Source organism: Zalophus californianus, chromosome X, assembly GCF_009762305.2.
Source record: "Zalophus californianus isolate mZalCal1 chromosome X, mZalCal1.pri.v2, whole genome shotgun sequence".
NCBI classification, from domain to species: domain Eukaryota; kingdom Metazoa; phylum Chordata; class Mammalia; order Carnivora; family Otariidae; genus Zalophus; species Zalophus californianus.
The window spans coordinates 16213863-16358041 of record NC_045612.1 but is presented as its reverse complement, the minus strand read 5'-3'; the positions used below and the strand labels follow the sequence as shown (position 1 = coordinate 16358041).

General features: G+C 46.7%; 2 protein-coding genes, 1 long non-coding RNA gene and 1 pseudogene across 3 annotated transcripts; 1 reads left to right on the top strand and 3 right to left on the bottom strand.

Annotated features, from left to right (window-relative positions):
- Positions 1-49744: 49744 nt before the first annotated feature.
- LOC113931439 (cancer/testis antigen family 45 member A8-like) lies at positions 49745-62157 on the bottom strand. The gene is made up of 5 exons (XM_035725670.1): positions 62095-62157; positions 52556-52736; positions 50936-51052; positions 50468-50561; positions 49745-50092 (listed from the first exon to the last, which is right to left on the bottom strand). The coding sequence occupies exons 2-5, from the start codon at positions 52728-52730 to the stop codon at positions 49993-49995; spliced, it is 486 nt and encodes a 161-aa protein (XP_035581563.1). The 5' UTR covers positions 52731-52736; positions 62095-62157; the 3' UTR covers positions 49745-49992.
- A 20114-nt stretch (positions 62158-82271) lies between these two features.
- Positions 82272-102536, bottom strand: LOC118356547. Its single transcript, XR_004819841.1, has 4 exons — positions 102474-102536; positions 84806-84986; positions 82934-83027; positions 82272-82554 (listed from the first exon to the last, which is right to left on the bottom strand). It is a non-coding gene; the product is annotated as an uncharacterized LOC118356547 (long non-coding RNA).
- An 8080-nt stretch (positions 102537-110616) lies between these two features.
- LOC118356546 (cancer/testis antigen family 45 member A10-like) lies at positions 110617-127579 on the bottom strand. The gene is made up of 7 exons (XM_035725669.1): positions 127498-127579; positions 117973-118153; positions 116221-116343; positions 115949-116002; positions 115696-115789; positions 115241-115317; positions 110617-110733 (listed from the first exon to the last, which is right to left on the bottom strand). Exons 2-7 carry the CDS (start codon positions 118145-118147, stop codon positions 110633-110635), a joined length of 624 nt encoding a protein of 207 aa, XP_035581562.1. The 5' UTR covers positions 118148-118153; positions 127498-127579; the 3' UTR covers positions 110617-110632.
- A 7001-nt stretch (positions 127580-134580) lies between these two features.
- LOC113930525 lies at positions 134581-135823 on the top strand (annotated as a pseudogene).
- Positions 135824-144179: the final 8356 nt, after the last annotated feature.

The following is a 144179-nucleotide window of genomic DNA, read 5'->3' as shown; positions in this document are numbered from 1 at the left end:
TCGCTCTGTGGGCACAGCCCTGTTCCCCATTTTAAGGTGCCAGTCAGGACCCCTGTAAGGGGGCTTGAATAGAAGGGATGACGGTGCGCAATCCTGTCTTGCTTTCATTTTATGTGCAAGAAATCCTTCCTCTGTTTCCCTTCCAAGAATACCCGGCAAAGCACCTAGGTGTAGACAAACTTTTACCAAATGCTCTTAAGTGTTGCAGGGCTTAGGGTGATCAAAGAATCCTCCTCTGTTTCTGTTAAAATACTGGGCCAGTTTTCGCTTTATCCACTCTCAGCTTCAAACTCAACCCTTTCACCTATTATGAGTAAAAAAAATCCTGGTTCCCAGGAATGTGTTTTCCTGTGGCTTGTGTGACCGAGTTCTGCCTGTAGGGGGCGCGTGAGACGTGGCAGGAGAAGACTTGCTTCCTGGTCCTGGGCAGCGGGCACAGCAGGCTCCTGGGGGGCATGAGGCTTCTCCAGCACCAGGCTCCCCACCGCACGCAGCTTCTCGGGGACCAGGCTGCTGCAGGGCAGCGTGGCCAGCAACACCCCAAGTCCCGCAGCTTCCCTTACACCTCCCTGGGGCAGTAATAATGATTGTCTTCTGGCCAGACACTTCCGTGTGCACAGCACTCCCAGAATGCCTAGGGGGCTTATATCCAGAGATTCCCGCGGGGGGGGGGGGGGCGCGTGGGGGTGGGGGTGACGGGACACCTTTCTATCAAGTTCCGCGGGAGAGGCACCACAACCTCACCGCCGTTGTGTGAGTTGTTTCCCGGCTCCTGGAGCAAGGTCAGGACTTTAACCCTGGGAGTGTGGATACTTTTCCCTGGGGGGCCGGGGGGGGGCCTCTCTGTGCCCCGGAGGTGCCTCTCCCTGGGCTGCGGTGTCTTCCTGGGGGATCTCCGTCAGCTCTGTGGAGACACTTGGTTGGGTTCGGATCTCAGCCCAGGGGGAGGCCTTTTCGGGGCCGCTTATCTCCGCCATGTTGGAGAAGAGGCTGTCCTTGGTGGTGTCTTGAGTTCCGTGAGGGACTCTCCTTGTGTCATGGTCTCCGCACCGGTGGGGGGACGCGTCTTTGGGTGATTACGTCAGTCCGACGTGCGGGGCAGGCAGTGTCTCCTGGCGCTGCATTCAAGGTCTGTGAGGGGGAGGTTTCCTCGGGTGCATCACCTCAGCCCTTGGATTCGTCTCGCTGCGGGCTTCGACCTCAGCCTGTGAGAGACTCTCCTTGGGGCTTAGCTCAGCACGAGGGGGCACGTTCCCTTGGGGGCTGTGTTTCAGCCGCGGTGGGGCCGGGCTTGTCTGCCGTTGTGCTGGCCCGGGGTGGGGCCTCCTCCCGGCCCGGGGAGACCTTCCTGGGGGCTCTGTCCCCTCCGACGGGGGGGCTGTTCCCCGGACGCTTTGGGGTGACCGTGGAAGTGTCCGCGGGGGGCTCTGCCTGAGTCGTGGCAGGGAGAGAACCTCACCTTCCCAGCACTGGGCCTTTGGGCTCTTTCTTGGCGCCCCCTCCGAGGTCTGGGGAGCTGAGACTCTTCCTCGGAAGGGCCACCCCTGCCCCGAGGGGGGATTCGGCCTTGAGCGCTCTCTCTCAGCCCTAGGTGAGGAGGGATATGGGGCACTCCAGCGCCCTGATGGAAGGGGGCTACTCTTCCTCGGCTCCCCTGACTCCGCCATGGCTGGGGGGCGTTTCGGGGGCTCTGGCTCTGCCCCTGCCTCAGGGGGTGGGTTCTCCCGAGTGTGGTGTGTCGCAGCCTCTGGGTGAGGTCACCGTTGGCTGCTCTCATGCACGTTGGGGTGGCTTGTTCTTCCTCGGATGCTCTGCCTCCGCCTGGGGCGGAGTAGTTTTCAATGATTTGTGTATCTCGGTCTTGCAGGGGTCCTATGAGTAACCTTTCACCTGTGATCTTGGTCCTCAAGGTGGGAATCTGGGGCTGACAATATATGAGAGTTGGTAGCATCCTAGACTCCCAAACCCTTGCCACATAGGCAGTCTTTCATCTCAGTCACGCTGGCGGGTGTGCGGGAGCCTCTCGTTACGTCTAAATGTGCATTTTGTGCTGATTAATGCAGCTTATTGCCCGTTCATATGTATCTTTTATGAAGAGCCTTTCCAGGACTTTTACCTCCATTTTATTGAGATAATTGTATTTTTATAAAATGCATTTATAAGGGCGCCTGGGTGGCTCAGTCGTTAAGTGTCTGCCTTCGGCTCAGGTCATGATCCCAGGGTCCTGCGATCGAGCCCCACGTTGGGCTCCCTGCTCGGCGGGAAGCTTGCTTCTCCCTCTCCCTCTGCCTGCCGCTCCCCCTGCTTGTGCTCTCTCTGGCAAATAAATAAATAAAAAATCTAAAAATGCATTTGTAATTCAACATATATTTATATATATTTAAATATATAATTTTGTGTGTCTTCTGTGGTTGTGTTTTGCTTTGTAACTCTCTTTTTTGGGAGAGAGAGAGAGCACAAGAGCAGGGGGCTGGCGCAGAGAGAGAGGGAAAGAGAGAGAATCTTAACCAGGCTCCAAGCCCAGCAAGGAGCTCAGCCTGGAACCTAACTTGGGGCTTGATCTCACCACCCTGAGATCATGTCCTGAGCTAAAATCAACAGTCAGATGCTTAACTGACTGAGCCACCCAGGCACCCTATGTCACTCCCTGAATAGTGTCTTTTTGATGAAAAGAAATTCTTAGCTTAATTAAGTGTAATTAATCAATCTATTCTGCATAGTCGGTGCTTTTATTCTTTTCAAAAGCTTTCCCTCTCTAAAACCACAAAGGTAATACCCTAAGTTTCCTTCTAGATCTACTATGCATCAGAGATCAATGTTGTAGGGATGGGAAGGGGATCAGAGCAGACGTGCATTTCTCCATAGGGAGCAGGTGGACTTACTGAATGGACCACAAAGGTTTGTAGGTCCCGGGGTCAACAATCTAGCACTTGATGTTTCCAGATTTTTTTTTAAAGATTTTATTTATTTATTTGACAGAGAGAGACACAGCGAGAGAGGGAACACAAGCAGGGGGAGGGGGAGAGGGAGAAGCAGGCTTCCCTCAGGGCAGGGAGCCTGATGCGGAGCTTGATCCCAGGACCCTGGGATCATGACCTGAGGTGAAGGCAGACACCTAACGACTGAGCCACCCAGGCGCCCCTGATGTTTCCAGATTTATGTCTAGACTCTGTCCTGTCGCACTGGTGTATCCGCCCACCCTTGCTCCACCACCACAGAGTTGTCATTGCTCCTCCTTTGCGGTACGTCTGCTGTCTGGCAGTGTGCAGTCTTCCAACTTGGTGCTGTTGCTTAAAGTTGGTCTCAGCTATTCTAGGCCCTTTGATATCCATATACTGTTTATTATCAGCTCATGAATTCCCCCCAGTATTAACAGGGTGGGATTTTAAATTTTGAATAAAAAAATTACTTCCATTTAAGTATGATGCAATAATTATTCTGGGCAGAAATGACAATAATGACTTAATAATGAGTCTTGCACTCCATGCAAAATTTCTATCTCCCCATTACTGAGGCCTTTAGCATATCTCGGTGAGGTTTTCTCTTTTACATGTAGTGCTCCAGCACACCTGTTGTTAGGTTTACTCCCTGGGTTTTGATGTTCTTAACACTCTTTTCAATGGTATTTTAAATTTATTTTTCTAATTATTATTATTATTCCATAGAAATAGATGTGGTATTTGGTTCTTGCTCCTACATCCAGTAACTTGGCCATTGTTCACTTATTAACTCTAATTGTTTTATATCCTTTTGGATATTCTATGTACAAAAAAATGCCATCTGTGAATAACATTTTTGCTTCCTCCTTTCCAAAATTTATACCTAATATATTTTCCGGCACTGCTGCACTTTTTATGACTTCCTTATATTCTTGAATAGATAGTGGACAACCTCTTGTTTACAAGTGTAAGTAGAAAGTGTTTGGTATATCACCATTAAGTATAATGTTTGCTATAGGATTTTTTGGGTTGGATACTCTCTAATAGGTTAAGGAAACTGACTTCTAGCCTAACCTGCTAATAATGTTTTAAAGAGTTTATTTATTTGAGAGAGAGAGCGATAGAAAAAAACAGGAGTGGGGGGGCAGAGGGAGAGGGAGAAGCAGATTCCCCGTTGAGCAGGGAGCCTGACCTAGGGACCCATCCCAGGACCCTGGGATCCTGACCTGAGCCAAAGGTAGATACTTAACCGACTGAGGCACCCAGGCGCCCCTAACCTGCTAATAATTTTAAATCATGAGTAGCTCTTGAACTTGGACCCATCTACAAAATTACTAATGGAATTTTTCCTTGTTTTTTTTTTTTCTAACTATGCTTCACATGGACTGATTTTCAAATTTGAACCCAATGTTGCCTTCATGGAATACACGACATTGTAACATGAAGTCTCTCTTTTTGGTCTACTTGTGTTTTTTTGTTTGCTAATCTTTTGTTTAGAATTTTCGTTTCTATTTTTAAGAAAGAAATCTTGGCCTATAATTTTCCTTTCTTCTCATGTCCTTGTCAGATATTGGTGTCACGTTTATATTTGCATCGTAAAATGATTTGGGAACTAGTCCTAGAATTTGTGTCACACTGATGTTATTTCCCCCTAAATGTTTGGAGAACTCATCCAGAAAGCTTTCTGGAGAAGAGGTTTTTAATTTTTTGTTCACAGTTTTACCATGCATAGGACTTCTCAGATTTTGTTTCTTCTCTAGTAAAATTTGGTTTGGTAAGCTTTCTTTTTCTACCAGTGTCTCTATTTTACCTCAGCTAATACAATGGAAGGAGCCAGGGAGGAGTGCTGGGAAAGCCAAGGAGCGGTGGTCCCTGAGTTGGGCTGGAGTTAGGTTGAGCGCAGATCTGCCTCCCAGGCTGCTCAACCCTAAACACGGCCACTTTAGTCCAGGCCCCAGTTGTCAAACATTTTCGGTTGCGTCTAAATGTGCTGAAGAACTTGGGGGACAAAATGTACATGCTCAGGTCCTTAAAGTCCCAGCTCAAAGTGCACAGAATGGACCTGAAATAATCTGTGATTTCCTTGAAAACAAAGCATTCTCTCCTGTAGCCTAAGGGCTGAGACTTGGGGAAACCCAATAAAAAATCTAAACCTACAAGAGGCTGAAACAAATCACACATTCTGTGCCAACTTCACATGGCCTTTCTGTTACTGTGATGGCACCAACTGGGAGGGAATGGGATCCTGGAACTTAATAGTGGGTCATATATGGAGACTGTAGTGAAACTGGGTCTCCTAAACCCTAAAATTCTGTGAAATGACTTTGCAAAGAAAAACATAGTTTCCACTCCTGTCTGAAGAGGTTATTTCACCTTTGTCTGCAGACATTGATGGTCTCACCTCAAGTAAGTGCCGTGGAAGGCACTGCTGAACCTGCTCCCAAGCTACACCCACCTCCCCTCAGTCATTCAAAACTCTCTAACTACACGCAAGTTCGCACATGCCCCAAAAGTGAGGTACAAAATGTGACCCATGAGGAGTGGCAATATTCACCAAAAGATGTACATGATTTTCTCAAATATGTGTATGTAACAGCATGGAGAATTTGTGTGGAAATTTTTTTAAGAGTGGTGTGTGAAGGTAGAAGGAAAATAATTGTGAATGAGATCAGATTTATGTATATGGGATCATATACGTAAAGGGAGGATATGGATTCAAAGTTTTCATTTTCAGAGTTAGAGATGCCTCTCATAGTTTGCTTGGTTGGTTGACTGAAAGAAGTCCAAAGATGGCCTACTAAAAATTAAGGAGAAATGCCAAAAACTTCCTTGGTGGACTGCAGAGGAAGCTATAGTTAAGCAGACTAGAGTGCTGAAGTGAGTTCATCACACAGAAGTGCTCACCTGGTTTGGGAGGTCCAGAAGCCACGACATTCACCAAGGCTGTGGTACGATATTTTTTAAGGGGAGCCCAGGCATCTGTAAAGAGTTCTGTGTGGCTCCTCTCTTCTCTGTTGGTCAGAAATCACTGTGGGCTTGCCCTCGGGGAAGGACAATGCTACACTGCCAAATATTTATGCTGTTAATTGTTATCCGAACCTGGCCCCAAGGGACCTGTGGCCAAGTACTAGCATGAGAGTTTCTGGCAGAAAGCTTCGACAGTAATCCGAATTCTTGAAGATTACTCAATACTGGATGGGGATGACACTAATTCCAGGAGACGAAAGCATCACTGTGGTCTACCAGGCACAGAGAGGGACAACGGAGGTCAGGTCATTAATGGACTTTTACCTCCATACAACCTCTCAGTGGTCTCAGATTTTTCCCCTAATCCACCCAGTGGTGATTGGTGGCACCATCAAGAATTTGGAAGATGCATGGTGGTAATTCTGAACATGTCCTTTTCTTCTTAACCTATTTGAGCTGTGCAGAACTTATAGATCTTGGAGAATGACAGCCAACTATAAACTTAGTTGGTTGTTCACTTCTATTACAATGGTTGTTTCACTTGTGGCTCCATTGCATTAGCCGTCAACACATTCTTGGGCATCTGTTATATCTATTTGGTTGAGCAAATGCTTTTTTTCCCTCTTTTAGGAAACAACACCAGAAAGAGTTTGCCTTCAGGTGGAAAGGGCACCATCACTTCCTACCTCAGGCTTATATCAACTCTCTGAGCTAATGTCAGAAACTGTTCCTTAGGGACCTTGATCACCTTTCCCTGACAACGGACACCACACTATCCCTTTCATTGATGACATTATTCTGATTGAGATGTAGAAACTAATGGACACATTGGCAACACACTTGAAAGACAACATAGGAAATAATTCCCACATGAAATCAAAAGCATTGCAACTTAGTGAAATGTTTAGAGATTCAGTAGTCTGGGGCAGGACAAGATTGTGCTTCTACAGTGAACAGCAAGTCGACAAATCTCAACTTCCTTACAAAATTGTAATTGCATTTGAACCGAAAATGTTGACAATCATGGCCTGGACTAAAGAGGCCATGCTGAGGGTTGAGCAGCCGGGGAGGCTGATCTGTGCTCAACCTGACTCCAGCCCAACCCAGGGACCACCCCTCCTTGGCTTTCCCAGCACTCCTGCCTGGCACCTTCTATTGTGTTAGTTGAGATAAAATAGAGACACTGTGTTAGTTGAGATAAAATAGAGACACTGATAGAAAACAGTAAATAATTATTGCATCATACTTAAATGTAAGATAGAAAAAGAAAGCTTACCAAAATTTAACTAAACAAGAAAGAGAAAATCTGAGATGTCCTATATCTGATAAAACTGTGACAAAAAATTAAAAATCTACTCTCCAGAAGGCTTCCCTGGTGAGTTCTCCCAATATTTAGGGGGAAATAACATCAGTGTGACACAGACTCTCGGACTAGTTCCCAACTCATTTTACGATGCCAGTATAAACCTGACATCAACATTTCAAAAGGACATGAGCAGAAAGGACATTATAAGCCAATATTTCTTTCCTAAAAATAGAAACAAAAATTCTAAACAAGATTAAAAAACAAAAAACACAAATAGACAAAAAAGAGACTTCATGTCATGATATTGTGTATTCCAGGAAGGCAACATTGGGTTCACATTTGAAAATCAGTTCATGTGAAGCATATTTAGAAAAAAAAACCCCAAAATTCCATTATTAATTTTATAGGTGGGTCCAAGTTCAAGAGCTACTCATGATTAAAAATTATTAGCAGGTTAAGGGCTCCTGGGTGCCTCAGTCTGTTAAGCGTCTGCCTTTTGGCTTAGGTTGGGATCCCAGGGTCCTGGGATGGAGCCACACATCAAGCTCTCTGCTCACTGGGGAGTTCTGCTTCTCTCTCTCCCTCTGCCCCTCCCCCACTCCTGTTCTCTCTCTTTCTTTCTCTCTCTCACTCTCTTTCTCACAAATAAATAAAATCTTTTTTTAATTGTCAGCAGGTTAGAATAGAAGTCAGTTTCCTTAACCTAATAGAGAGTATCCATCCCAAAAAATCCTATAACAAACATTACAGCGAATGGTGATATACCAAACACTTTCTACCTACATTTGCAACCAAGACAAGATGTCCACTATCTATTCAAGAATATATGGAAGTCATAAAAAGTGCAGCAGTGCCAGGAAAATAATATATTAAGTATAAATTTTGGAAAGGAGGAAGCAAAAATGTTATTCACAGATGGCATTTTTTGTACATAGAATATCCAAAAGGATATAAAAACAATTAGAGTTAATAAGTGAACAATAACCAAGTTACTGGAGGTAGGAGCAAGAACCAAAAACCACAACTATTTCTGTGGAATAACAAAAATACTTAGAAAAAGAAATTCAAAATACCATTGAAAAGAGTGTTAAGAACATCAAAACCCAGAGAGTAAACCTAAAGAAATGTGTGCTGGAGCACAACACGTAAAAAAGAAAACCTCACCAAGAGATGCTAAAGGCCTCAGTAATGGGGAGATAGAAATTTTGCATGAATTGCAAGACTCATTATTAAGTCATTATTGTCATTTCTGCCCAGAATAATTATTGCATCATACTTAAATGTAAGTAATTTTTTAATTTAAAATTTAAAAATCTCCCCATGTTAATATTGGGGGAAATTCATGAGCTGATACTAAAGAGTATGTGGATATCAAAGGGCCTAGAATAGCTGAGACAACCTTTAAGGAAGAGCACCAAGTTGGAAGACACAAACTGCCAGGCGTACTGCAAAGAAGGAGCAATGACAACTCTGTGGTGTTAGAGCAAGTGTGGGCAGATATTCCAGTGCACCAGGACAGAGAGTCTAGACATAAATCTGGTAACAGCAGGTGCTAGATTGCTGACACTGGGGCCTGCAAACCTTTGTGGTCCATTCAGTAAGTCCACCTGCTCCATACAAGGAAATACATTTCAGCTCTGACTTCCTTCCTGTTCATACAACATTGATCTCCGATGACTAGGAGATCTAGAAGGAAACATAGGATATTACCTTCATGGTTTTAAAAGGTAAAGCTTTTGAAAAGTATAAAAGCACTGACCATGAAGAATAGATTGATTAATTAGACTTAATTAAACAGAATTTCAGTGCATCAAAAAGATACTATTAAGGGAGTGACATAGGGTGCCTGGGTGACTCCTTCAGTTAAGCATCTGACTCTTGATTTTGGCTCAAGTCATGATCTCAGGGTGGTGAGATTGAGCCCCACATTGGGCTCCAAGCTGGGCTCTGAGCTGGGCGGGGAACCTGCTTATGGTTTTCTCTCTCCCTCTCCCTCTGCCCTTGCATGCTGCTTCAGTGCATTCCTTCTCTCTCTTTCTCTCTGTCTCTCAAAAAAAAAAAAAAAAGAGAGTAACAAAACAAAACATCAGCAGAAGACACACAAAGTTATATATATATTTGCTTTTGTTTCACTAGCCTTTGGAGATGTATCTTGAAAGAAGTTGCTGTGGGTGATGTCAAAGAGGTACTGCCTATGTTCTCCTCTAGGATTTTGATGGATTTCTGTCTCACATTGAGGTCTTTCATCCGTTTTGAGTTTATCTTTGTGTATGGTGTTAGAGAATGGTCGAGTTTCATTCTTCTGCATGTGGCTGTCCAATTTTCCCAACACCATTTATTGAAGAGACTGTCTTTTTTCCATTGCATATTTTTTCCTGCTTTGTCAAAGATTATTTGACCATAGAGTTGAGGGTCCATATCTGGGCTCTCTATTCTGTTCCACTGGTCTATATGTCTGTTTTTGTGCCAGTACCATACTGTCTTGGTGATCACTGCTTTGTAATATAGCTTGAAATCAGGCAATGTGATGCCCCCAGCTTAATTTTTCTTTTTCAACATTTCCTTGGCGACTTGGGGTCTTTTCTGATTCCATACAAATTTTAGGATTGTTTGTTCCAGAACTTTGAAAAATGCCATTGGAATTTTGATCGGGATGGCATTGAAGGTATAGATTGCTGTGGGTAGCATAGACATTTTAACAATGTTTATTCTTCTGATCCATGAGCATGGAATGTTTTTCCATCTTTTTGTGTCTTCTTCAATTTCTTTCATGAGTGTTCTGTAGACTTTTGCGACTTATTCAAGATAAAAATCTGCACAGCAAAGGAAAGAATCAACAAAACACTAAAAACACTTCTGTGTCATCTTTCTCTTATAAAATTAAAAACAAATGTTACATGCTTCTAGGAAAACATGTTAAATGTGCCTTATTGTTGAAAATAAAAGAAACAAAATGTGTACGTTCTTGTCTCCTGATTGTACACCAGATGTGACTCTTCCGACCAAATTTCTGATTATTATGTATGTTCACACTAAAAATAATATCCCAACAGTAAATAGTTTTATTGACTTTGTTGAAATGAATAGAAAAAGCTGACTATAGCCTAGTGGATAAAAATTTTCATACATTGTAAGACAATGACATTGACATTAAAATGCACAAGCCAGGGACACGATAAGGGACTGAGTATGACAGGTACATAAAAGTGTACATAGAGGCCATTATGCTTGCAAAAATGATTGTGCCAAATTTGTATCTTGATAGGCTCATTTTTGATGACAACAACTGGCTGAGGAATGTTTTCTGTTAGAAAACTATATTTAAGCACAAATGGAGACATAATAAGGCATCAGACAAAATGCAATCAAGATACTATTGCACACAAATTAGAGACTTCCACATAAGTTTGGTAACATTTATTTATTTATTTGAGAGAGAGAGAGAGAGTGCATGCATGCTAGCAGGCATGGGGAGGCACAGAAAGAGAGAGAGAGACAAAATCTCAAACACATTCCCTTCTGAGTCCAGAGCCCATCGCAGGGTTCCATCTCATGACCCTGAGATTGTAACCTGAGTCAAAATCAGGAGTCGGGCTCTCAACCAACTGAGCTGCCCAAGTACCCTGAGACTGGTACAAATTTTTAAAAGATATGATATCACATAACATAAAGACATTATATCAAAGCAAAAGCATATCGTGAAATGGACTGCAATTTCTTATGTAATTCTATAGGTGGGATGATATTATGAACAAAGCAGAGGAAATTAATAAAGCTGTAAACCATAAACCATAACTGTATATAAAGCCATTTACTTAAAAGAAGGCCTATTCCCTTGCTTACACGAATGAACGAAAGTAACTTTGAAAGTGTGTTTAATGACTGTGTAGCCATAGCAAAGATGGGAATATATTTCTTGAGTATCCAATGAAGGGAAGAAAAGTATAGAACTTAGAAATGCACAAATCACCACATGAGAGATTCAATTTTTAAGGGGGGAGTACATATCAAATAGAAATTAGGGAGATACAAATGTACCAATTTCACATTTGAAATGGAGATATTTCAGATTAAATTAAGTGTCTTCAAGGCTTAGAATTTTTAATGAGAAAAATGTTACTCTGTATGACTACATCAGATTTACAAAAAGAATCCACTGATGTGATTCATAAATGTGCTGACAATATAAGTTCTGTAGAAATTTAATTGATGGAAATTAGTTTAAAGTAGAGACAATATTTGGACTTTGTAACACATAAGAATTTTGTTTGGATCTTATAAATCTGAGTCACACATTTTCTTTTGTCTACTCTTGTCCAAATGTAGGAATAGCTTTGACATTTTAATTGAACAACACCAATCAGAGCAGCATCCTGCAAAAGCACTCTCAGGAAGCTGAAGTTAAATACAAATTATTAGAGACCATCAATCGGCAAGAGAAGTTGCCACACACAGCAATCTGCTCATCAAAAAGGACATTGGCAAAGAAGTATAGTTTGAAAATATGATTGATGAGTTTGCTACCACAAAAGCCAGGAAATAAAATTATAATAAATTCTATTTGGGCACAAAAAATATTCCAATTGAAAATAATACTGTGGAGGGAGGGAAAAGGTGGTGGAGGAGTAGGGGACCCTATTCCAACTGGTCCCTGGAGTTGAGCTGGATATCTACCAGACCACTCTGAGCACCCACAAAATCAACCTGAGATGTAAGAAGACCTGGATCTCTACAAACAGAATATCGTAGGTGGTTGGTTTCAAGGTATGAAGTGGGGAGCCATGATTCCGTGGGCAGATATCGGAGGATAAACGGCAGCGGGAGGAAGCCTGGCTGTGGGGATCCTACACCGCTGGTGAGTGATAGCCTCCCACGCTGGGGACAGGGCACAGACTTGCAGACAGGTAGAGGCGTGGAAAGGACTTTAGGAGAGCCCTCAGGATGGAAACCCGGAGCAGCAGGGTCACATGTGGGAACTGGGAGCGGCTGGCGGTATTAGAAGCACAAAGGGCAGAGATGTGCCCCGACATGGAGGCAGGACTGGGAGCACTGCAGAGGGGTGCACAACCCAGGACGCTGCAGTTTATAGCAGCACACACAGAAACGGAGATAGTGTGGCCTGGAGCGCTCACTGAAGAACAGACTGCGATATCTCTGCTCTGAGGCAGAGGGTTGGAAATGGTCTCTTCTGCTCTGACTCTCGGAAGAGATGCAGAAAGCTGCCAGGGAAAGCCGCCAGAGAACAAAAGCCCCCAAAAAACTGGTTCCCACTGAGCCCATCCCCTGCCTCAGGGGGGAAGGGCAACTCTGCCCAAACAGGTTTGCCTGAGTAACAGTGTGGCAGGTCCCTCCCCCAGAAGACAGGCTGGGAGAAAAAGAGGTCAGCAACCGTAAGGTCCCTAGAAAACAGATGCATCTTTCTTGGGTTGTGGTCAATAATTTGGACTCTATACAATCCCTCAACCACCCATCAACAGAATGACTAAGAGGAGGAACCCCCAAAATAGGAAAGACTCAGAGATTATGACTTATGCCCCAGATTTACAAATGGATGCAGATATAATCAAGATGTCGGAGATGGAATTCAGGCTAGCAATTGTGAAGACAATGGCTAGAATGGAGAAATCAATTAATGGCAACATAGAGTCTCTAAGGGCAGAAATAAAAGCTGAATTGGCAGAACTTAAAAATGCTATTGATGAGATCCAATCTAATCTAGATAATCTAACAGCTAGGGTAAGTGAGGCAGAAGAACGAATTAGTGACCTGGAAGACAATTTAATAGATAAAAAGGGAAAAGAGGAGGCCAGGGAAAAACAATTCAGAATCCATGAAAATAGAATCAGACAAATAAGTCACATCATGAAACATTCCAATATCAGAATTATTGGAATCCTGGAGGGAGTGGAGAGAGAGAGAGGACTAGAAGATATACTTAAGCAAATTGTAGCTGAGAACTTCCCTAATCTGGGGAATGAAATGAACACTCATATCCTAGAGGCAGAGAGGACCCCTCTCAAGATCAAGGAAAACAGGCCAACACCTCGGCATGTAATAGTAAAACTTGCAAATCTTAGAACCAAGGAAACCATCTTAAGGGCAGTTAGGGGGAAGAGGTTCCTTACATACAGAGGGAGGAACATCAGAATAACATCAGACCTATGCACAGAGACCTGGCAAGCCAGAAAGGCCTGGCAAGACATATTCAGGTACTAAACGAGAAGAACATGAAGCCAAGAATACTTTATCTAGCAAGGCTGTCATTTAAAATGGATGGAGAGATGCAGAGCTTCCAAGGCTGGCAGACACTGAAAGAATATGTGACCACTAAGCCGGCCCTGCAAGAAATATGAAGGGGGGTTCTATAAAAAGGAGAAAGACCCCAAGAGTGATAGACAACAGAAATTTACAAGGACAATCTATAAAAACAATGTCTTCACAGGCAATATGATGACAATTAATTCATATCTTTCAATAATCACTCTCAATGTGAAAGGCCTAAATGCTCCCATAAAATGGCACAGGGTTGCAGATTGGATAAAAAGTCAGGACCCATCCATATGCTGTCTACAAGAGACTCATTTTGAACCTAAAGATACATCCAGACTGAAAGTGAAGGGATGGAGATCCATCTTCCATGCCAGCGGACCTCAAAAGAAAGCTGGGGTAGCAATTCTTATATCAGACAAATTAGATTTTAAACTGAAGTCTGTATTAGAGACACAGAAGGACACTATATCATTCTTAAAGGGTGTATCCAACAAGAAGACTTAACATTTGTAAGTATCTATGCCCCCAACATGGGAGCAGCCATCTACATAAGCCAAATGCTAACCAAAATAAAGAGTCATATTGATAACAATATGTTAATTGTAGGAGACCTCCATACTCCACTCTCCACAATAGACAGATCATCTAAGCAGAAAATCAACAAAGAAACAAAAGCTTTGAATGACACACTGGACCAGATGGACCTCTAGATAAATACAGAACGTTCCACCCTAAAACAACAGAATACTCATTCTTCTCAAGCGCACATGGTACTTTCTCCAAAATAGACCACATACTGGGTCACAAATCAGGTCTCAACCGATACCAAAACACTGAGATTATTCCCTGCATATTCTCAGACCACAATGCTTTAAAACTGGAACTCAATCACAAGAAAAAAATTGGCAGAAATTCAAACACTTGGAAGCTAAAGACCACTCTGCTCAAGAATGTTTGGGTCAACCAGGAAATCAAAGAAGAACTTAAACAATTCATGGAAAGCAACGAGAACAAAAACACATCGGTCCAAAAGCTATGGGATACTGCAAAGGCGGTCCTAAGGGGTAAATACATAGCCATCCAAGCCTCACTCAAAAAAATAGAGAAATCCCAAATTCACCAACTAGAGAAAGAACTAGAGAAAAGGCAACAAACAATGCCTAAGCCACGCATTAGAAGAGAAATAATTAAGATTAGAGCAGAGATCAATGAATTAGAAACCAGAAACACAGTAGATCAGATCAACAATTCTTTGAAAGACTTAATAAGATCATTAAACCACTGGCCAGACTTATCCAAAAGAAAAGAGAAAGGACCCAAATTAATAAAATTATGAATGAAAGGGGAGAGATCACGACTAAAACCAAGGAAATAGAAACAATTACTAGAAATTATTATCAACAAGTATATGCCAATAAACTGAGCAATCTGGATGAAATGGATGCCTTCCGGGAAACCTATAAACTGCCAAGACTGAAACAGGAAGAAATTGACAACCTGAATAGGCCAATAACCAGTAACGAGATTGAAGCAGTGATCAAAAACCTCCCAAAAAACAAGAGTCCAGGGCCTGATGGATTCCCTGGGGAATTCTACCAAACAGTCAAGGAAGAAATAATACCTTTTCTACTGAAGCTGTTTCAAAAAATAGAAACAGAAGGAAAACTTCCAAACTCATTCTATGAGGCCAGCATTACCTTAATCCCCAAACCAGGCAAAGACCCCATCAAAAAGGAGAATTTCAGACTGATATCCCTGATGAATATGGATTCCAAAATCCTCAACAAAATTCTAGCTAATAGGATCCAACAATACATTAAAAGGATTATCCATCACAACCAAGTGGGCTTTATCCCCAGGATGCAAGTGTGGTTCAACATTCGCAAATCAATCAGTGTGATAGACCACATTAGTAAGGGGAGGGAGAAGAACCATATGGTCCTCTCAATTGATGCAGAAAAAGCATTTGACAAGATACAGTATCCTTTCCTGATTAAAACTCTTCAGAGTATAGGGATAGAGGGAACATTTCTCATGTTCATAAAATCCATCTTTTAAAAACGCACAGCAAATATCATCCTCAATGGGGAAAAGCTGAGAACCTTTCCCTTAAGATCAGGATCATGTCAAGGATGTCCACTCTCACCACTATCGTTCAATATAGTACTAGAAGTCCTAGCAACAGCAATCAGACAACAAAAAGAAATAAAGGTATTCAAATTGGCAAAGAAGAAGTCAAACTCTCTCTTTTCACAGATGACATGATACTTTATGTGGAAAACCCCAAAGACTCCACCCCCAAATTACTAGAACTCATACAGCAATTCAGTAATGTGGCAGGATACAAAATCAATGCACAGAAATCAGTTGCTTTCTTATACCCTAACAATGCAACTGTAGAAAGGGAAATTGGAGAAACTATTCCATTTACAATAGAACCAAAAACCATAAGACACCTCAGAATAAACCTAACCAAAGAGGTAAAGGATCTGTACTCCAGGAACTACAGAACACTCATGATAAAAATTGAAGAAGACACAAAAAGATGGAAAAATATTCCATGCTCATGGATCAGAAGAATAAACATTGTTAAAATGTCTATGCTACCCAGAGCAATCTATACCTTCAAGGCCATCCCGATCAAAATTCCAAGGACATTTTTCAAAGTGCTAGAACAAACAATCCTAAGATTTGTATGGAATCAGAAAAGACTCCAAATCGCCAAGGAGATGTTGAAAAAGAGAAACTAAGCTGGGGGTATCACGTTGCCTGATTTCAAGCTATATTACAAGGCTGTGATCACCATGACAGCATGGTACTGGCACAAAAACAGACATATAGACCAGTGGAACAGAATAGAGAGCCCAGATATGGACCCTCAACTCTATGGTCAAATAATCTTTGACAAAGCAGGAAAAAATATGCAATGGAAAAAAGACAGTCTCTTCGATAAATTGTGCTAGGAAAATTGGACAGCCACATGGAAAAGAATGAAACTCAACCATTCTCTAACACCATACACAAAAATAAACTCAAAATGGATGAAAGACCTCAATATGGGACAGGAGTCCATCAAAATCCTAGAGGAGAACATAGGCAGTAACCTCTTTCACATCGGCCACAGCAACTTCTTCCAAGATACATCTCCAAAAGCTAGTGATACAAAAGCAAAAATGAACTTTTGGGACTTCATCAAGATAAAAAGCTTCTGCACAGCAAAGGAAACAGTCAACAAAACAAAGAGGCAACCCACAGAATGGGAGAAGATATTTGCAAATGACACTACAGATAAAGGGCTGGTATCCAAGATCTATAAAGAACTTCTCAAACTCAACACCCAAAAAACAAATAATCACATCAAAAAGTGGGCAGAAGACATGAAAAGACACTTCTCTGAAGAAGACATACAAATGGTTAACAGACACATGAAAAAATATTCATCATCATTAGCCATCAGAGAAATTCAAATCGAAACAACATTGAGATTCCACCTTACACCAGTTAGAATGGCAAAAATAGGGAAAGAAACAACAAATGTTGGAGAGGTTGTGGGGAAAGGGGAACCCTCTTACACTGTTAGTGGGAATGCAAGTTGGTACAGCCACTTTGGAAAACAGTGTCAAGGTTCCTCAAAAAGTTAAACATGGAGTTACCCTATGACCCAGCAATTGCACTACTGGGCATTTACCCCAAAGATACAAATGTAGTGAAAAGAAGGGCCACATGCACCCCAATGTTCAAAGCAGCAGTGTCCGCAATAGCCAAACTGTGGAGAGAGCCGAGATGCCCTTCAACAGCCGAATGGATAAAGAAGATGTGGTCCATATATACAATGGAATATGACTCAGCCATCCATCGGAAAGGATGAATACCCACTTTTCCCATCCACATGGACGGGACTGGAGGAGATGATGCTAAGGGAAATAAGTCAAGCAGAGAAAGTTGATTATTATATGGTTTCACTTATTTGTGGAACATAAGGAATAGCATGGAGGACATTAGGAGAAGGAAGGGGAAAATGTAGGGGGGAAATCGGATGGTGAGATGAACCATGAGAGACTATGGACTCTGAGAAACAAACAGGGTTTTGGGAGGGGGGATGGGTTAGCCCGGTGATGGGTATTAAGGAGGGCACGTACTGCATGGAACACTGGGTGTTATACGCAAACAATGGATCGTGGATCACCACATCAAAAACTAATGATGTAATGTATGGTGACAAACATAACATAATAAAATTTTTCAAAAATTTAAAAAAAGAGAAAATAATATTGTGAGTTAAGGTACACCTACTTTTCAATTTTACATCTTTTTGATGACTTTTGAAAATATATTTTTATTTACTTATTTTAATTCCAATATAATTAACATAGTGTTATATTACTTCCAGGTGTACAATATAGTGATTCAATGATTCTGTACATAACTCAGTGCTCAACATGATAACAGGAGTCTTAATCCCCTTCACCTATTTCACCTCCCCTGCCCTTTTGGTAACCACCAGGTTGTTCTCTACCCTTAAGAGTCTGTTCTTGGTTTGTCTCTTTTTTCTTTGTTCATTTGTTTTGTGCCTTAAAATGTACATATGAGGGAAATCATGTTATTTGTCTTTTTTGACAAATGGATAGAGAAGATGTGGTATATACAACTAAGGGTCTTACTTTAGATGGAGTGACAGAATGCCTCTCTGACGAAGTGGCATTTAAGGAGAGAAAGGAAGGGTGACAAGACTTCGGAAGGGCAGTTGAGGCAGCCGGAAGTCCAGCTGCAAAGGTCCCTGAATGGGCACAGGCTGCCATGTGCAGGGAAGCAGGAGGCCAGGGTGGCTGCAGAGGCAGGGATGGGGGCAGAGGTGGGGGTCCTGAGTGTGCTTGGACAGATGCAGGTCTCTTCTCAACTGCCCCTTCTGTGATTGCACTTGTCAGTCCTTCCTGGCTGAATGGTTCAAGGTCATGGTTAAAACAGTATAAACATGGGTCTGTGCAGCCCACTGCTGCCCACATAAGGGACTTTTGCTAGGAGGTGATAACTCTATTCCTCTTATTATGTTTCCTGACCATCACTTTTAGTGATTACTTGAAATGGATGATGAATTCGTGGGAAGTAGACTTGAAGTTGATCATCAGGTATAAGTGGAGGCCTGTTGCACATCAAAAGGCACAATAATGTGGGACCCTGATTTTTGATCTTTGTAGATGATCTATTTGTTATGTGTAAGCTCTTTCCTGAACCATCAGGGTAAATTGTCATGGAAGCAGGGTGGAGAGATTAGCATCTCAAGGTTAATCTCACTGCTCCCTCATCAAGGTTCCTAAAAACATTCTCTGGCTCCAGAGGCCCTGCTGCTTGTCTGTCCCCAATCAGTGATAGTTGGCTTTACCACTTACTGAGAGGGCTACCTTGCCTGTACCTACACCTGCCTTGGCTTGAATCTCCTCACAAGAGAAGGGCTGAATAATCTCTACTCCACAGATCTTAAGGAAGAGTGGAAGACGTTGGATATTCTGAGTGTGTTCAGGGTCTGGACTCAGTGGCACCCAGAAATTTGTGGGTTCATGCTGAGGGTGATGAGGAATGATTGTTGAGCTCCTTAATGCTGTGTGACTACTACATGGAGAGGAACTCTGGGGAACCCGGTGTACAAGGGAGATACTCTTAATGCATAGAGAGCTACACTGACATACTGGCATACTCTTTGGTGGTGGGGGGGGGGACAGAACACCATCCCAAAGGTGATGTTGGCTTTAATTTTCATCAGACTCTCCACTGTTAATGTAAACTGGTTTTTGGTCAGTACCTTTGAGGGGAGACTTTGTTGTTCTAGGAGCAGGCTTTCAGAAATAAGGCCATCCTTTCTTCTTTGATCCACTCCATGTTGCAGAAATTGTCTGCCTAGGAGCACTCAGCCTTCTGTGCTGGTCTCTTCAACACAGGAGGCCTCATGCTGTCCCAGAGATTATAGGCAGTCTTGTCATGCATGTTATGAAAATTAATATAGGGAAATTTCACTAAGTTGGGGCCAAGAGTCTGGAAGGTGTACTCTCACGTCCAGCTATCTGTGGCCAACTATGAGTCCACCAGGAAGAGAGGAAGCTTGAAAGGTCATACTAATTGAGCTACTGCTTTACTACCCTAGCAGGAGGAAGACAGATTTTCCTCCTTGCCCCAGCAGCAACCCAGCCAATGAAGGACAGGTACAGCCCTTCGATTAAAGGATAGTCAGAGCTCGGCCAATGAAGGACAGTCACAGCTCAGGCAATGAGGGACAGACCGGCAAGCTCAGCCAATAGGGAAAGTCAAACTCAGGAAATGAAGGATAGTCATGATTCAGCCAATGAGGGACAGTCATGATTCAGCCAATGATGGATAGTCAGAGTGCAGGCAATGAGGGACATTCACAGCTTATACAATGAGAGAGAGTCATAGTTCAGCCAATGAGAGACTGTCACAGATCAGCCAATGAGACACCGTCACAGCTCAGCCAATGATGGACAATCACAGCTCAGCCAATGATATAAAGTCACTGCTCAGCCAATGAGGGACAGTCATAGCTTAGCCATTGAGAGACAGTCACAGGTCAGTGTATGAGGGATAGTCACAGCCCATACAGAAACAGTCAAGCAAGCCAAAAATAGACAGTCACAACTCAGTGAATGAGGGAGTCACAGCCCAGACAATGAGGGACAGCCACACCCAAGCCAATGAGAAACTGTCAACTCAGCCAATGAGGGAGAGTCACAGCTCAGCCAATGACAAACAGTCACAACCCTGCCAATGATGGACAGTCACAGCTCAACCAATTAGGGACAGTTACAGTTTAGCCACTGAGGGACAGTAATAGCTTAGGCATTGAGGGACAATCATAGCTCAGCCAATGAAGGCGAGTCACAGCAGAGCCAATGAGAGACAGTTATAGGAAGCAAATGAGAGACAGGCACAGCCCATCATTAAGGGATAGTCACATCTCAGCCAATGAGGTACAGTCGCAGCTCAGTCAATAAAGAAAAGTTACAGATTACCAATGATGGACAGTCACAACTCAGCCAATGAGGGACAGTCACACTCAGCCAATTGAAGGACACTCAGAATTCAACCAATGAGGTACAGTGAGAGCAGAGCCAATGAAGGACATTCAGAGCTTACACAGTGAGAGAGTGTCATAGCCCAGCCAATAAGAGACTATCAAAGCTCAGCCAATGATGGAAAGTCACAGCTCAGTCAATGAGGGATGGTCAGAGCCCAACAAATGAGGGATAGTCATAGCCCAGCCAATGAGAGGCTGTCACAGCTAAGCCAATAATGGACAGTCACGGTGCAGCCAAAGAGGGACAGTCAAGCTCAGTCAATGAGCTACAGTCACACCTCAGCCAATGAGGAACAGTAACAATTCAGACAATGACAGACAGTCAGAGTCCAAACAATGAGAGACATTCTCAGCTCGACAATGATAAAGAATCATAGCTTAACCAATGAGAGACTGTCACATCTCAGGAAATGACGGAGAGTCACACCACAGGCAATGCTGGACAGTCAAAACTTGGGCATAGAGGGACAGTCACAGCTCAGCCAATGAGGGAGAGTTAGAGCTTAAACAATGGAAGAGAGTCATAACCCAGACAACGAGAGACTATCACAGCTCAGCCAATGATGGACAGTCAGAGCCCAGCCAATGAGAGACTGTCACATCTCAGACAATGATGGACAGTTACAGCTCAGCCAACAAGGGAAAGTCACAGATTAGCCAATGAGGGAAAGTCACAGCTCAGCCAATGAGGGACAGTCAAGCTCACCAATGATGAACGGTCACAGCTCAGCCAATGAGGTACAGTTACAATTCAGCCAAGGAGGGACAGTCACAGCAGAGCCAATGAGATACAATCACAGTGCAGTCAATGAGGGAAAGCCAGACCTAACCAACGAGGGACAATCTGCTTAGCCAACGGGGGACAGTCACAGCTCAGCTAATGAGGTACAGTCATAACCAGCTAATGAGGGAGAGTGAGAGCCAAGACAATGAAGAACAGGCACAGCCTATCCATTAAGGGATTGTCATGCTCAGCGAATTAGGGACAGTCACAGTCCAGCCAAATAGGAACAGTCACAGCTCAGCGAAAGAGGGACAGTCACAGTCCAGCCAATGAGGGACATTTACAGCTTAGCCAATGAGCGATAGTCACAAGCCAGCCAATGACAGACAGTCAAGCCCAGCCAATGAGGGACAGTCACAATTCAGACAATGACAGACAGTCAGAACACAGCCAGCAGAGGAAATTCACAGCTCAGCCATTGAGGGATAGTCACAGTTCAACCAATAAGGGATCATCAAAATCCATCTAATGAGGGACAGTCACAGTTCAGCCAATAATGTACAGTCACAATTCAGCCAATGAGAGACAGTCACAGCTCAGCCAAATGAGGGACGTTCACAGATTTGACAATGAAAGACAGTCAGAGCCCAGCTTTTGAGAGACTCTTCAGATCAGCCAATGATGTCCAGTCCCAGCTCAGCCAATGAGGGACAATCAAAGATTTCCAATGATGGACAGTCACAGTCCAGACAATGAGGGAAAGACAATCTCAGACAATGAGGGACAGTCACAGCTCAGCCAATGAGGGACACTCACAGCCCAACCTATGAAAGATATTCACAGCTTCGCCAATGAGAGAGAGTCATAGCCCAGCCAATGAGAGACTGTCACAGCTCAGCAAAAGATGGACAGTCACAGTTCATTTAGGGACAGTTACAGCTCAGCAATAATGGACAGTCACAGCCCAGCCAATGAGGGAGAGTCAAGCTCAGCCAATGATGGACATTCACAGTTCACCAATGAGGGATTGTCATAACATAGCCATTGAGGGACAGTCTTACCTCAGATATTTAGGGAAGGTCAAAGCTTAGCCAATGGGGGAGAGTCAGAGCCAAGCCAATCAGAAACAGGCTGGATCCATCCGTTACGAAATAGTCACAGTTCAGCCAATGAAGGACAGTCACAGCCCAGCCAATGAGCAGTACTCAAGCTCAGCCATAAAGGGACAGTCACAGCCCAGCCAAACAGGGACAGTCACAGCCCAGCCAAAGAGAGACAGTCACAGCTCAGCCAAATGGGACAGTCACAGACCAGCCAATGAGGGACACTCATAGTTTAGCAAATGAGCTATAGTCACTGGCCAGTCAATGAGGGAGAGCCTCACCAAAGCCATGTAGGGACAGTCAAGATCAGCCAAAGAGGGATAGTCACAGTCCAGCCAATGAGGAACAGTCATGCTCAGCCAACGAGGGACAGCCTCAGCTCAGCCAATGAGGGACAGTCATAGCTTAGCCATTGAGAGACGCTCACAGCTCAGTGTATGAGGGATAGTCACAGCCCATCGAGGAACAGTCAAGCTCAGGCAAAGAGGGACAGTTACAGCTCAGCTAATAAGACACAGTCACAGCCTAGACAATGAAGAAGAGTCATAGCCCAGCCAATGAAGAACAGCCACACCCAAGCCAATGAGGGACAGTCATACTCAGCCAATTTGGGACAGTGATATTTCAGCCAATGACAGAGAGTCAGAGCCCAAACAATGAGGGACATTCACAGCTTAGCCAATGAGAGAGAGTCATAGCCCAGCCAATGAGAGACGTCACACCTAGAGAATGATGGACAGTCACAGTTCAACTAATGAGGAACAGTCATAGCATAGCCATTCAGGGACAGTCAGAGCTCAGCCAATGAGGGACAGTCATAGACGAAGCAGTAACAGACAGGCACAGCCCAGCTGTTAAGGGATAGTTAAGGCTCAGCCAATGTGGGACAGTCATGTCCCAGCCAATGAAGAAGTCAATATCAGATAAAAAAGAACAGTTATAGCTCAGCCAATGAGCGACAGTCACAGCCTAGACATGTGGGTCATTCACAGCTTACATAATGGCCAATAGTCACAGCCCAGCCAATGAGGGACAGTTACAGCCAAATCAATGAGGGAGAGGCACAGCCCAGCAAATGACAGTCAAATTCAGGCAAAGAGAGACAGTCACAACTCAGCCAATGAGGGGCAGTTACAATTCAACAAATGATGGACAGAGACCAACCAATGAAGGAAATTCACAGGTTAGCCAATGAGAGAGGGTCATAACCCAGACAATGAGAGACTGTCACAGCTCAGCCAATGAGGGACAGTCACAGCACAACCAATGAGGAATAGTTACAGCTCAGCCTATGAGGGACAGCCACACTCAAGCTAATGAGGGACAGTCATGCTCAGCCAATGAGAGAGAGTCATAGTTCAGCCAATGAAGGACGGTCACAACCCAGCCAATTAGCGATAGTCAGAGCACTGTTAATGAGGGACAGCCACACCAAGCTAATGAGGTACAGTCAAGCTCAGAAATGGGGGACAATCACAAATAAGCCAATGAGGGGCAGTTACAGCTCGGCACATGATGGACAGTCACAGCTCAGCCAATGATAGAAATTCACAGCTCAGCTAATGAGGGATAGTCAAAGCTCAGACAATGAGGGACAGTCACATTAAACAATGAGGGACAGTCACAGGCCAGCCAATAAGAGATAGTCACAACCAAGCCAATGAGGGACAGTCAGGTTCAGGCAAAGAGGGATAATCTAGCTCAGGCAATGAGGGACAGTCACAATACAACCAATGACAGACAGTCAGAGACCTGTCAGTGAGGGACATTCACAGCTTAGACAATGAGAGAGAGTGATAGCCCAGGCAATGAGAGAATGTCATAGCTCAGCCAATGATGCAATTTCACACCTCAGCCAATGAGGCATAGTCACAGCCCAGCCAATGAGGCAAAATCACACCCAAACCAATGAGGGACAGTCACAAATTAGCCAATGAGGGACATTCACAGTCAAGCCAATGAGATACAGTCACAGCCAGGCCAATGAGGGACAGCCATACTCATGCTAATGAGAGACATTCATGCTCAACCAATAAGAGACAGTTACAGCTCAGCCAATTAGGGAGAGTATCAGCTTTGCCAATAAGGGAGAGTCACAGCCAAGCCATTAGGGAAAGGCACAGGCCTTCCATTAAAGAATAGTCATTCTCATTATGCAGCCATCAAAAGGAATGAGATCTTGCCATTTGCAACGATGTGGATAGAACTGGAGGGTGTTATGCTGAGTGAAATAAGTCAATCAGAGAAAGACATGTATCATATGACCTCACTGATATGAGGAATTCTTAATCTCAGGAAACAAACTGAGGGTTGCTGGAGTGGTGGGGGGTGGGAGGGATGGGGTGGCTGGGTGACAGACACTGGGGAGGGTATGTGCTACGGTGAGCGCTGTGAAGTGTGCAAGACTGTTGAATCACAGATCTGTACCTCTGAAACAAATAATGCAATATATGTTAAGAAAAAAAAAAAGAAAATAGCAGGAGGGGAAGAATGAAGGGGGGGAAATTCGGAGGGGGGAGACAAACTATGAGAGACGGTGGACTCTGAAAACCAAACTGAGGGTTCTAGAGGGGAGGGGAGTGGGGGGATGGGTTAGCCTGGTGATGAGTATTAAAGAGGGCACGTTCTGCGTGGAGCACTGGGTGTTATGCACAAACAATGAATCATGGAACACTACATCCAAAACTAATGATGTAATGTATGTTGATTAACATAACAATAAAAAATTTTTAAAAAAGAATAGTTATTCTCAGCCAATGAGGGATAGTTACTGCTCAGCAATGAGGGGCAGTCACAGCCCAGGCAATCAGGGACAGTCAAGCTCAGCCAATGAGGGACAGTCACAGCTCAGTCAATGAGGGACACTCACAATTCAGCCAATGACGGAGAGTCAAGCCCAGCTATGAAGGTCATTCAGAGCTTAGAAAATTGGAGATTCATAGTTCAGCCAATGAGAAACTGTTACAGCTCAACCAATTATGAACAACCACAGGTCAGCCAATGAGGTAAAGCCACAGTTTACCAATGAGGGAAACTCCCATCTCAGCCAATTAAGGACAGTCAACCTCAGCCAATGAGGGACAGTAACAATTCAGGTAATGACAGACAGTGAGAGTCCAGCAAATGAGGGACATTCATGGCTTAGACAATGAGAGAGAGTCATAGCCCAGGATATGAGAGACCATCACAGCTAAGCCAACGATGGACAGTCATATCTCAGTCAGTGAGGGATAGTCAAGCTTAGCCAATGAGGGATAGTCAAAGCTCAGACAATGAGGGACTGTTACAATTCAGCCAATGATGGACAGTCAAGCACAGCCAATGAGGGACAGTCACAGATTAATCAATGAAGGATAGTCACAGTCCAACCAAAGAGGGACAGTCACAATAGAGCCAATGATGGACAGTCAGAGCCCTGCCAATGTGGGACATTCACAAATTAGACAATGAGAGAGAGTTATAACCCAGCCAAGGAGAGAGTGTCACAGCTAGTCCATGATGGACAGTCACAGCTCAGCCAATGAGGGACAGTTATAGCTTACCCAATGTGGGAAATCAAGATCAGCCAATGAGGGACAGCCACAATACAGACAATGACGGACAGTCAGAGTCCTACCAATGAGGGACATTCACAGTTAGACAATGAGAGAGAGTCATAGCCCAGGCAATGAGAGAATGTCACAGCTCAGCCATGAGGGACAGTCACAATTCAGGCAATGATGGACAGTGAGAGCCCAGCAAATGAGGGACATACACAATTTTGATAATGAGCGAGAGTCATAGACCAGGCAATGAGGCACAGTCATACCCAAACCAATGAGGGACAGTCACAAATTAGCCAATGAGGGACATTCACAGTCAAGCCAATGAGATACAGCCACAGCCAGGCCAATGAGGGACAGCCATACTCATGCCAATGAGTGACATTCATGCTCAAACAATAAGAGACAGTTACATCTCGACTGATTAAGGAGAGTAACAGCTTTGCCAATAAGGGAGAGTCACAGCCAAGCCATTAAGGAAAGGCTCAGGCTTTCCATTAAAGAATAGTCATTCTCAGCCAATGAGGGATAGTCACTGCTCAGCAATGAGGGACAGTCACAGCCCAGGCAATCAGGGACAGTCAAGCTCAGCCAATAAGGGACAGTCACAGCTCAGACAATGAGGGACACTCACAATTCAGCCAATGACGGACAGTCAAGTCCAGCCAATGAGGGTCAATCAGAGCTTAGACAATGGGAGAGTCATAGTTCAGCCAATGAGAGACTGCATCAGCTCCACAAATGATGAACAGTCACAGGTCAGCCAATGAGGTAAAGTCACAGATTACCAATGAGGGACCCTCCCATCTCAGCCAATGAGAGACAGTCAAGCTCAGCGAAAGAGGTACAGTCACAGCTCAGCCAATGAGGGACAGTTGCAATTCAGCTAATGATAAACAGTGAGAGTCCAGCAAATGAAGGACATTCATGGCTTAGACAATGAGAAAGAGTCATAACCCAGCCAATGAGATACCATCACAGCTAAGCCAATGATGGACAGTCACATCTCAGACAGTGAGAGATAGTCACAGCTCAGCCAACGAGGGATTGTCACTGCTCATCCAATGAGGAGGGACAGTCACATCCCAGCCAATGAGGGAGAGTCACAGCTCAGCCAAAGACGGACTGTCACAATTCAGCCAAGCACAGCCAATGAGGGACATTCATAGCTCAGCAATGAGTGAAAGGTACAGCCAGCCAATGAGGGACAGTCACAGCTTACACAATTAAAGAGAGTCATTGCCCAGCCAAAGAGACTGTCACAGCTCTGCCAATTATGGTCAGTCACAGCTCAGGTAACGAGGGACAGTCACAGCCAAGCCAATAAGGGACAGTCAAACTCCGCCAATGAGGTACACTCACAGTTCAGCCATTGGGGGACAGTCATAGCCTTGCCAGTAAGGGAGAGTCACAGCCAAACCATAAGGGTAAGGCCCGGGCCTTCCATTAAAGAATAGTCATGCACATCCAAAGAGGGATAGTCACAGCTCAGTCAATGAGGGACAGACGCAGCCCAGCCAATGAGGAACACTCACAATTCAGCCAATGACGGACAATGAGAGCTCAGCCAATGAGAGACGTTCACAGGTTACACAATGAGAGAGAGTCACAGCCAAGTGAATGAGAGACTGTCACAGCTCAGTCAATGATGTACAGTCACAGCTTAGCCGAAGGGGGACAGCACAGCTTAGCCAATGAGGAAGCGTCATAGCCCAAACAATGAGAGACAGTCACAGGTCAATGAGAGATGGTCATAGCCAAGCCTTTGGCTGTTACAGACACTGTTACAGACCAGCCAATGACGGCCAGTCACAGGTGCGCCAATAAGGGAGAGGAAGAGATTTCTAATGGGGGACAGTCACTGTACAGACAACGAGGGAAGGTCAAGCTCTGACTGTGAGGGACAGTCACAGCTCAGTCAATGAGGGACATTACAGCTCAGCCAATGAGGGACAGTCACAGCTCAGCCAATGAGGGACAGTCACAGCTCAACCAATGATGGACACTCACAATTCAGCAAAGGACCGACAGTCAAGTCCAGCCAATAAGGAGACATTCAAGCTTAGACAATGGGAGAGTGTCACAGCCCAGCCAATGACATTGTGACAGCTCAACCAATGATGGACAGTCACAGCTGAGCCAATGAGACAAAGTCACAAATTACCAATTAGGGACAGTCACATCTCAGACAATGAGGGGCAGTCAAGCTCAGCCAATGAGGGATAGTCACAGCTCAGCCAGTGAAGAACAGTCACAACTCATCCAATGACAGACAGTCACAGCCCAGCAAATGAGGGATATTCACAGCTAAGGCAATGAGGGACAGTTATTACTTAGACAATGAGGGACAGTCAAAACCCAGCCAATGAGGGACAGTCAAGTTCAGGCAAAGAGGGACAATCGCAGTTCAGCCAATGAGGGACAGTCAAAATACAGACAATGAAAGACAGTCAGAGCCTTGCCAATGAGGGACATTCATAGCTTAGACAATGAGAGAAAGTCATAGCACAGCCAAGGAGAGACTGTTAGAGCTAGGCCATGATGGACAGTCACAGTTCAAACAATGATGTACAGTCACAGCTCAATCAATGAGGGACAGTCATAGCTTATCCAATGAAGGACAGTCAAGTTCAGCCAATGAGATACAGTCACAGTTCAGCCAGTGAGGAAGAGTCACAAGACAGCCAATAATGACCATGAGAGCCTAGCAAATGAAGGACATTCAGGGCTTAGACCATGAGAAAGAGTCATAGCAGAGCTGATGAGAGACCATAACATCTAAGCAAATGATGGACACTAACATCAAAGCCAGTGAGGGATAGTCAGAGCTCAGCAAATGAGGGATTGTCACAGCTCAGACAATGAGGGACAGTGACTGCTCAGCCAATGAGGACAGTCACAAATTAGACAAAGAGTGACAGTTAGAACTCAGCCAATGAGGTCCAGTCACAGCTCAGGCAATAATGGAAATTCACAGCTCAACAAATGAGGGATAGTCATGCTCAGTTAATGAGGGACACTGACAGCTTATCCAATCAGATTGAGACACAGCCCAGCCAAAGAAAGACTCACTAGGCTCACCCAATGAAGCACAGTCATAGCTCAGGCAATGAGGGACAGTCACAGTTCAGCCAATGAGGGACAATCACGGCTAACCAATGAGGGACAGTCAACTCAGCCAAGGAGGAAACAGTCACAGCCAATCCAATGAGGTAGTCAGAGCCCAGCAAATGAGGGACAGTCAAATTCAAGCAAAGAGGGACAGTCCAAGCTCACCCAATGACGTTCAGTCAGATCGCAGGCAGTGAGGGACAGTCATAGCTTAGCTAATGAAATAGAGTCACAGCCAGGACAATGAAAAAGGGTCCCAGCTTGGTCGATGATGGAGAGTCACAGGCCAGCCAAAGAGGGAAAGTGACAGCTCTGCCAAAGAGGGAAGTCACAGATCAACCAATGGTGGATGGTCACAATTCGGCCAATGACAGAAAGTATGGCTCAGCCCAAGAGGGACAAGTATAGATGAGCCAATGAGGGGCAGTCACATTCCAGCCACTGAGGGACAGTCGGAGCCCAGCCAATGAGGGACAGTCAAGTCCAGCCAAAGAGGGAAAGGAAAAATCAGCCAACGAGGCATCCTCACAGCTTAGCCAATGAGATTGAGGCACAGCCCAGCCAAAGAGAGAGTGACAAAGCTCACCCACTGATGGACAGTCATAGCTCAGCCAATGAGGTTCAGTCACATTTCAGACAATGAGGGACAGTCATGGCTATCCACGCAGGGACAGGCAACTCAGCCAATGAGGGACAGTCATAGCCAAGCCAATGAGGGACACTCACAGCCCGGCCAAAGAGGGTCAGTCAAGTTGTCAATGAGAGACTCTCACTGCTCAGCCAACAAGGAACAGCTGCCATTCAGCCAATGCGGGACAGTCATAGCCAAGCCGATGAGGGACACTCACAGCTTACAAGATGGGAGAGTATCATAGCCCAGGCAATGAGATACTGCCACAGATCAGCCAATGACATACAGTCACACCACTTCAAATGAGGGACGGTCACAGATTCGCCAATGAGGGACAGTCCCAGCTCAACCAATGAGGGACAGTCACAATTCAGCCACTGACAATCAGTCAGATCTAAGCCAGTGAGGTACAGTCAGAGCTTAGCTGAGGAGTTAGAGCCATGGCCCAGATGATGAGAGACCGTCTCAGGTCAGCCAAGAATTAACACTCCCTGCTCAGCAAAAGAGGGAATGTCACAGCTCAGCCAATGACGTACAGTCACGGCCCAGCCGATGAGGGAGAGTCACAGTCAAGGCAATGAGGGACAGGCATAGCCCCATCAATAAGGGAGAGTCACAGCCCAGCCAAGGAGGGATAGTCACAGCCCAGCGAACAGGAACACTTACCTCAGCCTAAAAGGTACAGTTCCAGCTCAACTCATGACGAACAGTAACAGCTCAGCAAAAGAGGGACAGTCACAGCTCAAACCATGAGGGACAGTCAAGCTGAGGCAATGAGGGACATTCAAAGCTCAGCCCATGAGGGATAGGCCATGCTCAGACAATGAGGCACAGTCATGCCAAGCCAAGGAGGGACAAACACAGCTCAGCCAATGACGGACACTCACACTTCAGCCAATGAGGCACAGTGAGAGTCCTAGCAAGGAAGGAATTTCCAAGCTTAGACAATGAAAGAGAATCATAGCCCAGCAAATGAGAGAATGCCACAGTTCAGCCAATGAGAGGCAGTCAGTGCTAGAAATGAGGTACAGTCACAATTCAGCCAATGACAGTGAGAAACCAGCCAATGAGGGAAAGACACAGCTTCAACAGTGAGATAGAATCATAACCCAGTCATTGACAGACAAACATTCTCAGTCAAGGATGGACATTCACATCTCACCCACTGATGGACAGTCATAGCTCTGCCAATGAGTTTCAGTGAGAGTTCAGCCAAAGAGGGACAGTCATGGCTAACCATGGAGGGACAGGCAACTCAGCCAATGAGGGACAGTCACAGCAGAGCCAATGAGGGACACTCACAGTCCGGCCAATGATGGTCAGTCAAGTTCCATCAATGAGAGACTCTCACTCCTCAGCCAACAAGGGACAGACAGTCATGGCTAACCATGGAGGGACAGGCAACTCAGCCAATGAGGGACAGTCACAGCAGAGCCAATGAGGGACACTCACAGTCCGGCCAATGATGGTCAGTCAAGTTCCATCAATGAGAGACTCTCACTCCTCAGCCAACAAGGGACAGCTGCCATTCAGCCAATGCGGGACAGTCATAGCCAAGCCGATGAGGGACACTCACAGCTTACAAAATGGGAGTGTGTCATAGCCCAGGCAATGAGATACTCCCACAGCTCAGCCAATGACATACAGTCACAGCCCTTCAAATGAGGGACGGTTACACATTCGCCAATGAGAAACAGTCATGTCCAGCCAGTGAGGGACAGTCAAACTCAGCCAATGAACGACAGTCCCCGCTCAGCCAATGAGGGGCAGTCACAATTCAGCCACTGACAGTCAGATCGCAGCCAGTGAGGGAGAGTCAGAGCTGCGTGAAGGAGTTAGCACCATGGCCCGGACAATGAGAGACTGTGTCAGCTCAGCCAAAGATGAACACTCCCTGCTCAGCCAATGAGGGAATGTCACAGCTCAGCCAATGACGTATAGTCACAGCCCAGCCAATGACGGAGAGTCACAGTCAAGGCAATGAGGGACAGGCATAGCCCATCAATTAAGGGAGAGTCACAGCCCAGCCAAGGAGGGATAGGCACAGCCAGCCCAACCAGGAACACTTACCTTAGCCTAAAAGGTATAGTTCCAGCTCACCTCATGACGAACCGTCACAGCTCAGCAAAAGAAGGACAGTCACAGCTCAGCCCATGCGGGATAGTCAAGCTGAGGCAATGATGGACATTCAAAGCTCAGCCCATGAGGGATAGGCCAGGCTCAGACAGTGAGGCACAGTCATGCCGAGCCAAGGAGGGACAACCACAGCTCAGCCAATGATGGACACTCACACTTCAGCCAATGAGGGACAGTGAGCGTCCCGGCAAGGAGGGACTTTCCAAGCTTAGACAATGAGAGAGAATCATAGCCCAGCCAATGAGAGAATGCCACAGCTCTGCCAATGAGAGGCAGTCACAGCCAGCCAATGAGGTACAGTCACAATTCAGCCAATGACAGTGAGAAACCAGCCAAAGAGGGACAGTCACAGCTTCGACAGTGAGAGAGAATCATAGCCTGCCCCTTGAGAGACCGTCACTCTCAGTCAGGGATGGACATTCACATCTCAACCAGTGATGGATAGTCAGAGCTCATCCAATGAGGGACAGCCAACCATAGCCAATGAGGGACAGTCACAGCCCAGCCACTGAGGGTCAGTCGTGCTCAGCCAAGGACGGACAGTCAGAGCCCAGGCAATTAGGGAGAGTCACCTCCAAGGCAATGAAGGACAGGCACAGCCCATCAATTAAGGGATCATCACGGCTTAGCCTGAGAGGGACAGTCACACTGCAGCCAAGGGTGGAGAGTTCGAGCCCAGCCAATGAGGGACATTCCCAGCTTCGTCAATGAGAGAGAGTCATAGCCCAGTAAGGAGAGACTGTCGCAGCTCAGCCAATCATGGAGAATCAAGATCAGCCAGTGAGGGACAGTCACAGCTTAGCCACTGACAGTCACAGTGCAGCTGAGAGGCACAGTGACAGCTCAGGCAATGAGGGACAATCGTAGCTTAGCCATTGAGAGGCAGTCACAGCTCAGCATAGGAGGGACAGACAAGCCCATCAAGGAATATGCAAGCCCAAACAAAGAGGGACCCTTACAACTCGGGCCAATGACAGATGGTCCCAGCCCAGCCAATGAGGGACAGTCATACTTCAAACCAATGAGGGATAGTCATAGTTTAGCCACTGGGGGACAGTGAGAGCTGAGACAATCAGGGACAGTCACAGCTCAGCCAATGAGCGACACTCACAGCTTAGCCAATGAGATTGAGTCACAGCCCAGCCAAGGAGAGACTCACTAGGCTCACCCAATGATGCATAGTCATAGCTCAGTCAATGAGGGACAGTCACAGTTCAGCCAATGAGGGACACTCATGGCTAACCACTGAGGGGCCATCAACTCAGCCAATGAGGAACACTCACAGCCCAGCCAATGACGGTCAGTCAAGTTCTGTCAATGAGAGACTCTCACTGCTCAGCCAACAAGGGACAGCTGTCATTCAGCCAATGCGGGACAGTCATAGCCAAGCCGATGAGGGACACTCACAGCTTAAAAAATTGGAGAGTGTCATAGCCCAGGCAATGCGATACTCCCACAGCTCAGCCAATGACATACAATTACATCCCTTAAAATGAGGGATGGTTACCCATTCGCCAATGAGGGACGGTCAAACTCAGCCAATGAGGGACAGTCCCAGCTCAGCCAATGAAGGGTAGTCACAATTCAGCCACTGACATTCAGCCAGATCGCAGCCAGTGAGGTAGAGCCAGAGCTTAGCGAAGGAGTTAGAGCCATGGCCCGGACAATGAGAGACCGTGTCAGCTCAGCCATAGATGAACACTCCCTGCTCAGGCAATGAGGGAATGTCACAGCTCAGCCAATGGCATACAGTCATGGCCCAGCCGACGAGGGAGGGTCACAGTCTAGGCAATGAGGGACAGGCATAGCCCATCAATTCAGGGAGAGTCAACAGCCCATCCAATGAGGGATAGTCACAGCCCAGCCAACCAGGAACACTTACCCCAAACTAAAAGGTACAGTTCCTGCTCACCTAATGATGAACACTCACAACTCAGCAAAAGATGGGTAGTCACAGCTCAGCCCATTAGGGTCAGTCAAGCTGAGGCAATAATGGACATTCAAAGTTCAGCCCATGAGGGATAGACCAGGCTCAGACAATGAGGGTCAGTCATGCGGAGCCATGGATGGCCAAGCACAGCTCAGCCAATGATGGACAGTCACAATTCAGCCATTGAGGTACAGTGAGAGTCCCAGCAAGGAGGGACTTTCCAAGCTTAGACAATGAGAGAGAATCATAGCCCAGCCCATGAGAGAATGCCGCAGCTCAGCCACTGAGAGGCAGTCACAGCTAGCCAATGATGTACAGTCACAATTCAGCCAATGACAGTGAGAAACCAGCCAATTTGGGGTAGTCCCAGCTTCGACAGTGAGAGAGAATCATAACCCAGCCATTGAGAGACCGTCACTCTCAGTCAGGGATGGACATTCACATCTCAGCCAGTGATGGATAGTCAGAGCTCATCCAATGAGGGACAGCCAACCATAACCAATGAGGGACAGTCACAGCCCAGCCACTGAGGGTCAGTCGTGCTCAACCAAGGATGGACAGTCAGAGCCCAGGCAATTAGGGAGAGTCACCTCCAAGGCAATGAAGGACAGGCACAGCCCATCAATTAAGGTATAATCACAGCTTAGCCTATGAGGGCCAGTCCCACTGCAGCCAACGGTGGAGAGTTCGAGCCCAGCCAATGTGGGACATTCCCAGCTTTGTCAATGAGAGAGAGTAATAGCCCAGTAAGGAGAGACTGTCACATCTCAGCCAATTATGAAGAATCAAGATCAGCCAGTGAGGGACAGTCACAGCTTAGCCACTGACAGTCAGAGTGCAGCCCACAGGTACAGTGACAGCACAGGCAATGAGGGACAATAGTAGCTTAGCCATCGAGAGACAGTCACAGCTCAGCATATGAGGGACAGACAAGCCCATCAAGGAATATTCAAGCCCAAACAAGGAGAAACAGTTACACCTCGGCCAAAGAGGGAGGGTCCCAGCCCAGCCAAAGAAGGACAGTCACATGTCAACCAATGAGGGATAGTCCTAGTTTAGCCACTGGGGACAGTGAGAGCTGAGACAATCAGGGACAGTCACAGCTCAGCCAATGAGGGACACTCACATCTTAGCCAATGAGATTGAGTCACAGCCCAGCCAAGGAGAGACTCACTAGGCTCACCCAATGATGCACAGTCATAGCTCAGCCAATGAGGGACAGTCACAGTTCAGCAAATGAGGGACACTCATGGCTAACCACTGAGGGACCGTCAACTCAGCCAATGAGGAATAGTCACAGCCAATCCAATGAGGTACAGTCATAGCCCAGCAAATGAGGGACAGTCAAGTTCAGGCAAGGAGGGTCAGTCACAGCTCAGCCAATGAAGGGCAGTCACAATTCATCCAATGAAGGACAGTCAGAGCCCAGCAATGAGGGACATTCACAGCTTGGTCTATGAGTGACATTCCTAGCTTAGCCAATGAGGGACAGTCACCGCCAAACCAATGAGGGTGTGCACAGTCCAGCAAATGAGGGACCGTCCTATTCAGGCAAGGAGGGATAGTGACTCCTCAGCCAACACGGACAGTTACAATCTAGGGAAAGTTGGACACTCAGCATCGAGCCAACAAGGGACTTTCACAGTTTAGGCAATGAGAGACGTTGAGAGCCCAGAAAATGAGAGACTGTCACATCTCTGGCTTGATGGACAGTGCCAGCTCAGCCAATGAGGGACAGTCACAGTTCAGCCAATGACGTTCCATGAGATTGCAGGCAATGAGGGACAGTCATAGCTTAGCTAATGAGATAGAGTCACAGCCTGGACAATGAGAACCCGTCCCAACCTAGCCAACGATGAACAGTCACAGGCTAGCCAAAGAGGGAAAGTGACAGCTCAGCCAATGAGGGAATTCACAGCTCAACCAGTGATGGATGGTCACAATTCGGCCAATGACGGAGAGTCAAGCTCAGCCCATGAGAGACACGTACAGATGAGCCAATGAGGGGCAGTCACATTCCAGCCAGTGAGGGACAGTCGGAGCCCAGCCAATGAGGGACAGGAAAAACTCAGCCAACGAGGTGCCTCACAGCTTAGCCAATGAGATTGAGGCACAGCCCAGCCAAAGAGAGAGTGACATAAGGTCACCCACTGATGGACAGTCATAGCGTCTGCCAATGAGTTTCAGTCACAATTCAGCCAACGAGGGACATTCATGGCTAACCATGGAGGGACAGGCAACTCAGCCAAAGAGGGACAGTCACAGCCAAGCCAATGAAGGATACTCACAGCCCAGCAAATTAGTGACAGTTAGGTTCAGTGAATGAGACTCTGTCACTGCTCAGCCAACAAGGGATAGTTGCAATTCAGCCAATGAGGGACAATCATAGCCAAGCCGATGAAGGACACTCACAGCTTACAAAATGGGAGAGTGTCTTAGCCCAGGCACTGAGATATTCCCACAGCTCAGCCAATGACATACAGTCACAGTACTTCAAATGAGGGATGGTCACAGATTCGCCAATGAGGGACAGTCAAACTCATCCAATGAGGGATAGTCACAGCTCAACCAATGAGGGATAGTCACAAGTCAGCCACTGACACTCAGTCAGATTGCAGCCAGTGAGGTACAGTCAGAGCTTAGCTAAGGAGTTAGACTCATAGCCCGGACAATGAGAGACTGTCTCAGCTCAGCCAAAGATGAACACTCCCTTCTCAGCCAATGAAGTATAGTCACGGCCCAGCCAACGAGGGAGAGTCACAGTCAAGGCAGTGAGGGACAGGCATAACTCATCAATTAAGGGAGAGTCACAGCTCAGCCAATGAGGCATACTTAGTTTCCACAAATCAGGAACACTGAAGCTCAGCCTAAAAGGAACAGTTACAGCTCACCCAATGATGAACAGTCACAGCTCAGCTAAAGAGGGACATTCACAGCTCAGCCCTTGAGGAACAGTCAAGATGAGGCAATGATGGACATTCAAATCTCAGCCAATGAGGGATAGGCCAGGCTCAGACAATGAGGGGTAGTCATGCCAAGCCAAGGAGTGACAATCACAGCTCAGCCAATGAAGGACAGTCACAATTCAGCCAATGAGGGACAGTGAGAGCCCTGGTAACAAGGGAAGGTCCCTGCTTAGATAATGAGTGAGAATCACAGACCAGCCAATGAGAGAATGTCACATCTCAGCGAATGAGATGCAGTCACATCTAGCCAATGAGCTACAGTCACAATTCAGCCAATGACAGTGAGAAACCAGCCAATGTGGGACGTTCACAGCTTCAAGAATGAGAGAGAACCATAGCCCAGCCATTGAGAAACTGTCACTCTCAACCAATCATGGACATTCACATCTCAGCCACTGATGCATATTCAGAGCTCAGTCAATGCGGAACAGCCAACCTCAGCCAATGAGGGACAGTCACAGCCCAGCCACTGAGGGACAATCATGTTCAGACAATGAGGAACAGTCACAGTTCAGCCCATGAGCAATATTCACAGCTCATCCCATGATGGACATTCACAGCTCAGTCACTGAGGGATCGTCAGAGCTCACACAATGAGGGATCATCACACCACAGCCAATGAGGGTCAGTCATGCTCAGGCAAGGAGCAACAGTTGGAGCCCAGGCAATTATGGAGAGTCACTGCCAAGGCAAAAAAGGACAGGCACAGCCCATCAATTAAGGGATAGTCACGGCTTAGCCAATGAGGGACAATCACACTGCAGCCAATGGTGGAGAGTTCGAGCCCAGCCAATGAGGGACATTCCCAGCTTCGTCAATGAGAGAGAGTCATAGCCCAGTAAGAAGAGACTGTCACAGCTCAGCCAATCATGGAGCATCAAGATCAGCCAGTGAGGGACAGTCATAGCTTAGCCCATTGACAGACAGTCACAGTGCAGCCGAGAGGCACAGTGACAGCTCAGGCAATGAGGGACAATCATAGCTTAGCCATTGAAAGACAGTCACAGCTCAGCATATGAGGGACAGACAAGCCCACCATGGAATATTCAAGCCCAAACAAAGAGGAACAGGTACAACTCGGCCTATGAGGATGGTCCCAGCCCAGCCAATGAGGGACAGTCACACTCAACCAATGAGGGATAGTCCATCATTTAGCCATTGGGGGACAGTGAGAGCTGTGACAATGAGGGCCAGTCACAGCTGAGCCAATGAGCGACACTCACAGCTTAGCCAATGAGATTGAGGCACAGCCCAGCTAATGAGAGACTGACAAGGCTCACAATAATGGTCATACCTCAGTCAATAAGGGACAGTCACAGTGCAGCCAATGAGGGACAGTCAGAGCTAACCATTGAGGGACAGTCAACTCAGCCAATGAGGGACACTCACAACCAATCCAATGAGGGACACTCCCAGCCCAGCAAATGAGGGACAGTTAAGTTGAGTCAATGAGAGACTGTCACAGCTCAGCCAACAAGGGACAGTTGCAATTGGGAACACAAAGTCCTGGCACTCATTAGTCTTTAGATCTCAGTTTAGTAAGGAATCCAGTTTCCCTTTTGTGAAGCAGGGGCGTGGTGCTGCACTGTTCTCAAGAGCACAGGCCATGGAGTGAGGGACACCTGGTTTCACTCCAGCTCCAGCTCCCAGCCAGCTCTCTGACCTGGAGCAATGAGAGGCTCTCTGGGAGCTCAGTGTTCTCAGGTGTTAAGGGGAGATCATGACCTCTTCCTCATATGGTGGCTGTGGGGTTGAGGTGAGCAGGACCGTAAGAAGCCAAAGCCCATCCTGGCACATTTGAGGTGCTCTGGAAAAGTTCTGCTCAGGCTTGGTGCTGCCTATAGGAGAGAGTCACGGCCCAGTACCTCGGAGAGGCTACAGGCTCTGGGCCAGAGAGAAGTGCACGGTGGGTCATTCACTGATTGTCAGTGATCTCAGTTAGAGAACACACAGACAGCAGACTCCCCTATGGGCTAGGGATTCACTGAGGGACAGATGTTTAGCCCTGTCTGACAGGGTAGCTCTTCCTAGGAGCCCTCAGAGCTAAGGAGCTGAGGCAGAGGCTGGGGCAGATGAGAGCTAGGCCCTCCCTCCCCTGGCAGCTCCTGTCGGGGAGGGAGAGTGAGCAGACAATGTTCCAGATCCAGGGTCAGATGACAAATAAGGACCAATGGCAGACTGTGGACCAGGGGCAGCCAGAGTCTTTGGAGTGCAGTGGCAGCATTGGAGGATTGGAAAACACTTGGCTTCAAGCCAGACCTTGCTCAGAGTTGTTGGTCCAGGTCTGCCCTTATTTTCTCATGACCTGGGGCTATGTACCTAACCTCTTTGTGTTTCCACATCCCCTCCTGCAATCTGAGGCTCCTGACAGCATCAACCTCCTAGGCTGATCATGAGGATTAGAAATAATTCATTCAGTATTTCCTAGAAAGCATCTAAGTGCCAGCTGCATATCTAGCTGTGAAAGATCAGTTAACTGGACACACTTCTCATGGATCTTCCATGAGACACTAGACAAGCAGAGCAATTGTCAGGTAGTGGTAAGTACTCTGCAGAAAGTAGCAATGGGATGGAGAGATACAAAAGGTTGGACAGTAGTTTTAATGGGGTGGCCAGGGAATGCCTCCCAGAGGAGGAGACATCTCACATGAATCAGAGTAAAGGGTCATGGCAGTTAGGCCTTTCAGAAGGTCCCTGACCTCTACAGAACACCCCCTTCCCCAAGGTGGGAGGAAAATGAACAGGCATGGGCTTCAGTAAGTCTTTCTAGGGCATGAGGCTCATGTCTGTGGCTTCCAGCCTGCTCCTGATTGCTTGTTGGTCAGTGATCTCATTTGGGGAACACACAGAGAGCAGACTCCCCTATGTGCTAGGGATTCCTGTTGCAGATACTTCTGACTGCTCCATCTATCAACAACACACACCAACACTGAACACCTGATATGGCACCATACCCCGAAGTGGTCAGTCAACTAACTACCAGTTGGCAGACTGATTATTGTGTTCACCATTCATTAGGGAAAGGTAGCTCTTTGTACTCCAATAGATATTGATTCTGGATATGGATCTTCCTTCCCACCCATAGATATTTGAGAAAACCTACATTCATGGATTTAGAAAATGCTTTATCCACTGTCATGGTATTCCACACAACATCACCTAAAAACAAGGAAATTGCTTCTCAGGGCACATGCGTATGAAATTCAGTAGGTTTATTATCTCCCTCATCACCCTGAAGTGACAGTTCCAAAAAAGTCCTGGAATGGTCTTTTAAAGCCAAAATTATTGTTCTAACTTGGCAGAAGTACCTTGAGGTGCCAGGGTAGTATAATTTAGAGGGTGTCAATCCTCTATCTCATGGAGCTGTCTTTCCCATAGCCACTATTCACATCTTCATTAATGAAGGGATGGCAATGTGAGCGGTTCTTCCCACTATTACTCTTATATATCCAGCGTTCAAATTTTGCTTCTTGTCCCCGCAATTTTTGGCTTCCCTTCACTGGAGGACTTTTTCCAAAGGAGAAATGCTTTCCACAAGAGCCCTAACAATAACTCCATTGAAATGGAAACAGACTCTGCCAAGAGTTCAGGCTGGAGTTCTCCTCTCCCTCAACCATCAGGCAAACATAGGGCTCCTGCACAGTGTGGGGAGATGGAACCTGACTGGTAAGGACACAGGGCTGCAATGACACAGACCCTGAGGAGGACTATGTCCACGAAGTTTGGGTTTTTCTCAGCACTCTCATGTTGGTGATTAAAGTCAAAGGAAAATTATAACAACTCAGTTCAGACAGGACATCTAATGGTCAGGTCCATCGGTAATTAAGCTATGAGTTATCCCCTCAGGCCAAGCCATATGACCAGCTGAGGGGCTATCTCAGGCAACAGGAAAAGAAATGGAGAATGTATAGGATGCTGGCTGGCTCAGTCAAGGGGCACGTGACTCTTAATCTCGGGGATGTGAATTCCAGCCCCATGTTGGGTGTAGAGATTATTTAAAATATAAAATTTTTAAAAAAGAAATGGCTAGTGTAGAAGACACTATAAATACCAGCTAAAGGCCTGTGACCTGCTGAGGAGCTAGGATATATTGTAAACCGATGACTTAAGGGCATTTCCCCACTTTGGGGGGGAAAACAAACAAACAAAAATTATCCCTGTAAATGCATAGATAAAACAAATTTTACTAAAAGACATTTATAACATTAAAGTTCCAATGCTTTTTCTTAGCCTCAAGAAGATAATTTTCTTAACTAACATGTGCTAGAAGGCTAGAAGGCATCAACAATATCTGGTGCCATTCTAGGATTAAACTGGTTCAGGTTACACATTGGTAACTTGATGATGGAATTATAAGTTTGGGGTGTGATCATCTTTCTTGAGAAGGTGGTAAGATTCTAATTTTTATACTGCTTTCTGCAGGTGCCTTATTAAGTCTTGTCTTTTAAGTCTGAAAATAAAGAGAGAAGTCACCAACCAAAAGACACCCAAAGAGCCCATAATGTGGGAGGCTCTGTGAGGGATAGAAAAGGGAACTTACAATCTACAAGGGAGTAGAAAATGGACTATTGTGGTAAGGGACAATCCAGCAAATACAAAGAGTGTCAGTTCAGGGTCAAGGCCTACCTCAAACTCCAGTGTGAACAGAAGTCTCCTTGAACTTGGAAGAGTGAGTGAGACTCAGATAATATTAATCTAAATAACAACAAAGACAACATGAAATCTGAGGAGGACCAGGGTTTGAGAAATGCCAGGCAGGGCCCGACACCACCCCTCACCCAGCCCCACACTGGGCCCCACTGTGCTACAGAGTTTCTCTCTAAACCCACCTTGCTGTTCCCTAGACAGAAAATAAAACAAAAATTTTCCCAAAATCTAGAGATCCTTCCACTTCTTCAAGCAATTTGAAGACTCTTTCATATTCTGGAGATATTTAGTAAAAAAAAAAAAAAAAAAAAAAAAAAAAAAAAAAAAACTTCAGTATTTCTAAAGTACAAAGAGGAGGTAGAACTCAAACTTGGTGTCTAAGCAATCATTCAAGGGCTAGAATGTTACAGAGTACCTGTGTTTTCCATGGTTACATTCATATACCTGAGGAGATCCACCAATGGAACTCTGGTACACAATAACCAATTAAGAAATACAAAAGAGAAACAACAGAAAAAGGTATACTGGGATATTTTAGTCAAAATAAAAAGGAACCCAGAACAATCTATACTTTCAATGCCATCCCGATCAAAATACCAATGGCAGTTTTCAATGTGCTGGAACAAACAATACTAAAATTTATATGGAATCAGAAAAGACCCTGAATTGCCAAGGAAATGTTGAAAAAGAAAAACAAAGCTGGGGGCATCACGTTGCCTGATTTCAAGGTATATTACAAAGCAGTGATCACCAAGAAAGCATGGTACTGGCACAAAAACAGACACATAGATCAATGGAACAGAATAGAGAGCCCAGATATGGACCCTCAACTCTATGGTCAACTGATCTTCGACAAAGCAGGAAAAAACATGCAATGGAAAAAAGACAGTCTCTTCAATAAATGATACTGGGAAAATTGGACAGCTATATACAGAAGAATGAAACTCGAACATTGTCTTACACCATACACAAAGATAAGCTCAAAATGGATGAAAGACCTCAATGTGAGACAGGAATCCATTAAATCCTAGAGGAGAACATAAGCAGTAACCTCTTTGACATTGCCCACAGCAACTTCTTTCAAGACACATCTCCAAAGGCTAGTAAAGCAAAGGCAAACATGAACGATTGGGACTTCATCAAGACAAAAAGCTTCTGCACAGCAAAGTAAACAGTCAACAAAACAAAGAGGCAACCCATAGAGTGGGAGAAGATATTTGCAAATGACACTACAGACAAAGGGCTGATATCCAAGGTCTATAAAAAGCTTCTCAAACTCAACATCTGAAAAGCAAATAATCAAGTCAAAAAATGGGCAGAAGACATGAACAGACACTTCTCCAAAGAAGACATACAAATGGTTAACAGACACATGAAAAATGTTCATCATCATTAGCCATCAGGGAAATTCAAATCAAAACCACATTAAGAGATCAGAGGAAAAGATGGTGGAGGAGTAGGGGGCCCTATTCCAACCAGTCCCCAGAATTGAGCTGGATATCTACCAGACCAAACTGAGCAGCCATGAAATCAGCCTGAGATGTATGAAGATATATATGGATCTCTACAAATAGAATATTACAGGCTGTTGGTTTTGAGGTATGAAGCAGGGAGCTGTGATTCTGCGGGCACATATCCAAAGAAAAAAGGAAAGGAGAGGGAGCCGAGCTGCTGGGATCCTACACCTCTGGTGAGTGATAGCCTCCCCCGCAGGGGACAGGGGACAGACTCACAGACCGGTAGTGACAGGGAAAGGACTTTAGGGCAGCCTCCCAGACTGAAACCTGGAGCAGCGGGGCCATGTGTGCGAACTGGGGGTGGCAGGCGGTTTTAGGAGCACAAAGGGCAAAGACGTTCCCCGACCTGGAAGCGAGGACTAGGAGTACTGCAGAGGGGCACACAACCCAGGACGTTGCAGTTTTTAGCAGCATAGACAAAAACAGAGATAGTGTGGCCTGGAGACTTCACTGAAGAACAGACTGCGATCTCTCTGTTCTGAGGCAGAGGGTTGGAAACAATCTCTTCTGCTCTGACTCTCGGAAGACACACAGAAAGCCGCGAGGTAAAGCTGTCAAAGAACAAAAGCCCCCAAAAACCGGTTTTCACTGAGCCCATCCCCCCCCCCCACAGGAAGCAGGGCAACTCTTCCCAAACAGGGATGCCTGAGTAACAGTGCTGCAGGCCCCTGCCCCAGAAGACAGGCTGGGAGAACAAGAGGCCAATAACCCTAAGGTCCCTAGAAAACAGGTGCCTCTTGCTTGGGTGGTGGTCAATAATTTGGACTCTGTACATTCCCTCAACCACCCATCAACAGAATGACTAGGAGGAAGAATGCCCAAAATACAAAAGACTCAGAGACTGTGACTTCTGCCACAGATTTACAAATGGATACAGATATAATCAAGATGTCGGAAATGGACTTCAGGGTAGCAGTTGTGAAGATGATACCTAGAATGGAGAAATTGATTAATGGCAACATAGAGTCTCTAAGGGCAGTAATGAAAGCTGAACTGGCAGAACTTAAAAATGCTATCAATGAGATCCAATCTAATCGAGATAATCAAACAGCTAGGGTTCACGAGGCAAAAGAAAGACTTAGTGATCTAGAAGACCAACTGATAGAAAAAATTGTTAAAAAGGAGGCCAGGGAGAAACAACTCAAAATCCATGAAAACAGAATCATACAAAAAAGTGACACCATGAAATGTTCCAATGTCAGAATTATTGAGATCCCTGAGGGGATGGAGACAAAGAGGACTAGAAGATATATTTGAGCAAATCGTGGCTGAGAAATTCCCTAATCTGGGGAATGAAACAAACATTTGTGTCCTACAAGCAGAGAGGACCACTCCCAAGATCAAGGAAAACAGGCCAACACCCCGGCATGTAATAGTAAAACTCGCAAATCTTAGAACCAAGGAAACCATCTTAAGGGCAGTTAGGGGGAAGAGATTCCTTACATACAGAGGGAAGAACATCAGAAAAATATCAGACCTATCCACAGAGACCTGGCAAGCCAGAAAGGCCTGGTCAGGGTACTAAACGAGAAGAACATGCAGCCAAGAATACTTTATCCAGCAAGGCTGTCATTTAGAATGGATGGAGAGATGCAGAGCTTCCAAGACCAGCAGAAGCTGAAAGAATATGTCACCACTAAGCCTGCCCTGCAAGAAATATTAAGGGCATTCTATGAAAGCACAAAGACCACAAGAGTGATATAGAACAGAAATTTACAGAAACAATTTATGGAAACAAGGACTTCACAGGCAACATGATGACAATAAACTCATACCTTTCAATAATCACTATCAATGTGAATGGCCTAAATGCTCCCATAAAATGGCACAGATTGCAGATTGGATAAAAAAGAAAGGACCCATCCATATGCTGTCTACAAGAGACTAATTTTGAACCTAAAGATACAACCAGACTGAAAGTGAAGGGATGGGGATCCATCTTCCATGCCTCAGAAGAAAGCTGGGGTAGCAATTCTTTTTTTTTTTTTTAATTTTATTATGTTATATTAGTCACTGTACAATACATCATTAGTTTTTGATGTGGTGATCCAATTCTTATATCAGACAAATTAGATTTTAAACTAAAGACTAGTTAGAGACACAGAAGGACACTATATCATTCTTTTTTTTTTTTTAGGACACTATAGCATTCTTAAAGGGCCTATCCAACAAGAAGATCTAACAATTGTAAATATTTATGCCCCCAAAATGGGAGCAGCCATCTCCATAAGCCAACTGTTAACCAAAATAAAGAGTCATGTTGATAACAATACCTTAGTTGTAGGAGACCTCAATACTCCACTCTCTGCAATAGACAGATCATCTAAGCAGAAAATCAACAAAGAAACAAAAGCTTTGAATGACACGCTGGACCAGATGGACCTCATAGATATATACAGAACAATCCTCCCTAAAACAATAGAATACTCATTCTTCTCGAGCGCACACGGAACTTTCTCCAGAATAGATCACATCCTGGGTCACAAATCAGGTCTCAACCGATACCAAAACACTGAGATTATTCCCTGCATATTTTCAGACCACAATGCTTTAAAACTGGAACTCAATCACAAGAAAAAATTTGGAAAAAATTCAACCACTTGGAAGCTAAGGACTACTCTGCTGAAGGATGTTTGGGTCAACGAGGAATTCAAAGAACATAAACAATTCATGGAAACCAACGAGAATGAAAACACATCAGTCCAAAACCTATGGGATACTGCAAAGGCGGTCCTAAGGGGAAAACACATAACCATCCAAGCCTCACTCAAAAAAATAGAAAAATCCCGAATTCACCAACTAACTCTACACCTTAAAGAACTACAGAAAAAGCAACAAACGATGCCTAAGCCACCCATTAGAAGAGAAATAATTAAGATTAGAGCAGAGATCAATGAATTAGAAACCAGAAACACAGTAGATCAGATCAATGAAACTAGAAGCTGATTCTTTGAAAGAATTAATAAGATCAATAAACCACTGGCCAAACTTATCCAAAAGAAAAGAGAAAAGACCCAAATTAATAAAATTATGAATGAAAGGGGAGAGATCACGACTAACAACAAGGAAATAGAAACAATTATTAGAAATTATTATCAACAACTATATGCCAATAAATTAAGCAACCTGAAAGAAACAGATGCCTTCTTGGAAACCTATAAACTGCCAAGACTGAAACAGGAAGAAATTAACAACCTGAATAGGCCAATAACCAGTAACGAGATTGTAGCAGTGTTCAAAAACCTCCCCAAAACAACAAGAGTCCAGGGCCTGATGGATTCCCTGGGGAATTCTACCAAACATTCAAAGAAGAAATAATTCCTATTCTCCTGAAGCTGTTTCAAGAAATAGGAACAGAAGAAAAGCTTCCAGACTCATTTTATGAGGCCAGCATTACCTTAATCCCCAAACCAGGCAAAGACCCCATCAAAAAGGAGAATTTCAGACCAATATCCCTGATGAACATGGATTCCAAAATTCTCAACAAAATCCTAGCTAATAGGTTCCAACAATACATTAAAAGGATCATCCACCATGATCAAGTGGGATTTATCCCCGGATGCAGGGTGGTTCAACATTCGCAAATCAATCAATTGATAGATTGATAGAACACATTAATAAGAGGAGAGAGAAGACTCTTATGGTCCTCTCACTTGATGCAGAAAAAGCATTTGACAAAACACAGCATTCTTTCCTGATTAAAACTCTTCAGAGTATAGGGATAGAGGGAACATTTCTTATGTTCATAAAATTCATCTATGAAAAACCCACAGCAAATATCATCATCAATGAGGAAAAGCCGAGAGCCTTTCCCTTAAGATCAGGAACACATCAAGGACGCCCACTTTCGCCACTATTGTTCAACATAGTACTAGAAGTCCTAGCAACAGCAATCAGACAACGAAAAGAAATAAAATGTATTCAAATTGGCAAAGGAGAAATCAAACTCTCTCTCTTCACCGATCACAAGACATTTTATGTGGAAAACCCAAAAGACTCTACCCCCAAATTACTAGAACTCATACAGCAATTCAGGAATGTGGCAAGATACAAAATCAATGCACAGAAATCAATTGCTTTTTTATACACTAACAACACAACTGTAGAAAGAGAAATTAGAGAGTCCATTCCATGTACAATAGCACCAAAAACCATAAGATACCTGGGAATAAACCTAACCAAAGAGGTAAAAGATCTATACTCTAGGAACTACAGAACACTCATGAAAGAAATTAAAGAAGATACAAAAATATGGAAAAACATTCCATGCTCATGGATGAGAAGAATAAACATTGTTAAAATGTCTATGCTACCCAGAGCAAATTATACCTTCAACACCATCCCGATCAAAATTCCAGTGGCATTTTTCAAAGTGCTGGAATAAACAATCCTAAAATTTGTATGGAATCAGAAAAGACCCTGAACTGCCAAGGAAATGTTGAAAAAGAGAAACAAAGCTGGGGGCATCACGTTGCCTGATTTCTAGGTATATTACAAAGCAGTGATCACCAAGAAAGCATGGTACTGGCACAAAAACAGACACATAGATCAATGGAACAGAATAGAGAGCCCAGATACGGTCCCTCAACTCTATGGTCAACTAATCTTCGACAAAGCAAGAAAAAATATGCAATGGAAAAAAGATAGTCTCTTCAATAAATGGTGCTGGGAAAATTGGACAGTCACATGCAGAAGAATGAAACTCGACCATTCTCTAACAGCATACACAAAGATAAACTCAAAATGGATGAAAGACCTCGATGTGAGACAGGACTCCATCAAAATCCTAGAGAAGAACATAGGCAGTAACCTCTTCGACATCACCCATGACAACTTCTTTCAAGATACATCTCCAAAGGTTAGTAAAGCAAAAGCAAAAATGAACTACTGGGAATTCATCAAGATAAAAAGCTTCTGCACAGTAAAGGAAACAGTCAACAAAACAAAGAGGCAACCCACAGAATGGGAGAAGATATTTACAAATGACACTACAAAGGGCTGATTTCCAAGATCTATGAAGAACTTCTCAAACTCAACACCCAAAAAGCAAATAATCAATTAAAAAAAATGGGCAGAAGACATGAACAGACACTTCTCCAAAGAAGACATACAAATGGTTAACAGACACATGAAAAAATGTTCATCATCACTAGCCATCAGGGAAACTCAAATCAAAACCATGTTGAGATACCACCTTACACCAGTTAGAATGGCAAAAATTGACACGGCAAGAAACAACAAATGTTGGAGAGTTTCTGGAGAAAGGGGAACCCTCTTACACTGTTGGTGGGAGTGCAAGTTGGTACAGCCACTTTGGAAAACAGTGTGGAGGTTCCTCAAAAATTTAAAAATAGAGCTACCCTATGACCCACCAATTGCACTCCTGGTTATTTACCCCAAAGACACAGATGTAGTGAAAAGAAGGGCCACATGCACCCCAATGTTCATAGCAGCAATGTCCGCAATAGCCAAACTGTGGAAAGAGCCGAGATGCCCTTCAACAGATGAATGGATAAAGAAGATGTGGTCCATATATACAATGGAATATGACTCAGCCATCAGAAAGGATGAATACCCAACTTTTACATCAACATGGGTGGGACTGGAGGAGATGATGCTAAGTGAAATAAGTCAAGCAGAGAAAGTCAATTATCATGTGGTTTCACTTATTTGTGGAACATAAGGAATACCATGGAGGACATTAGGAGAAGGAAGGAAAAATGAAGGGAGGGAAATCGAAGGGGGAGATGAACCATGAGAAACTATGGACTCCGGGAAACAAACTGAGGGTTTTAGAGGGGAGGGGGGCGAGGGGATGGATTAGAACAGTGATGGGTGGGGCACCTGAGTGTCTCAGTTGGTTAGGCGACTGCCTTCGGCTCAGGTCATGATCCTGGAGTCTCAGGATAGAGTCCCGCATTGGGCTCCCTGCTCAGGAGGGAGCCTGCTTCTCCCTTTGACCCTCCCCCTTTCATGTGCTCTCTCTCTCTCATTCTCGCTCTCTCAAATAAATAAATAAAATCTTCAAAAAAAAAACATAATACATAATAAAAATAATAAATAATATAAATATAAAAAATAATAAAACATAATAAAAAAATTAAAACAAAAAGAAGAGGAACCTTGCTAAATTATGTGAAAGCACAATTGTGGCAAAGGATGAAAATCTAGTTTAAACCACAAAATGGGAAAGAATTCCTATGGTTTCACTGATAAAAATTCTTATCCTACTTACTTTGTCCATATTGTTGAATTTCCTTCTTTCTTTTTTATTGACTATGTTATGTTAGTCACCATACAGTACTTCATTCGTTTTTGATGTAGTGTTCCATGATTCATTATTTGCGTATAACATCCAGTGCTCATTGCAATATGTGCCCTCCTTTTTTTTCTTCTTAACATTTTGGCCCCAGGATTTCTTCTTTTTTCATTTTATTTTATTATGTTATGTCAGTCAATGAGCAAAAAAGAGGTTCCTCTGTGGTATGGAGACATGGAATGTGACTATCAAAGGAAGCTGGATTGCCACTACACACGGCCTAAGAAGGAGTATGTGTGAAATGTATAAGGACTTCATAATAAATAAATAAATAAATATAATTAAAAAAATAAAGCTCTTCTAGGAACTCTCATGTTTCTGAATAGTTAATGGAAAATTACAACAACACAATGCAGACAGAACAACTAATGGTCCAGACCCCCCAGGAATTAAGGTGTGAGTCATCCCCTCAGGACAAGCACAAGAACCAGATGAGGGGCTGCCCCAGAAAAAGGGAATAAGAAATGGCTAGACAGTGCCCAGTCATAATTGCCAATGAGACACAGAACACACAAAAGAAATGAAAACTGTAATAGTATTTACTTGATGACTTAATAATATCCCCAAACTCAGTGGAGAACAAACACAAAAACACCAAATTAGTCATTCAACAAAATGCGTATGGCAAAAGCCCAGCTTTTACTAACAGAAACTTATAACAGGAAAGTTGCAGTGCATTTTCTTAGCCTCAAGAAGACAATTTCTTAGCTAGCTCATGCTGGGAGGCATCAACAATATCTGGTCATACTCCAGGACAGCCAACAGGTTCTGCTTTCTCATTGATCATTGCGATAACAGGATTATAATTCTGGGAAGCCATCATCTTTCTTGAGAAACTGGTCATATTCTAGTTTATCTAGTAACTTCCCAAGGTGACTTATTAAGTCTTGTCTTTTAAATCTGAAAATAAAGAGATAAGTCGTTAACCAAAAGATACCGAAAGAATTTATGATGCAGGAGGCTCTGTAGAAAATGCAAAGAGAAGCTCAATTTACAGAACAGAAAACACATCTGTGTGGTAAGGGACAATCCATTAATACAAAGAGTGCCAGTTCAGGGTCAAGGCCCACCTCAAACTCTGGTGTGAACAGAGGGTTCCTTGAGCTTAGAAGAAGGAGAGACTCAGATATATTGAACTAAATAACGGGGGATGACATGAACTCTGAGTGAGGACCAGGGTTTGAGAAACGCCAGACAGGGCCCTACCCCACCCCTCACCCAGCAGCACACTGGGCCCTGCTGTGAAACATACTGGACAGTTCCTCCTACACTCACCTTGCCGCTTCCTTCATGGCATATACAACAAATTTTTTCTGCACTTCTGGAGGTCCTTGCACTCCTTCAAGCAATTTGAAGACTTTTTCATATTCTGGAGATATTTAGAAAAATAAACCTTCAATATTTCTGAAGTACAAAGAGGGGTTTGAACTCAATCTTGGTGTCTCAGCAATCATTCCATGGCTAGAATGTTACAGAGTACCTATGCTTTCCATGCTTACATTCAGACATCCAAACATATCCACCAGTGGAATCTGGTACACAATAACCAATTAAGAAACACAAAAGAACAAGAAAAAAAGGTTTACTGGGACATTTTGGTCAAACTAAAGAGGAACCATTTTAACTCGGAAAACCCAATTCTGGCAAAGGATGAGCCTCAAGAGGTCAGTTGAATCTAATCAGATTCATAGAATGGGAAAGACTTCCTGGAGTTTTGTGGACAGAAATTCTTATTCTACTTACTTCCTCCAAACTGTTGAAATTCTTTCTTTAATTGCTCTTTTATTTCCATATTGATTTTCACTGGTATCGGCAGTTGATCTGGCACATCTCCCAACATTGCTGTGACTTTGGGGTCATCTGCAAAAAGACAACTGGGAATGATTTCTCCCACCAGTGCATGACGACCAGGTTTGTGAATCAGCCCACCCTTGCTGACACTGGCTAAGTCATGACACAAAGAATCCACCTGACTGTGTGGAATACCATCTCCTGCCATATTCATAAAGTCTGGAAGAACAGAATTTGACCAGAAGCCATCAGGTGGGGATCAACCACTTACCCTTCTCTCCCTGTGGATACTGTGAAGGACAAGTGCATCTGGAAACCTAATTCAAGGTGGAGCTGCAATGACATGCATTTCAACAAACCCACACTCACATCCATGTGTTCCACAGTCTCTAATATTTCATTTCATAACCAGGAAAATATACCAGATAGATATATAAGCCCTGGAACTCATGATTTAATGTTCCCTTGATGCCCTCTACAAGGTGAAAAGCTGAACGTGTCACTTGATGTCAGGATGCCTGATATTGGCACTCCATCACTAGAAACCCCAGTCACTAAATGATCTTCCTCATCTGGCTTTTCGGTCTCAGAAAATGCATTTTTTTCCTTCAAGTTTGACACGTCTACTTCATTCATCTAGGCCGGGGGTCAGGAGTAAACCAGGCAGAAGAACCATTTTCCTTTTGGGATGTATAACCTCCTGTGGACGTCAGAGGGTACATACCCAATGAGCAAAGGGAATGAAACAGTTTGACTTTGTGTTAGGAAGGAAGGAAGTCAGCAGGGATGTGAGCGAGAGCAGGAGGGGAAGCCTGTGTGAGGCGTGGTCGGGCAGGGCCCCCTGAGGAGGTGAGCCCTGGGCAGAGCCAGGAACAGGAGACGGAGGTGGCCTGTGCACACGCAGAGGAGGAGGTCCAGCTGCCGGGAGGGCCGTGCAGGGCCCCAGGAGGGGACTAACCGGGGCTGTGGAGCCAAGGACAGACGCAGAGAGAGCAAGAAGGACACGGTGAGGGCGCATGTAGGAGACCATGACAGGGTCAGGGGGTGCCGGGCCTGGAGACCAGCATCGGGAGCTCAGACTCCGTTCTACGTGCTCGGGGGAGTTGAGGATGGGTTTCAGGACAGGCATGTCATGACCTGACATCTGTGTGGACATGGTCACTCTGGGTGCACGGGCACAAAGGGGCTACACGGGGTCAAGTGGGAAAGCAGGATGCGAGCTCAGCAGCTACTGGAGCAGCTTGCTGAGTGATGAGGCAGTGTGGGATGAGGGACAGTGTAACAGTGGGACTCAGGAACAATGACAGTCTTAAGAGGAGAGAAAGAAGATCAGAAAGGAGAACGGAGGCAAATTCAAGGAGAAGGAAATGAGGAGAGTGCAGAGCTTGGGAAGCCAGGAATGTTTCCAGGGAGGACAGAGTGAACACCTGGTCCCGTGTGGCTGAGAAAGTAATGGCAGCATCACCCAAAGCCGGTGACCTTGATAGGAACTGATCCTGAGGCGTGGAGGAGCCAGAGGCCTGGCTGCCCTGGGTCGGGTCACGTCAGGGAGGGGAGGACAGCCATCCTCACCATCTTCCCAGGACATGGCTGAGCCCTTGGGTTGGGATGCTCCGTCTCCTTCCTCTCTCACTGATGGCAGCGGCATGCTCAGCCTTTTCTTAAACGGAGGCAGAGTGATGGGTTTTCCAGGACGTCTCACTTGGCCTTTGGGCCCAGCTGCAGCCTCCTCTGCTTTATCACTCATCACTTCCTGAGGAGCATCAAGAAACACGTTCCATTAATGACAAAAAGGCAACCACTCCAATTTTTAGTATATGTGCTGCCAAAGCGAGCACAAAATGCAACCACTCCAAAACAGGATGGAGGTTTCTCAGAAAGATAGAAATAGAAGTACGTTATCAAGCAGCATTTGCAGTACGAGGCATTTACGCAAAGAATACAAAACTACTGATTTGAAGGGGTACATGGACCCCGATGTTTAGAGCAGCATCATCTACGAAAGCCGAACTGTGGGAAGAGTCCAAATGTCCACCGACTGATAAGTGGAAAAAGAAGACGCGCTGTATATATACAATGGAATATTACTCGGCGGTCAGAGAGAATGACATCTTGCCACGCGCAATGATGCCGGGGCAGCTAGAGAGCAGAACGCTAAGCGCAGTAAGTCAGTCAGAGAAAGGTAAGCCGCAAACGATTTCACTCATATGTGGAATTTAAGAAACAAACAGATGAACATGGCGGGACAAAAGAAGGGCAAACCAGGAAACAGACTCCCAACTACAGAGAACAAACGGAGGGTTACTGGAGGGGAGGTGGGCATGGGGACGGGCTCAGTGTGTGACAGGGAGGAAGGAGGGCCCGAGTGTGATGAGCACTGGGTGTTGTACGGCCATGTGGAATCACTGAATTCTACACCTGACACTAATAGTACACTGTATGGTAAGTAACTGGAGTTTAAATAAAAACTTGAAAAACAACGCAAGCATCCTACCCGTCGGGCCTGGCTCTTACAACCTTGTACATTTCCCTCTTCCACAATGCGTCCTGAGCGCTCAGCCAGGCGTTTCTTCGGCATGCAGGAGGCTCGTTTGCGAGCTCTCTGGCTACGCGCCCAGTCGGCTCGCTTCCTGTGCCGCTTCAGTGTGGCCACGCTGTAGAAAGGCCTTTGCATCTGGGGCCTTTGCATCTGGGGCCCGTTCTGTCACCGGACACCAGAGGAGCTGCAGAAGTCCAAGGCGGGAAAGACAAAGACAGTGCTTGTACGGGAAGGGACTCCCCTTGTGCAAGAATCGCACTTGTGGCCTGACCTGTTCACGCTAATGTGGCCACAGCGCCAGGGAACGTGACCTGGCTTGCGTCCCGCACAGGCTGGTCAGGGAAGGCAACACTGTCAGGCGAGAGGAGATGGACTGGGAGCGGGATCCCCGGAGCAGGAAACCACCTTCTCCCTTCTAACAACGGTGCGTGCTCCCAGCCGGGTATGGTGCGGCCTCCCAGCCGGGTATGCTGCCTGCTCCAGTCTGGGTACAGTGCATCTCAGGAGAGCAGTGGGATCCCAGAGGGCATGGAGTAGCTTCCCCTCCCTGAACAGCTAAGAAGAAACACACCCATGCTGGTGTACATCCCTTGGCAAATTCCGGATGGTCACGCCTCTCCCAGCCGCATGGGGCTTGGTGTCCTGAGCAGCAAAGCACAGTGATCCACCTGGAGAGTCAGAACAATGGCTGTGTCCTGAGACTTCCATAGCTTTATGATGCTGGGTATCTCGGCAGGGGTTCCCAGTTCGGGATGAGCTAACAAACAGGCCCTCCTTCGTGGTCCTCCAAATGTATTAACCTAAACCTAGGACAGTTGTGAAGTCCACCAGACCAAGGTGGTTTCACTGTTGACAATTTAATCTGCTGCTTTAATCTCCCAGTCTTCTGTTCTACCTTCCTGCTGCCCACAGGTCTCCAGCGGTTGGGAACCACCACTCCGTGTCATGTTCCTTGGCCCAGTTCCTTAAACCATGAGCCCGATCACCGTCTGTTTGACGAGGGTATGTGGACACACTACTTGGCTTCTCCGGTCCCCTCATGAGGGGGGTCTCGGTTTGCCCAGTGGGGGAAAGTCGGCATCAGGAGACACGTGTTGTCTGCACAAACCGGGCCATATGGAGAACCCTCCGTGGGAGCCAACGGGTCCGTGCAATCGCTTGCCACCCCATCACCCGTCGGGAACTCGGGCAGATGGGCCCAGATCCCGGGGCAGTTGCCTGGGACACAGTTTGGAACGCACAGGGCAGGCTGTTGCTGCATTAACCAAGTCGCTGTTGGTCCGGTCCCGTCGTGCCTGGTGCTGCGGTGTGGTCAGCCCGCCCTCGCTCGCCATCTGCTGGGTGTGCCGCAGGGGCGGTGGCTAGGGCTCCGCGAGGGCATCGGCTTCCTCATGGCCGGGAGTCTCAGTGCCTCAGGAGCCAGAGTGTGGGAAACAGCAAAGACTGCCTGGCGGGCGATCCCCAATGTTTCTCCACATGTCCTAACCTCACGAGGGCTTTTTCATGATCATCCAACTCAACTTCACAGTGTCCGCACCCTAGCGTCCATCCCTGACTTGTCACTGCCTAGGGCTCTGGGCCCCCCCCTTGTCACTGCCTAGGGCCTGGGCCCCTTGTCAAGCAGCCATCGGCCCGGATCCCACAGCCACGGATTCCCGGGTACAGGCATGCCCTGGCCTGTGGCTGGGAGGGGCCCCTCTGTCAGTGAGCTCAGCGAGCATAGGAGCAATCACCCAGCATTTTCCCCAGCTGGGGGTCCCCCGGCCTGGGGCTGTGCCGCTAGGATTTACTTTGTTTCAGGGGTCAGAGGGCACGGGGCGCAGTCCCTGTCCTCCTCCGTCACCAGTGCCTCCTCCTCTTGACTCCCGAGTCCTCCCTCTTAGCGGCTGTCAGGCGGTGTCCCAGCACTGAGACCAGAATCCGAAGGCAGCCAGTGGCCCGTAACCTTGCAAACAGGCGCCCAAAGTCTCCAAGGTGCCGTCTTGCTGTCCCGCCTTCTCCACCACCCCGGGCCCGTGCAGCGGTGCACCCCGCAGCCCCTTCTCTACCCGCAGCTCTTCTTCCACCCTGCCTTCCGAGCTGCGGCCTGTCGTTGGGCACCGCTGGCGGCCCATCTGTCCACAGCAGAGGCCGGCCCGCCCCGCAGCCGTGGGCTCCCCGTCTCTGTCGGGGGGACCCGCCGCAGCTCCCCCCACGAGCGCATCAGACCGCCTGGGGCTGTCGGGGTGTCCCCAGACATCTGACGGACGTCCGCACTTCCCCACACACAGCCTTGTGGCCAAGCCTGGGATGCGCCAAGGATGCCCCCTTCTCCGGACCCACGTCTCTGCTCTCCTGGCCTCTGGCGCCTGTGAGCTCCCTGCGGAGCATCTGAGTGAAATCAGCCACCGGCCCCTTACCGGGTAGACAAGGACAGACCGCCAAAGAGGCAGGCCACTCCGCATGGCTCCTGGCAGGTTGGAGAAGCAAGGAACATACATACCAGGCTGGTCTTGGGCGGGCCCACGAGGAGGTCTGTGCACAACCGGCCAGAACCCTAGAAGTTTATATAGTCGCCTACGTGGGCTTCATCCCAGGCACCGTCCAGATGGGCCCGACAGCACTCCTCCTGAATCTGGGATCTTGTAACAGCTCCTAGGCCGGAGAGGAACTTACATTCAAGGACAGGGGAAGGGAGGAGGGCCTTCCGATGGCCCGAGCCACCTTGGGGTCAACAGGAGGTCACATTCTCTGAAGAACTCCAACAAAAGCAGAATTCTGACACAAACTAGGGACAAGGGAAGGAAGGGTCGATGTGGGGCTCAGGAGCAATCGCGAGGCACAGAGATTTTCAGGATGGGTGGCTGGCCCGGCAACAGGTGCCTTCGCCCGGCTCCCTAGCCCTCAGCCTGCAGTGTCATCCGTCTTCGAAATGCCTTTACTCGGCAGAGGACCATCTCGTGAAAGCGATGAGACGACGAAGGGGCAGGTCACGTGAAGAGTGGCCAGAAGGAGCTCGGATGGGCGCTGATATCCGTGACCTGAGCCCCCAACTGCTGTGTTCCCCACATTCGCAAGGAACCACGAAGCAGGAGGGACTAGGAGAAAAGCAGTACGGTCGGCTCGCGGGTACTTCCTTCACCCCACTACTGACATGCTTCTATCTCTGTCCGTGTCTTGTGACCTTACCGGGTGTGGATCCACTTTTTCGGAGAACTATCGTGCCCTGCACACTCCCTTAGTAACATTTCAGCTGCAAAAGTTCCATTGCATTTCACTTGACACGCCAAATTTTCATTGCATTAGAACCAGAACTGTTGAAGATCGGGGCCTGGACTCATGTGAGCACATGAGGGTTGACCAGCACGGGAGGCTAATCGCTCCTCAAAGCCGAGTCCAGGCCAGCCCAGGGGCCGCCCCTCCTTTAGTTTCTCAGGCTTCCGGCCGGGCATCCTCCATGGTACCTGTCTACAGAAGTGCAGAAGGAGCCCTTCTCCCCCTCACAGCGGCTCTGCAGTCTCTGAGTTGTTAAACGTGGAGTCTGGCCACTCTGGGGGAGCATTGGCAAACGGACGTTTGTCTCCACACTAAGAACCACATCTACCAAGAACATTGCGTTTTTCTGAGGAGACGCCAGGCTTTGGGCATACTGAATGTGAAGAGTGGTTGTTGCCGGCTGGTACGATTTCTGCGGATTTCCAAATGTATCCTGTGTGTGCTCCTTTGCTTGCCACGGTGAACGCTGTTTTGCAAAAGGTGCTTTCAATCACAGGAGCGCAAACCTCTCCTGTTTTGGCTAAAACGATACAAGAAGCCAACAGCTAAGTGGAGATTAGCATGAAAGGAGCCGAATCCTGTATCAAAAACATGACAAAGGGTCTGGTCTCTTCCCGAGGTTCCTTTCTGCTTTTCTGAAGCCACTTCATCCCAGTTCTGGCTCCTCCTCATGATTGCCAAGTGGCTGCCAGGGCTCCTCAGTGACGTGCTACTCAAGGCCTGCGTAGCAGGAGAATGCGCTTACATCTTTCCCTAGCGCTCCCACAAGAAGTCCGAAGGTTTGCTGTGATGGAATCCCTTCGTGCACATGTCCACCTCCACCAATCATTTTGCTCTACGGGGCTTCAATCAGAATGTGCCAGTTGCTCGGCTCAGGCCCCAGATAGCAAATGCATAGATTGGAAGATTCCACCCTCAATAGACTTGATCATGGCCTCACATAGAATCCTGTACCCAATAATCAGAATATAATTTCTTCTCAAGCAGGCAAACATTGGCAACCCTGTCAATAAAACCCCGATCCGTAGTTTCAGGCAGACCAAGTTCTCTAAACACATGAAATTAGACAAGTACTTCTTCGCAACACAACAAAGGTACTCCAAAATTTTATACCATACTTCCAGATCAATACTTAGTACTGAACTCTAGGAAAACTCGCATGACTGAATCTGTGCGACACACGTAATGGCGAACAGAGAGGAAAACGTAGAGGTTTATATTCTTTTAGAAAGGTAACACGGCTGCAAATGAATGAGGTCTGTCCATGGAGGAAGGTGCAAAAGGAGTACAAAAAATCCCAGGAAAGGAGAGTGAGAGCTATGCTGTGTTCTGACACTTGTGTCTCCCCACAAGCATGTGCTGACATGCAAACCGCCGGGGAAGCTGGTATTGGGAGGCATCAGGGTCGTTTGGCAGGTGCTGAGGTCCAGACGGTGGCCCACTCCTGAATTGGATTAGTGCTCCAGAAAGGAGGCTGCAGAGAGACCCAGAGCCCTCCCGCAGTGCAGAACGAGGGCGCCCGACTCTGAACTAGGCCTCGGACCTTCTCTACATCGTCCTGGTGCCGGCTGCCTGGTCCTGGTCTCCCGGCCTCCACAGCCCAGGGCAACCCATTTCTGTCCCTGTCACCTTCCCACTTTCTGACATGTTGCTATGGCAGCCTGAACAGACTAAGGAGCCTCCCTGGCACGATTATCGAGGACCTTTTAGCCACAGGTGAACAAAACTAGCAACCAAGCCGGAGACGGAACCCTGCATCCGGAAGGGAGTTCTGTGAAAGACAGGAACACCCAGAATGACTTTATAGCAAATTGGGAAACTGACATGAAAGAGACACTTTTCGACAACAATGAAACATTTCAAACCTCACCAAGAAGAAACAGAAAATCTGAATGCTCCTGTATGTGGTACAAGGTCTAGTACCAAATGAGAAGCCTCCCTAGCCTGAAGGCTTTCCTGAGGAGTCCTGTAAACATTCAGGAGGGAAAGAATACCAGTCTTACACAAACACTTTCAGAGCAGAGGAGAAATGTGTGAGTTCCTACTCATTTTTTGAGTCCCATATAAACGTGTTACCAACACCGTCCAAAAACACTGGAAGAAAGGACAACCAACAACCCGGATTTCTCTCCTGAATATAGACGCACAACTCCTAAATGATGGGTTCGCAAATGAATTTAAACGGGACACAAAAATCCAAAGGGCATGTGGTTGTTGGGTGTATTGCTGGAAGGAAGACTGGTTTCACCCTGGAAAATCCATCAGTGTCGTGTGCTACGTGAACAGCGAAAACCAAGGAAAAGTCACGGGGCCATTGTAAAAAACGGGTCGAAGTTGGATACCTGTTCACGGTAAAAAGCATCAGCGACGTCGGATGAAAGGCAACTTCTTTAACCTAAGAAAGGCTATCTCCCCCTCCCCCAAAAATGTACACAAGTGTTGTATTTAATGGTGACAGGCCCAACCCTTTTTTTCTTGAGTTTTAACAAAGACAAGGGTGTCCACTGTGTTTTCAAGAACATACTGGAGGAACTGAAAACGGACAGTAAAATATAATAAGTACACATTTGGAAAGGAAGAAGTGAGGTTATCGTTGTTCACACTTTCACACGTTTTGGTACATAGAGAGTCAAAAAGATGCAAAGTACTGAGAATTAGTCAGTATACAATAGCCAAGCAACTGGGTAAAGAGCAAGAATCAAAACCAGGTGTATTTCTGTGTAATAACAAACCAATTAGAGAAAGATATTTAAAATATCATTAGAGGGCGCCTGGGTGGTTCAGTTGGTCAGGCAACTGCCTTCGGCTCAGTTCATGATCCTGGAGTCCTGGGATCGAGTCCCGCCTCGGGCTCCCTGCTCGGCGGGGAGTCGGTTTCTCCCTCTGACCCTCTTCCCTCTCGTGCTATTTCTCATTCCCGCTCTCTCAAATAAATAAATAAAATCTTAAAAACAAAAACAAAATAAAATATCATTAGAACAGTGTCAAGAATGTCACGGGGCCCCTGGATGGCTCAGTCAGGGGACGGTGGGACTGTTGATCTTGCAGTTGTGAGTTTGAACCCTAGTTGGGTGTAGAGATTACTTAAAAATAAAAAATCTTTAAAAAAAAAAAAGAAAGAAAGAAAAGCCTCAAAACCCATAGAGCAAACCTGACAGCACGTGTGCTGAGGCACTACACGGGAACCTAAACCTCATGGACAGAAAGCAAAGGCCTCGGTACATGGAGAGAAATCCATACCTTGTGGATTGGAAGACTCGTTATTAAGTGATGACTGTCATTCTGCCCAGAATAATTATTTCTTCATATTTAAAGTGTCAGGAATTTAATTTAAAATTCAGAAAACCCATCCTGTTCCTTTTGTGGGGAAATAGGAGAGCTGATAGTAAACAGTATATGGATATCAAAGGGCCTAGAATAGATGAGACCGTCTTTCAGCAACAGCACCAAGTTGGAAGACTGCACACTGCCAGACAGCAGATGTACCGCAAATGAGGGGCAATGACAACTCTGTGGTGGTGGAGCAAGGGTGGGCGGATACTCCAGTGGGACAAGATAGAAAGTCTAGACATCAATCTGGGAACAGCAGGTGCTGGATTACTGACACCCGGGCTTGCAAACCCTTGAGGTCCATTCAGTCAGTCCACCGGCTCCCTATGTGGAAATTCACCTCTGCTCTGACCCCCTTCCCGTCCCTACAACATTGATCTCTGGTGAACAGGAGATCTAGAAGGAAACTTAGGATATTACCATCATGGCTTTAGAGTAGGCAAAGCTTTTGAAAAGAATAAAAGCACTGACCATGAGGAACAGACTGATTAGACATAAACTGAGAAATTCTGTTCATCAAAAAGACACTGTTAAGAGAGTGACTTGGGGGTTGCCTGGGGGTGGCTCAATTGGGTTAAGCGGCTACCTTCGGCTCTGGTCATGATCCCAAGGTCCTGGGATGGAGCCCAGCATTGGGCTCCCTGTTCAGGGAGGAGTCTGCTTCTCCATCTGCCCCTCTCAAATAAATTAGTAAAATCTTAAAGAGAGAGAGAGAGAGAGAGAGAGAGAGATGGGGCACCTGGATGGCTCAGTTGGTTAAGCATTTCACTTTTCACAGCTCATGATCTCACAGTGGTAGAGATCGAGCCCCCACATTGGGCTCATGCTGGGTGGGAAGCCCGCTCCAGATTCTCCCTCTCCCTCTCTCTCTGCCCCTCCCCCTCCCCCTCCCTCCCACGCTGGCGTGCCCACATTCTCTCTCCATTAGCAAAAAAAAGAATAGAGGGACAAATCAAAACAGATCAGCAGAAGACAGAGAGAATTCTATATTTAAATATATATATATATATATACACAAATGTAAATATATGTTGCACTATAAATCTATTTTAAATACAAATGCCTCAGTAAAATGTGGGGAAAAGGACAGGAAAAGCTCTTCCTAAAACACATACATGAACGGCCGAGGAACCACATTAATCAGCACAAAATGCACATTTAGACGTAACGAGAGGCTCCCGCACACCCGCCAGCGTGACTGAGATGAAAGACTGCCTATGTGGCAAGGGTTTGGGAGTCTAGGATGCTACCAACTCTCATATATTGTCAGCCCCAGATTCCCACCTTGAGGACCAAGATCACAGGTGAAAGGTTACTCATAGGACCCCTGCAAGACCGAGATACACAAATCATTGAAAACTACTCCGCCCCAGGCGGAGGCAGAGCATCCGAGGAAGAACAAGCCACCCCAACGTGCATGAGAGCAGCCAACGGTGACCTCACCCAGAGGCTGCGACACACCACACTCGGGAGAACCCACCCCCTGAGGCAGGGGCAGAGCCAGAGCCCCCGAAACGCCCCCCAGCCATGGCGGAGTCAGGGGAGCCGAGGAAGAGTAGCCCCCTTCCATCAGGGCGCTGGAGTGCCCCATATCCCTCCTCACCTAGGGCTGAGAGAGAGCGCTCAAGGCCGAATCCCCCCTCGGGGCAGGGGTGGCCCTTCCGAGGAAGAGTCTCAGCTCCCCAGACCTCGGAGGGGGCGCCAAGAAAGAGCCCAAAGGCCCAGTGCTGGGAAGGTGAGGTTCTCTCCCTGCCACGACTCAGGCAGAGCCCCCCGCGGACACTTCCACGGTCACCCCAAAGCGTCCGGGGAACAGCCCCCCCGTCGGAGGGGACAGAGCCCCCAGGAAGGTCTCCCCGGGCCGGGAGGAGGCCCCACCCCGGGCCAGCACAACGGCAGACAAGCCCGGCCCCACCGCGGCTGAGACACAGCCCCCAAGGGAACGTGCCCCCTCGTGCTGAGCTAAGCCCCAAGGAGAGTCTCTCACAGGCTGAGGTCGAAGCCCGCAGCGAGACGAATCCAAGGGCTGAGGTGATGCACCCGAGGAAACCTCCCCCTCACAGACCTTGAATGCAGCGCCAGGAGACACTGCCTGCCCCGCACGTCGGACTGACGTAATCACCCAAAGACGCGTCCCCCCACCGGCGCGGAGACCATGACACAAGGAGAGTCCCTCACGGAACTCAAGACACCACCCAGGACAGCCTCTTCTCCAACATGGCGGAGATAAGCGGCCCCGAAAAGGCCTCCCCCTGGGCTGAGATCCGAACCCAACCAAGTGTCTCCACAGAGCTGACGGAGATCCCCCAGGAAGACACCGCAGCCCAGGGAGAGGCACCTCCGGGGCACAGAGAGGCCCCCCCCCGGCCCCCCAGGGAAAAGTATCCACACTCCCAGGGTTAAAGTCCTGACTTTGCTCCAGGAGCCGGGAAACAACTCACACAACGGCGGTGAGGTTGTGGTGCCTCTCCCGCGGAACTTGATAGAAAGGTGTCCCGTCACCCCCCCCCCCCCGCGCCCCCCCCCCCCCGCGGGAATCTCTGGATATAAGCCCCCTAGGCATTCTGGGAGTGCTGTGCACACGGAAGTGTCTGGCCAGAAGACAATCATTATTACTGCCCCAGGGAGGTGTAAGGGAAGCTGCGGGACTTGGGGTGTTGCTGGCCACGCTGCCCTGCAGCAGCCTGGTCCCCGAGAAGCTGCGTGCGGTGGGGAGCCTGGTGCTGGAGAAGCCTCATGCCCCCCAGGAGCCTGCTGTGCCCGCTGCCCAGGACCAGGAAGCAAGTCTTCTCCTGCCACGTCTCACGCGCCCCCTACAGGCAGAACTCGGTCACACAAGCCACAGGAAAACACATTTAAAGAACCAGAACATTTTTCAACTGGGCAGGCTAGAATTCTGAATTTGGAGCTGAGAAGGAATAAATCAATAGCTGGCGCCCTGTATTAATAGAAAAAGAGGAGGATCATATGATCTTCTTAGCTGAGGTATAAAATACATGTGATAAAATACAGCAAATATTCATGAGAAAAAATTCAAAAGCATTTCGTAGAAAGGTGTCTACACAAATTTGGTTTGCACATTATTCTTGGGCGAGGAACATTAGAAATGTTGTTCGTAAAATCAAGGCAAGACAATATTAACCACCGTCATCCCTACTATTCAACTGCCTTACAGGAGTGCTGCCTGGCACCATAAGGTCAACAGGGCTGAACACACGGAGTGAGCTGTCAGACTATTGAATTATGCACAGTCTTGAGTGTGGTGCTTTGGGGGGAGTTGACAGGCGCATCCAATGGTAACAACTGTCTGGAAATGGAGCTTTGGGGAAGCTCTAAATCTATTTATTCCCCTTCATTGGCTGATATGTTGCTGCTTCACAGAGCAACCACAGCTGTGAGTCTTGATTTTCAAGGCTACTGTGGAGCAGAAGAGAGCATAGGAAGAGGGCAGTTTGAAACACCACCAAGCTTGTGGTTAGCATTGTGATTTAGCCATTTTTCTTGAATAGGCATTGTTCTGATTTTTGCAGCCCGTTGGTTAATTCCAGAGTTCTGAAACCTTAACAATGTTTACCAGTATTCTCATTGCCTTCTTGCATCAATGGGTTTTCAGAAGTTCTTACTCTACCAATTCATAAGTGCATCTTCCTACATACTACATTTCAATCTAAGTATAAATCCAAGAAATTAGACTGCATATTATTTACAAAATCTTTTTCCCCTGGAAGTAAACTAATATATGGTGTCTAGATAATTGTGCACAACCACCTGTGACCAGGACTGTAATGAATCTATCCATCGCCTACTTTTCGTTAAGCCCCATTATAGCACCTGCCAGTAGAGTTGTGTAGATTTCCCCTGAGGGGATAGCTTGCACAGAGGGAGTCTTTTGAATTCCATATGTAAAATTTCCTTGCTGTTAAGTTGCAGAGCTAAACATGAACAAATATCATTGTTGATGTTGAGTGATGTTTCAGATTTAAATCCTTGTGTTCTCGGGGCGCCTGGGTGGCTCAGTCGTTAAGCATCTGCCTTCGGCTCAGCTCATGATCTCAGGCTCCTAGGATCGAGCCCCACATCGGGCTCCCTACTCCACGGGAAGCCTGCTTCGCCCTCTCCCTCTCCCCCTGCTTGGGTTCCCTCTCTGGCTGTGTCTCTCTCTGCCAAATAAATAAATAAAATCTTTTAAAATAAATAAATAAATAAATCCTTGTATTCTCTTCTTCAGTTGTATTCTTCAAGAAAATGGTACAATATTTTTTTTCTGGAAGGAATAATAAGTCATGAGAGTCATAACTGGAATGTTCTCCAGCATTAATGAACTTGTGAAAATAAAAAATATATATACTTTTATATATGCAGTGGCATCACCTTTTTGTCCACTAAATCTTTGCAAATTAATAAAAACATAACTATATGACGAAATGTAAGCCTCCTCATAAACATTAAAAGAAAACTTCACAATATCGTGTTTTTCTTACAGTGTATCCAATGTCAGTCTGAGCAGGATATTTTATCCTCCAGACTGCTCCAGCATTTTGCCTCTCTATATCTGCAAAACCCACCACAGTGGTACTCGTATTAGTGTTTTTGCCTGAATAGCTAGAAGACTGGCATCTTGAAGGGGTATACTTAGAATCCCACCTACTGTGCAAGCTGAGAAGGGACAGCATCTGCCCTGCAGTACCTCTCTGGGACAGCCCTATAGGAAAGTTGTTAAAGGAAATCCTCCAGAGAGCAGAAAATTGAGCTGGCCACCTGGTTGTCCATTTTGATTGAAAGGAGAGATGGCCAGAGATACCAGTCTATATTGATGCGTGTTTTATGCCCAGTTGAATGGCTGAATGGTCAGGAACTTTGAAGGAACACAACTGAAGAACTGTGACCAAGAGGTATGAGGAAGAGGTATGTGGATAGATGTGTCCAGGTGAGCATAGAATGTAAAGATAAATGTGTCTCAGGAGACTGATCAGTAAAGAATAACCTCAGCAGAGCGGAGGTTTAATAATCTGCTGGCTAGGGGACCCATTATGTAAAAACCCATCAGCCTCTTCCCCAGCAGTCATGTCAGAACCCAGTGGGGTCCAGAACTAAGTGGCCAAGTGGCAGGGATGGAGGTTATACTCAGCAACATGGGCCTCCACTCACCAAGGCTGATCTCACTACAGCCATTGCTGAGTGCCCAATCTGCCAGAAGCAGAGGCCAACATGGAGCCCCTGATATGGCACCAGTCTCCAGAGTGATCAGACGACTACCAGGTGGCAGGGACTTTACTTTGGACCAATTTCAGCTGAAGTAGATGGTCCTTTTGAGAGACGGTGATCATGGAAATGTGTTTCTCTGCACCAGATACAGTCTGAAATCTTGTATCTTGCATCATTATGTTCTAGGATCCAAAATAATCTCCCTTTATCTCAGTTACTACTACAGGCTCAAGTCACTAAGCCTAAAACAATTCCTATGCCCTTCAAGCCAGGATTGAGAATGGGCTGACCTTCCTTATACGATAAGCCCAACTCAAGTAAAACCCCAAACTGACTTATTCTGCATTTGGAAGAACCTAGGCTCTGTGGTGGCTTATTATCATACAGAGAACTTTCACCTCTTTGAGAATTTAACTGTATCTATTGACTCTCCTCACAGAAAAGTACTTTTATACACATATGGTATACAATTTCAGGGGGGCTGTCCTGGCTTAGATTTGTTTATTTTATTTTATTTTATTTTTTAAAGATTTTATTTATTTGACAGAGAGAGACACAGTGAGAGAGGGAACACAAGCAGGGGAAGTAGGAGAGGGGGAAGCAGGCTTCCCCGTGGAGCAGGGAGCCCGATGCGGGACTCAATCCCAGGACCCTGGGATCATGACCTGAGCCGAAGGCAGAAGCTTAACGACTGAGCCACCCAGGCGCCCCTTATTTAATTTTTTTTATTTTTAAATAGGCTCCGCACCCAGCATGGAGCCCAGTGAGGGTCTTGAACTCATGACATTTCGATCAAGACCTGAACTGAAATCAAAAGTCAGAGGCTTAACCGACTGAGCCACCCAGGCACCCCTAGATTTGCTCATTTAGTGGACAGATGAGGCCACTTAAAATCAACAGCAGAACAGAGTAAGTGGGGGGCATTTTAAGCAGACACAAGTTATCCCAGGTACTATCTGTTTCATTATTTTTCTGTAAACAAGAAATTCTACACTCAACTCACAGAGGGTCCTATGGAATAGTGTTTAGGTGTGCTGTCTCCAGACTCTGACAGGCCTAGGTGCAGCCTCTTTACATCTGACGAAGCTGAGCAGACCATCTAAATTCCCCTTCTTGGTTTTCACATCCATAAAATGTACATATAAATAGTATCTTCTTTCTGTGGCTGTTTTGAGAATTAAAAGGGCATAAGCATGGGTAATGGAGGGTGTGTGCTCATATCCCTAACAGATGTAAACTTGCACCTGAGAAGCTGTAGGGATTCAGTGAAAACTGGCATTCACAATATTAAAGTCCTATCAGATAACCGGCTCATTATGCAATAAACATCTTCGTGTAAGTCAGACCTGCGATTTTCTTAATCAACAAGAGTTCTTCACAAAAACTTGCCCATTATCAGCAGACTGGATCTCCTTTGAGTTAACTGGTGTAAAAGATCGGTCTAGGGAATATCATAAACATTTCTCTATGTCTGAGGATTCAAATCCTGCTTTAAATAAAGCAAATAATTTCAGTTACTCCTGAGCTTTTCATTTCTGTATTAATATTTGACCCTCTTAAAATCTTAGTGAAGGACTCTACATTCAATATGATTGACTACAGTAGAACTTTCCCAGTGGAAACTGTCCCCTTGTTGGCCTTTTTCTGAGTTCTAATGCATGCACAAAGCATTAAAGCCACTGGGAATATCCTTTTCCAAGTGTGTCATTTCAAACACCAAATCCTGAAGTGTATGCCTGGGCAGCCCTGTACGTCTATAATCTAGATGCATTCCTCTGGCAGCCATGGGGGTGAGTGGTAGGGATCTCCATCCAGGAAGCAATGGCTGATCGTGCCAGGAATGTAGTTATCTGAAAGCCTCCAGCTGTGGTGCCTTAGGGATCTGCTGCAGCATTTGAGTGGAGGCCATGCTCTTCCCAGGCTGCCCCCAGTCAGCGACTGGGAAAGATTGGGGAGTGGGGGTCTTAGGGCCTGGCCAGTTCTGTCCAACATGGGCCTCCCCTATGGGAAATCGTGGGGCCAGGGGTCCCGGCGGGGCTGGCCAAGACTCTCTCACAGATGCTCTGCTGCCCGAGAGTCCTCAAACCCGGTCGTCTTCGTTGTCCCCTGCTGTCACAGGTGTGAGAGGAGCAGTATGGCCCGAAGGCTCTCCCTGTCCACTCCTGTCCTCTCTCCACTTTAGCCTTCCCAGACATTACCCACCCCCTCCCCGCCGAACACATCTTGTACATTTAATTCCATATCGGCGTCTGCGGGCAGGAGGGTCCTTCTGGTACAATTCCTAAACTAATCAACTAATAATTACCAAATCCACAATAGGATGGTCACTATCATGAATCTGAAATCATATGAGGGGTGCCTGGGTGGCTCAGTCGTTAAGCGTCTGCCTTCGGCTCAGGTCATGATCCCAGGGTCCTGGGATCGAGCCCCGCATTGGGCTCCCTGCTCGGCGGAGGGCCTGCTTCTCCCTCTCTCACTCCCCCTGCTTGTGTTCCCTCTCTTGCTGTCTCTCTCTCTCTCTCTCTGTCAAATAAATAAATAAAATCTTAAAAAAATAAAAGCAATAGAAAGACATAAATATATCAGACAAGCTCAAGAAAATACCAACTATTCATGTCATGTCTCTGGGAGTCAGACTATTCTGATTATCATACCCGCTCTGATGTTCATTATGAGAACCATGCCTGCTTGGTTTTTGACTGATAAGTGGTGGCCACTCGGCTCTGACTCTTCAGATTCCAATCACGATCATTGTATTTATGGATGTTAGAAGTTTCCATAGTAATTTCTGGCCAACAGACATAAGCTACCATAGAGTTCTTCAAAAGATGTTGGCGCTTTCATTATAAATTAATTTTTCTCAGCCTTGGTGAAAGCCATGTCATCTGGACCCTCCAGAGGTAGATGAGCAGACCTTACATGAAAAATCCACTCTAACAAATCTTCCAGAGCCTTTGGATACCTCACATTACAGTCCACCAATGAAGTTCTTGCATTTCTCCTTAATTTAGAGTAGGCCACTGTTGGTCCTTATTTCACACAACCAGCCAAACAAACTACTGGAGCCAGCCCAAAAAGTAAAAAGATGTAATTCTCAACCTCATTTTAATAATTCCAAATTAAGGGGTGCCTGGGTGGCTCAGTCAGTTAGGTGTCTGCCTTCAGCTCAGGTCATGATCTCAGGGTCCTGGGATAGAGCCCCGCATTGGGCTCCCTGCTCAGTGGGGTGGGCCTGCTTCTCCCTCTCCCTCTGCCCTCTCACAGCCCCCACTCGTGCTCTCTCTCTCTCAAATAAATAAAATCTTTTTTAAAAATTCCAAAGTAAGAAATTTGACTTGATCCAACTTTATATTTCTTGCACTTTTATCCTCTACCTCTAAGGGCCATTACCAAACAAATATCCCTAGTGGCTGGCTATATGTATTAGAAAAAAAGCTTGCAGTTTTTCTGTTCTAGTACAACTCCCAGTGGGTGGCAAGGTGTACCTCACTCTCTGCGCCTGTGGGGACTTGAGTCTAGTTATAGTTCTAGAAACAAAAAGGAATGGAAAGTGCACCTCCTGAGGAAGATCTGAGTGTCCTGGAAGGGAACTAGCTCAGAGAAACCAGGTCAGGTTCTCCAGAAAAAATCTCCTTCGGCATGAGTGGTAGAATGCTTACTAGCAAAGAACACTCACAGAACTTATGGGGTCAAAGCAAACAACTTCATGGGAATGGACCAATATAGCCTAATTAGAAATGTCAAGAATCTGTTCCCTTCTATTCAGTGCCTGAACATTAATAGCAGACATCCTGTGAATTTGGGATCCAATGTGTTGTAATTCAGTGTTATGGACTTAATGTTTGCATCCCCCCCAAATTCATATATTGAAATCCTAACCCTAATGTAGTAGGAGGTGGGGCATTTGGAAGGTAATTAGGTCATAAGACTGCAGCCTTCATGGGGGCTGCCAGGCAAGGAAATCAGGAAGAGGTCCCTCATCAGAACTTGACCTTGCTGGCACCCTGATCCTGGACTTGCCAGCCTCCAGAAATGGCAGCAGTAAATGTCTATTGTTTAAGCCAGTTGCTGGTATTCTAGGATAGCAGCCCAAATTTAGACACGGAGCCACTTACAGGATTATACTTTGGATCTGGTTTTCCCAAATCTCAGTAGTGCAGTTGCCGGATGTAATGACTCCTTTGAAGGTAACCTGAGAATCCTGCAGGTCCTATCTTAGACCTTGAGCTGGGAATGTGAGAACTTGGGCTCATTATTGTCTTTCCCTGATCCTCAAACACATTTAAGAAGCAACCAGCCAACTCCATTATACTTTTTATTGTGACTAGAATGTTCGAAGGTAGCCAACACTTGGTGACTCAGAGCCTGGTTTTTATAGGCACTTGATCAAAGGGAGATAAAATTCATAAATTGAATAACTCTTTGCCACTTCCTGCCACACACTACCAGTAGCCTCTTTAACACTGGAAACAGGGGTGCTAATGCCTTTAAATCTAATGGGATTAAAAAAGATATTCCAAAAACCGCAGAACCAATTCAGAGAATTATCCTTAGATTTAGATTTCTCTGGAACCAATCTCAGCACCAAAATCAGTATCAGCCACACTTCAATCAGACAAAGTAGAGCCAATACATCAAAAACCAATGATGTATTGTATGGTGACTAACATAACATAATAAAATAAAATTTAAAAAAATAAATATATATATTATGTATACAATAAAAGGAGTTGTTACATGGAATTGACCTTATACAGCATTTGGAGGTAGTTACGCTATCTCTGCCTGTAAGGCTCTTGTCTCACGTAGAATGCTGAAGCAGGGCGAACATTCAAAAAGGGGAGATCTGACCAGGCTGACACCTATAAGCACCAGCTGAAACTCCATGTGGACTGATGGAAACCCGTGGCTGTTTTTGTCTCTGACCTTAGAGACAAGGGTATCCTATAGAAGCAGAGGCTTTTCAGAATGGAATTGAACACACACTCCTGATCCTGGAGTCAGAGAAGCTAAAGTCAGATCTGAGGAAGATAGAACAACCAATTAGGTGAATCAGCAGATTAACCACAAAGTGTGGGAGCCACAAAATGGTCACTGCTTCCCTTCTGCCCCTGAAGATCCCCAAGAATCTCCCTTGCGGTCTCCTCTGTCCAGAAACACACAAGAGTGGAGACTGTGGAAATTGTACTTCAGCCTAGCCACTCTGTCATAGGACAAAGGCATCAAATGGCCATTGTTTGAAGGCGGACCCATGGAATCCTGCAGCAGAGAAGAAACCCCAGAGCAGACGCTAAACGGGCATATTCATCAATCACACTGGGAACATACCTATCCTATGACCGGGTGGAATCTGCCACAGTGGAGATTTGAGGAAAGTGAGCTGCTAATCTGGATACAGTTTTGTTTAACCTTCCTATTGTTCATTTGTCAACTGGCATTAGGGAGCCCCCCCCGCAGCAGATTTGACCTTACAGGGGTTTTTTTTTATTGTTATGTTAATCACCACACATTACATCATTAGTTTTTGATGCAGTGTTCCATGATTCATTGTGTTGTGACCTTACATTTCTTAACATAAACTAGCAAGATTACCTCATGTGCTGCATGAACTGTCAAGAATGGAAATTCAGTTTCCTGTACTTTAGAGTTAAAAATAGACCCCAACTGGGTGCAGTCGGTTAAGCACCCGACTGTTGATTTCGGCTCGGGTCGTGATCTCAGGGTCATGAGATCGAGCCCCATGTCAGGCTCCCCGCTCAGCATGAAGTCTGCTCTATCCCTCCCTCTCCCTCTGCCTCTCCCCCCTTCAAATGAATAAATAAAAAATCTTTTTAAAAATAGACCCCAACTTCTGAAATAACTGCTAATTACAGAGGTTTTTGCAGAGTGATTTTGGAGGTGTTTTTAAGATGGAAAATTAGTTGTGAGATTCCTAAACATGCTATTCCTTTGCTTCTGTAGCAACATTTACTTTATCAGAGCAGTTGGTGAAGACTTATTCTTTCTGGGCTCAGCAAACCAGATTTTGTACTAGAGGAACAGGACGGAGGCACTGACCAGTAGACTTATAGAAATACTGCCCCCAGTGAGCAGAGAGGCTGCACTTGATTAAAGGGACAAACACACGACATTCCTGGGTCTGGGCAAGAAGCAGCATATGCACTAGACAGTGTGCAGACTTGGCTTCCAGACTCTGCTCTGGCCCTAGCTGCCTATGACCTTGGATTGGTCCTTCCCTTCTTGGGGCCTCATTTGTGTCTCTGTAAAATGGCAGTCTGGGGACAGGTGATGTCATAAAGTCCTCATGGCCTGGACATTCCTGTCTGGGGAGATGGTTTTCCCTGCTCACAACAGCGGTGTCTCCATGAACACCTTTCTTACTTTTAACACCTTTATTCTAAAGTCTGAAAACTACTTTGCTGGAAAACAAAACGGTCCCTGTGAGGAATCTGAGGTAATCCGCAGACACTTGTTATAATATTTCCTTCATTCAACAAATGTTCCTGGAAGGTTTTCTAGCGCTGGGTACTCTGGTAGACACTGAGGGAGATGGGGGTGAAGAAGATCAGATGGTCTGTACTTCAGGCATCTTACACTTCTGGAAGCGCAGGACTTAGGAGTGCACTGTGCTGGCAGAAAATCTGCCGTGAGCATTGAAGTGGTTCAGGGTCTCACACAATGTGAAGTTCACAAGGGCAGGCAGAGCAGGGCCAGGACTAGTTTCAACAAGTGAGGTGCTCCAGGTGCAAAATTTAGGAACTGCTGAGGCACTTGGCAATCAAGATGAATAACGGTTTAACAACATTTTTTTTTTGAGAGTACCCAAAGGTTATTTACTGATAGAACAAGTTTGGAAACAAGTTTCAGAGCTTACTATTCAGACTTCCCTGTGTGTCATGATCTGGTCCCTTTAAAATCCATTCAGCCTCATCCCTCAACAGACTCAGCCTCAAACTTGAGGCTCGTTGTGGTTCCTGAAGCTCATCACACTATTAAGAACACTCAGTAAGTTATACACATTTTATTCATTAATCATTTTTGACTTTTCAAAAATGAAATTTGACCAAAGAGCAAACATTTCCTGAAAAAAATATTCTTTACTAGGAAAAAAAATGTTATTAGAAAACTTTTATACTTTATTCACTTAAAACAATTATGAGGGGCGCCTAGGTGGCTCAGTCATTTAAGCATCTGCTTTCGGCTCAGATCATGATCCCAGGGTCCTGGGATCGAGCCCCGAGTCAGGCTCTCTACTCAGCAAGCAGCCTGCTTCTCCCTTGCCCTTTGCCTGCTGCATCTCCCTACTTGTTGTGCTCGCTCTCTCGCTCTGTCAGATAAATAAATAAATAAATAAATAAATAAACAAATAAATAAAACCTAAAAAAATTATGAATATTATAATGGGTGCTCACTTAATTTTTGTTTTTAGGGAGAGAGCGTGGAGGAGGGGCAGAGGGAGACAGAGAGTCCCAGGCAGGCTCCTAAGGCATCAAAAAGGAATGCGGTGCAATGTTTAGGAAAAGAAGTAAAATGCAAGTGGAAACTTGTCAAAATTATAGGAGTCAGTCAGTGACAAGTTTGACAAGAAAAAATTTATTCCAGCTACCAAAAATGAATGAGTTCCTATTATTGATATTATGAGAACACAGTTACCATCAAATCCAGAGCAAACTATAGAATCTTCTTTGAATTGTGAGAAAAAATGAAAGGAAGTATTAGATAATTTAGGAAGTACTGAACATGAGTGCAAGCAAGAGAATAAAAAGGTGCCATTTAAATAAATTGTAAAAATAACTATGACACAGCTGCTAATTTATAATAAAACAAAAATATTTTACTTGAATGTGGAATGAACCCAGAACAACATGCAGATTTCAGAGAATCTACTTCATATGATGACCGAAGACTTTTTTAAGGACTGGTGTATAAGAAAATATTCTGATGGTTACCTTTATGTGGCTTTCCATGGAACTTTTTAACAGTCATGTGACACATTCAGATATTTGAAACTCCAAAAATGTTTTCAAAGATTGGAAGAATTGGAACAGAATTTGGAACCATGGGAATTCCGTGTTTCATTAGGATACTTTTCCAAAATAGAAGTGTATTAATACGCGTGTGTGCGTTTGTGTTTGTGTTTGTGTGTGTGTGTGTGTGTGGTCTCAAAGGGCCATCCCTCACATAAAGGAGTCTGAGTGAGTAAGGAAAGGGTTAAGGTATAGGCAGGGAGAAGTAGGGGGCCCCTGACTAGACTATGAAATTACTCTTGGCAGGCAAAATTTCTAAGCCAGAGTGAACAAGAGATAAGGGAATAGACCAGACCACCTGGCCCCAGATGTGAGGGAATATTTTTCTTTGGCAGCTACAGTGTGATCACAGTAAATAATCAAACCTCAAAGAAGTAAGTCATTAAGGATGCTATCAATGTGTCCTTGTTAAACCAAGATGGCACAAGAATCTCAAGGCCACAAGCTCCCTGGTCAAGTTTTTGATAAAAGCCCGGCCCTAAAAGCCCTCAGTGGCAACCCATTCGGGACACCTCTCACCCGAGAGAGCTTTTCCTTTCCTTTCTGCTCTCACCTTCACTTGATAAACTTTCACTTCACTTCACCGTATTATGTCCATGAGATTCATTCTTCCACTCCGTGAGTCAAGAACCCTGCAATCCTGCAACATGAGGAAAAGCATATTTATTGAGGGACACATGGCCACCAAAGACAAAGTCAGGGTTCCAGTAGTGAGGAGGAGAGGGGAGTGAGCACGGGCGACAGGTGGCAGTCCCTCCCCACGCAGAACCCACGCGGAAGCAGGGGGCGGACGCCTTGTGTGCACGTCTTAGCGCTCTGCCAGACAAGGGGAGGAACAACTACTGAGGGTCTTACTTTACATGGGCTGACACAGCGCCTCTCTGAGGAGGTGGCATTTAAGGAGAGAGAGGAAGGGTGACAAGACTTGGGAAGGGCAGTTGAGGCAGCAGGGAGTCTAGCTGCAAAGGCCACAAATGGGCGTGGGCTGCCAGGAGGCCGCGGTGGCTGCAGCGCAGGGAGGGGGGGAGCGGTGGGGGTCCCGAGGGTGCTTGGACACATGCACGGATCTTCTCAACTGCGCCTTCCGTGATTGCACTTGTCAGTCCTTCCTGGCTGAATGGTTTAAGGTCATGGTTAAAACAGTTTGAACACGGGTCTGTGCAGCCCACTGCTGCCCACATAAGGGACTTTTGCTAGAAGGGGATAACTGTATTCCCCTTTTTATGCTCCCTGACCATCACTTTTAGTGATTACATGAATTGGATAAAGAACTTGTGGGAAGTCGACCGAAGCAGATCATCAGGTATAAGTCCAGACCTGCTGCACATCCAAGGGCACAATAATGTGGGACCCTGATTGTTTATCTTCAGAGATGATCTACTTATTATGTGAAAGCTCTTTCCTGAACCATCAGGGTAAGTTGTCATGGAGGCAGGGCCGGGAGATTAGCACCTGGGGTTAATTTCATCCCCCTCATCAAGGCTCCTAAAATCATTCTCTGGCTCCAGAGGCTTGTCTGTCCCTAATCAGTGAGAGTTGGTTTTACCACTTACTGAGAGGGCCACGTTGCCTGTGCCCTCCCCTGCCTTGGCCTGAATCTCCTCCCAACAGAAAGGCTGAATTATCTCTACTCCATGGACCCTGTGGCGGAGGGGAAGAGGTCGGACATTCCCAGTGTGTTCAGGGCCCGGACACAGCGGCACCCAGAAATTTGTGGGTTCATGCTGAGGGGGATGAGGAGTGATCGCTGGGCTCCTTAACGCTGTGTGACCACTAGATATACGGACGGACTCTGGGGAACCCGGAGCACAAGGGAGACACTCTCCATGCCCAGAGAGCTCCGACACAGGCTGACATGCCCTCGAGGGGCAGGAACACCGTCCCTGAGGGGAGGTGGGCTTAGCTTTCCGCAGACTTTCTTCCTTGATCCACCCCGTGTTACACAAGTTGTCTGCCTCGGAGCACTCAGCCTTCTGTGCTGGTCTCTTGAATCGGGGAGGCCTCGTGCTGTACTTGGAGATCAAAGGGGGTCTTGCCATGCACTTTATGAAAATTAATAAAGGGAAACTTGACTAAGTCAGGGTCGAGAGGCCAGAATGGGAAGCTCTCACACCATACCATTTGTGGCCAATTGTGAATCCAACAGTATGAGAGGAAGCTTGCAAGTCACTATCCCAGCAGGAGGAAGAAAGATTTCCCTCCTCCCCCCAGCAACAGCCCAGCCAGTGAAGGACAGTCACAGCCCAGCCAATGAGAAGCCGCTCTACTTAGAAAACCCAGTTTACTCCAGTGAACTTCTTGTTTACGACTGCCCCCTCTCATCTATAAAAAGGCCTTCTTCTTTGTTCTCTGGACCTGCCTATGGTTTTGCTGTAGCTTGCTTGTCCTAGATTGCAAGTCTCTGCTTTTCCCAAATAAATGCATTTTGCTGGCAAAATAACTGACAGTTTTATTATTAAGGTTCACAATGTCTTCACTTTGGAACGCAAAGTCCTGACACTTGTTACTCTTCAGATCTCAGTTTAGGAAGGAATCCAGGTTCCCTTTTGTGAAGCAGGGGCATGGGGCTGCACTGTTCTCAAGAGCACAGGCCATGGAGAGAGGGACACCCGCTTTCACTCTGGCTCCAGCTCCCAGCCAGCTCTCTGACCTGGAGCAAGGACAGGCTCTCTGGGGGCTCAGTGTCCTCAGGTGTTTAGGGGAAATCATGGCCTCTGCCTCATATGGTGGCTGTGGGCTTGAGGTGAGCAGGACCGTAAGAAGCCCAAGCCCACCCTGGCACATTTGAGGTGCTCTGGAAAGGTTCTGCTCAGGCTTGGTGCTGCCTGTAGGAGACAGTCATGGCCCAGTATCTCGAAGAGGCTACAGGCTCTGGGCCAGAGAGAAGTGCATGATGGTTCATTCACTGATGGTCAGTGATTTCATTTGGGGAACACACAGAGAGCAGACTCCCCTCTGGGCCAGGGATTCACTGAAGGACAGATGTTTAGCCCTGTCTGACAGGATAGCTCTTCTTGGGAGTCCTCAGGGCTGAAGAGCTGAGGCAGAGGCTGAGGCAGATGAGAGCTAGGCCCTCCCTCCCCTGGCAGCTCCTGTCAGGGAAGGAGAGTGAGCAGAGAACATTCCAGACCCAGGGTCAGATGCCAAATAAGGACCAATGGCAGACTGTGGGCCAGGGGCAGCCAGAGTCTGTGGAGTCCCGGGGCAGCCCTGGAAGAGAGGAAAGAACCTGGCTTCAAGCCAGACCTGGCTCTGAGTGGTTGGTCCAGGTCCACCCTTATTTGCTCATGACCTGGGGCTATGGACTTAACCTCTTTGTGTTTCCATATCCCCTCCTGCAAACCGAGGCCCCTGACAGCATCAACCTCCCAGACTGCTCCTGAGGATTAGAAATAATTCATTTGATATTTGTTAGAAACTGTCTAAGTGGAAGCTGCTTATCTAGGTGTGAAGGAACAGTGAACTGGATACTCTTCTCGTGGATCTTCCATGACCCACTAGACAAGCAGAGCAATTGTCAGGTAGTGCTACGTACTCTGCACAAAGTTGAATTGGGATGGAGAGATGCGAAGGGGTGGACAGTAGTTTTAATGGGGTGGTCAGGGAAGGCCTCCCTGAGGAGGAGACATCTACCATGAATCAGAGTAAAGGGCCTTGGCAGTTAGTCCTTTCAGAAGGACCCTGGCCTCTACATAACACCCTCTTCCCAAGGTGGGAGGAAAATGAAGAGGCATGGGCTTCAGTAGGTCTTTGTGGGGCATAAGGTTTATGTCTGTGGCTTCCAGCCTGCTCCTGATCTCCTGTTCCTGAATTCCTGCCCCGCTCCAGCATCAGATGAGGATGTGGTCTGACAGAGACTGCCGAATGAGCAAGGGCCGTTGCATGAAATCCTTTCCCTGTAACAGATCCACACTAGCATACACATCAACACACGTGCACATGGACACATACAGACATGTGCCCCTGTTGTCTCTTACTGGTTCTCCTCCTCGGGCTGAAGCCTGACTGATACAAATTTGATAATGAGAGTGGTTCCAGAAAAACAGAATCTTTTTTTTTAAAGATTTTATTTATTCGTTTGAGAGGGAGAGTGCACAAGCAGAGGGGGAAAGGGCAGAGGGAGAGGGAGAAGCAGATTCCCCACCAAGCAGGGAGCCCAATGCAGGACTCGATCCCAGGACCTCGGGACCATGACCTGAGCTGAAGGCAGATGCTTAATTGACTGAGCCACCCAGCGCCCCAGAAAAACAGAATCTTAAGGATGAGTTCTCTGAAAATGTTCAGGGTTTATGGGATTTCTTCTTTAATGTAATTAGATTTAAAGGCATTGGTGACTCTGTTTCTGACCGTAAAAGACCACTGGTAGTCTGTGGCAGAAGTGACAACTGAGTTTCTCAAATTATGACATTTAGATCCCTATAACCAAGAACCTACAGAACGAATCCAAAGGTCTGGGTAAGAAGTAGGTGCTACCTGTGAACAATAAGGAGTAAATTGTGGAGGACTGGTTGCCTCTGAGTCAGCTTGAGAACACAGGGAAAGAGAATAATGTCCCATGTCCTTCAAGTCCCAGCTCAAGGTCTGCATAAAAGATCAGAAAGCTTCTATGAACTAGCCATAGAAATCATTATCTCCTGTAGCCACAGGGCCAAGATGTAGGAAAACCAAATTCCAAGTCTAATCCTGTGATTTTCCGTATTATAACACAATATGAATTCCCAAATTCTCAGAGTTTTTTCACATAATGTTAGGGCACTGATCGGGAATGGATGGAATCCTGAAAGTTGGCGTGGGACGCAGGCATAGCCTAATGAAGCCGGGTAATTTGAACCCCTAAATTCTCTGAGGTGCCTTTGCCAATAGAAGCAGCTTGCCCCTGCCATCTGAGGAGGTATTCCCTCTCTGTGTGAAGAATCTACAATCATCTTGCCTAATGGGGCCACCTTGCAGGGCACTGCTAGTCCTGCACGCAAGCTACATCTACCACCTCTCTCCTTCAAAACCCTGTAACAAGCCTCAAATTCCCACAGGCCAGAAAATGTGAGTTATAGTGTGACCCATGAGTAGGTGTAGAATTTCCCAAAATTGGGGCACCTGGGTGGCTCAGTCAGTTAAGCATCTGCCATCAGCTCAGGTCATGATCCCAGGGTCCTGAGATTGAGCCCCGTGTTGGACTCCCCACTCAGTGGAGAATCTGCTTCTCCCTCTCCCTCTGCCCACCCCCACTTGTGCTCTCTCTCTCTCTCAAATAAATAAATAAAATTTTTAAAAACAATTTACCAAAACTAACTGCATGATTTTTCCAAAACAAATAGTTAGAAATCTGGGAAATTTGCATGGAAAAATACTTGAGGGTAGAGTATGAAGGAAAATAAAGTTAAGGCAGACCAAATTTATTGATATGGAGTCATTAAGCCAAGGCTCTGGATTCAATGTTTTTGCTTCAGTAGATAGGGATGGCTCTAAAAATTTGCTTGGTTGTTGATTGAAATAAGTCCCAAAGGTGGCCTATCCGTCATTACGGAGAAATGCAAGAGCTTTCCTGGTGTACTACAGAGGAAGAAATCCAAAACCTTAAGGAGCCTGGGAAGGTAGAGTGAATTTATCATGTAAGATGTGTTTACTCACCTCAGGAGTTCTGGGAGATACAACATCCACCAAGGCTGTGGTAAATTGCTTTCTAAGGGAGCCCAGGCAACTGTAAAGAGCTCTTTGGTGGCTCTTCTCTTCTCTGTTGGTCAGAAATGACTGTGGGCTTGCCCCTGAGGAAGGACCATGCTACACTGCCAAATATTTATGCTATTAATTGCTATCCCAACCTTCCCCCAGTGGACCTCTGGCCAATTACTAGGATAACAATGCATAGTGGAAAGGTAAGTAATCAGAATTCCAAGAGATTATTCAATATTGGCTCTGAACTGACACTAATTCCAGGAGACCCAAATACATCAGTATTGTTCTAGTTATAGAGTATTGGCTTACGGAGGTCAGGTAATCCAGGTGGTTTTATTGTAGTTTCCTCTCACAGTGAATCCAATTAGTCAATGAATCCATGCTCTGGCCATTTCCTAAGTGTTAGAGTCCATAATTAGAACAAACATATTCAGTAAGTGGCAGTATTTCCACACTGGCTCCCTGACCTATGGAATGAGGGCTCTTGTGGTAAGAAAGACTAAATAGAAGCCACTAGAGCTGCCTTAACTATAAAAATAGTAAACCAAAAGCAATACCACATTCCTACAGGGATTGGAGTGATTTTGCCACCATGAGAATTAGAACAAAGCAGAGTTCTGATTCTTATGACATCCCTTTCAACTTCCATACTTGTCCTATGCAAAAAAAGATGGATCTTAGAGAAAGACAGATGATTATCATCAACCTAATGGTGGTCATTCCAATTACAGCTGCTGTTCTGCATGTGGTTTTGTTGCTTTAGCAATCAACACATCCCCAGACACCTGGTATACAGCATTGATTGGGCAAATGCTTTTTTCCTTCTTCAATAAATATTACCAGAAGGAGTTTGCCTTGAGCTGGAAAGGGCAGCAGTGCACCTTCACTTCCTACCTCAGGCTTATATCAACTCTCTGAGCTTATGTCATAAACTATGCCTTAGAGACTTTGATTAGCTTGCACCAGGAATGATACTATTTTTTTGCATTGATGACATTATTCTAGTTGATAAGAAGGTAGAAACTAATATAGACACATTGGCAATGCACTTGAATGAGAGAACATGGTAAATAATTCCCACACAAAATCAGCGGTCTTCCAAATGAGTGAAATTTTTAGTGATCTAGTAGTCTGGGAAATGTCAGGATAGTGCTCATTAGTGAACAGAAAGTTCCTACATCTTGCTTTTCTTACCACCAAAGAGGAACACAGCAATGAAGTGGCCTACTAAGATGCTGGTTGTAATGTATAACTCATTGTGGTGTGCTACTATGACCCATTGACAAGTGATCTGAAAACCTGCTACCTTGGAATGGGACCCAGAAAAAGAGAAAATTCTATGATCCTGCACCCATGGCTTCACAGAGAGTTCCCTGTGACCAGATAACTGGAAAAGAAAAAAAAACATTGTGCCTGATTTTCAGTTGTTCCTTCACAATAGCCATGCACCATCAAGTTAGTTTTCTATTGTTGTGTAACAAATTACCCCAAATTAACAGCTAAAAACAATGCAAATATTTTAACATGCAGTTCTGTAGGTCAGAAAGCAAGGCAGGCTCCGTTGGTTTCTCTGCTTAGGATCTCATAAAATTGAAGTCAAGGGGTTGACCATGCTGGGTCATTAGCTAAAGACTCAGAGAAAGAAACTGCTTTCAAGCTCATTCAGGTTATTGGCAGGTCCAGGATGTAGGACTGAGGACCATTTCCTTGCTGTCTCTCAGATGAGGCCACTCTAAGTTCCTAGGACTGCTCTCACACTTTCTTCAAAGTGGTGCTGGAACATTATGGTCACAGTGGCTATGATGGAGGTTACTCATGGGCTCAACATTAACTTCCACTTACCATGGCCCATCTCAATATAGCCACCAAAGACTGTGTAATCTGCCAGCAACAAACCAGAACTAAGCCCCCAATATGGCACCGTATCCCCGAGTGGTCAGTCAGCTTCAAAGTGACAAGGTGATTACTTGGGTCTGATTTCATAATTGAAGCAGTGCTTTGTTCTAACTCAAACAGACAGTTATTCTGGATATGGATTTTCTTCCCACCCAGAGTTCTTATAGAAAACCAACATTTGTAGTCTTAAAAATGTCATATCCACCATCATGGTATTCTACACTGTATCATGTCTAAGAATGAAACTCACTTAACAGGTAATGAAGTACAGCAGTGGAATCATGCTAATGGATTTCACTGGTCTTATGTTCACTATCATCTTGAATTGACTGGCTCAATAAATAATGGAATGACTTCTGGAGCCTCATTTATAGTTCTAGCTTGGTGTTAATTCCTTTTGGATCTGAGGCAACATAATCAAGGAGGTGGCAATGCTCTATCTTAGTATCCAGTATGTGATGCTGTTTCTCCCATAACCATATTTGCATCTTCAGCAATGAAGAAATGACAATGTGAGGACCTCCTCCATATCCAGTAGCAAAATTTTCCTTCCTGTCCCTACAACATTAAGCTCTGGCAGACTAGAGGTTTTTGTTCAAAATGGAGAAATTTTATCAACAGGTGACCCAGCAATGACTCCTTGAAATGGAACTTAAGACTGCCAGTTAACCACTGTGGATTGTTCATCTGTCTCAATCAACAGATATAAAGGGGGTTTCTGAACTTGCTGGGGTGATAGAATCTATCAAAGGAAATTGAGTTCCTGGGCCTAGGATAAGTATGTGTGGAATGTCTACAATACTTCCTAATACTCTCATGTTTGTGGTTAAAGTATGTGGAAAATTACAATAATCCAAATCAGGCAGGACATCTAATGGTCCAGATCCTTCAGTAAAAAAGAATTAAGTCACCCCACTCCAGGCAAGCACCATGACCAGCTGAGCTGCAGTCTCAGGGCAAAGGGATTAAGAAATGGGTAGGGGTGCCTGGGTGGCTCAGTCAGTTGGGCAGCCGGCTCTTGGTTTTGGCTCAGGTCATGATCTCAGGGTGGTGGGATGGAGCTCCGAGTCTGGCTCGGTGCTCAGCGGGGAGTCTGCTTGAGGATTTCTCTCCCTCTCACTTTCTCTCCATTGCCCCTCTCTTTCTCTCTCTCTCTCTCAAATAAATAAATAAATCTTTTTTAAAAAAAGAAGTGCGTAGTGAAAGAACACTGTAATAAACACCAGTTATGACCACGCGAACTGTTGCAGAAACTAGGACTGTACCATAGCCTGATGACTTAATATCTCCCACCTCAGGTGGGAAAACAAACAAACACAAATGATCCTTTCAAATGAATTCTTAGGGCAGAAGCCCAGCTTTTACTAACAGAAATTCATAATATTTTTAAAGCTCCAACTATTTGTTCTTAGTCTCTAGCAGGCAGTTCTTTTAACACATGCTAGGAGGCTTCAGCAATATCCCATTCCATTCTAGAAGACAGCGAGCTGGTTCTTGTTTTTCGATTGTTTGAGATAATGGGATTATAGGTTTGGGCTGTGCTTATTCTTTGCTGAGAAATTGGCAGATTCTACTTTTTCTAGTATCTTTTCAAGGTGCTTAATTAGCCGTCTTTTGTCTTTTAAACGATTATTCGTCCTTTAAATCTGAAAATAAAGAGACAAGTCATTAACCAAAAGACACCCAAAGAATCTATGATGCAGGAGGTTCTGTAGTAAATGCAAAGAGAAGCTCAAGTTACAGGAGAACAAAAAACACATCTGCGTGGTAAGGGACCATCCATTAATACACAGAGTGCCAGTTCAGGGTCAAGGCCCACCTCAAACTCTTGGTGTGAACAGAAGGCTCCTTGAGCTTCGAAGAAGGAGAGACTCAGATAATATCAATCTAAATAACTGGAGACAACATGAACTCTGAGTGAGGACCAGGGTTTGAGAAACGCCAGGCAGGGCCCGACCCCACCCCTCACCCAGCAGCGCACTGGGCCCACTGGGAGACATACCGGACAGTTCCTCCTACACTCACCTTGCCGCTTCCTTCATGGCATACACGACAAATTTTTTCTGCACTTCTGGAGGTCCTTGCACTCCTTCAAGCAATTTCAAGATTCTCTCATGTTCTGAAGATATTTAGAAAAATACCTTCAGTATTTCTCAAGTACAAAGAGGAGTTAGAACTCAGGCTTGGAGTCTCAGCGATCATTCAAGGGCTAGAATGTTACAGAGTACCTGTGTTTTCCATGCTTACATCAAGACACTTGAATCTATCTACCTATGGAATTCTGGTAAAACAATAACCAACTAAGAATTGAAAAAGAACAAGAGAAGTATACTGGGACATTTTAGTCAGAATGAAAAGGAGCTATCCTAAATTATATGAAAACCCAATTCTGGCAACAGATGAACCTCAAGAGGTAGGTTGGATTTATTCCAAGTCATTAAATGAGAGAGACTTCCCATGGGTTTTTGTTTGGTTGTTGGTTAGAAGTTCTTATATTACTTACTTCGTCCAAACTGTCAAATTTCCTTCATTAATTGATGTTTTATATCAGCATTGATCTCTTCCGGACTTAATGATGATTTATTGGGCATCATTCCCAGCACAGACATTGCTGTGAACCTTGGGGTCATCTGCAGAGAGACAGCTGGGAATGATTCCTCCCACCAGTGCATGACTACCAGGTTTGTGAATCGGCACACTCTTGCTGACACTGGCTAAGTCATGACACAAAGAATCTACCTGACTGTGTGGAATGCCATCTCCTGCCATATTCATAAGGTCTGGAGGAACAGATTTTGACCAGAAGCCATCAGGTGGGGATTGGCCACTTTCCCTTCCCTCCCCGTGGATACTGTGAACGACAGGTGCATCTGGAAACCAAATTTAGAGATTGCACTGCAATTAGGTGCAGGGGTGTTCGAAAAACCCCACACAGACATTTGTGAACTCTCTGGTTTCTAAAATTTTGTATTTCATAGCAGAAATATAGGCCAGAGAAAAATCTCAGACTTGACACGTTCACATGGGGAAATCAGAGGGTACATGCACAATGATCAAAGGGAATTAAACAGTTTGACTTTGTGTTAGGAAGGAAGGAAGTCAGCAGGGGTGTGAGTAAGAGCAGGAGGGGAAGCCTCCATGAGGCGTGGTCGGGCAGGGCCCCCTGAGGAGGTGAGCCCTGGGCAGAGCCAGGAACAGGAGACGGAGGTGGCCTGTGCACACGCAGAGGAGGAGGTCCAGCTGCCGGGAGGGCCGTGCAGGGCCCCAGGAGGGGACTAACCGGGGCTGTGGAGCCAAGGACAGACGCAGAGAGAGCAAGAAGGACGCGGCGAGGGCACATGTAGGAAACGATGACAGGGTCAGGGGGTGCAGGGCCTGGAGACCAGCTTCGGGAGCTCAGACTCTGTTCTAAGCGCTTGAGGGAGTTGAGGATGGGTTTCAGGACAGGCATGTCATGACCTGATATCTGTGTGGACATGGTCACTCTGGGTGCACGGGCACAAAGGGGCTACACGGGGTCAAGTGGGAAAGCAGGATGCGAGCTCAGAAGCTACTGGAGCAGCTTGCTGAGTGATGAGGCAGTGTGGGATGAGGGACAGTGTAACAGTGGGACTCAGGAACAATGACAGTCTTAAGAGGAGAGAAAGAAGATCAGAAAGGAGAACGGAGGCAAATTCAAGGAGGAGAAGGAAACGAGGAGAGTGCGGAGCTTGGGAAGCCAGGAATGTTTCCAGGGAGGACAGAGTGAACACCTGGTCCCGTGTGGCTGAGAAAGTAATGGCAGCATCACCCAAAGCCGGTGACCTTGATAGGAACTGATCCTGAGGCGTGGAGGAGCCAGAGGCCTGGCTGCCCTGGGTCGGGTCACGTCAGGGAGGGGAAGACAGCCATCCTCACCATCTTCCCAGGACATGGCTGAGCCCTCGGGTTGGGATGCTCCGTCTCCTTCCTCTCTCACTGATGGCAGCGGCATGCTCAGCCTTTTCTTAAACGGAGGCGGAGTGATGGGTTTTCCAGGACGTCTCACTTGGCCTTTGGGCCCAGCAGCGGACTCCTCTGCTTTATCACTCATCACTTCCTGAGGAGCATCAAGAAACACGTTCCTTAATGACAAAAATGCAACCACTCCGAAACAGGATAGAGGTTTCTCAGAAAGTTAGAAATAGAAGTACGTTATGAAGCAGCATTTACAGTACGAGGCATTTACCCAAAGAATACAAAAGTACTGATTGAGGGGGTACATGCACCCCGATGTTTAGAGCAGCATCATCTACAAAAGCCGAACTATGGGAAGAGTCCAAATGTCCACCGACTGATAAGTGGAAAAAGAAGACACGCTGTACATATACAATGGAATATTACTCGGCCGTCAGAGACAATGACATCTTGCCATGCACAATGATGCCGGGGCAGCCAGAAAGCAGAGTGCTAAGCGCAATAAGTCAGTCAGAGAAAAGCAAGCAGCAAACGATTTCACTCATATGTGGAATTTCAGAAACAAACAGATGAACATGGCGGGACAAAAGAAGGGCAAACGGGGAAACAGACTCCAAACCACAGAGAACAAACTGAGGGTTACTGGAGGGGAGGTGGGCATGGGGACGGGCTCAGTGTGTGACAGGGAGGAAGGAGGGCCCGAGTGTGATGAGCACTGGGTGTTGTATGGCCATGTGGAATCACTGAATTCTACACTTGACACTAAGAGTACACTGTATGGTAAGTAACTGGAGTTTAAATAAAAACTTGAAAAACAACACAAGCATCCCACCCGTCGGGCCTGGCTCTTCCAATCTTGTACATTTCCCTCTTCCACAATGCGTCCTGAGCGCTCAGCCAGGCGTTTCTTCGGCATGCAGGTGGCTCGTTTGCGAGCTCTCTGGCTACGCGCACAGTCGGCTCACTTGCTGTGCCGCTTAGGTGTGGCCACGCTGTAGAAAGGCCTTTGCATCTTGGGCCTTTGCATCTGGGGCCCGTTCTGTCAAGGGACACCAGAGGAGCTGCAGAAGTCCAAGGCGGGAAAGACAAAGACAGTGCTTGTACGGGAAGGGAGTCCCCTTGTGCAAGAATCGCACTTGTGGCCTGACCTGTTCACGCTAATGTGGCCAGAGCGCCGGGGAACGTGACCTGGCTGTGCGTCCCGCACAGGCTGGTCAGGAAAGGCAACACTGTCAGGCGAGAGGAGATGGACTGGGAGCGGGATCCCCGGAGCAGGAAACCACCTTCTCCCTTCTAACAACGGTGCGTGCTTCCAGCCGTGTACGGTGCGTGCTCCTGTCCGGGTACGGTGCGTGCTCCCATCTGGGTACGGTGCGGCCTCCCACCCGGGTATGCTGCCTGCTCCAGTCTGGGTACAGTGCATCTCAGGAGAGCAGTGGGATCCCAGAGGGCATGGAGTAGCTTCCCCTCCCTGAACAGCTAAGAAGAAACACACCCATGCTGGTGTACATCCCTTGGCAAATTCCGGATGATCACGCCTCTCCCAGCCGCATGGGGCTTGGTGTCCTGAGCAGCAAAGCACAGTGATCCACCTGGAGAGTCAGAACAATGGCTGTGTCCTGACACTTCCATAGCTTTATGATGCTGGGTATCTCGGCAGGGGTTCCCAGTTCGGGATGAGCTAACAAACAGGCCCTCCTTCGTGGTCCTCCAAATGTATTAACCTAAACCTAGGACAGTTGTGAAGTCCACCAGACCAAGGTGGTTTCACTGTTGACAATTTAATCTGCTGCTTTAATCTCCCAGTCTTCTGTTCTACCTTCCTGCTGCCCACAGGTCTCCAGCGATTGGGAACCTCCACTCCATGTCATGTTCCTTGGCCCAGTTCCTTAAACGGTGACCCCGATCACTGCCTGTTTGACGAGGGTATGTGGACACAGTACTCAGCTTCTCCGGTCCCCTCATGAGGGCGGTCTCGGTTTGCCCAGTGGGGGAAAGTCGGCATCAGGAGACATGTGTTGTCTGCACAAACCGGGCCATAAGGAGAACCCTCCGGGGGAGCCAGCGGGTCCGTGCAATCGCTTGTCACCCCATCACCCGTCGGGAACTAGGGCAGATGGGCCCAGGTCCCACTGGCAGTTGCCTGGGGCACAGTTTGGAACGCACAAGAATGCAGCTGTTGCTGCATTAACCAAGTCGCTGTTGGTCCGGTCCCGTTGTGCCTGGTGCTGCAGTGTGGTCAGCCCGCCCTCGCTCGCCATCTGCTGGGTGTGCCGCAGGGGCGGTGGCTAGGGCTCCGCGAGGGCATCGGCTTCCTCATGGCCGGGAGTCTCAGCGCCTCAGGAGCCAGAGTGTGGGAAACAGCAAAGACTGCCTGGCGGGCGATCCCCAATGTCTCTCCACATGTCCTGACCTCACGAGGGCTTATTCATGATCATCCACCTCAGCCTCACAGTGTCCGCACCCTAGCGTCCATCCCTGACTTGTCACTGCCTAGGGCTCTGGGCCCCCCCCTTGTCACTGCCTAGGGCCTGGGCCCCTTGTCAAGCAGCCATCGGCCCGGATCCCACAGCCACGGATTCCCGGGTGCAGGCATGCCCTGGCCTGTGGCTGGGATGGGCCCCTCTGTCAGTGAGCTCAGCGAGCATAGAAGCAATCAGCCAGCACTTTCCCCAGGTGGGGGTCCCCCGGCCTGGGGCTGTGCCACTAGGATTTACTTTGTTTCAGGGGTCAGAGGGCACGGGGCACAGTCCCTGTCCTCCTCCGTCACCAGTGCCTCCTCCTCTTGACTCCCGAGTCCTCCCTCTTAGTGGCTGTCAGGCGGTGTCCCAGCACTTAGACCAGAATCCGAAGGCAGCCAGTGGCCCGTAACCTTGCAAACAGGCACCTAAAGTCTCCAAGGTGCCGTCTTGCTGTCCCGCCTTCTCCACCACCCCGGGCCCGTGCAGCGGTGCACCCCGCAGCCCCTTCTCTACCCGCAGCTCTTCCACCCTGCCTTCCGAGCTGTGGCCTGTCGTCAGGCACCGGTGGCGGCCCATCTGTCCACAGCAGAGGAGCCATGGGCTCCCCGTCTCTGTCGGGGGGACCCGCCGCAGCTCCCCCCACGAGCGCATCAGACCGCCTGGGGCTGTCGGGGTGTCCCCAGACATCTGACGGACGTCCGCACTTCCCCACACACAGCCTTGTGGCCAAGCCTGGGATACGCCAAGGATGCTCCCTTCTCCAGACCCACGTCTCTGCTCTCCTGGCCTCTGGCGCCTGTGAGCTCCCTGCGGAGCATCTGAGTGAAATCAGCCACTGGCCCCTTACCGGGTAGACAAGGACAGACCGCCAAAGAGGCAGGCCACTCCGCGTGGGTCCTGGCAGGGTGAAGAAGCAAGGAACATACATACCAGGCTGGTCTTGGGCGGGCCCACGAGGAGGTCTGTGCACAACCGGCCAGAACCCTAGAAGTTTATATAGTCGCCTACGTGGGCTTCATCCCAGGCACTGTCCAGATGGGCCCAACAGCACTCCCCCTGAAGCTGGGATCTTGTAACAGCTCCTAGGACGGAGAGGAACTTACATTCAAGGAAGGGGAAGGGAGGAGGGCCTTCTGATGGCCCGAGCCACCTTGGGGTCAACAGGAGGTCACATTCTCTGAAGAACTCCTCCAACAAAAGCAGAAATCTGACAAAAACTAGGGACAAGGAAAGGAGGGGTCGATATGGGGCTCAGGAGCAATCAGGAGGCACAGAGATTCCCAGGATGGGTGGCTGGCCCGACGACAGGTGCCTTCTCCCGGCTCACTAGCCCTCAGCCTGCAGTGTCATCTATCATCAAAATGCCTTTACTCGGCAGAGGACCATCTCATGAAAGCGATGAGATGAGGAAGGGGCAGGTCACGTTAAGAGTGGCCAGAAGGAGCTCGGATGGGTGCTGAAATCCGTGACCTGAGCCCCCAAGTGCTGTGTTCCCCACATTCGCAAGGAACCACGAAGCAGGAGGGAGTAGGAGAAAAGCAGTACGGTCGGCTTGCGGGTACTTCCTTCACCCCACTACTCACATGCTTCTTTCTCTGTCTGTGTCTTGTGATCTTACCGGGTGTGGATCCACTTTTTCGGAGAACTATCGTGCCCTGCAAACTCCCTTAGTAACATTTCACCTGCAAAAGTTCCATTGCATTTCACTTGACACACCAAATTTTCATTGCATTAGAACCAGAACTGTTGAAGATCGGGAACTGGACTCATGTGAGCACATGAGGGTTGACCAGCACGGGAGGCTGATCGGTCCTCAAAGCCGAGTCCAGGCCAGCCCAGGGGCCGCCCCTCCTTTAGTTTCTCAGGCTTCCAGCCGGGCATCCTCCGTGGTACCTGTCTACAGAAGTGCAGAAGGAGCCCTTCTCCCCCTCACAGCGGCTCTGCAGTCTCTGAGTTGTTAAACGTGGAGTCTGGCCACTCTGGGGGAGCGTTGGCAAACGGACGTTTTTCACACTAAGATCCAAATCTATTAAGAACATTGCCTTTTCTGAGGAGACGCCAGGCTTTGGGCATACTGAATGTGAAGAGTGCTTGTTGCCGGCTGGTACGATTTCTGCTGATTTCCAAATGTGTCCTGTGTTTCCTCCTTTCCTTGCCACAGTGAACGCTGTTTTGGAAAAGGTGCTTTCAATCACAGGAGCGCAAACCTCTCCTGTTTGGCTAAAACGATACAAGAAGCCAACGGCTAAGTGGAGATTAGCATCAAATGAGCTGAATCCTGTATCAATAATATGATGAAGGGTCTAGTCTCTTCCTGAGGTTCCTTTCTGCTTTTCTGAAGCCACTTCATCCCAGTTCTGGCTCCTCCTCATGATTGCCAAGTGCCAGCCAGGGCTCCTCAGTGACGTGCTACTCAAGGCCTGTGTAGCAGGAGAATGCGGTTACATCTTTGCCTAGTGCTTCCACAAGAAGTCCGAAGGTTTGCTGTGATGGAATCCCTTCGTGCACATGTCTACCTCCACCAATCATTTTGCTCTACGGGGCTTCAATCAGAATGTGCCAGTTGCTCGGCTCAGGCCCCAGATAGCAAATGCATAGATTGGAAGATTCCACCCTCAATAGACTTGATCATGGCCTCACATAGAATCCTGTACTCAATTATCGGAATATAATTTCTTCTCAAGCAGGCAAACATTGGCAACCCTCTCAATAAAACCCCAATCCGTGGTTTCATGCAGACAAAGTTCTCTAAACACATGAAATTAGACAAGTACTTCTTCGCAACACAACAAAAGATACTCCAAAATTTTATAACATACTTCCAGATCAATACTTAGTACTGAACTCTAGGAAAACTCGCATGACCGAATTTGTGTGTCACACGTAATGGTGAACAAAGAAGAAAACTTAAGAGATTTATATTCTGTTAGAAAAGAAACACGGCTGCAGATGAATGAGGTCTGTCCATGGAGGAAGGTGCAAAAGACTACAAAAAATCCCAGGAAAGGAGAGTGAGAGCTATGCTGTGTTCTGACACTCGTGTCTCCCCACAAGCATGTGCTGACATCCAAACCCCCAGGGAAGCTGGTATTGGGAGGCATCAGGGTCGTTTGGCAGGTGCTGCAGTCCAGACGGTGGCCCACTCCTGAATTGGATTAGTGCTCCAGAAAGGAGGCTGCAGAGAGACCCAGAGCCCTCCCGCAGCGCAGAACGAGGGCGCCCGACTCTGAACTAGGCCTCGGACCTTCTCTACATCGTCCTGGTGCCGGCTGCCTGGTCCTGGTCTCCCGGCCTCCACAGCCCAGGGCAACCCATTTCTGTCCCTGTCACCTTCCCACTTTCTGACATGTTGCTATGGCAGCCTGAACAGACTAAGGAGCCTCCCTGGCACGATTATCGAGGACAATTTAGCTACAGGTGAACAATACTAGCAACCAAGCCGGAGATGGAACCCTGCATCCGGAAGGGAGTTCTGTGAAAGACAGGAACACCCAGAATGACTTTATAGCAATTGGGAAACTGCATGAAAGAGACACTTTTCGACAACAATGAAACATTTCAAACCTCACCAAGAAGAAACAGAAAATCTGAATGCTCCTGTATGTGGTACAAGGTCTAATACCAAATGAGAAACCTTCCTAGCCTGAAGGCTTTCCTGAGGAGTCCTGTAAACATTCACGAGGGAAATAATACCAGTCTTACACAAACACTTTCAGAACAGAGGAGAAAAGGTGTGAATTCCTACTCATTTTTGAGTCCAATATAAACATACTACCAACACCGACCAAAAACACTGGAAGAAAGGACAACCAACAACCCAGATTTCTGCAGGGACCCAACAAGCGGCAGATCCGGGGTGACTCCCCTTCCTTTCCCAGGAGGAGCAGAGCGGGAGCGCACTGCAGAGATCTGCTGGGTTTGGAGACTCCACACAGGGTCGGGAGCCAGAGAGAAATGCTCGGTCACAGGCCGGGTGAGCATGGACTGTGGCCGGAGACCAGGGAGACAGGAGTGATTGCTTTTCTCTGGGGGCGCACTGAGGAGCGGGGCCCCGAGTTCTCAGCTCCTCCGGGTGGAGATTGGGAGGCCACCATTTTCACCCTGGTCCTCCAAAACTATACCGAGAGCTTGCAGGGAACAAAAGCTCCTGAGAGCAAAACCGAGCAGCTTGCTTAGCCGGGACCGACAAGGGCGGGGCAATTCCGCCTCCGGCAAAGACATTTGGGAACCACGGCAACAGGCCCCTCCCCGAGAAGATCAGCACAAACAGCCAGGCAAGACCAAGTTTACCGATCAAGGAGAATGGGAGAACTCCAGTGCTAGGGGAATACTGCACATAGAATTCATGGCTTTTTTTACCATAATTAATTAATTTTTCAAAGTTAATTTTTTTAACTCTTTTTTTTGAATTTTTCTTTTTCCCTTTTTCAGCCAACATCTTATCAATCCCTTTTTGAAAAAAAATTTTATTTATTTTTCATTTTTAGTGTCATATTCTATCCCCTCATAGTAGATACCCTTGTTTTTGGCATATATATATAAGTTGTTCTCTCTTTAAAATTTTGAGATACAGTTTCTTCTAACAGATCAAAATACACCCTAAATCACTAGTGTATGGCTTTGTTCTAGTCTCCTGCCTGATCACATTCTCTCCCTTTTTTCTTCTTTTTTTTAAATCTTCTTCTTTCCCTTTTTCAAACAACTTATCTTATCAATTCCTTTTATAAAATCTTTTATAATTTTTATCTTTACAATCATCTTCCATCCCTTCATTGTATCAACCCTTATTTTGTACATATATAAGTCTTTCTTCCTTTAAAATTTTAGGAGGCACTTTCTTCTAACAGACCAAAATACACCCAAAATCTAGTGTGTGGCACTGATCTATGCACTCTCCTGATCATATTTGGTCACATTCTGTTTTTTTGTTTTGTTCTATTTTGTTTGTTTTTATTTTTTTCTTTTTTTTCTTTTTCTTTTTCTTTTTTCTTTCTTTCCCTTTCTTTCCCCCTGGTTTCAGGTCTTTTCTGATTTGTTTAGAGTATATTTTCTGGGGACGTTGTTAACCTGTTAGCATTTTGTTCTCTCATTCATCTATTCTCCTCTGGACAAAATGAGAAGACAAAAAAAATCACCTCAGCAGAAAGAACAAGAGGTAGTACCGTCTGCCAGGGACCTACTCAACACGGACATTAGTACGATGTCGGACCTAGAGTTCAGAATCATGATTTTAAAGATACTAGCTGGGCTTGAAAAAAGCATGGAAGTTATTAGAGAAACCCTTCCTGGAGAAATAAAAGAACTAAAATCTAACCAAATCAAAATCAAAAAGGCTATTAATGAACTGCAATAAAAAATGGGGGAACTAACTGCTAGGATAAATGAGGCAGAAGAGAGAATCAGCGATATAGAAGACCAAATGATGGAAAATAAAGAGGCCGAGAAAAAGAGAGATAAACAACTACTGGATCATGAGGGCAGAATTCGAGAGATAAGCGATACGATAAGATGAAACAACATTCGAATAATTGGGATCCCAGAAGAAGAAGAAAGAGAGAGGGGGGCAGAAGGTATATTGGATCAAATTATAGCAGAGAACTTCTGTAATGTGGGGAAGGAAACATCAAAATCCAGGAGGCACAGAGAACCCCTCTCAAAATCAATAAAAATAGGTTCACATAATAAAAATAGGTTCACATCCCGACGTCTAATACTAAAACTTATGAGTCTCAGAGACAAAGAGAAAATCTTGAAAGCAGCTCGGGAGAAGAGATATGTAACCTACAATGGTAGAAACATTAGATTGGCAACAGACCTATCCACAGAGACCTGGCAGGCCAGAAAGGACTGGCATGATATCTTCAGAGCACTAAATGAGAAAAATATGCAGCCAAGAATACTATATCCAGCTAGGCTCTCATTGAAAATTGAAGGAGAGATAAAAATCTTCCAGGACAAACAAAAACTAAAGGAATTTGCAAACACGAAACCAGCCCTACAAGAAATATTGAAAGGGGTCCTCTAAACAAAGAGAGAGCCTAAAAGCAACATAGACCAGAAAGGAACACAGACAATATACAGTAACAGTCACCTTACAGGCAATACAATGCACTAAATTCATATCTTTCAATAGTTATCCTGAATGTAAATGGGCGAAATGCCCCAATCAAAAGACACAGGCTATCGGAATGGATTAAAAAACAAGACCCATCTATATGCTGTCTGCAAGAGACTCATTTTAGACCCAAAGACACGCCCACATTGAAAGTGAGGGGGTGGAAAACCATTTACCATGCTAATGGACACCAAAAGAAAGCTGGGGTGGCAAACCTTATATCAGACAAATTAGATTTTTAAACCAAAGACTGTAATAAGAGATGAGGAAGGACACTATATCCTACTTAAAGGGTCTATCCACCAAGAAGATCTAACAATTGTAAATATCTATGCCCCTAACACGGGAGCAGCCAATTATATAAGGCAATTAATAAGAAAAGCAAAGAAACACATTGACAACAATACAACAATAGTGGGGGACTTTAACATCTCCCTCACTGAAATGGACAGATCATCTAAGCAAAAGATCAACAAGGAAATAAAGACTTTAAATGACACACTGGACCAAATGGAGTTCACAGACATATTCAGAACATTCCATCCCAAAGCAACAGAATACACATTCTTCTCTAGTGCCCATGGAACATTCTCCAGAATTGATCACATCCTAGGTCACAAATCAGGTCTCAACCGGTACCAAAAGATTGGGATTATTCCCTGCATATTTTCAGACCACAGTGCTTTGAAACTAGAACTCAATCACGAGAGGAAAGTCGGAAAGAACTCAAATACATGGAGGCTAAAGAGCATCCTACTAAAGAATGAATGGGTCAACCAGGAAATTAAAGAAGAATTAAAAAAATTCATGGAAACCAATGAAAATGAAAACACAACTGTTCAAAATCTTTGGGATACAGCAAAGGCAGTCCTGAGAGGAAAGTATATAGCAATACAAGCCTTTCTCAAGAAACAAGAAAGGTCTCAAATACACAACCTAACCCTACACCTAAAGGAGCTGGAGAAAGAACAGCAAATAAAGCCTAAACCCAGCAGGAGAAGAGAAATAATAAAGATCAGAGCAGAAATCCATGAAATAGAAACCAAAAGAACAGTAGAATAGATCAACGAAACTAGGAGCTGGTTCTTTGAAAGAATTAGCAAGATTGATAAATCCCTGGCCAGACTTATCAAAAAGAAAAGAGAAATGACCCAAATCAACAAAATCATGAATGAAAGAGGACAGATCACAACCAACACCAAAGACATACAAACAATTGTAAGAACATATTATGAGCAACTCTATGCCAGCAAATTAGATAACCTGGAAGAAATGGATGCATTCCTAGAGATGTATCAACTACCAAAATTGAACCAGGAAGAAATAGAAAACCTAAACAGACCTATAACCACTAAGGAAATTGAAGCAGTCATCAAAAATCTCCCAACAATAAAAGCCCAGGGCCAGATGGCTTCCCAGGGGAATTCTACCAAACATTTAAAGAAGAATTAATACCTATTCTCCTGAAAGTGTTCCAAAAAATAGAAATGGAAGGAAAACTTCCAAACTCATTTTATGAGGCCAGCATTTCCTTCATCCCAAAACCAGACAAAGACCCCATCAAAAAGGAGAATTACAGACCAATATCCTTGATGAACATGGATGCAAAAATTCTCACCAATATACTAGCCAACAGGATCCAACAGTACATTAAAACGATTATTCACCATGACCAAGTGGGATTTATCCCTGGGCTGCAAGGTTGGTTCAATGTCCACAAATCAATCAACGTGATACAATATATTAACAAAAGAAAGAACAAGAATCATATGATCCTCTCAATAGATGCAGAAAAAGCATTTGACAAAGTGCAGCATCCTTTCTTGATCAAAACTCTTCAGAGTATAGGGATAGAGGGTACCTACCTCAATATCATAAAAGCCATCTATGAAAAACCTACAGTGAATATCATTCTCAATGGGGAAAAAATGAGAGCTTTCCCCCTAAGGTCCGGAATACGGCAGGGATGTCCACTATCACCACTGCTATTCAACATAGTATTAGAAGTCCTAGCCACAGCAATCAGACAACAAAAAGAATCAAAGGCATCCAAATCGGCAAAGAGGAAGTCAAACTCTCACTCTTTGCAGATGATATGATACTGTATGTGGAAAACCCAAAAGACTCCACCCCAAAACTGCTAGAACTCATACAGGAATTCAGTAAAGTGGCAGGATATAAAATCAATGCACGGAAATCAGTGGCATTCCTATACACCAACAATAAGACAGAAGAGAGAGAAATGAAGGAGTCAATTCCATTTACAATTGCACCCAAAACCATAAGATACCTAGGAATAAATCTAACCAAAGAGGCAAAGGATCTGTACTCAGAAAACTATAAAATACTCATGAAAGAAATTGAGGAAGACACAAAGAAATGGAAAAACGTTCCATGCTCATGGATTGGAAGAACAAACATTGTGAAGATGTCAATGCTACCTAGAGCAATCTACACATTCAATGCAATCCCCATCAAAATACCATCCACTTTTTTCAAAGAAATGGAAGAAATAATCCTAAAATTTGTATGGATCCAGAAGAGACCCCGAATAGCCAGAGGAATGTTGAAAAAGAAAAGCAAAGCTGGCGGCATCACAATTCCGGACTTCCAGCTCTATTACAAAGCTGTCATCATCAAGACAGTCTGGTACTGGGACAAGAACAGACACATAGATCAATGGAACAAAATCGAGAGCCCAGAAATGGACCCTCAACTCTATGGTCAACTAATCTTTGACAAAGCAGGAAAGAATGTTCAATGGAAAAAAGACAGTCTCTTCAACAAATGGTGCTGGGAAAATTGGACAGCAACACGCAGAAGAATGAAACTGGACCATTTCCTTACACCACACACAAAAATAGACTCAAAATGGTTGAAAGACCTAAACGTGAGACAGGAGTCTATCAACATCCTAAAGGAGAACACAGGCAGCAACCTCTTCGACCTCAGCCCCAGCAACTTCTTCCTAGAAACATCGCCAAAGGCAAGGGAAGCCAAGGCAAAAATGAACTATTGGGATTTCATCAAGATAAAAAGTTTTTGCACAGCAAAAGAAACAGTCCACAAAACCAAAAGACAACCGACAGAATGGGAGAAAATATTTGCAAATGACATATCAGATAAAGGGCTAGTATCCAAACTCTATAAAGAACTTATCAAACTCAACACCCAAAGAACAAATAATCCAATCAAGAAATGGGCAGAAGACATGAACAGACATTTTTCCAAAGAAGACATCCAAATGGCCAACAGACACATGAAAAAGTGCTCAACGTTGCTTGGCATCAGGGAAATCCAAATCAAAACCTCAATGAGATACCACCTCACACCAGTCAGAATGGCTAAAATGAACAAGTCAGGAAACGTCAGATGTTGGCGGGGATGCGGAGAAAGGGGAACCCTCCTACACTGTTGGTGGGAATGCAAGCTGGTGCAGCCCCTCTGGAAAACAGTATGGAGGTTCCTCAAACAGTTGAAAATAGAGCTACCCTATGACCCAGCAATTGCACTATTGGGTATTTACCCCAAACATACAAATGTAGGGATCCGAAGGGGTATGTGCACCCCAATGTTTATAGCAGCAATGTCCACAATAGCCAAACTGTGGAAAGAGCCAAGATGTCCATCGACAGATGAATGGATAAAGAAGAAGTGGTATATATACACAATGGAATATTATGCAGCCATCAAAAGGAATGAGATCTTGCCATTTGCAATGACGTGGATGGAACTGGAGGGTGTTATGCTGAGTGAAATAAGTCAATCAGAGAAAGACATGTATCATATGACCTCACTGATATGAGGAATTCTTAATCTCAGGAAACAAACTGAGGGTTGCTGGAGTGGTGGGGGGGTGGGAGGGATGGGGTGGCTGGGTGATAGACATTGGAGAGGGTATGTGCTATGGCGAGTGCTGTGAATTGTGCAAGACTGTTGAATCACAGATCTGTACCTTTGAAACAAATAATGCAATATATGTTAGGAAAAAAAAAAAGAAGAAGATAGCAGGAGGGGAAGAATGAAGGGGGGGAAATCAGAGGTGGAGACCAACCATGAAAGATGATGAACTCTGAGAAACAAACTGAGGGTTCTAGAGGGGAGGGGGGTGGGGGATGGGTTAGCCTGGTATTAAAGAGGGCACGTTCTGCGTGGAGCACTGGGTGTTATGCACAAACAATGAATCATGGAACACTACATCCAAAACTAATGATGTAGTGTATGGTGATTAACATAACAATAAAAATTAAAAAAAAAAAAAGAACAAGAGTCCAGGGCCTGATGGATTCCCTGGGGAATTCTACCAAACATTCAAAGAAGAAATAATTCCTATTCTCCTGAAGCTGTTTCCAAAAAAAAAAACTAGAAACAGAAGGAAAACTTCCAAACTCGTTCTATGAGGCCAGCATTACCTTAATCCCCAAACCAGGCAAAGACCCCATCAAAAAGGAGAATTTCAGATCGATATCCCTGATGAATACGGATTCCAAAATTCTCAACAAAATCCTAGCTAATATGGTCCAACAATACATTAAAAGGATCATCCACCACGACCAAGTGGGCTTTATCCCCAGGATGCAAGTGTGGTTCAACATTCGCAAATCAATCAATGTGATAGAACACATTAATAAGAGGAGAGAGAAGATTCTTATGGTCCTCTCAATTGATGCAGAAAAAGCATTTGACAAAATACAACATCCTTTCCTGGTTAAAACTCTTCAGAGTATAGGGATAGAGGGAACATTCCTCACGTTCATAAAATCCATCTATGAAAACCCCACAGCAAATATCATCCTCAATGGGGAAAAGCTGAGAGCCTTTCCCTTAAGATCAGGAACACATCAAGGATGCCCACTCTCGCTACTATTGTTCAACATAGTACTAGAAGTCCTAGCAACAGCAATCAGAAAACAAAAAGAAATAAAATGTATTCAAATTGGCAAAGAAGAAGTCAAACTCTCTCTTTTCGCAGCCGACATGATACTTTATGTGGAAAAACCCAAAAGACTCCACCTCCAAATTACTAGAACTCATACAGCAATTCAGTAATGTGGCAGGATACAAAATCAATGCACAGAAATCAGTTGCTTTTTTATACACTAACAATGCAACTCTAGTAAGAGAAATTAGAGAAATGATTCCATTTACAATAGCACCAAAAAGCATAAGATACCTCGGAATAAACCTAACCAAAGAGGTAAAGGATCTATACTCTAGGAACTACAGTACACTCATGAAAGAAATTGAAGAAGACACAAAAAGATGGAAAAATATTCCATGCTCATGGATCAGAAGAATAAACATTGTTAAAATGTCTATGCTACCCAGAGCAATCTATACCTTCAAGGCCATCCCGATCAAAATTCCAAGGACATTTTTCAAAGTGCTAGAAGAAACAATCCTAAAATTTGTATGGAATCAGAAAAGACCCCGAATCACCAAGGAAATGTTGAAAAAGAGAAACAAAGCTGGGGGCATCACGTTGCCCGATTTCAAGCTATATTACAAAGCTGTGATCACCAAGACAGCACGGTACTGGCACAAAAACAGACATATAGACCATTGGAACAGAATAGAGAACCCAGATATGGACCCTCAACACTATGGTCAAATAACCTTTGACAAAGCAGGAAAAAACATGCAATGGAAAAAAGACAGTCTCTTCAATAAATGGCGCTGGCAAAATTGGACAGCCACATGCAGAAGAATGAAACTTGACCATTCTCTAACACCATTCACAAAGACAAACTCAAAGTGGATGAAAGACCTCAATGTGAGATAGGAATCCATCAAAATCCTAGAGGAGAACATAGGCAGTAACTTTGACATCACCCACAGCAACTTCTTTCAAGATACATCTCCAAAAGCTAGTGAAACAAAAGCAAAAATGAACTTTTGGGACTTCATCAAGATAAAAAGCTCTGCACAGCAAAGGAAACGGTCAACAAAACAAGCAGGCAACTCACAGAATGGGAGAAGATATTTGCAAATGACACTACAGATAAAGGGCTGGTATCCAAGATCTATAAAGAACTTCTCAAACTCAACACCCAAAAAACAAGTCAGAAAGTGGGCAGAAGATATGAAAAGACACTTCTCTGAAGAAGACATACAAATGGCTAACAGACACGTGAAAAAATGTCCATCATCATTAGCCATCAGGGAAATTCAAATCAAAACCACATTGAGATACCACCTTACATCAGTTAGAATGGCAAAAATGGACAGGGAAAGAAACAACAAATGTTGAAGAGGTTTGGAGAAAGGGGAACCCTCCTACACGTTGGTGGGAATGCAAGTTCGTACAGCCACTTTGGAAAACAGTGTGGAGGTGCCTCAAAAATTTAAAAATAGAGCTACCCTATGACCCAGCAACTGCACTCCTGGGTATTTACCCCAAAGACACAGATGTAGTGAAAAGAAGGGCCATATGCACCCCAAAGTTCATAGCAGCAATATCCGCAATAGCCAAACTGTGGAAAGAGCCGAGATGCCCTTCAGCAGATGAATGGATAAAGAAGATATGGTCCATATATACACTGGAATATGACTCAGCCATCAGAAAGGATGAATACCCAACTTTTACATCAACATGGATGGGACTGGAGGAGATGATGCTAAGTGAAATAACTCCGGCAGAGAAAGTCAATTATCATATGGTTTCACTTATTTGTGGATCATGAGGAATAGCGTGGAGGACATTAGGAGAAGGAAGGGAGAAATGAAAGGGGGAATTGGAGGGAGAGATGAACCGTGAGAGTCTATGGACTCTGAGAAACAAACAGGGTTCTAGAGGGGAGGGGGGAGGCGGGATTGGTCAGCCCGGTGATGGGCATTAAGGAGGGCACGTACTGCATGGAGCACTGGGTGTTATACTTTTATGTGGATCACCGCATCAAAAACTAATGATGTATTGTATGGTGACTAACATAACATAATAAAGTTAAAATAAAAAAAAAGAAGATGTGGTGTATATACAATGGAATATTATGCAGCCATCAAAAAGAATGAAATCTTGCCATTTGCAACAATGTGGATGGAACTGGAGGGTGTTATGCTGAGTGAAATAAGTCAATCAGAGAAAGACATGTATCATATGACCTCACTGATATGAGGAATTCTTAATCTCAGGAAACAATCTGAGGGTTCCTGGAGTGGTGGGGGGTGGGAGGGATGGGGTGGCTGGGTGATAGACATGGGGGAGGGTATGTGCTATGGTGAGCGCTGTGAATTGTGCAAGACTGTTGAATCACAGACCTGTACCTCTGAAACAAATAATACATTATATGTTAAAAAAAAAAAAAGAAGAAGAAGAAGATAGCAGGAGGGGAAGAATGAAGGGGGTAAAATCAGAGGGGGAGATGAACCGTGAGAGACGATGGACTCTGAGAAACAAACTGAGGGTTCTAGAGGGGAGGGGGTGGGCGGATGCGTTAGCCTGGTGATGGGTACTAAAAAGGGCACATACTGCGTGGAGCACTGGGTGTTATAGGCAAACAATGAATCATGGAACACTACATCAAAAACTAATGATATAATGTATGGTGATTAATATAACAAAAAAAATCTAAGATTCTAAAAAAAATAAAACTGAATTTTATTGTAAAATATAGTATATAAATATATTATAAATACAATTTATAAAAGTGGAAAGTTACAAATAAATTGAATGCATAACATACAGAAGTGATGAAATAATTTTATATCGCTATATGATTAAATACTTTGCAACCATTAAAACACAGGTTTTAGGGGCACCTGGGTGGCTCAGTCATTAAGTGCCTACCTTCGGCTCAGGTCATGATCCCAGGGTCTTGGGATTGAGCCCCGCATCTGGGTCCCTGCTCAGTGGGGAGCCTGCTTCTCCCTCTGCCTCTGCCTGCCGCCCCCCCTGCTTGTGCTCTCTCTCTCTCTCTGTGTCAAATAAATAAATAAAATCTTAAAAAAAAAACACAGGTTTTAGGCCGACATTTATCAACTAGAGAAATTGCTGATGACATAAACATAGGAAACAACAGATTCTAAGATACGTAGTTTGATGTCAATTTGGGGTAAAAATTATCTATTTGTACATAAATAAACGTCTGAAAGGGAAGATAAAATATGTGCACGTTTAACTGTTTTCTCTTTGTGTTTATAACATTTCACTTTTTTCCCAATAAGAACAAGTTTCATTTTTAAAAATCAGAATAAAATGTGGCTAAAAGAAAAAAGAGAAATAATAAAGTACCTCCCCAGCTCAGTACCCCACAGCTGAGACAGAACATCCAAGTGACAGCACCTCTCCCCAAAGTGCATGAGAGCACCCAAATAAGACCTCACCCCAAAGGCTGAGACAGACCACACCAGAAGGAATCCACCCTGTAAGGCAGAGACAGAGCCCCCCAGGGACAGTTTCACAAAAGTCTTAAAGCGTCCGGGGAACAGCCCCCCCGTCGGAGGGGACAGAGCCCCCAGGAAGGTCTCCCCGGGCCGGGAGGAGGCCCTACCCCGGGCCAGCACAACGGCAGACAAGCCCGGCCCCACCGCGGCTGAGACACAGCCCCCAAGGGAACGTGCCCCCTCGTGCTGAGCTAAGCCCCAAGGAGAGTCTCTCACAGGCTGAGGTCGAAGCCCGCAGCGAGACGAATCCAAGGGCTGAGGTGATGCACCCGAGGAAACCTCCCCCTCACAGACCTTGAATGCAGCGCCAGGAGACACTGCCTGCCCCGCACGTCGGACTGACGTAATCACCCAAAGACGCGTCCCCCCACCGGTGCGGAGACCATGACACAAGGAGAGTCCCTCACGGAACTCAAGACACCACCAAGGACAGCCTCTTCTCCAACATGGCGGAGATAAGCGGCCCCGAAAAGGCCTCCCCCTGGGCTGAGATCCGAACCCAACCAAGTGTCTCCACAGAGCTGACGGAGATCCCCCAGGAAGACACCGCAGCCCAGGGAGAGGCACCTCCGGGGCACAGAGAGGCCCCCCCCCGGCCCCCCAGGGAAAAGTATCCACACTCCCAGGGTTAAAGTCCTGACTTTGCTCCAGGAGCCGGGAAACAACTCACACAACGGCGGTGAGGTTGTGGTGCCTCTCCCGCGGAACTTGATAGAAAGGTGTCCCGTCACCCACACCCCCCGGCGCCCCCCCCCCCCCGCGGGAGTCTCTGGATATAAGCCCCCTAGGCATTCTGGGAGTGCTGTGCACACGGAAGTGTCTGGCCAGAAGACAATCATTATTACTGCCCCAGGGAGGTGTAAGGGAAGCTGCGGGACTTGGGGTGTTGCTGGCCACGCTGCCCTGCAGCAGCCTGGTCCCCGAGAAGCTGCGTGCGGTGGGGAGCCTGGTGCTGGAGAAGCCTCATGCCCCCCAGGAGCCTGCTGTGCCCGCTGCCCAGGACCAGGAAGCAAGTCTTCTCCTGCCACGTCTCACGCGCCCCCTACAGGCAGAACTCGGTCACACAAGCCACAGGAAAACACATTCCTGGGAACCAGGATTTTTTTTACTCATAATAGGTGAAAGGGTTGAGTTTGAAGCTGAGAGTGGATAAAGCGAAAACTGGCCCAGTATTTTAACAGAAACAGAGGAGGATTCTTTGATCACCCTAAGCCCTGCAACACTTAAGAGCATTTGGTAAAAGTTTGTCTACACCTAGGTGCTTTGCCGGGTATTCTTGGAAGGGAAACAGAGGAAGGATTTCTTGCACATAAAATGAAAGCAAGACAGGATTGCGCACCGTCATCCCTTCTATTCAAGCCCCCTTACAGGGGTCCTGACTGGCACCTTAAAATGGGGAACAGGGCTGTGCCCACAGAGCGAGCTCTAGACCGTTCAGTGATGGACGAGCCCCGGGCGTGGTGCTTTCCAGGGAGTCACCAGGCACGTCAAATCGTGACAACTGTCTGGGAAGAGAGAGTTGTGGGGAGCTGCAATCACTTTAGTCCCCTCCAGCGGCTGACAGGTCGCTGGGGTTCAGAGCTACCGTGCCCCTGAGGTCCTTGGTTTCAGGGCCACCACGGAGCTGAGGAGAGGGCGGTGGGAACAGTGCTCGTCACCACAGCCCAGAGCTCACCGTCCCTACTGGGATGGAGCCGTCCTTCTGGACGGAACGCTCTTCCGGTTGTTGCCAGGCTTGGGTTAATTCGCCCGGTCCCGAAAGCATTTATCTGGACAGAGTTTGCCCGTGTTCTCATTGCTTGTATGCTGGAGTGGATTTTCACAGGCCCTGCCTCCACCCACCCAGAAGCGCCTCCTCGTATGGGCTACATATTATACTAAGTATCACTCCAGTGTATCCGACTGTAAGTCATTTATACTCTTTCCCTTCTTGCTGGGGGAAGGAAACTAGTATCAGCAGTGCCTGCATAGGGTGAAAACTCCCTGTGAACGAGGCCTCCCATGGCCACTCCAAGTCAGGGTTCCAGGAGTGTGGAGGAGAGGGGAGTGAGCACGGGCGACAGGTGGCAGTCCCTCCCCACGCAGAACCCACGCGGAAGCAGGGGGCGGACGCCTTGTGTGCACGTCTTAGCGCTCTGCCAGACAAGGGGAGGAACAACTACTGAGGGTCTTACTTTACATGGGCTGACACAGCGCCTCTCTGACGAGGCGGTACTTAAGGAGAGAGGGAAAGGGTGGCGAGCCGTGGGAAGGGGAATTGAGGCAGCGGGAAGTCCAGCTGCAAAGGCCCCGAAGGGGCGCGGGCTGCCCTGTGCCGGGAAGCAGGAGGCCGCGGTGGCTGCACGAAGAGATGGAGGGAGCGGTGGGGGTCCCGAGGGTGCTTGGACACATGCACGGATCTTCTCAACTGCCCCTTCCGTGATTGCACTTGTCAGTCCTTCCTGGCTGAAAGGTTAACTTGTTCAAAATCGATTAAACTGTTTAAAACAGGGCGCCTGGGTGGCTCAGTTGGTTAAGCGACTGCCTTCGGCTCAGGTCATGATCCTCGAGTCTCGGGATCGAGTCCCACATCGGGCTTCCTGCTCAGCAGGGAGTCTGCTTCTCCCTCTGACCCTCTTCCCTCTCGTGCTTTCTATCTCTCATTCTCTCTGTCTCTCAAATAAATAAAGAAAATCTTTAAAAAAAAATAAAATAAACTGTTTAAAACAGTTCCAAGGCGACTTTGTACAGCCCACTAGTGACTGCAGAAACAACTTTTTCTAGAAGCCTTCTGTGCTGCTCTTGAGCCACGGAGGGAATCTTGCCGTACTTGGACATGAAAGGGGGTCTTGCCATGCACTTTAGGAAACGGAAGAAAGCATAATGTCCCCAAATCGCAGTCAAGGGAGGCCAGTAGGGGGAGCTCTCATGCGCTACCACTGGTTGTCCATTGCGGAGCCAGGGGAGGAATGTACCTTGCAAGTCCGAACTCCTTCAGGTGCTCCTTGACTATCCCAGCAGGAGAAGAAAGATTTTCCTCCTCCCCAGCAACAGCCCAGGCCATGAGGGACGCTCACAGCTCAGCCGATGAGAAGCCGCTATACTTTCAAATTCCAGCTTACTGCAGTGGACTTTTTGGGTAGAACAGCCTTCCGAATGCCCACTCTGCTCCAACAAAGGAGCCTTCTTCTTCTTTGTTCTCTAGACCTGCTGATGGTTTCGCTGTAGCTTGTGTTTCCTGGAAGGGAATTCTCTGCTATTCCCAAATAAATGCGTCTTCTTGGCAAATTAACTGACAGGTGTTTTGTTTTGTTTTGTTTTGTGTTTTAGTTTATTTATTTGAGAGAGAGAGAGACAGAGAGCACGAGCAGGGAGAGGGGAAGATGGATAGGAGATGCAGACTCCCCAGTGAGGGTGGGGCAAACTCCGCTCAATCCCAGGACCATGAGATCATGACTTGAGGCAAAGTCATACGCTTAACTGACTGAGCCACCTCGGTGCCCCGACAGTTTGATTTTTAAGGTTCACAATGTCTTCACTTTGGAACGCAAAGTCCTGACACTTGTTACTCTTCGGATCTCAGTTTAGGAAGGAATCCAGGTTCCCTTTTGTGAAGCAGGGGCATGGGGCTGCACTGTTCTCAAGAGCACAGGCCATGGAGTGAGGGACACCCGCTTTCACTCTGGCTCCAGCTCCCAGCCAGCTCTCTGACCTGGAGCAAGGACAGGCTCTCTGGGGGCTCAGTGTCCTCAGGTGTTAAGGGGAGGTCATGGCCTCTGCCTCATATGGTGGCTGTGCGCTTGAGGTGAGCAGGACCGTAAGAAGCCAAAGCCCACCCTGGCACATTTGAGGTGCTCTGGAAAGGTTCTGCTCAGGCTTGGTGCTGCCTGTAGGACACAGTCACGGCCCCGGACCTCAGGGAGGCTACAGGCTCTGGGCCAGAGAAAAGTGCACAGTGGGTCATTCACTGATGGTCAGTGATCTCAGTTAGAGAACACACAGACAGCAGACTCCCCTCTGGGCCAGGGATTCGCTGAGGGACAGGAGTTTAGCCCTGTCTGACAGGGTAGCTCTTCCCGGGAGCCCTCGGGGCTGAGGAGCTGACGCAGAGGCTGGGGCAGCTGAAAGCTAGGCCCTCCCTCCCCTGGCAGCTCCGCTCAGGGAGGGAGAGCGAGCAGACAACGTTCCAGATCCAGGGTCAGACGCCGAATAAGGACCAATGGCAGACTGTGGGCCAGGGGCAGCCAGAGTCTGTGGAGTTCGGGGCCAGCCCTGGGGGAGTGGAAAGAACTTGGCTCTAGCCAGACCTGGCTCAGAGTGCTTGGTCCAGGTCCACCCTTATTTGCTCATGACCTGGGGCTATGGACCTAACCCCTTTGTCTTTCCGCATCCCCTCCCGCACACCGAGGCTCCTGACACCATCAACCTCCTAGGCTGGCTGTGAGGATTAGAAAGAATTCATTTGATATCTGGTACAAACTGTCTAAGTGGAAGCTGCTTGTCTAGGTGGGAAAGAACAGTGAACTGGACACTCTTCTCATGGATCTTCCGTTCCACTTGGGAGATAACAACACTAGAGAAGCAGAGCGACTCTCCGTTAATACCAGCGCAGTGTAAAAAAGTTGAAATTGGAGAAGAGACGTGAAAGGAGTGGTGTGGAGCACGTGTGATGTTGAACAACAATGTGTGACGGCTACCCTTTCCTACCATTATAAGGGACAGAAAAAGTAGTGGGGCTCGGCGGTTCGGCGGTACTGTATTCCTCTTTGTTGTACTATTAGGAGCCTTTTGTCAAGTAACCTGAAAACCCGCTAGTTTCGAGTGGGGCCTAGGACAGGAGAAAGTCCTCTGCTCCCGCACCTATTGGCCTCCAGCGGAGTCTCCTAATAACAGGTGGCTGGAGAACAAAAGCCAACCCCCTGTGGCCTGGATGACTGGCGTTCCTTCGCGGTAGTCGGCAACACCGTCCTGGTTTTATACTGATACACAAAAAAACCATCACAGGCGGAGCAGCTGAAAGCACCACACATCATTGCCTCCCACTTCTGCACATTGAAAGACCTGGAAGGCTCATGTAGCATCTCTGCTGAACGACTCACAAACCCAAGTGAAAGCCTCAGCTGGGCTGGTGCTTGCTTAGCTAGAAGCTCTGGAATCATCCGCTTCGACTCATTCAGGCTGTTGGCGGGTCTAACTCCTGAAGGGGGGAGAACAAGGTCCCCATTTGCTTGCAGCTGTCAGCCAGGAGGAGCCGTACACTCCTCCAGCCACCCCCTCATCTTCTTAGGAGCGCTGCTTGATCCTCACAGTCGTCATTGCATGGCACGTGCTTCTTGTGCTTTGAGTCTCTCTGACCTCCGCCTCCATTCCCTGGTAGGGGAAAGCCTTAAAAGGACTCCCCTGAGTGGGTCAGGCGCACCCACATTCTCTCTGTACCTCAGGGTCAACTGACTTGAGATCTTAATTAAATCGGCAACATCCCACCAGAACGGTACTCATCCATGGTATTCATGTGTTTGGTAGACGACAGGGGACAATGGGGGGGGCATGATTAGAATCTTTCTGGTATTCAAGATCTATAAAGAACTTCTCAAAGTCAACCCCCAAACACCAAATAATCAAGTCGAAAACTGGGCAGAAGATGTGAAAAGACACTTCTCTGAAGAAGACCCACATAGGGCTAACAGACACATGAAAAAATGTTCATCATCACTAGCCATCAGGGAAATTCAAATCAAAACCACATTGAGATACCACCTTACCCCAGTGAGGATGGCAAAAACGGACAGGGTAAGAAACAACAAAGGTTGGAGAGGTTGTGGAGAAGGGGACCCCTCTGACACTGTTGGTGGGAGTGCAAGTTGGTACAGCCACTTTGGAAAACAGTGTGGAGGTGCCTCAAAAATTCAAAAATAGAGCTACCCTATGACCCAGCAATTGCACTGCTGGGTATTGACCCCAAAGACACAGATGTAGTGACAAGAAGGGCCACATGCACCCCAATGTTCAGAGCAGCGATGTCCACAAGAGCCAAAGTGTGGAAAGAGCCGAGACGCCCTTCAACAGCCGAATGGATAAAGAAGATGTGGTCCATATATACACTGGGATATGACTCAGCCATCCATCGGAAAGGATGAATACCCACTTTTCCCATCCACATGGATGGGACTGGAGGAGATGATGCTAAGTGAAAGAAGTCAAGCAGAGAAAGTCAATTATCATGTGGTTTCACCTATTTGTGGCTCATGAGGAATAGCATGGAGGACATTAGGAGAAGGAAGGGAGAAATGAAGGGGGAGAAATCGGAGGGAGAGAGGAACCGTGAGAGACTCTGGACTCCGGGAAACAAACAGGGTTCTAGAGGGGAGCGGGGAGGGGGGATGCGTCAGCCCGGTGACGGGCATTAAGGAGGGCACGTACTGCATGGAGCACTGGGTGTTATACGAAAACAGTGGATCGTGGATCACCGCATCAAAAACTAATGATGTATTGTATGGTGACAAACATAACATAATAAAATTTAAAAAAGAAACGAGCAACAAAAAGCACAACGGATAATGGAAAACATAATAAATTTGACTACATAGGAATTCAAAAAAAAAAAAAAAAAAGAACTGAAAAGACCCTACGGATTTGCAGGGTGAGATTTCACAGGAGCCTCTCTCCTGACACAAAAGAGGGTGTAGCAATGATGCTGGAGGGAGCAAAAGATCGAGAACATACGTTTTGTTCTGTTCAGTCAGTTTCTTCTCATTGTATTTGAAAATGTAGGGTCTTTTCCTTGATTTATATTATTGTCATCAAACCAATAGCCCCATCAAGCTCATCAATAAAAAATATTCGGGGTCTTTAATTGTGCAAGGGCTGGCTGGAGGGGCAGGTGTTTAGAGCAGCCCCACGCCCCAGGCCCCGGGCCCTGCCCGTTGACTCACTGCACTTCAGGCTTCATATGGGATCGTGAACCAGACCTTGAGGACATTTGGTCTGGGAGAGGGGAGACTACATGTATGTTTTATGCTGCCTACAAGTCTTCAAGTAATTTCGGGACCAGGACAAACTATTCTCATTCCCCTGGTTTCAAATGGGGGGAGGTGAAGCTTCCTGATACTTCCCTATCTTCACGAGGTAATGCTGCAGCCAAGTTAGAGGTCAGTCAGGTTTGGACAAGGATGGAAAGAAAAAGAACACTCTTCCAGGCCCACAGGCTCGTTGTGCACTTTTCCCTCTGCCCCTCACACCTGGCGGTCACAGGGGTTCCCGCTTAGAGTCTCTGGCCCTGTAAGGGTGGGCCAGAATCTCCTGGGGGGCCCAGAGGATGAGAGGGAGAGGGTTGTGCCGTTTGGGCAGAAATCTACTTACAACAATGACATTGGGATGATCTTCTCTCCCCCTGAGAATCACCAAGCACTGGGACAACTCGTTCATTAATTCCTTCACACCCTCATTCACTCAGGAACTTCCCCATGGCCCACCACACAGACGCGGCTTGTTCACGTCCATGGCGCTGCACACGTTGCTCAAAAGGGCTCCTGTTCACCCTGTAAAACCCAGAATCAAATGCCGCCCTTTCTGCCAAATCTTTTCTGCTTCTCTCACCTCTGACAGCCCTGAACACAGCAGGTCTCTATGACGTTGATTAATCTGAATCTAAAAATCAATCCATTTTTCGGCCCTTGTAGTCGCGCAGCCTGGGAACTCCTGGCGTGGGGTGGGGGGGTGGGGGGCGGGGAACGGATCACTCTGTCTTATTGGTCTTTCTGTGCCCAGCCCCTAACCAGAGCCCAGCGTATCGAAGGTGCCCAATAAATATTTGTTGAGTGAAAAAAAAATGGAGTGTACAAAACCTTGCATGTATTTCTCCATCAGAGACCTAAACCCGCTCTTTATATGTCACCCTCTCTTCCCTCTTTTTTTTTGAAAGGACTGGCCAAGGCCACCAACTGGATTGGACTCCCCCAGCAAGTCTGCTTCTTGGGCACTTAGCTGTCTACTTAGGAAACGGCCCTGCCGTCGCTGACACCGCCCGGGTTCCCAGGCTAGGAAGCTCGGGCCTGGTAGATGGCAGGTCCCTGGGTCCTGGGCACACTTATCCATCCTAAGTCCTTCCCCGTTCTGAGAACATCTCTGGTGGCTAAGCTGAGTTCTGATGTGGTCAGCACCTTGGTTGGCATGGCTCCGGGTAGGATATATTTTCTTGATCTGCTCACTGCAGAGAGAACAGAGCCATGATGGAGGGCTAAGGCTCCCCAAGCCCCATGACCCTCCCAGGGCTCCGAAGTTGCACAGACATGCTGCAAAAGGAGCAGCCTGGAGGCCGCTTTCTGTCTGGTTTGCATGTGACACAGAGCCTGGCGCACACACAGCGCCCAGGAACCATTTTCCCAAATGAATGCAGATAAAGGGAATATAAGAACATGGCGATGCTTCTGCCTTTCTGATCATTTTTCACAATAAACTCGGGCATGCGAGGGCCCTGTGGGAGCAGTTCCGGGTTATTGTGTTTCCCAGAAAACCAAGGCAGCAAACAACCCACTTGAGATTGGGGAGTGAGGGCTTGGTGGCTAGAGGCAATACTCTTCTCTTGCCAGCGGCTGCACGTATGAACAGGATTCGGCAGTAACTCTTATTCTGCACAAAGCCTGAGAGGATGATTTCACAGATGTGTCTGCTTCTGACAGTTCACACGATGGAGCAAAGCTCATCTGGTCTGGGCCAAGAAAAGACACTTCACACTTCCATATCATACCTGTCTCATGACCAGCATATGTCGGCTGCCTGGTCCCCTGCAAACGCAGAATGGTTTTCCACATTCCAGAGACCAGGATTCCTCCAGTGCACCAAGCTCTCCTCTCAGCCCAGGCTGAGGAGACTGAGCTGGGTTCCTCTTTGGGCACAGCTATGCCAAAAAGTCTCTATCGGCCGTTCTCCAACTTCAGAGGGCCTCAGAATTCCTGGGGATGGGGGGGAGGCTGCGTTGTTGAAAGACAGATTGAGCCACACTAGTCTAGAATACCTTCCCATTCAAAACATAGTCCTCAAATGAGCAGCATCAGAATCACCTGGAAACCTGCCAGGAATGCACCTTCTCAGGCCCAGCCTTCAGACAGCTAGAATAGAATCTCTGTGGGTGTGACCCAAAAATCTGGGCCCCCACAAGCCCTCCAGGTGATTCTGACGGCCTTGGGGGTCCAAGAAGCGCGGTCGGTCCTAACTGCACATTAGCATCCCCTGGGGAGCGGGCCAATCTCTGGGCGGGGAGTGAGGGTCAGCCCTGTCATTGTTTTTTAAAGTATGGTCAAAAATAGACCATCGCAACTATTTCCAACAAACCGCTCACTGGTGCTAAGTATATTCACACAGTTGTGCAAACCATCTTCAGAGCTCTTTCAGCTTGCAAAACTGAAACTCTAGATCCGTTAAATAATTTCCCATGATAAACAAAAGGCCATCGAGCATATGAGAAGATGCTCAACATCACTAATAATTAGGGAAATGCAAATAAAAACCACACCGAGATACCACCTCATACCCATTAGGATGGCTGCTATAAAAAACAGAAAAGAGGGGCTCCTGGGTGGCAGGGGCAGTTAAGTGTCCAACTCTTGGTTTCAGCTCAGGTCGTGATCTCAGGGTCATGAGATTGAGCCCCGCATCAGGCCCCACACTGAGTGCCGAGTTTGCTTGAGATTATCTCTCCCTCTCCCTCTGCCCCTCCTGCTCGTGCTCTCTCTCTCTCTCCCTCTCTCAAATAGATAACTACATCTTAAAAGAAAAACAAAACAAAAAAGAACAAGTGGTGTTGAAGATGGGGAGAAATTGAAATGCTTGTGCACTCTTGTTGTGGTCGTAAGAGGGTGCCACTGCTATGGGAAATAGTGTGCTAATTCCTCGAAAAATTCAAAAATAAGACTGCTAGATGATCCAGCAATCCCGCTTCTGGATAGATATCTAAAAGAATTGAAATCAGGATTTCTAAGAGTTATTTGCACACCCATGTTCACAGCATTATTCAAAATAGCCACAAGCAGAAGAAACCCAAGTGTCCATCAACGGATGAACTGGGGAAAAAAAAATGCGGTATACACATACAATCGCATATCATTCAGCCTGAGGAAAAATGGAAATTCTGACATGTGCTACAACTCCACAGGTTACTAGAGTAGTCAAATTTACGAAAACAGAAAGCAGAAATGTGGTTGCCAGGGGCTGGAGTTCAGGGTATGTTTAAAGGGGCTCCAGCTACGGGCTTGTGCCGCCCACTTCTGACTGCACAATGGACATTGGTAGAAGGGAACATCCATACTGTCTGTTTTGCATTTCCTTGGGACTTGCTTTTCATAATCTGGCTCACAAGCATGCAGAGCACATGCAACTGTCTTAAATGGAAAGACCAGTGTATGCCTGATTTTATATTCCGTAACATCTAACTCAGAAACTCCTTAATTCTGATTCAGAGACTAAAACATTGCATAAAATGCATAAGCATTTGTGAAATCTGGCTCGAAGCAGAACATTAGGTATAGACGGGAACCTGCTGCGCATCTGCGCGCAGAGATATGTGGGGGTCCGACTTTTTGACCTTTGGAGAAGATCTGTTTTCTAAGGAAAGGCTCTTTTTAGTATGGAGACAGGCGAGATTAGCACTTACTGAGAGGGCCACGTTGCCTGTGCCCTCCCCTGCCTTGGCCTGAATCTCCTCCCAACAGAAGGGCTGAATTATCTCTACTCCACGGACCCTGTGGCGGAGGGGAAGAGGTCGGACATTCCCAGTGTGTTCAGGGCCCGGACACAGCGGCACCCAGAAATTTGTGGGTTCATGCTGAGGGGGATGAGGAGTGATCGCTGGGCTCCTTAACGCTGTGTGACCACTAGATATACGGACGGACTCTGGGGAAACCGGAGCACAAGGGAGACACTCTCCATGCCCAGAGAGCTACGACACAGGCTGACATGCCCTCGAGGGGCAGGAACACCGTCCCTGAGGGGAGGTGGGCTTAGCTTTCCGCAGACTTTCTTCCTTGATCCACCCCATGTTACACAAGTTGTCTGCCTCGGAGCACTCAGCCTTCTGTGCTGGTCTCTTGAATCGGGGAGGCCTCGTGCTGTACCTGGAGATCAAAGGGAGAGGGGTCTTGCCATGCCCTTCTTCCCTTGCAAAGTCAAAGTCCTCGCACTTTTCAGTGTTTAGATCTCAATTGAGTAAGGAACGCAGTTTCCGTTTTGTGAAGCATGGGTGCGGTGCTGCACCGTTTTCGAGATCATTGGAAATCGAGTGATGGACAGCCGGTGTAATGTAATCATTGATAATGGATATATATTTGGACATTCCAATGACTAAAATATATTTCTCAGATATATTTGTTCCTCATCCACAGTTCTGAAGAACACTTCAGAGCCATAAGGAGAAATGGGCATTATTAATGAAGGTGACGTTTTTTTAAAGATTTTTATTTATTTATTTGAGAGAAAATGAGAGAGAGAGAGAGAGAGAGAGAGAGAGAGAGAGCGTGAGTGGGGGGAGGGTCAGAGGAACAAGCAGACTCCCTGCCGAGCAGGGAGCCCGATGTGGGACTCGATCCTAGGACTCCGAGATCGTGACCTGAGCCGAAGGCAGTTGCTTGACCAACTGAGCCACCCAGGTGTCCCACTGAAGGTGACTTTTGGTCTCTACCCAAGGGCAGGGGCTGGTTGCCAGGAGGACCAACCACGTGATTGGAGGGATGAAACTTTCAACCCGATCCCCGACATCCAGGGAAGGGCAAGGGTCGGAGCTTGACTCAGCCACAGGTCAATGAGGCCTCCATAAGAAACCCAAAGGACTGGGTACAGAGAGCTTCTGGTGAACACGTGGAGATTGGGGACAGAGGCACTCTCGAGGGGCATGGAAGCCCAGCACCCTCCCCCAGGCCTCCCGTTATGTAGTTCTTCATCTGGCTGTTGATGTGTATCCTTTCTCATACGCTTTACAGGTAAACGTGAATTGTTTCCCTGAGTTCTGTGAGCTGCTCTAGCAAATTAACCGAACCTAAGGAGGTCGTTGGAACCTCCAGTCCCTAGCCAGTCAGAAGCACAGGTAACAGCCTGCAGCTTGCAACTCGTGTCTGAAGTGAGGGTTGGGGCAGTCTTGGAGGACTGAACCCTTAACCTGTGGAATCTGACGCAGGCTCTGGGTGGATTGTGTCAGCATTGAGTTGAATTCTCAGATACCCTGCTGGTGCATGAGAATGGCTTGGGGTTGGGAGAAGGGGGTCCCTCCCAATGTGCAATTTCGGTCCAGGAAACCAAAAGGCCTGGGGTCAACCCTGGTTTCAGCTTCCAACCAGCTGTCTGACCTGGAGCAAGGACATGCTCTCTGGGGGCTCAGTTTCTTCAGGTATTAAGGCTACACGTTACTTAAATAAAATTAAAAAAGAAAAAGAGGGTGCCCAGGTGGTTCAGTCAGTTAAGCAACTGACTCTTGATTTAGGCTCAGGTCATGATCCCAGGGTTGTGAGATCAAGCTCGGCATCGGAATGCGCACTAGGTGTGGCACTTGCTTGAAATTCTCTCTCTCTCTCGCACTCTTAATCTCAGGAAACAAACTGAGGGTTGCTGGAGTGGAGGGGGGTGGGAGGGATGAGGTGGCTGGGGGATGGACATTGGGGAGGGGATGTGCAATGGTGAGCGCTGTGAACTGTGTAAGACTGAGGAATCACAGACCTGTACCTCTGAAACAAATAATATATTATATGTTAAAAAAAGAACAAAGAAGATAGTAGGAAGGGGGAAATGAAGGGGGGAATCGGAGGGGGAGACGAACCGTGAGAGACGATGGACTCTGAGAAACAAACTGAGGGTTCTAGAGGGGAGCGGGGTGGGGGGATGGGTCAGCCCGGTGATGGGTATTAAGGAGGGCACGTATTGCATGGAGCCCTGGGTGTTATATGCAAACGATGAATCACGGAACACTACATCAAAAATGAATGACGAAATGGATCGTGATTAATATGACATCATAAAATAAAATTTTTTAAAAAGAAAAAAATCTCTTTCCCTCTCCCTCTGCTCCTTACAACCCTCCCTCTCTGAAAAAAAAAAAAAACAACAACAAAAAAACAAAAGAATGAAAGAAATGGCTGATGTAGAAGACAGTCATAAATACCAGCTACAGGCCTGTGACCTCCAGAGCACCTAGGATATAGCGTAACCTGATGACTTAACAGGGTTGCTCCACTTCAGAAGGAAAACAAACAAACAATCCATTCAGATGAAAAACTTAGGGCAACAGTCCAACTTTTACTAACAGACACCTATAACAGGAAAGTGGCAATGCATTTTCTTAGCCTCAAGAAGACAATTCTTAACTAATTTGTGCTGGGAGGCATCAACAATATCTGGTCGCACTCCAGGACAGCCAACTGGTTCTGCCTTCTCACTGATCGTTGCCATAACGGGATTATAAGGTTGGGGAGCGATCACCTTTGTTGAGAAACTGGTCATATTCTATTTTCTCTAGGACCTTCTCAAGGTGACTTATTAAGTCTTCTCTTTTCAATCTGAAGATAAAGAGACAAGTCATTAACCCAAACACACCCAGAGAACCTTTGATGCAGGAGGCTCTGTAGAAGATGCAAAGAGAAGCTCGAGTCACAGGAGTACAGAAAACACCCCTGCGTGGTAAGGGACCATCCACTAACACACAGGGTGCCAGTTCAGGGTCAAGGCCCACCTCAAGCTCTGGAGTGAACAGAGGGTTCCTTGAGCTTGGAAGAAGGAGAGACTCGGATAGCATCGATCTAAATCACTGGGGACGACATGAACTCTGGCTGAGGGCCAGGGTTTGAGAAACGCCAGGCAGGGCCCGACCCCACCCCTCACCCAGCAGCGCACTGGGCCCACTGGGAGACATACCGGACAGTTCCTCCTACACTCACCTTGCCGCTTCCTTCATGGCATACACGACAAATTTTTTCTGCACTTCTGGAGGTCCTTGCACTCCTTCAAGCAATTTCAAGATTCTCTCATGTTCTGAAGATATTTAGAAAAATACCTTCAGTATTTCTCAAGTACAAAGAGGAGTTAGAACTCAGGCTTGGAGTCTCAGCGATCATTCAAGGGCTACAATGTTACAGCGTACCTGTGCTTTCCATGCTTACGGTCAGACATCCCTACAATGTTACAGCGTACCTGTGCTTCCCATGCTTACGTTCAGACATCCGAACATATCCACCAGTGTGGGATCTGGTACACAATAACCAATTTAAGAAATACAAAAGAACAACAACAACAACAAAAGATTTACTGGGACATTTCAGTCGAAATAAAGAGGGACCGTTCTAGTTGTGAAAACCCAGTTCTGGCAAAGGAGGAGCCTCAAGAGGTCAGTTGAATCTAGTCTGGATCATAGAACGGGAAAGACTTCCTGGGGTTTCATGGACAGAAATTGGTATTCTACTTACTTCCTTCAAAATATCGAATTTCCTTCTTTAATTGCACTTTTATTTCCATATTGATTTCCGCTGGTATTGGCAGTTTATCGGGCACATCTCCCGACACATACATTGCTGTGTCTTGGGGGTCATCTGCAGAGAGACAGCTGGGAATGATTCCTCCCACCAGTGCATCACTACCTGGTTTGTGAATGAATCGGCCCACCCTTGCTGACACTGGCTAAGACAGGACACAGACAATCCACCTGACTGTGTGGAATACCATCTCCTGCCATACTCATCCGCTCTGGAGGTCAGAGTTTCACCGGAAGCCATCAGGTGGGGATCGACCACTTTCCGTCCCCTCCCCGTGGATACCGTGAAGCACAGGTGCCATCTGGAAACCTAATTGAATGTGGAGCTGCGATGACGTGCATTTCAGCAACGCCACATGCACATCCATGTGCTCGCCAGTCTCTAAATTTTCATTTCATAGCAGGAGAATACACCAGCTAGATGTATCACACCTGAAAATTTGCCTCAGGAAAAATAATACAACAAAGAAGCCTCTTCTCTTCTTGTCATTACGCCTACACACAGAAACAGGCTTGGACAGTCTAACCAAGTAGCAAACATTCACAGAGCCCTGGCACTCATGATTTCATGTTCCCTTGATCCCGTCTACGAGGTGAAAAGCTGAACGTGTCACTTGATGTCAGGATGCCTGATATTGGCACTCCATCACTAGAAACCCCAGTCACTAAATGATCTTCCTCATCTGGCTTTTCGGTCTCAGAAAATGCATTTTTTTCCTTCAAGTGTGACACGTCTACTTCATTCATCCAGGCCTGGGGGTCAGGAGTGACCCAGACAGAAGAAACCCTTTCCTTTTGGGATGTATAAGCTCCTGTGGACGTCAGAGGGTACATGCCCAAGGAGCACAGGGAATGAAACAGTTTGACTTTGTGTTAGGAAGGAAGGAAGTCAGCAGGGATGTGAGCGAGAGCAGGAGGGGAAGCCTGTGTGAGGCGTGGTCGGGCAGGGCCCCCTGAGGAGGTGAGCCCTGGGCAGAGCCAGGAACAGGAGACGGAGGTGGCCTGTGCACACGCAGAGGAGGAGGTCTAGCTGCCGGGAGGGCCGTGCAGGGCCCCAGGGGGGGACTAACCGGGGCTGTGGAGCCAAGGACAGACGCAGAGAGAGCAAGAAGGACACGGTGAGGGCGCATGTAGGAGACCATGACAGGGTCAGGGGGTGCCGGGCCTGGAGACCAGCATCGGGAGCTCAGACTCCGTTCTACGTGCTCGGGGGAGTTGAGGATGGGTTTCAGGACAGGCATGTCATGACCTGACATCTGTGTGGACATGGTCACTCTGGGTGCACGGGCACAAAGGGGCTACACGGGGTCAAGTGGGAAAGCAGGATGCGAGCTCAGAAGCTACTGGAGCAGCTTGCTGAGTGATGAGGCAGTGTGGGATGAGGGACAGTGTAACAGTGGGACTCAGGAACAGTGACAGTCTTAAGAGGAGAGAAAGAAGATCAGAAAGGAGAAGGGAGGCAAATTCAAGGAGGAGAAGGAAACGAGGAGAGTGCAGAGCTTGGGAAGCCAGGAATGTTTCCAGGGAGGACAGAGTGAACACCTGGTCCCGTGTGGCTGAGAAAGTAATGGCAGCATCACCCAAAGCCGGTGACCTTGATAGGAACTGATCCCGAGGCGTGGAGGAGCCAGAGGCCTGGCTGCCCTGGGTCGGGTCACGTCAGGGAGGGGAGGACAGCCATCCTCACCATCTTCCCAGGAGATGGCTGAGCCCTCGGGTTGGGATGCTCCGTCTCCTTCCTCTCTCACTGATGGCAGCGGCATGCTCAGCCTTTTCTTAAACGGAGGCGGAGTGGTGGGTTTTCCAGGACGTCTCACTTGGCCTTTGGGCCCAGCAGCGGACTCCTCTGCTTTATCACTCATCACTTCCTGAGGAGCATTAAGAAACACGTTCCATTAATGACAAAAATGCAACCACTCCGAAACAGGATGGAGGTTTCTCAGAAAGTTAGAAATAGAAGTACGTTATGAAGCAGCATTTCCAGTACGAGGCATTTACCCAGAGAATACAAAAGTACTGATTTCAGGGGGTACATGCACCCCGATGTTTAGAGCAGCATCATCTACGAAAGCCGAACTATGGGAAGAGTCCAAATGTCCACCGACTGATAAGTGGAAAAAGAAGACACGCTGTACATATACAATGGAATATTACTCGGCCGTCAGAGACAATGACATCTTGCCATGCGCAATGATGCCGGGGCAGCTAGAGAACAGAACGCTAAGCCCAGTAAGTCAGTCAGACAAAGGCAAGCCGCAAACGATTTCACTCATATGTGGAATTTAAGAAACAAACAGATGAACATGGCGGGACAAAAGAAGGGCAGACCGGGAAACAGACTCCGAACCACAGAGAACAAACGGAGGGTTACTGGAGGGGAGGTGGGCATGGGGACGGGCTCAGTGTGTGACAGGGAGGAAGGAGGGCCCGAGTGTGATGAGCACTGGGTGTTGTACGGCCATGTGGAATCACTGAATTCTACACTTGACACTAAGAGTACACTGTATGGTAAGTAACTGGAGTTTAAATAAAAACTTGAAAAACAACACAAGCATCCCACCCGTCGGGCCTGGCTCTTACAACCTTGTACATTTCCCTCTTCCACAATGCGTCCTGAGCGCTCAGCCAGGCGTTTCTTCGGCATGCAGGAGGCTCGTTTGCGAGCTCTCTGGCTACGCGCCCAGTCGGCTCGCTTCCTGTGCCGCTTAGGTGTGGCCACGCTGTAGAAAGGCCTTTGCATCTGGGGCCCATTCTGTCACCGGACACCAGAGGAGCTGCAGAAGTCCAAGGCGGGAAAGACAAAGACAGTGCTTGTACGGGAAGGGACTCCCCTTGTGCAAGAATCGCACTTGTGGCCTGACCTGTTCACGCTAATGTGGCCACAGCGCCGGGGAACGTGACCCGGCTGTGCGTCCCGCACAGGCTGGTCAGGGAAGGCAACACTGTCAGGCGAGAGGAGATGGACTGGGAGCGGGATCCCCGGAGCAGGAAACCACCTTCTCCCTTCTAACAACGGTGCGGGCTCCCAGCCGGGTACGGTGCGTGCTCCCAGCCGGGTAGGGTGCGTGCTCCGGTCCGGGTACGGTGCGGCCTCCCACCCGGGTATGCTGCCTGCTCCAGTCTGGGTACAGTGCATCTCAGGAGAGCAGTGGGATCCCAGAGGGCATGGAGTAGCTTCCCCTCCCTGAACAGCTAAGAAGAAACACACCCATGCTGGTGTACATCCCTTGGCAAATTCCGGATGATCACGCCTCTCCCAGCCGCATGGGGCTTGGTGTCCTGAGCAGCAAAGCACAGTGATCCACCTGGAGAGTCAGAACAATGGCTGTGTCCTGAGACTTCCATAGCTTTATGATGCTGGGTATCTCGGCAGGGGTTCCCAGTTCAGGATGAGCTAACAAACAGGCCCTCCTTCGTGGTCCTCCAAATGTATTAACCTAAACCTAGGACAGTTGTGAAGTCCACCAGATCAAGGTGGTTTCACTGTTGACAATTTAATCTGCTGCTTTAATCTCCCAGTCTTCTGTTCTACCTTCCTGCTGCCCACAGGTCTCCAGCGGTTGGGAACCACCACTCCGTGTCATGTTCCTTGGCCCAGTTCCTTCAACCGTGAGCCCGATCACCGTCTGTTTGACGAGGGTATGTGGACACACTACTCGGCTTCTCCGGTCCCCTCATGAGGGCGGTCTCGGTTTGCCCAGTGGGGGAAAGTCGGCATCAGGAGACACGTGTTGTCTGCACAAACCGGGCCATATGGAGAACCCTCCGTGGGAGCCAACGGGTCCGTGCAATCGCTTGCCACCCCATCACCCGTCGGGAACTCGGGCAGATGGGCCCAGATCCCGGGGCAGTTGCCTGGGACACAGTTTGGAACGCACAGGGCAGGCTGTTGCTGCATTAACCAAGTCGCTGTTGGTCCGGTCCCGTCGTGCCTGGTGCTGCGGTGTGGTCAGCCCGCCCTCGCTCGCCATCTGCTGGGTGTGCCGCAGGGGCGGTGGCTAGGGCTCCGCGAGGGCATCGGCTTCCTCATGGCCGGGAGTCTCAGCGCCTCAGGAGCCAGAGTGTGGGAAAGAGCAAAGACTGCCTGGCGGGCGATCCCCAATGTCTCTCCACATGTCCTGACCTCACGAGGGCTTATTCATGATCATCCACCTCAGCTTCACAGTGTCCGCACCCTAGCGTCCATCCTTGACTTGTCACTGCCTAGGGCTCTGGGCCCCCCCCTTGTCACTGCCTAGGGCCTGGGCCCCTTGTCAAGCAGCCATCGGCCCGGATCCCACAGCCACGGATTCCCGGGTGCAGGCATGCCCTGGCCTGTGGCTGGGAGGGGCCCCTCTGTCAGTGAGCTCAGCGAGCATAGGAGCAATCACCCAGCATTTTCCCCAGCTGGGGGTCCCCCGGCCTGGGGCTGTGCCGCTAGGATTTACTTTGTTTCAGGGGTCAGAGGGCACGGGGCGCAGTCCCTGTCCTCCTCCGTCACCAGTGCCTCCTCCTCTTGACTCCCGAGTCCTCCCTCTTAGCGGCTGTCAGGCGGTGTCCCAGCACTGAGACCAGAATCCGAAGGCAGCCAGTGGCCCGTAACCTTGCAAACAGGCGCCCAAAGTCTCCAAGGTGCCGTCTTGCTGTCCCGCCTTCTCCACCACCCCGGGCCCGTGCAGCGGTGCACCCCGCAGCCCCTTCTCTACCCGCAGCTCTTCTTCCACCCTGCCTTCCGAGCTGCGGCCTGTCGTTGGGCACCGCTGGCGGCCCATCTGTCCACAGCAGAGGCCGGCCCGCCCCGCAGCCGTGGGCTCCCCGTCTCTGTCGGGGGGACCCGCCGCAGCTCCCCCCACGAGCGCATCAGACCGCCTGGGGCTGTCGGGGTGTCCCCAGACATCTGACGGACGTCCGCACTTCCCCACACACAGCCTTGTGGCCAAGCCTGGGATGCGCCAAGGATGCCCCCTTCTCCGGACCCACGTCTCTGCTCTCCTGGCCTCTGGCGCCTGTGAGCTCCCTGCGGAGCATCTGAGTGAAATCAGCCACCGGCCCCTTACCGGGTAGACAAGGACAGACCGCCAAAGAGGCAGGCCACTCCGCATGGCTCCTGGCAGGTTGGAGAAGCAAGGAACATACATACCAGGCTGGTCTTGGGCGGGCCCACGAGGAGGTCTGTGCACAACCGGCCAGAACCCTAGAAGTTTATATAGTCGCCTACGTGGGCTTCATCCCAGGCACCGTCCAGATGGGCCCGACAGCACTCCTCCTGAATCTGGGATCCTGTAACAGCTCCTAGGCCGGAGAGGAACTTACATTCAAGGACAGGGGAAGGGAGGAGGGCCTTCCGATGGCCAGAGCCACCTTGGGGTCAACAGGAGGACACATTCTCTGAAGAACTCCAACAAAAGCAGAATTCTGACACAAACTAGGGACAAGGGAAGGAAGGGTCGATGTGGGGCTCAGGAGCAATCGCGAGGCACAGAGATTTCCAGGATGGGTGGCTGGCCCGGCAACAGGTGCCTTCGCCCGGCTCCCTAGCCCTCAGCCTGCAGTGTCATCCGTCTTCAAAATGCCTTTACTCGGCAGAGGACCATCTCGTGAAAGCGATGAGACGACGAAGGGGCAGGTCACGTGAAGAGTGGCCAGAAGGAGCTCGGATGGGCGCTGATATCCGTGACCTGAGCCCCCAACTGCTGTGTTCCCCACATTCGCAAGGAACCACGAAGCAGGAGGGACTAGGAGAAAAGCAGTACGGTCGGCTCGCGGGTACTTCCTTCACCCCACTACTGACATGCTTCTATCTCTGTCCGTGTCTTGTGACCTTACCGGGTGTGGATCCACTTTTTCGGAGAACTATCGTGCCCTGCACACTCCCTTAGTAACATTTCAGCTGCAAAAGTTCCATTGCATTTCACTTGACACGCCAAATTTTCATTGCATTAGAACCAGAACTGTTGAAGATCGGGGCCTGGACTCATGTGAGCACATGAGGGTTGACCAGCACGGGAGGCTGATCGCTCCTCAAAGCCGAGTCTAGGCCAGCCCAGGGGCCGCCCCTCCTTTAGTTTCTCAGGCTTCCAGCCGGGCATCCTCCATGGTACCTGTCTACAGAAGTGCAGAAGGAGCCCTTCTCCCCCTCACAGCGGCTCTGCAGTCTCTGAGTTGTTAAACGTGGAGTCTGGCCACTCTGGGGGAGCGTTGGCAAACGGACGTTTGTCTCCACACTAAGAACCACATCTACCAAGAACATTGCGTTTTTCTGAAGAGACGCCCGGCTTTGGGCATACTGAATGTGAAGAGTGGTTGTTGCCGGCTGGTACGATTTCTGCGGATTTCCAAATGTATCCTGTGTGTGCTCCTTTGCTTGCCACGGTGAACGCTGTTTTGCAAAAGGTGCTTTCAATCACAGGAGCGCAAACCTCTCCTGTTTTGGCTAAAACGATACAAGAAGCCAACAGCTAAGTGGAGATTAGCATGAAAGGAGCCGAATCCTGTATCAAAAACATGACAAAGGGTCTGGTCTCTTCCCGAGGTTCCTTTCTGCTTTTCTGAAGCCACTTCATCCCAGTTCTGGCTCCTCCTCATGATTGCCAAGTGGCTGCCAGGGCTCCTCAGTGACGTGCTACTCAAGGCCTGCGTAGCAGGAGAATGCGCTTACATCTTTCCCTAGCGCTCCCACAAGAAGTCCGAAGGTTTGCTGTGATGGAATCCCTTCGTGCACATGTCCACCTCCACCAATCATTTTGCTCTACGGGGCTTCAATCAGAATGTGCCAGTTGCTCGGCTCAGGCCCCAGATAGCAAATGCATAGATTGGAAGATTCCACCCTCAATAGACTTGATCATGGCCTCACATAGAATCCTGTACCCAATAATCAGAATATAATTTCTTCTCAAGCAGGCAAACATTGGCAACCCTGTCAATAAAACCCCGATCCGTAGTTTCAGGCAGACCAAGTTCTCTAAACACATGAAATTAGACAAGTACTTCTTCGCAACACAACAAAGGTACTCCAAAATTTTATACCATACTTCCAGGTCAATACTTAGTACTGAACTCTAGGAAAACTCGCATGACTGAATCTGTGCGACACACGTAATGGCGAACAGAGAGGAAAACGTAGAGGTTTATATTCTTTTAGAAAGGTAACACGGCTGCAAATGAATGAGGTCTGTCCATGGAGGAAGGTGCAAAAGGACTACAAAAAATCCCAGGAAACGAGAGTGAGAGCTATGCTGTGTTCTGACACTCGTGTCTCCCCACAAGCATGTGCTGACATCCAAACCGCCGGGGAAGCTGGTATTGGGAGGCATCAGGGTCGTTTGGCAGGTGCTGAGGTCCAGACGGTGGCCCACTCCTGAATTGGATTAGTGCTCCAGAAAGGAGGCTGCAGAGAGACCCAGAGCCCTCCCGCAGCATAGAACGAGGGCGCCCGACTCTGAACTAGGCCTCGGACCTTCTCTACATCGTCCTGGTGCCGGCTGCCTGGTCCTGGTCTCCCGGCCTCCACAGCCCAGGGCAACCCATTTCTGTCCCTGTCACCTTCCCACTTTCTGACATGTTGCTATGGCAGCCTGAACAGACTAAGGAGCCTCCCTGGCACGATTATCGAGGACCTTTTAGCCACAGGTGAACAAAACTAGCAACCAAGCCGGAGACGGAACCCTGCATCCGGAAGGGAGTTCTGTGAAAGACAGGAACACCCAGAATGACTTTATAGCAAATTGGGAAACTGACATGAAAGAGACACTTTTCGACAACAATGAAACATTTCAAACCTCACCAAGAAGAAACAGAAAATCTGAATGCTCCTGTATGTGGTACAAGGTCTAGTACCAAATGAGAAGCCTCCCTAGCCTGAAGGCTTTCCTGAGGAGTCCTGTAAACATTCAGGAGGGAAAGAATACCAGTCTTACACAAACACTTTCAGAGCAGAGGAGAAATGGTGTGAGTTCCTACTCATTTTTTGAGTCCCATATAAACGTGTTACCAACACCGACCAAAAACACTGGAAGAAAGGACAACCAACAACCCGGATTTCTCTCCTGAATATAGACGCACAACTCCAAATGATGGGTTCGCAAATGAATTTAAACGGGACACAAAAATCCAAAGGGCATGTGGTTGTTGGGTGTATTGCTGGAAGGAAGACTGGTTTCACCCTGGAAAATCCATCAGTGTCGTGTGCTACGTGAACAGCGAAAACCAAGGAAAAGTCACGGGGCCATTGTAAAAAACGGGTCGAAGTTGGATACCTGTTCACGGGAAAAAGCATCAGCGACGTCGGATGAAAGGCAACTTCTTTAACCTAAGAAAGGCTATCTCCCCCTCCCCCAAAAATGTACACAAGTGTTGTATTTAATGGTGACAGGCCCAACCCTTTTTTTCTTGAGTTTTAACAAAGACAAGGGTGTCCACTGTGTTTTCAAGAACATACTGGAGGAACTGAAAACGGACAGTAAAATATAATAAGTACACATTTGGAAAGGAAGAAGTGAGGTTATCGTTGTTCACACTTTCACACGTTTTGGTACATAGAGAGTCAAAAAGATGCAAAATACTGAGAATTAGTCAGTATACAATAGCCAAGCAACTGGGTAAAGAGCAAGAATCAAAACCAGGTGTATTTCTGTGTAATAACAAACCAATTAGAGAAAGATATTTAAAATATCATTAGAGGGCGCCTGGGTGGTTCAGTTGGTCAGGCAACTGCCTTCGGCTCAGTTCATGATCCTGGAGTCCTGGGATCGAGTCCCGCGTCGGGCTCCCTGCTCGGCGGGGAGTCGGCTTCTCCCTCTGACCCTCTTCCCTCTCGTGCTATTTCTCATTCCCGCTCTCTCAAATAAATAAATAAAATCTTAAAAACAAAAACAAAATAAAATATCATTAGAACAGTGTCAAGAACGTCACGGGGCCCCTGGCTGGCTCAGTCAGGGGATGGTGGGACTGTTGATCTTGGAGTTGTGAGTTTGAACCCTAGTTGGGTGTAGAGATTACTTAAAAATAAAAAATCTTTAAAAAAAAAAAAAAAGAAAGAAAGAAAAGCCTCAAAACCCATAGAGCAAACCTGACAGCACGTGTGCTGAGGCACTACACGGGAACCTAAACCTCATGGACAGAAAGCAAAGGCCTCGGTACATGGAGAGAAATCCATACCTTGTGGATTGGAAGACTCGTTATTAAGTGATGATTGTCATTCTGCCCAGAATAATTCTTTCTTCATATTTAAAGTGTCAGGAATTTAATTTAAAATTCAGAAAACCCATCCTGTTCCTTTTGTGGGGAAATAGGAGAGCTGATAGTAAACAGTATATGGATATCAAAGGGCCTAGAATAGCTGAGACCGTCTTTCAGCAACAGCACCAAGTTGGAAGACTGCACACTGCCAGACAGCAGATGTACCGCAAATGAGGGGCAATGACAACTCTGTGGTGGTGGAGCAAGGGTGGGCGGATACTCCAGTGGGACAAGATAGAAAGTCTAGACATCAATCTGGGAACAGCAGGTGCTGGATTACTGACACCCGGGCTTGCAAACCCTTGAGGTCCATTCAGTCAGTCCACCGGCTCCCTATGTGGAAATTCACCTCTGCTCTGACCCCCTTCCCGTCCCTACAACATTGATCTCTGGTGAACAGGAGATCTAGAAGGAAACTTAGGATATTACCCTCATGGCTTTAGAGTAGGCAAAGCTTTTGAAAAGAATAAAAGCACTGACCATGAGGAACAGACTGATTAGACATAAACTGAGAAATTCTGTTCATCAAAAAGACACTGTTAAGAGAGTGACTTGGGGGTTGCCTGGGGGTGGCTCAATTGGGTTAAGCGGCTACCTTCGGCTCTGGTCATGATCCCAAGGTCCTGGGATGGAGCCCAGCGTTGGGCTCCCTGTTCAGTGAGGAGTCTGCTTCTCCATCTGCCCCTTTCAAATAAATTAGTAAAATCTTAAAGAGAGAGAGAGAGAGAGAGAGAGAGAGATGGGGCACCTGGATGGCTCAGTTGGTTAAGCATTTCACTTTTCACAGCTCATGATCTCACAGTGGTAGAGATCGAGCCCCCACATTGGGCTCATGCTGGGTGGGAAGCCCGCTCCAGATTCTCCCTCTCCCTCTCTCTCTGCCCCTCCCCCTCCCCCTCCCTCCCACGCTGGCGTGCCCACATTCTCTCTCCATTAGCAAAAAAAAGAATAGAGGGACAAATCAAAACAGATCAGCAGAAGACAGAGAGAATTCTATATTTAAATATATATATATATATATACACAAATGTAAATATATGTTGCACTATAAATCTATTTTAAATACAAATGCCTCAGTAAAATGTGGGGAAAAGGACAGGAAAAGCTCTTCCTAAAACACATACATGAACGGCCGAGGAACCACATTAATCAGCACAAAATGCACATTTAGACGTAACGAGAGGCTCCCGCACACCCGCCAGCGTGACTGAGATGAAAGACTGCCTATGTGGCAAGGGTTTGGGAGTCTAGGATGCTACCAACTCTCATATATTGTCAGCCCCAGATTCCCACCTTGAGGACCAAGATCACAGGTGAAAGGTTACTCATAGGACCCCTGCAAGACCGAGATACACAAATCATTGAAAACTACTCCGCCCCAGGCGGAGGCAGAGCATCCGAGGAAGAACAAGCCACCCCAACGTGCATGAGAGCAGCCAACGGTGACCTCACCCAGAGGCTGCGACACACCACACTCGGGAGAACCCACCCCCTGAGGCAGGGGCAGAGCCAGAGCCCCCGAAACGCCCCCCAGCCATGGCGGAGTCAGGGGAGCCGAGGAAGAGTAGCCCCCTTCCATCAGGGCGCTGGAGTGCCCCATATCCCTCCTCACCTAGGGCTGAGAGAGAGCGCTCAAGGCCGAATCCCCCCTCGGGGCAGGGGTGGCCCTTCCGAGGAAGAGTCTCAGCTCCCCAGACCTCGGAGGGGGCGCCAAGAAAGAGCCCAAAGGCCCAGTGCTGGGAAGGTGAGGTTCTCTCCCTGCCACGACTCAGGCAGAGCCCCCCGCGGACACTTCCACGGTCACCCCAAAGCGTCCGGGGAACAGCCCCCCCGTCGGAGGGGACAGAGCCCCCAGGAAGGTCTCCCCGGGCCGGGAGGAGGCCCCACCCCGGGCCAGCACAACGGCAGACAAGCCCGGCCCCACCGCGGCTGAGACACAGCCCCCAAGGGAACGTGCCCCCTCGTGCTGAGCTAAGCCCCAAGGAGAGTCTCTCACAGGCTGAGGTCGAAGCCCGCAGCGAGACGAATCCAAGGGCTGAGGTGATGCACCCGAGGAAACCTCCCCCTCACAGACCTTGAATGCAGCGCCAGGAGACACTGCCTGCCCCGCACGTCGGACTGACGTAATCACCCAAAGACGCGTCCCCCCACCGGCGCGGAGACCATGACACAAGGAGAGTCCCTCACGGAACTCAAGACACCACCAAGGACAGCCTCTTCTCCAACATGGCGGAGATAAGCGGCCCCGAAAAGGCCTCCCCCTGGGCTGAGATCCGAACCCAACCAAGTGTCTCCACAGAGCTGACGGAGATCCCCCAGGAAGACACCGCAGCCCAGGGAGAGGCACCTCCGGGGCACAGAGAGGCCCCCCCCCGGCCCCCCAGGGAAAAGTATCCACACTCCCAGGGTTAAAGTCCTGACTTTGCTCCAGGAGCCGGGAAACAACTCACACAACGGCGGTGAGGTTGTGGTGCCTCTCCCGCGGAACTTGATAGAAAGGTGTCCCGTCACCCCCACCCCCACGCGCCCCCCCCCCCCCGCGGGAATCTCTGGATATAAGCCCCCTAGGCATTCTGGGAGTGCTGTGCACACGGAAGTGTCTGGCCAGAAGACAATCATTATTACTGCCCCAGGGAGGTGTAAGGGAAGCTGCGGGACTTGGGGTGTTGCTGGCCACGCTGCCCTGCAGCAGCCTGGTCCCCGAGAAGCTGCGTGCGGTGGGGAGCCTGGTGCTGGAGAAGCCTCATGCCCCCCAGGAGCCTGCTGTGCCCGCTGCCCAGAATCTGGAAGCAAGTCTTCTCCTGCCACGTCTCACGCGCCCCCTACAGGCAGATCTCAGTCATACATGCCACAGGAGAAAAAAACAAAAACAAAAACATTTATAGGAACTGGAACATTTTTCACATATCAGACAAAAAGGGTGAGTTTGAAGCTGAGAGGTAAAAAAGAAAAAACCAAAATACTATACTCAGCAAAAAGAAGGAAGGTTATGATAAAAAAATGCAACAAATATTCATGAGGAAAAATTAAAAGCATTTGTTAAGCAGAATCTCCAGCAGAAATCTATATTGTACATTATTCCTGGGGAAGAAACATTAGAAGTATTCCATATAAAATCAAAGCAAGACAGAATTGCTCACCGTCATCCCTTCTATTCAACCCTCCCTACAGGGGTCCTGACTGGCACCTTAAAATGGTGAACAGGGCTGTGCCCACAGAGCGAGCTCTAGACTGTTCAGTGATGGACGAGCCCCGGGCGTGGTGCTTTTCAGGGAGTCACCAGGCATGTCAAATCGTGACAACTGTCTGGGAAGAGAGAGTTGTGGGGAGCTGCAATCACTTTAGTCCCTTCCAGCGGCTGACAGGTCGCTGGTGTTCAGAGCTACCGTGCCCGTGAGGTCCTTGGTTTCAGGGCCACCATGGAGCTGAGGAGAGGGCGGTGGGAACAGTGCTCGTCACAACAGCCCAGAGCTCACTGTCCCTACTGGGATGGAGCCGTCCTTCTGGACAGAACGCTCTTCCGGTTGTTGCCAGGCTTGGGTTAATTTGCAAGGTCTTGAAAGCATTTATCTAGACAGAGTTTGCCCGTGTTCTCATTGCTTGTATGCTGGAGTGGATTTTCACAGGCCCTGCCTCCACCCACCCAGAAGCGCCTCCTCGTATAGGCTACATATTATACTAAGTATCACTCCAGTGTATCCGACTATAAATCATTTATACTGTTTCCCTTCTTGTTGGGGAAGGAAACTAGTATAGGCAGGGCCTGCATTATCAGGAAGAACTATCTATAATCCAGGCTTCATGTATTGCTTCTCTAGCCAACTGGTTTTAGTGAAATCCACATGAGCGTATGTGGATCCCCATTCAGAGAGGGTATTTATTCATTTTTTTTTTGCGTGTGACAAATTATTCCCAATTTAGCGGCTTCAAAAATTTTACCAAACTTAGAGGCTTGAAACAATAATTGTTCTTTCTTCTCTCACAGTCCTGTAGCTCAGAAGTCTGGATGGTTTCGACTTGGTTCTCTGCTTCAGGGCTTAAAAGGCCGGAGTCAAGATTTTAGCCAAGCTGGGTTCTCGCCTGGAAGCTCTGGGGTGGCATGCGCTTCCAGATTCATTGGGATGGTTGGCCAGATTCAAGTCCTTTGTGCTATGAGACAGATCCTGCCTTTCCCACAGGCTGTTGGCTAGGGCTCAGTGTCACCTCTAGAGGCCACTCTCAGGCCCTTTACCTGTGGCTCTGTCCATCTCCAAGTCAGCAATGACACATCAAATTCTTCTCGCGCTTCCTTAACCAGCTCGGCCGCTGGCGCTGCGGGCTGGAGGAAATTCTGCTTCAAAGGCTCAGGAGGGTGGCTTGGATGCTCCCGTTCATGCCACTATAAAAGTCAAATGATTAGCAATCTTAGTTCCATCTGCAAAGTCCCTTTTGTCCTGTAACATCATGATGGGAGAACACCAGAGGGCGAAGGTCATGGAGAACATCTTAGAATTCTTCCAAGCCAGAGAAAGAAGTTAGGTAGCAGGAGTCAGAGCCGTGGGCTTGGGGCCACCTCCTCGTGCAAAGCTCTTGTGTCTTCGGAACCTGCGCATGGGTTGATCTTGCACACACCGCTTCCATTTGAAAAGGGGTGCTTCTGTGCACACCCACGGCTGTGACTTGGTGGGTCGGAAAGCACCCAGGTTAGGACGGACAGCTCAGGCGGCATGGGGACTCGGTGTCCCCTGCCCAAGCATTCAATCCTACTAAGGCCCAGAAGTAAGCCCACTGTTGTTCCAAAGGACCAGAATGACGTTTCGTGTGTCCAGGACATTAGTGCCCGTTCGGAGCCGGGGTCCTGTGCCAGGGTCCTGTGTCGCGGTCCTGTAATCATGGACAAATCTGATTGTTTCTTGTCTGCAATGGACAGTCACACTAATAAAGGGTTGCAGGCCCCCTTGGGTATGCATGGGAGAAAGATAATAACAGAAACTTTTTTAGAAGCGTCCTTCCTTAAGAAGCCTCCCCTTCATACACGAGTTTTTGGATCTTTAACCAAGTCACGTGTGGGGTTTGATTAATTCAGGGACCCTTGGTCAGAAGAGGGGTAAGCAGGTGTATGTGTGCAATGCAAGAGATACTCCCACATCAATACTCCCACGTCCACTTACTACGGTCAGTGGAAACTACACCAGGCTAATCGACTCAGGACTGCTAATGGCCATGAACCTCGGGAGAGAAAGTTTGAGTCACCCCATCAGGAAAAGGAGCATCCCCAGAAAAAGTGCCTGTAAGGGTAAGAGAAGGTGGAATGTGGAAGAAGTAATCACATAATCATATGCAGACAAGAAGGACTGTAATAATATGAGTATTTACTTCTTTATTTTCATAGGAATTTACTCACATGTATATTAAGCAAATAATTTTGGTTTTGACACCCTCTCATCCCCTTACCTTATAACACAAGATGTGTTATTAGTTAACCTTTTTTCAGTATTTAAGGTACAAGATATTCAATTGGGGGGGTGAACAGGTAGCAGAAGAATGAACAAGACAAGAAAATATAGGACTTAGTGCCCTCTTTTAGGGAAGGGTGAGGATTGTCTCAGTTGTAGGTGGGAGAGATTTGTGTCAGGTTAGGCAGAAGTATGACTTTGTCATTGTCTGCAGGGATTAAGTATGGTTTAAGGAGATGGGCATGGGTACCAAGGTGACAAGGGTATCACTTGTAATATGTCAATTTGGCTAGGCCAAATTACATCACCCACAATCCGCTTTCCGATATGTATGTGTGTTAGAGTGTGCCACAGGCAGATTCTTTGAAGATTGGGGATGGTATATGAGGGGAAGCAGCAACCACTTTGTAACTCCCATGCGTTGCTGCTAATTGGCTGATTCGCCTTACCGGGGTGGAGTAGGAGCTGGCCCTGCAATTTCTCTTCTTTCCCCTGGATCCTCCTTCAGCTGCTCTATCTTCTGGGCCAGGTGTGTGCACTTAGCTCCATGCAAAGGGACCTCCTGGCTTCTGCAGGTTACCATCATCCCCAAAGTCAGAGGCAACAAGGATGAGTATGTACTTTAATCTGTCCTTATGTGTTCCAGATCATGTTTGTGGGTTCTGGCCTGTTTGTTACCTCCCTACCCTTAGTTTAGGTGACAACAACCTTATAGAGCCTGCTTAACTGCTTTCCACAGTTGTGTAAGGCCAATTTCCTTTAACAAATCTCTCTCTCTCTCTCTCTCTCTCTCTATCTATCTATCTATCTATCTATCTATCTATCCATCCATCTATCCATCCATCCACCCATCCAGCCAGTTATATATCCATTCATCTATCCCCCCCCTCTTTCTGCAGCTGGCTGAATGCTAAGGGAGGGAGATGACCAAACCCTTATTAACCCCATTATACCACTGGCTTCTAGACTTGTGAGGTTTCCCTCTGTGCTGATATCTTGAACATTGCCCTGTTTTGAAATCCATCTTTTAAAATCACTCTGCTGTTAAGTTCAACATTTTGGGACCAAACGTGAACAAATACCATTGATGACAATGAGGGATGTTTTGAAGTCAAAATTCTTATGATCTTTTCTGAATTTTTTAGAAGAAAATGGTACAATTTATTTTTCCATGAAGGAATGACAAATCATAAGAAAGATATAACTAGAAATTTCTCCAGCATTAATGAACTTGTGAAAAACCAATAAGATGTATTATTTTTATATATGCATAGTCAAAGTAGTTTTTATGTAAAATACTGGCAAATTAATGAGAACATAACACTGCCAAATATAAATTTGTGTATAAACATGAAAGGAAAACCTCACAATATCTTGTTTTTCTTTTAGTGTTTCTTAAAATTATTATTTATTTATTTATTTTAAATTTAAAAAATTGTACACATTTAAGTTTTACAACACAATGATGTGTACATGTATACATAGTGAAATGGCTATTAGAGTCAAGCTAATTAACATCTCCGTCTCCTCACATAATTACTTTGGGGGCGGTGAGAGCACCGAAAATCTACTCTCTCAGCAAATTGCCAGGACTTGATACAGTATTAACTGTCGCCACCACGCTGCACATCAGAATCTCTAGACTGATTCATCCTATGAAACCGCAACTGTATCCTTTGACCAACAGCTCCCTCTTTCGGTGTTTTAAAAGCATAGAATGTGCAAGTCAACCCGCACATGGTCTTCCCTTCCTACCTGCCTGACCGGCTCCAACATCATACCTGCAGACAATGTCCTTAAGGGACTGCTTGAGCCAGTTCTAAGTAGCAACCAAGTTCATTTTATATATTTTTATATATATATATATATACACTCGTATATGTAATATACATACATTAAAATCTCCCATTAGTTCTGCTTTTCGGGTTGAAGGCTGACTGATACAGATTGTGGCACTGAGAGTGGTTCCAAAGGAACAGAATCTTAACAGTGCGTTCTCTGAATTTGTACTGGGTTTCCTGGAATACATCTCCAATTAGACTGGAAGGCTTTAAGACCCTGTTTCCAATGGTAAAGTGGGCACTGTTAGTCCACAGCAGGAAGTGGCAAAAGCGGTAGTCAAAAGTTCACCTTTAGTCACCTATGATTAAGTACCTATAAAAGACAAGTCTCCAGGTCACCAAGTGTATGATATGTTAGAATATTTTCATCAAAATAAGGAGTATGAAGAAAAAAAAATAGGAGTATTATGGAGTTGATTTGTCATTTCTAAATGAGCTTCAGAACTTGAGGAAAGAAGACTGAGCTCAGAACCTTACAGTCCCAGATCAAGGTCCAAATGAAGGACCTGAAAAGTCCTGATAGAGGCCTGAAAGAAATCGTTATCTCTTGTAGGCATGGGTGCAAGACGTGGGGAGTCCAGATCCAAAGTTTAATCTTTGAGTGGCTGAATTACAGCACAAATTAATTTCACAACCTCACCAGGGCTCTTCTGTTAATATTAGGGCACTGATTGGGAGAAACAGGATACTGGAATTTGAAATGGGAATATATGGGTGCATGTCAGTGAGTCCAGGTCCCTGAACCTCTAAATTATGTGTTTTTGCCAACAGAAGCAGCCCTTCCACTCCTACCTGAAGAGGTTATTTCCCCTTTGCCTGAAGAACCTCTAAGGGTCTCACCTGAGATGGTGGCCTGCAGGGCCCTGCTCATCCTCCTCTGTAGCTCCTACCATCACCTCTCACTTCTCTTTAACCTATACCTAGACTCGAGGGCCCACAGGCCAAGACAGTGAGTGAAAAACTGAGACCCATGGCAAGATGTGATAGTCACCAAAACAACAGCCCATCTTTTCCAATAGATATACAGTAGCCTGGGGTAAATGTGTGAGAATGGTTCTAAAGGTTGGGGTAAGGAGGTGGAAGCAGTATAATGTTGGATCTTGTTCATGTACAAGTTCTTGTGTGGACACATGCGTCTATGTCTCTTGAGTATGTACCTAGAAGTGAAATTGCTGGGTCATTTAGTAACTTTATGTGTAGTTTTTTCTTTTAAAGATTTTTTATTTATCTTTTGACAGAAAGAGAGGCAGTGAGAGAGGGAACGCAAGCAGGGGGAGTGGGAGAGGGAGAAGCAGGCTTCCCGCGGAGCAGGGAGCCCGATGCGGGGCTCGATCCCAGGACCCTGGGATCATGACCTGAGCTGAATGGCAGACGCTTAACAACTGAGCCACCCAGGCGCCCCTATGTGTAGTTTTTTGATGAAATGCCAGCCTGTTGTGCCAGGTTGCCTCATCATTTTGCATTCCCACCAGCAATGTGGGAGGGTTCCAATCTCCTCAGGACACTTGTTAAACACCTGTTAACAGCTATCCCGGTGGGTGTGAAGTGGTAGCTCATTGTGGTTTTCATTCCCAGCCCCCTCCTGACATGTTGAGGATCTATTCCCATGTTTAAGACTGTAAACATGAGGTCCCCCTCGCCTTGCTGGGTGTCAGCCAGGGGCCACTGTCAGGTCCTAGGTCCTCCTGCACACCTTCTCACGTGGACCCCTACACCTTCAAAGCGTCAACCCGTGGCAAATCCTTCTTGACTTCCTCTTCTTCCTGACCGAGATAGCTGCCTGCCTTTAAAGGACTCACCTGCATGCGTCAGGCCCAGCCACAGGACATCTCAGGGACAGTGAAAATAGAGAGCTTCTGCCAGCGGCAAAAGCCCATCACCGGAGGTCACTGCCGGGGTGGGAGGAGGCTGCGGGGCAGTGGCAGCAGCGAGCACCAGGACACGAGGGCGCTGGAGGACCAGGTCACGGAGCTGGGGTGCGGTAGGGCGGCGGCGGTGAGACGCCTTCCCAGAGGACCAGGACCGGGCAGACCCTGAGCCCTGGCTCCCAGTGGTGGGGGCGGTGGCCACGCTGCAGCTGCCGCGCCGGGAAGTGCGGGGAGGGGGGCGGGGCCCGGGGGTGCGCGCCGGCGAGCTGAGAGCCTTCGGGGGCGCCCCCACCCATCGGGGCCGAGGTGAGTCAGCGAGGGCAGCTGCGGGGTCTGGCGATGGCCCCGTCAGTTTCTGTCGGGTCCCGCAGGTGTCTGTCCTGGCACCATCCAGTCGTTCCTCAACGAGTCTCCAGGCAGTGACCCAAGAGACGGCCGCAGAGACCCGCGTAATGCAGCTTTGAAGATGGGGTGCATTCACGCCCAATATCCCAACTCCTTCGGCCACTAAGGAAGGGTCAAGTTCTCCCAAACCAAACATCGGTGGGGGAAGCGGCATTTTGTATGGGAAATGGTCAAAAATACTCAGGACGCTGCTGGACTTGCGCTTATACTAGACAAGGATCACCACTTAGCCGCAGGCTTTTACCACGTCTTCAAAAAGATGGGAGAGTTAGAGCAGCAGGAACGTCCTGAGCGCGATGTTCTCTCTCTAGGGACCGCGACTGCTGGGCGCAGTTTCTCTGGCACTGCTGACAAGCTGAAGACACTTGGCAAGCCCGCGAGCACAATATGGGGCTGGCCTTGACCCAGGATGTGTATCAGAAGCTGAGTGAATGCAGACACTTTCTGTACTGATGATGATTATCTCTGGGACAGGATTCTTCAATATTTGACAGGACCCTGGCTGCCAACATTCTGGAAAGTGCAGTTCCTCAAGTTCCTAGCATTTTTCATGCTGGAGACTGGTATGCAGCACAAGAAAACCTGTAGGCCACTTCCCAGAATGCCCAAACTGAGTCCCTCTTAAATAATAACAAATGGCACATGTTTCCAGAAACTCTATCAGTGAGAAGTTCATTGTGGCAGCCATTTCTCCACCCACGAAACCGGGGGCGGGGTTGGGGGGGAATGTTAGGGACCGTGAACTCTGTGAAAGCTGTGGAAGACCTCAGTGAAAAATCACAACCACAAAAGCAAAAATGACAGTCCTCTATCAGATATTAGTCCAATCAGGATATATAATTGAATAAGAGGTTTGGGGAACTGGTTTCTGCTTTAATACAAAAAAGAAAAGGTTTTAGAAAAGGTATCCAAATATAAGTAAACTTTTGCAGTTATATCTGATTAAGATTTAAAACCTAGGTTTTCAGGGAAACAAACCATAAGTGACTCTTAATGACAGAGAACAGACTGAGGGTTGATGGAGGGAGGTGAGTTGGGGGATGGGCTAGATGGGGGATGGACTTTAAGGAGGGCACTCGTTGTGATGAGCACTGGGTGTTGTATGTAAGTGATGAATCACTGAATTCTACTCCAGAAACCAGTATTGCTCTGTATGTTAACTACCTAAAATTTAAATTTAAAAAATGATAAAAGGAAATAAAATAAAAAATAAAACTTAGGTTTTCATTTGAGGGGTTGTATTTTATTTTATTTTTTAAAGATTTTATTTATTTGAGGGGGGTGGGGGGCAGAGGGAGAGAGAGAAGCAGAGACCTCACTGAGCAGGGAGCCCGACGCGGGCCTTGATCCCAGGACCCTGAGATTACGACCTGAGCTGAAGTCAGATGCTTAACCAACAGCCACCCAGGCACCCCAGAGGGTGCAATATTTTAAAATTTAACTCCTAGCTGCTAAAGGTAATCATTGATGATGAGGGAAGGGGAAACCTTATTAAATTGCATCTCTTAATCATTTTATCTGGAATTTTGTACACTTTTCCATTTTCAAAGCCTATTTTAAGTATAGCAAAATTTATATAAAATTGTCATAGCAGTAAAAAATATTACAGTGAAATTGTTAGAGTATTAATGGAACATGCTGTTTCACTCTTGACACAGTTGTTTGGAAGGGATTGCTTGACTGCTTTTAGAATTCAAAAAATGTTTTCAAACACCCTGTCAGAGAGAGTTATTTTCAGTATTACAGATTCCTGTACCATTGTGTTAAGATTTGCCTGTGCTTTGGGACCTTCATAAAACATACTCTCATTTGGAAAATATTTGATTGATAATGAAGTTTAAACATTGTTTTCACCTCACTGTAGAAATATCATTTTGTTTTTCTTTTAATGCTATCAAAATAAAATACTCATTTTTGCATTAAAAAACATCCCACCACAGCAGTATTCATACTAGTGCTTGAATAACCAGAAGACTGGAATATGGGGGGGGGGGGGCATAATTAGAATCCTGCCTCCTACAAAGGCCAAAAGTGGACAGTGGCTGCACTACAGTCCCACCTGGGACAGCCCTGAAGGACACTGGTGAAGGGTCAGCCTCCCAGAGGGAAAATTTTGAGCAGTGCGCCTGCTTGTTCACTCTGCCTGGAGGAGAGATGGCCAGAAGTATGAGTGTATAACCATGCATAGGCCATGTCCGAGTCATTAGCTGAATGGTCAGGGACTTTGAAAATACATGATTGAAAGTTTGTGACAAGGAGGCCTAGGGAAGAGGTATATGGATACACTCATCCGAACAGACATATGATATGAAGTGTGTCCCATGGGTGACCAGCAAAGAATAACCTTACCAGCGCAGAAGTTTAATAATCTGCTGGCTAGAGGACCCATTATGTAAATACCCATCAGGCCCTTCCCCAGCCGTCATGTCAGAACCCAGTGGGGCCCAGAACTAAGTGGCCAAGTGGCAGGGATGGAGGTTATACTCAGCAACATGGGCCTCCACTCACCAAGGCTGATCTCACTACAGCCATTGCTGAGTGCCCAATCTGCCAGAAGCAGAGGCCAACATGGAGCCCCTGATATAGCACCAATCTGCAGAGTGATCAGACGACTACCAGACGGCAGGGCGTTCACAGTGGAACACTTCTATTAAGGGAGGAGCCGTGCTTTGTGCTTACTCAAATAGACACTTAACTCTGGATATGGATTTTCCTTCCCACCTGTAGTGCTTTTGAGAAACCAATATTTGTAGATTTGAAAACTGCCTTATTCATCATCATGGTATTCCAAAGACCATCGTTTCTAAACAAGGAACCCATTTTATAGGAAAGGAGTGTAGCAATTGAGCAATATTCATGGAATTCACTAGTCTTAGGTTTCTCCTCATCCTGAAGTGGAACTTTTGGAAGACCCACTTGTTTCTAGCTAAGTGGCAGTAACTTGAGGATCTGGGACAACAGCCTCTAGGAGATGGTCATGATCTATCTAAGCATTTATATGCATAGGTATAAGGTGCTGTTCCTCTTATCACATGGATTTTTGGAGCCTGCAATCAAGGTATGGAAATGGGAGCGCCTCTCCTCACTATTACCCCAGCAAGACAATAGAAACTTTTTGCTTCCTGTCCCCACAACAAGAGCTCTAGCTCTTCTGGACTAGAGGTCTTCGTTGCAAAGAAAGAAATGCTTTCACCGGGGGATAAAACAATGACTCCATTGAATGGGAAGTTGAGACTTCCAGCTGGCCACTTTGGACTCCCCAGACCTTTCAATCAACAGGCAAAGAAGGGCTGTACTGTACTGGCTGGGGTGACTGAACCTGACTATCAAAGGAAATTGAGTTCCTACTACAGAAGAGCTATGGAGGCGTATGTCTGATATGTTTAGAGAGCTTCTTGATACTCCTGTGTTTTGTGATTAAAATCAATGGACAGCATATGTATATCACATCATCACGACGTACACTTTAAATATCTTACACTTTTATTTGTCAGTGAAGCTTGGAAAAAAGTCAATGGATAATTATAATAACCTAGTGGAGACAGAACATACAATGGCCAAACGATTCAAGAATGAAGGTCTGAAGGGCGCCTGGGTGGCTCAGTCAGTTGAGCGTCTGGCTCTTGGTTTCAGCTCAGGTCGTGATCTCAGGGTCGTGAGATCGAGCCCCGCACCAGGCTCTGCACTCAGCTCGGAGTCTGCTTCGGATTCTCTCCCACTCCCTCTGTCCCTCCCTCCCCCCTGCCCCCTGCTGTCTCGTGCATGCCCATGCACATTCTCTCAAACAAATAAATAAATAAATTCTTAATAAAAAAAGAATGAAGGTTCGAGTCATCTCCCCAGGCAAAGAATCATGAGGCGCTGAGGTGCAGCTGAGGACAGCGGTAGTGAAAGAAGGCCAGGGTCAGTGCAGCAACATGACCTGCTGTAGACACCAGGACTGTAGTAGGATTTGGCCTGAAGAGTTAAGACCGTACCCTTCCTCTAGTGGGAAAACAAACAAATAAGAAAGCAAACTATATTTTCAATGGATATTCTTAAGGCCAAAGCTAAATTTTACTGATGGAGAATCATAACATTAAAAGGCTCCACTGCTCTTTTGTAACCTCTAGAAGGCAATTAATTCCCTTGAGTGCCACAGTCTAGGAAGCCAGCAATATCCAACACCGTTCTACAGCACAGCAAACTTGTCCTTGTTTCTCACAGATAGATGTGATAAGAGGCTATGTTTGTGATGTAATTAACTTTGTTGTGAAGACGGTAAAAATTACTTTTTCTAGTGCCTTCTCAAGGTCGTGAATCTTTTTTTTAAACCTGAAAATAAACAGAAATGTCATTAACCAAAAGATGCCTAAAACACCATGCTGTGCAAGACATTGCGGGGGATACAAAAAGGAGCTTACAGTGTACATGGGACTATAAAATGAATCTTCATGAAAAGTTGCAGGATACTAAACACACAAAAATCAATTGTGTTTCTGTACACTAACAATGAAAAATCTGAAATGGAAATGAAGAAAACAATTCCATTTATAATAGCATCAAAAAGAATAAAACACCTAGAAGGGCACCTGGTGGCTCAGTCAATTAAGTGTCCGACTCTTGGTTTCAGCTTGGGTCATGATCTCAGGGTCCTGGGATCGAGCCCTGCGTTGGGCTCCATGCTCAGTGGAGAAACTGCTGGATATTTTCTCTCCCTTTTCATCTCCCTATGCCCCTCCCCGCCCCGTGTACTTGCACACACACTCTCTCTCTCTCTCTCTCTCAAATAAATAAATAATTCTTGAAAAAAAAGAATAAAATACTTAGAAATAAACCTAACAAACCAGTGAAAGATTTGTACGTTGAAAACTATAAAACATTGCCGAAATGGGGCACCTGGCTGGCTCGGTCAGTAGAGCATGTGACTCTTGATCTCAGGGCCATGAGTTCAAGCCCCATGATGGGTGTAGAGTTTACTTTAAAAAATTGCTGAAAAAAATTAAGATGACACAAATAAATGGAAAGACATCCCATGTCCATGGGTTGGAAGATTTAGTATTGGTAAGATGTTTATACTACCCAAAGCAATCTACAATGTAATCCCTATCAAAACTGCAATGGTGGGGCGCCTGGGTGGCTCAGTCGTTGGGTGTCTGCCTTCGGCTCGGATCATGATCCCAGGGTCCTGGGATCGAGCCCTGCATCTGGCTCCCTGCACAGCAGGGGGCCTGCTTCTCCCTCTCCCGCTCCCCCTGCTTGTGTTCCCTCTCTTGCTGTGTCTCTCTCTGTCAAATAAACAAATAAAATCTTTTTTAAAAAAAAGAATAAAAAGAATCTTAAAAAAAAAAGAAATCAACTACTTCAACATTCAAAAAAAAAAACTGCAATGGTGTTTTGTGCAGAAATAGAAAATAGAAAAATTCATCCTAAAAATTCATATGGAATCTCAGGAGACACTGAATAGCCAAAACTTTTTGAATTTTGAAAAGGAAGAATAAAATTGGAAGACTCACATTCCTGATTCTAAAATGTATTATAAAGCTTCAGTAATTAAAGCAATGTGGTAATGGCATAAAGATGCACAAATAGACCAATAGAATAGAGATCCTAGAAATAAATCCTTGCATATATGGTCAAATGTGCTTCTACGAGAGTGTCAAGACCATTCAATGAGGAAAGGAGTCTCTTCAAAAAAATGTTACATGGTGGGGGGCATGTGGCTTGTTCAGTCCCTAGAGCATGTGACTCTTGATCTCAGGGTCATGAGTTTGAGCTCCACATTGGGTGTAGAACTTACTTTTAAAAAAAATGTTAAATGGTACTGGGATGGAATATTACTCAGACATCAGAAAGGATGAGTACCCACCACTTGCACTGACATGGATGGAACTGGAAGGGATTGTGCTAAGTGAAATAAGTCAAGCAGAGAAAGACAATTATCATATGGTTTTGCTCATATGTGGAACATAAGTAACAGTGTGGAGGACCACAGGGGAAGGGAGAGAAAAACTGAACAGGAAGAAATCAGAGAAAGAGACAAACCGTGAGAGACTCTGGACTCTGGGAACCAAACTGAGGGTTACAGAAGGGAGGGGGCTGGAGGGATGGGGTAACCAGGTGATGGGTATTAAGGAGAGCACATGTGATGAGCACTGGGTATTATACACAACTAATGATTCGTTGGACGCTACATCAAAAACTATATGCTGGCTAACTGAACATAATAATAAAAAAATAATATAAATAAATAAACTGGGAAAACTGAATACCCACATAAAAAAGAATAAAGTTGGGCCCTTATCTAACACCATAAATAAAAATTAACTCAGAATGGATTAAAGACCTAAATGTAAGACCTAAAACTATAAAACTCCTGAAAGAAAACATGGGAAACTTCATGACATTGGACTTGGCAATAATTTCCTTCTTTAAAAGATTTATTTATTCATTTGGGGGGGCGCCGAGGAAGAGATCAGCAAGCAGACTCCCCACTGAGCATGGAGCCTGACCCAGGGCTCAATCCATGACCCATGAGATCATGACCTGAGCTGAAACCAAGAGCTGGACACTCAAACAACTGAGCCACCCAGGCGCCCCAGTGATTTCTTAGCTATAACACCAAAAGCCAAAATAGACAGTGCTGTATGTAGAGAAGGTATGTGCAAGGGAGGAAGTTCAGGAGTTCAGTTTAAACACATGGAATGGGTTGAGTTTTAAATGTCTCTTAGACATGCAAGTGGAGATACCATGTATGCATTTGAATTTGACTCTGGAGTTCAGGAGCAAGTTGTAATCTAGAGGTATCAATTTGGGAGTTGTTGAAATACACATCATCATATTTAAAGTTCCAAGACTATGTGGGATCATCTAGGGAGAGGGTATATTCAAGGGAAGAAGGCCCAAGATCAGGATTAGTGGCCCTACAATATTTAGTGGTGGGAATGAAAAGAAACAACCAGAAAAGGGGAATGAAAAAGAGTCCCAGTAAGAGGGGAAGAAATCAGGAAAATGTGGTTTCTAGAAACCCAAGAAGGTTTTCATGAAGGACTGAGTGGATGACTGTGTCAAATACTGCTGAGAAGTTAAAGACAACATGCAGCAGACACTGGGGACTTGACAAGGACAGTTTCAGTGGGGCAGTGGAGGCAGAAGCCAGACGGCACAGGGTTAGAGGATGAACAGGAGGTGAGAACATGCAGAGAGTGAGTGCAGGCCCATCGTCCTGTTGAGCCCATCATCTCCTACTGCCCCAGAGACCTGTTTCATCCTACTAACTCTGGCAGCAACTCCAAATGGTTGCAGCTTATTAGATTCTTTCCCTTCAACTTGCAAACATTCTCCTATCTGTTTCTCAAAGACATAATTACCTTCTTCCTCCCTATTTCATTCACAGCAAGGCCATCCTCTACCTTCTCTTAGAGGACAAAGGACTGCTGGGTTCTCCAGGATTTTTCATTTTGTTTTCAAGCCCTGCAGCAAACTCATCTGCTTCATCGGTCATCAGTCACTGAAAAAAAATCAATCAAATTATCCATTAGTGACAAAAATGCAACTGTTGCAAAGTTGGAAAGTCTGCATATGTGTCTAAAATCATGTATTTGCTTCATTAATGTAAGTTTTAATCATGCGGCAAAAATTTACCATCCACCAAGAAATGCTCTGTTCTCAGAAATGCAACTTAATTTTAATACAGTCTAAGTGGAATGAGGAGGAGGAGAAAATACAAAGTGTTGTCCAAAGCCAAACATGATACAACCATGATTCATCAAAATGTTTGGGGAATGAGTGGCTCTCATCAACCAAAAGAAGCCATACACATGGTTACCCATTAAAGAAGTATAACCCATTCTGTGTTAATCCTCTTTAGGGGAAATCATTCATGCATGTGTGTGTCTTTTTATGCTTTAAACTCATCATTAACAAAACTGATTACCACTTAACTTAGTGCTACACATAGATGGTGAAGGGTAGGGTACTTTGAAAATATAAGTCCCCAAACACAGGGAGATTCAAATATGTACACCTAGGTGCCAGGTAGAGAGGGGTGCTTTTCAAGGTTGGGGAATATGGACCAGAAGTATAGAAGGTTATCTTAAAAAAAAAAAAGGTTATCTTTAATCTGTTATCATCCAAGAATAACCAAAACTATGCCCCCTGTTATTTGAATAAAAGCACAAGAAACAATTTTTCATACAATTTGCATTTCCCACAATGGAAGAGTACAAAGAGGGTGAAAACATTTCATTGAGGATTTACTACCTGCCAGGTACTATTCTAAATGCTTTACCTGTAACTCACTTAATCCTCTGCAGAGCCCTGTGAACTAGGTGTGATTATCATCCTCATTGTTATAAATTTCATGAAAGAAATTGAGGAAGACACAAAGAAATGGAAAAACGTTCCATGCTCATGGATTGAAAGAACAAATATTGTGAAGATGTCAATGCTACCTAGAGCAATCTACACATTTAAAGCAATCCCTATCAAAATACCATCAACTTTTTTCAAAGAAATGGAACAAATAATCCTAAAATTTGTATGGAACCAGAAAAAACCCCGAATAGCCAGAGGAATGTTGAAAAAGAAAAGCAACGCTGGTGGCATCACAATTCCGGACTTCAAGCTCTATTACAAAGCTGTCATCATCAAGACAGTCTGGTACTGGCACAAAAACAGACACATAGATCAATGGAACAAAATCGAGAGCCCAGAAATGGACCCTCAACTCTATGGTCAACTAATCTTCGACAAAGCAGGAAAGAATGTCCAATGGAAAAAAGACAGTCTCTTCAACAAATGGTGCTGGGAAAATTGGACAGCAACACGCAGAAGAATGAAACTGGACCATTTCCTTACACCACACACAAAAATAGACTCAAAATGGATGAAAGACCTAAATGTGAGACAGGAGCCCATCAGAATCCTAGAGGAGAACACAGGCAGCAACCTCTTCAACCTCAGTTGCAGCTCAACTTCTTCCTAGAAACATGGCCAAAGGCAAGGGAAGCCAGGGCAAAAATGAACTATTGGGATTTCATCAAGATAAAAAGCTTTTGCACAGCAAAGGAAACAGTCCACAAAACCAAAAGACAACTGACGGAATGGGAGAAGATATTTGCAAATAACATATCAGATAGAGGGCTAGTA

Bases quoted from the DNA above. Each gene is read 5' to 3' on its own strand.
- LOC113931439 (XM_035725670.1), bottom strand. From the start codon at position 52,730: ATGAGTGATAAAGCAGAGGAGGCTGCAGCTGGGCCCAAAGGCCAAGTG. The intron at 51,053-52,555 runs GTGAGGATGGCT...GTCTTTTTGCAG, and splicing joins AGCCATGTCCTGGGAAGATG to ATGACCCCAAAGTCACAGCA. The intron at 50,562-50,935 runs GTAAGTAGAATA...AAATATCTCCAG, and splicing joins ATTTCAACAGTTTGGAGGAA to AATATGAAAAAGTCTTCAAA.
- LOC118356546 (XM_035725669.1), bottom strand. From the start codon at position 118,147: ATGAGTGATAAAGCAGAGGAGTCCGCTGCTGGGCCCAAAGGCCAAGTG. The intron at 116,344-117,972 runs GTGAGGATGGCT...GTCTCTCTGCAG, and splicing joins AGCCATCTCCTGGGAAGATG to ATGACCCCCAAGACACAGCA. The intron at 115,790-115,948 runs GTACGCTGTAAC...AAATATCTTCAG, and splicing joins CGTAAGCATGGGAAGCACAG to AACATGAGAGAATCTTGAAA.